This window comes from Ipomoea nil, unplaced genomic scaffold (genome assembly GCF_001879475.1).
Source record: "Ipomoea nil cultivar Tokyo-kokei standard unplaced genomic scaffold, Asagao_1.1 scaffold2565, whole genome shotgun sequence".
Classification (NCBI taxonomy): Eukaryota; Viridiplantae; Streptophyta; class Magnoliopsida; order Solanales; family Convolvulaceae; genus Ipomoea; species Ipomoea nil.
Window position 1 is genome coordinate 274,893 of NW_017618993.1, and position 144,179 is coordinate 419,071.

Here is a 144,179-nt window from a genome sequence, read left to right on the forward strand (position 1 = left end):
ATATATATATATATATATATATATATATATATATATATATATATATGAAAAAATCTAATAGATTTGATACAATTTTAAAAAAATATATATGATGATATTTTTGTAAATAATTCAAACTTTAAATTACAACTATCAACACTATAGAGTGTAACTAAGCAAAGCTACATATGTGCATTTGTTGATCAAAAAATGAGGTGACATATTTGTAAATAAGTCAAATTTTAAAATGCAACTAGTAATGCTTTTAAGTTCAACTGTCAACACTATGAAGTACAACTAAGCAAAGCTACAGAGTGCATTTGTTCACTGTACTTATACTTATGAGCAATGCACTCTATAGTCTATAGTGTTATTAGTTTCACTGAATAGTGTTGGTAATTGTACTTTAAAGTTTGAGTTATTTACATAAATGTCACTGTATTTTTTCTTCTCTCCTTGCTATAAAGACATTAGATCTTCCCAGATCAATGGCTATGAGCGGTTCTTAGTTCTTTCATGGGGTAGTGTTTTTATTTGATCCAAATCATATAAAGTGCATTGAGTAACAATATTAAGTACACCTAACATTACATTAATAATGAAAAAGTTAATTGTACTTAGGGGTCGTTTGGTTCACGGAATGTCAGATTACCTTAGGGAATGTTAGATTGCTGGGAATGTTAGATTACTGGGAATGTTAGATTCCTGTGTTTGGTTAAAATTGGGGTATGTAATATAATCATGTTTGGTTTAGGGTTATGTTTTATTCACACACTATAATATCCTTAACATATTTTCATATATTTTAATAAATTTTAAAATTAAAATAAATAAATAAGATAACGGTATCATATATAATTACATGATTTTAAAATATTAACTAAAATATTGAACTTGAGAAACAAAATTATTTTATATGCTAACCTAGCATAATAAAAATAAAAATATATATAATTACAAAAATAATTATATGTGTGTGTGTGAGAGATAAACTAACATAACCAAGGTTATCTTACATAACCTTAGAAATTGAAGGGAATCACATTCCCTTCAAAATCCTATGTGGAGGGAATGTGACATTCCTGGGGAATGTTAGATTCCCTGAGATAATGTGAACCAAACACAGGAATGTGAGCTTTGGAATGTCACATTCCCTTGGTTATATTATATAACCTGAACCAAACGCCCCCTTAGGGTTTACCTTTTTAAACTTTACAATTTAGTTTTTTCTATTTGGTTCAATGATTCACTTTTTACTACTTGGGAGTTTAAATTTTATGATTTAGATTTGGATTTAGTTTTCTAGATTTGTCAACAAATGCATGGTGGAGTTTTACTTACTTGCACTCTATAGTGTTGAAAGTTCGTTGCACTTTTTAGTGTTGTTACTTGCACTTTAAAGTTTGAGTTATTTATAAAAATGTGACTGTATTTTTTAATATATAATTACTTATGATCTGTTGATCTTTCTAGGTGTACGATTCTAATTGGTTCCTATTTTTGTTGGGGTAGCAGTTCTCAAATGAGCACACACACACACACACACACACACACACACACACACACACACACACACACACACACACACACACACACACACACACACGAGCAAGTTCAATTAAGAACAAATATCCCATGTAAAAAGTGAAAATTAATTTCATACATCCATTTGGATTGATCTAGAGTTGAAAATTAAAGGAAAAAATGAGAAGAAAAAAACATGATGGTGTTTTCATAATTAAGATGGTATATTTGAAAACGTTTGATAGTGCATTCGTTGATAAATAACAGTACACACGTCATTGCACTATTATAGATTCTGAGTGCATTGATAGTTATTCGATGGTACACTATCAAATATTTCTAGATGCACCATTGTAATTACATAGTTACTTTATATTTTCTTTAATATTCAATATACGAAAATAACAATATATATTTCTAGTTTATGGAAATGATATATCCCTAACAACAGAGATTAACAGTTTCATTGTTCATGGAATCATGGGACAGAAATTAAACTTTTTTTTTTTTTTTTTTGTAATTTAGTAATGTAATCTGCAATGGCCAAAAGACATAAATTAAATTACTAAACTCGTATAATTAAAGAACTAAAAATATATTTTCTCTATTTCAAAAAAAAAAAATATTTTCTCAATATATAATTTATACGAGAACTCTAATCATAGGTCTACTTATATTATAACATTATATGTTCCTCGAATTTGTTCATCCAATAATGCAGAAAAAAAGTTTGGATCATATCAACCGTACTCCTACGAGGCTACGACGTTGGAAAACAAGCCTAAATTATGAAATATGAGTAGCAATATAATGGAACTAAAACATGTAAAGAGGAATCTTCCAAAATAAAGCATGATATTATATTGTAACGTACGAACATAAATTAAATGGTGTGTCCATACTATTGACTATTCTGATGATTCTACTTGTCAGATCTTTGTAGCCTCTTTTCTAGTTAACAACTTTGCCAGGTCTTATTCATTCAATATATCAACCTACAATGCCTAGACAACACCATCTAACAAAAGCAAAGAGAATTTTCATTGGGGAGCTGAGGGGCCTCACTCTATACCCTACATCCATTAATATAATTATATTCTTCCATCTCGATTTAGCTACTCTTAATCAATTAATTAATACTTTCCAAACTTCACCTCTATGACGACCAATTGAGCTGCCCATGCGGGTTTAATCAATACATACATTAATATATAACATATAGGAGGTGTTTGGTAATAGCGGTTAGCTTATTTGGTTAGTAACTTTGATCAGTTGATGCATTAGCTGATTGTAGAAAGATGTTTGGTAAATTAGCTATTAGGTGATTACATGCAAAATGACATTCTCAAAAAGCTAGTCGAAAAAAGTACTGTGAGCAGCTTTTTTAATTTTAACGTTTTAGAACAATAAGTTGTTACAAAAAGATAATTAATTAATCAAACACTTATATTGGTTGTTTAACCAAGTCAAACAACTAATAGTGCTCAAATAAGCCAAAATTGACTGATAAACTAACTGTGTTACCAAACAGGGCCATAATATTTAATTTTCTGACTTTATTTTTTTTTTTGTAAGTTATGATGCACGAAAACTTTTAAAAATAGTACTTAGCTTCTACATTCCGCATTTTGAAAACCTTATTCTATTTGATGAAATCATCACCTTGTTATTTGAAGTACTCTATTGTTCTTCACTTCACTGGGTTTAATCTCAATGAATTTTTCTATCCTGTTTTGAATAAGACTATTTAGTGCTTGCTACTATTATATTTTCAAAGAATATTAATACATTAATATATACAACATATAATGTTTTATGGCCTCTTTTTGTAAGTTATGATGCACAAGAACTTTTAAGGGTGAATGTTTATACAATTTAAAAACGTTTCTTCCATTTGTTGAAATCATCACCTTGCTATTTGGATTACTCTAAGATCGATCTCAATTCGTAGTTATCCTCCTCAAAGTAAGGTAGGATGAGGAAGAGAACTGCGAATTGGGATCGATCTTATGACTTAAATCTCTTTATTCATGCTCAAATTGGGATCTTAAGTTGAAAATGACAAAAATACCTTTAAAAGTTTTAGATTTCGACATGTCTTAAAAGGAAAAATGACCGGCGTGATGAATTTTGACACTAAAACAATAGTCGTTAATGAAAATTGGTACTAAAACAATAGTCGTGATTGAAAATTGGTAGGAATTAAACATGTGAACCAAAACTGTCATTTTGCTAATACTCGTGGGACTAAAATTGGTAAGGGATGGGAGACCCAGGGGAAGTTTAGCTAGTTCCACCGCTCATCCTCGCCATGCACAATCTATCAAGCTCAATGTAATCATCCATGCCGGGAGGGCAAGACATGAAAACACGCCAAAACGTATTCGTGTTAATACTCCAAGACGCCATAGCATCTGCACTCTCATTTTGTTCCCGAATGATTTTCCTGAGTGAGATCTTCCAATCCTTCTGACACCACCTCTTGGCCTCTTTCAATACTCGTGGGACTAAAATTGGTATTTGATCTATCTTTTATATATATTTATACATTTTCTTGTACTCCGTATTTCATATCCTTTTTTTTTTTTTTTCCTATGTACCATTTCTCTATTTTCTATTTTCAATTCGTACAAATTAAAATAAATTGTATGTTGAATCCCTAAAAGCCAAAATTCCCTCTCAGCTCCCTAATCGCCACCCCCACCCCTCCATCCTGCGGCCCCACTCCGGCGGAGGAGTGGGGGAAATAACATGATTTTTGTGACTCTTCAATGATTCAATATGACCGACGAATCCGATGCTGATAATTAATACTATAAAATAACATATTTATTTATTTATTTATATTTAATGTTTGTGTTGCTCTCATCTGACCGATATGCTTTTAATAATTATGGTCCTAGGTTTTTAACTTTATTTATGTCTTTGGCACAATGAAATTATTACAGAACAGTAATTTTAAGACGTTTCATATATAACACAACGACACTGATATTGCATAATCTTAATAATAAACTCTATTATCCTAAAAATGTATGACTAAATTGGTGAAGTATGATTCTTGTCCTTGAATTGTCACGTGTTCAAATATGATTATCCATTGAGCCATTACATAATGTAGTCCCTAAATTGATTATTATTGCACTTATGAAGAGGTTCTTTACTAAGTTGTTTTTGGATTTTTTCCTTCTCTTAATTGATTTTTTTATTAAAAGAAAAAACCCTCTATTTAAATATAATTGTACATTTTGTTTAACCGAAATATGGGAGTGAAAGGTACAAACATTATTAAACAAAGATTTTTTAATTCAACTTTATAATTATAAAAAAAAAAAAATATTATCGGGTGATCAAACTTGTCTTTTAGCTAGTGATGAACTGATGATCTAGGTTGAGGAAAAGATATAGGCCCTGTTTGATAAATAGTTGTTAGCTGATAGCTATTAGCTGTTAGCTGATTGAGTTAATTAGATGATATAACTAGTTGATAATGTTAGCTGATTGTAGAAAGGTGTTTGGTAAATTAGCTGTTAGCTGATAGTTGTTTGGTATAATTTTCTTTCTCAAAAAGCTAATTGAAAAAGTTGTTTTGAGCAGCTTTTTAAATTTTAGTATTTTAGAGTTACAAAAAGCTAATTAACCAAACACTTATATTGATTTTTTAACCAAATCAAAAAGTTAATAGTGGTCAAATAAGCCAATATTGACTTATAGATTAACTATTTTACCAAACAAGTTCATATAATTGAATATAATGGAATTATCTCTAGAAAGTATGGAGTTAATTCCAACTTCTATCAATAAATTATTGTGTTTTTTATTAAGTTCAAATCCATTAAATTTGGTCTTGATTGTTAAGCGAAGGCCTGAAGCCCCAAGAACCAAATTAAATATCTTATCATTGAAATATGGTGATAACTGTTATACAAATATAAAGAAATAAAATTGTATCTTCACTACTAGTTATAACTTTTTGGAGTTAATTCCAGCAATGGTCCTCCGACTATAGTGATTTTCCAAAATTAGTCCCCGACTTTTAATTTAGACACTTTAGGTCCCTTGACTTTCAATTTCTTTCCAATTGAGGTCCTTTCGTTAGAATACGGTTCATTAGACTTTAAATGAAGGGGTAAACTCGTCCTTTCACCTGCCTATGTATTATTCTTCGTATTTCTCCCTTCGTATTTCGCTGTTATACCTTGTAAACATCTCAATAATAGAGGAACGCACACACGAGTAGTCAGCAAATGGGGAACGACGATGAACATTTTAGGGTTTCGACTAAGATTATCTTCATATATATCGCGTATACAATGGAAAAATACTAAGAATAATACATAGGCAGGTGAAATGATGAGTTTACCCCTTCATTTAAAATTCAATTAACCGTATTTTGACGAAAGGACCTCAATTGGAAAGAAATTGAAAGTCAAGGGACCTAAAGTGTCCAAATTAAAAGTCAAGGACTAATTTTGGAAAATCAATATAGTCGGAGGACCATTGCTGGAATTAACTCTAACTTTTTGCATAGTGGTAAGCATTTAATTCAAAAATTGTTATCATAGCAGGTCATAAGTTTGAAGTTGGTAACGTTGCCCTTTGCTACTAGTTATAGTTTTTTGCGTAATACACCATAGTAAACACTTAATTCTAACACTGATAAAGTAGCACATTTTTACTTGAAAATTAAAAGCGATACATTTTCAATAATCAGGAGACTAAAACTAACCAATTTTGAAATTGATGACCAAAAGATTTTTTTTTAATTAAAATAATCGAGGACAAAACTATAAGTTTTCCTATTTTAAGAGATTCAAAAGCTATCACAAAAAAATTAATATTTCTTAGGGTTATTTACCTATCATTGAGAAAATTTATCATCGGAATAAAGAGATAAATGGATGTTTACACTAACACTTGAAGAATTATATGTTATTAGATCTATCATATCAAGCATTTATGTTATTGGAGCTGTCGCCAAAAGTTATACTCCGTAACTAGTAGCAGGTTGATCATGACCTGCTTTGATATCAATTCTCAATTCTCATGCTCACATACTACTACATCAAAAGTTATAACTAGTAGCGAAAATATAATTTTATTTCTTTATACTTGCGTAGCAGTCAACGCTACATTTTGATAGCAAAATGATGGACTCGGCATTCCAAACCTCCACTCAACAGAATCCATTATTGTTGATGCAACAAAGAAATAAAGTGATGCATGATGATGATGATGATTAGACTATGCTCACACTTGCATGCAACTTCTTGTATACTTTTCTTTTGAAAACCAACTTCTTGTATACTTAATTTGACTTGTGTTGTATTTCAATTCATTTTTTTTAGACTTTGTGATTCCTTCATGGATTATATTCTAGGACTTGCAATGTACTATAAAAGTGGTTGATGACCAATCATGCGTGGCCTGAGAACATTGACAATTTTGCATGAGATTCAGGAAAATTTTTGTGTTTAATTTTTGTAAAAGTGATTTTCTTCTTTTATTAATATGCAGAATCAACTTTCCATGACTCTTCAAGCTAAGGCCATCAAAAATTGTGTAGCCATGCAATTGTTTTACCTTTAAAAAAAAATCTCAAAAGAGTGGTTCAGCTATATCCTAATAAATTGGAATAAATAGAAAAAATTTGGTTTCCATAAGTCCTATAAAAAACTAATTAATGAAAAGTTAACATGTGCACAAATTAGATAATTTCATGACGAAAGAATCAACATTTGGAACAATATTCCCACATACTCGGTACAATTTTAAAATCTTTCACATTCACTTTTAGTTGTTTTTAATATATATAGGAGGTACCCATATCAATTATCACCTTAAAATTTTTCGTTATTATTAATAATATTTATATTTATTAAATACTTGCCAACCAATCAATCAAACTTATTATGAGTTGATTAGGTATGAATTTGTCAAATGGTGAAAATTTTTATACAAATTGAGAATAGAATTGTATATTGTTGTCACACAATTGCTGATCCATCAAATCACCACACATGGGTGGTAGGTCCTAATGTTTCTCATTAAGGGGGAGAGAGGTTCTTGCTAGCTACTCCACAATAAAATGTTATATGTCTTGCTTGGTAACATAATTAGTTTATCAGTCAATTTTAACTTATTTGATCAATATTAACTGTTTGATTTGGTTAAACAATTAATATGAGTGTTTGATCAATTAGCTTTTTGTAACAATCTATTGCTCCAAAATGCTAAAATTTAAAAAGCTACTCAAAACAACTTTTCAATAAGCTTTTCGAGAAAGTTATTTTACATGCAATCAACTATCAACTAACAGCTAATTTATCAAAAGATTTTCTACATCAATTAATATTATTAACTAGTCAAACACACTCATCCAATCAGCTAACAGCTATTTACCAAACACCCCATAATATTATGTTCTCAATTTCAAAACTCAATGGCATAATATTGTTGGTCAAGTATATATGTTTCATGTGTCAATCTGCATTAAAGTGCAAATTTTACATGAACTTAAACTTTGTGATCAAGAACCCACCCATCAGCTCATCAGATATACTTTGGCATGATCTAGAGAATTGACACATCAATATAATAATGTAACATGATATAAGTAATTCAAAAAAAAAAAAAAAAACATGATTATAAAGTAAGGTATTGTAACAAACATTTCAAGTATAAGATAATTGTTGCACATTACAAATTAATATTGACAATATTCATACAATTAATTAAGTTAGTATTTGAAAATTTTATTTGAACAAAAGTTTCAAGCAATAACAAATTGAACGACTTAGCCCCCTTTTGAGAGAACAATGTGGTTGGAGTGGTTAACGTGATGGTAATGAGAACACTAAACCCTAAACCCTAAACTCTAATCTTTAGCCCTATTGAAATTTCTACGATTGGAATGATTTGTCATGCCAACTCTATTTCATCTTTTAAAATGGTCTGTAACGGCTCTAAATATGATGGTAATGGATAGAAAATTTTTTGAGCTGGTTTCTAGCTCCTAACTATATTCGAGTCACGATAACTCCAACTTCACATTTCGAGAATGTGGAAACACCAAGAAGAATAAGAATAACAAAGAAGAATTGATAAAGAATACCAATATATTTCTCTAGTTTTTAATACTCATATACATTGGACCTATTGATAATACATTAATACATTACTAATACCTATAATAATTAACGTATTGAAATTATACTAACTATGCGAGGTAATGATTTATTCTAATTTACATAATTTTCTCTTACTAATATTTAATCAATTTTACTCTAATTACACAACCTAATTGATTCTTTCCTCGTAGGCTCTCCAGTAATTAAATCACAAATTATTTCCTTCCTTTTATATTTGTCATGGTGTAATGGTTCTATAATCATACCATCCGCGATCCACTACACTCTTATCGTTTCAGTTGCATTTTATGTAAGGAATAAGGGCAAATACGCCATTCAATTGCACACCAAACAACAATTAGGCCATTAAACTCAAAACAAAAAAATATAATTGGATCCTTGAACAACACAAACTCATACAATTCGATCCAAAATAACATGTTTACCTGGAAGTATGTTGACGTGGTGGTTACCGATTTTAAAAATAATTTTTTAAAATAATTTTAGATAAAATAATTAATTAAATTAAAAAAAAAAAAAAAACAAGAACTGTCGAAGACGAATCGTCTCCGGCCGGCTTCGTCCCTAGCCATGGAGACGAAGACCTTCGTCCCCCTGGCCACGGAGGTGAAGGCCTTCATCTCCGGACATGGAGAAGAAGTCGGTTGGAGACGATTCGTCTTAGATAGTTTTTTTTTTAATTTAATTAATTATTTTAAAAAAAATATTGTTAAAATCAGTAACTGTCACGTCACAATATTTTCAAGTAAACAGGTCTTTTGGGTTGAATTGCATGAGTTTGTGATTTTTAGGGACTTAATAGCACTTTTTTTTAGTTCGATGACCTAATTGCAGTTTGGTGTGCAGTCGCGTTCTCTCAGTCATACGCTTTCAATTGTACTTCTTTTCCCAAAAAGTTGAATCCACAACCCCAAGGGCCTCTCACACCCTAACCTGATAAAGTGTTTGAGATGATATAAATCACAGTAACAGTGACCCCTAGCATTTTGCCTTTTTGAAATTTCTATAATTGGAATGATCTACTACTCCACCTACAAGTTATATATCCAAACCACTTTCCAAAGAGTGATTGGAGCGGTGAACTGGTCCAATCGCTCTCCCAAACACACTCTAGTGTGGTGGCAACGATATTGAAATGGCCTAACAGTTTTAATTATACCATTCTCACCGTAATCTAATCCCTCAACTGAAACAATGAATTAATGCTCTAACCATTCTCCAAATCATGCCATTATAGTTTTTTAAAGCAAAGTTGTGGCATTAGGTCCACTGGCCTCTATTCGTTGAGGCAGATTTTCTTTCAGCTTTTGGGCACCTAATAATCATTCTTGTCTAAACAATCCATTTTCCGTACATTTCTTCTTTAATGTTTATTTGATATTTGTTGAGGTTTTCCCATCTCATATGAGACACAATGAATTTAAATTAAAGTTTATGAATATTTATTAACTATTTCTATTAGAGTACGAGCATTTAAATCCATACATGCATGTAGCTTAACCATGATGTTTGTGAGATGTTTTGTATTTAATCTTTGCTAATTGTGTAGTAGTGATTTATAATGATATTAATAAATAATAATATATATAATCGCAATATACCAAAATCAATTATAATAACACTAATACAATTATAATTGTAATATTATATATATGATTCTTTGCAATGTGAATTGAATTACTTAATGAAGGTGTCTTAGACAACTAAATCATGAATAAAGTAAACTAAATCAATATCAATGTATCTAAGTCATGAGTGATTATCTAGACTAATCGTCGTAAATGTAGCCCTGACGTCGTCGTATTAAACGCAAGTGGGCCCTCAAGCCAACATGCAGCTCTCCTAACTCATAAGGTTCGAATATAACATACTTTAGAAAAAGTGTGAGAAACTGTTCAATTCTCAGAATCAACACAAGATCAAGTTGGCAGCCACTCATGAATGACTATGGCACTGACGCGACAATCCACAAAATAAAAGTAATAAATGGAAATCGAACATCTAATAAGTCAGTCCGACAATCATAATCTTGTGAATGGAATAATTAAAATAAGATTAAGAGAATGAGAGAAAAAAGAGAAGGTAAAAAGGATGAACGACAAAATCTAAAAACACTGGAGTGTGTCAGATTTTGCACAATATGATAAAAGGGGTTAATGGAATTGAAGAAGTGAAATAGTAAGAGCATTTTAAAGGATAATTAAGAAGATGATGATGATAATGTGGATGATTATTAGTGTGTTAAAAAGGGTGAGAAGGCATCCAAGTATAGTAAAATGGAGTGCGAGGAGACACAAGAGGTGCTCGATGAAATGTGTGAATGAGTCATACTCGCAACAAATGCCGAGCTTTAATGTGTTTATTTTTTGTGAGACCAAAAAGAAAGACTACTTGTCATTTCACGTGAATGGGCCTACACTCTTCTCCAATTGTCTGCCAGTACACCAATTCGGTGAAGACCCACAAATATTCATTCTGATTTATACTATATCAATTACTCCCTTCCCACAATTATTTTACTATTTTCTTCATTAATTAATCTTATCATTCTTCCCTCTTAATTTTCTCTGCATTAATTTTAAAATAAATGGGTCTAAAGTGTTAAGAAACTATGTCAAAATAGACACTAAGGTAATCGATTGATGCGCTTAGCTTGCGGCAAATTATTGTGTGAACCGTGGTTCAGATAATTGTGTAGATCATGGTCTAAAACGACGTTGTTGAATTTTATAAATTAGAATTATGTATATTATGAGTTACAATAGTGTACATTATGTGTTAGAATAATGTGCATTTTGTGTTAGAATAATGAAACTTCTAGAGTAAGATAATGTACTTTGAATTAGAATAATGTACATTATGAGTTCTAAAAATGTAACAGTGGTCGCGTGAAAAAAAAAAATACGCAAAACAATGTCATTTTTGGACCGTGATTTACACAATTATGTGGAACACGATCCACGCAATAACTATTGGGCGCTTGCGATGCAAGTAAATATGTGTGCAAATTGGATAAGTACAAAGTCTAAAGATGTTAAGCTTGTCCAACATATGGGATTCACCCATTCTTGAATCTTGATGGCTGATTGTGTTAGTGTGGCATTACTACGTTTTATGTAGTTTTTAATTTGTTTGCATTTTTTTTTATCGTAGGTTTTTCCTATTTATTTTCGTCTTTTAGCATGAATTTTTGGAATTTCAAAATGGAAAATCACATGGAATTATCTATAAGGTTAAAAAAAAAAAAAAAAAAAAAAAAGGTTACGAGTTCAATTTTTTTTGGATATACCCATAAGGATTTTCACCGCCGGACACAGTGACTAATCCCTTCGCTGGATTGTAGGCGCCTATTTTGGGTGGGACAACTGGCCTGGAGATTTAAGGCTGCTCCATTTCCAAAGACAAAGATCGAACCCTTGACCTTTGGTTAAGGGTGAATGAGTCTCTTCCACTCAACCACACCCCCCAGGTTTACGAGTTCAATTTTTGCTAACATTCTCTTGATCGAACCCGTCACATGAGGTTTTCATAGTGTGATTTACCTCTCTCATGTGATTTTATACTATATAAGCATTAAAATAAAACCTTGGATAAAATTTTCGATTAATCAAATTTTATTTTGAACTAACCTATAAAAATGTCAAGTATTAATTATTAAATAAACATGGCTTGATAATTTGGTCAAACTGTGTTGGTTTAGCTTATACATGGAAAAGGTGAAAGTGGCTAAATATATGAGATATACCATATATAGAGGGATTAATCAGAATCATAGTAATTATGCAATAATTAACCCATCCAATTATGTTAAAATATCTATCCATTAGGAAAAATCATCGGAAAATTTGGGTGGGTAGACTGTCGAATAGGGAAACTAGGTTTCCAACTACTTTTTGGTTAGAGCAAGGCCAATAGTGAAATTTATTTATTTATTTATTTATTTTTGCATTTTTTTCAGTCCAAGTATGTGAGAAAAATGGAGGAAAAAAATATAAATTTACACGCCTAATGGGCTCGTCGAGTGCACACGCCCGACTGGGCTCATCTAGTGCGCACAACACACACCAGAATGCTTTGTTCTTGTTTTTTGTTTTTTCTAGTGGACTCCACCAAAAAAACTTCATTTGGAGCTCCTCACTTTGCTCTCTCATTTCCTCTCTTTCCTTCACCTTAACATTGACCCGGCAAAAAACTCACCAAAATATATTGATTGAGTTGCTCTTAGAAAAATTGACAACCTGCTAGTAGGAATGACCAATTCAAGGCTTTCGACCACTATATAAACCGTAATTAAGTACTTGACACTAAGTAGTACAAAGTGAAACACTAAATCAAATAAAAACTAAAAATTCAGTCATAAACTCAAAAGTTAAAACCCTAATTACAATGCACTTTTGCATTTTTATAAGTGCAATCTTTTAATACTAAATATGCAAAATGTTAATACTAAATGTGTAAACCTGAAAAAGTCTAAAAATTACATATTTGGTGTTCAAGTTTGTATAGTAAAGTTAGTGATAATTACGAAAATATCACTGCATTTTTTTCCAATACCTATCTCTCTCTGTGTGTGTGACATATTTATATTTATTTATTAATTTATTAGCATGCATAGAAGCTGAAGTTGAATATAATTTCTAGTTTTGTTGAGAATCGAATAATTAATAAAAAAAACCACATAAATATGTTTCTTTAAAAAGAACTTTGTTTTGGTAAATCAATACATGAGGTAACAAACTTTTACTTTCTACTTTCTCGAATCCATTAATGTCATATCCAATACATTTTTTTTTTAATAAATATATTATGAGTTAAATACTTTTGAGAAAAGATTTATTACCTTTTCTTTTTTTGACAAAAAGTGAAATATTACTAAAACAAATTAAAACGTCAAGAATTACATCCGAAAATGTAAGGAGTTTGTGGCATATATGATAAAATAAAACATTGGGTTTTATGCAGTAATTTTAATCATCAAAATAATAATAAAAATAAAAATAAAAAGTGAAAACTATACGAGGTTAAAGAAATTAATTAGCAACAACAAATTTGGCAATAGATATATGAATAATCGAGGAACAAAAGTGAGAATGACATGCAAATAGAGTTTCTCTACTTATTTTCATAGTTGACATGGTATTGTTGCCTATGAAGAGAAGACGATTACATAAGGCCTCTGGTTGAATTTTTTTTTTTTAAAAGGTTAAATTTAATTTACATATAAGCCTTTGATTAGAGCCAATTGTTTTAACCTTTTTTCACATACGGTATGTATGAGTTTTTAAATACGGTACCTTTTTTCACATAAAAATCAATTCACCATTTATAAGTTAAAATGTATTGAGTTTACTACTTATAATGTGCGTGCGCACTGCACGGTTAAATTAATACCCAACATCTATATCTATATCTATTTATCTCTCTACATCTACAATTATAATAAGAGCCATGTTAGGCCCTTAAGTGGAAAAAAAAAATGTCGGAAGTATTGTTTCTTAAAAATGAATGGTTCATATTATTTTGATTTTAGTGTTTTTTTAATGATTTTTTTATTTGCCCTCTATTATATTATTTTCTTCCCTCAAATAACCTAAATTCCGTTAGTATAAACTTTAGTAACGGAATATTTCGTTAACTATTATTTATTATTTTTAACTTACTCATTAATTTTTATAAAAAATGTCTTAAGTTCGAACCTCATCTCAATTAGAGTTGGCATAATTGTTAAACATATACTACGAATATGTTAAAATCCATTATATATATATATATATATATATATATATATATATATATATATATATATATATATATATATATATATATATGTATGTATGTATATAAATTTAACATAAACTTTGGTCAAATAATTAGTGCGACTAAATACATAACATTCAAAGTTAAGCATCAAAGATTATAAATCAATAACTTTAAAAATTATTTGATTTTTATGCATTTAAAAAAAATTAGGTTAAGTTTTTTTTTTTTTTTTCGTTTAATTAATCTTATTTTGATTATTTAGATCAGAACAAAACTTAATATTTCAATTATACTTTTGCATTATTGGTATGATTTAGGTCGTTATGGTCTTAATATTTTTTGTATGTATTTTTATAATGGTACAATTGTACATTACTTTACAAATATTATACTATTATTTTTTTATCGAACAAAATTGTTCTTACATCATTGTTAGACATGTGTGACCTAATTACAAAGTTGTTGATCATAAATACAATTACACATGGACTCTAAAACGGTAGGACCATTTTCCAAAGAATTTGACAATGTTGACATCTCACTGGCTCCAATTGACAAGTTTACACATCAGAATTTTATCAATGCATGAAAACTTTTAAAGAAATTTGTAAGTTAATTTTTGCTATATCGTTATTATAACAATATCTATTGTAACTATATATTTTGAATTATTTATTATCATCCTCTATTAACAAGAATTGTAACAATTGTCATTGACAAACTCTCAAAACAATTTGTTTCAACAACGAATGTAAATTTAAAAAAAAAAAATAAAATCAATGATTTCATTATTGTTGATGAAATGTATGTACGCCACTTTATTACTCTTATTAAATTAAATAAATTAGTAGCTACACCAAAAAATAATACATATGCACTTAATTAATTTAAAATTAGATGTCTATAATGCCTTTATTTTAAAAAAATAATAAAAATTATTCATTATAAAAAAAATTAAAAAAGATATAATTTCATTAGTTATATTATCTTTATTTTCTACAATTCAAATATTCATTACCTTCAAATTTATTAATTTATTATATTCACTGCATTGTCCATTGTCTTCTTTTTACATTATCTTGTAATTAAATATCAAAGTTATAATACAAAATATGTTATATATATTTATTTACCAAGTATTTTATACAAATATAATAAATATTAATATTTTGTTCAATACTTTCACATGATAACCTACGACACACATCTCAGAACGCATGAAACATGTAGGAAAAAAACTACCACTACCAAATATCAATATGTGCTTGTAAGATAAAGAGTTAATAGTACAACTAAGATCTCATCATACACACAACAAGACAAATCTATAGCTTCCTACACCATAATCTCAGTGCACGATGAATCCATCTATGCTACCACCAGTAACCCAATTGCACATGACACACTACCCAAAAAAAAAAGGACCTGTACTGAAGATGAAGACAATGACAATGCTACCCAAAAGAGAATTAAGAAGAATTAGAGAAATTTAAACCAAAAGTAGTATTTATTTAGACTATCATTTTTAGACTAGCGTTATTACAAAGTTGCAAACATTTATTTTATATTAGTGACAATATAATCAATCTCTCATATATTATCTTGCATTTATATACTTTAAATTACCGACTTAAATAAACAAATTCAATATTTATTTACCTATACATGAACATCTCCGATATAATATTGCATTGATATACTTTGAAATACTTATTTAAAAATAATTATTGGGTATTATTCCATTCGCGAAAAGCGCGTAAAAGAACAAGTATATATATATATATATATATATATATATATATATATATATATATATATATATTAACAATCATATAAGAACTCATCCTTAGGTAGGAACATAGGAACTCATCATAGCCATTTATTTAGGGTGATCAATGGTTTAGATTAAAACATATTTTTATAAGATTTTAGGGTTGATTTTTATTTATTTTAGATAGTTGGAGGGTATTAAGGGTATTTTAGTGCATAGTGAATTATGAAAATTGCGAGATCTTCTCCTTAGTTCCCACACTTCCTTTGCATCTACGAAAGAAACCATTGATCCATCACCTCCACGCCTGTGTTTTGTCGATCTGCTCCACCACGACGACAACAATTGTCTACAATCTTTTAAATCATTTGGTACGTCCCGGCGAATTGAATATAGCTAATATCCATTAAAAACCAATTTCAATGTGGCTAATTTTAGGGAAAACGGCGAGGAAACCAAGTGGCAAACCTTAGAGAGAATAAGATTTGGTTGTAAATATTACTCATTCTGGTCATGTTTGTTTTGGTTATTTATTTATTTATTTCAAGAGATAATAAGATTTTGTAGTGTGCATATTAGTTGGAATGTGTATGCATATTAGGTTTGTGGGTTTTGGTGTGTGCAATTATTCTTTATGGTGTGTTATATTCATACACATTATTCTTTATTGCGTGCGTATATTCAATGTGGAGTGTGCATATATTCTATGTTGGTCGTGTGCATAGGTTTGGATGCGTGTGTATTTTGGGTGGGTGTTTAATTTTTTTCTGTGCTAGTATTTCTCATAAAAGTGTTTCTTTGTGCATGTACACACATTTGTGTGTGCATATATTGTATGTGTTTAGTCTATCAAATCATTACCATTTGTGTTTGATTTTGTCTGTGGCCATTGTGTATTCTTACTGACAGTATTTATTCTACATTGTGACACACACAGTTCAACTCAAATGCACATCAGCTTGTTTTACATTTTTCATACACATTAATTCTGCATAGTACGACACTCACACTCAAGCCTAAGTGCACACCCTAGTCTATCAAATCGACCTGGTTATTGATTATACATACTAACATTATTATTGCACATTATGGCACACACAGTGCTGCCTATGTGCACAACAAGTTGTTTTTTGTCTTTTCCCTTACGTTTGTGTTTGATTTTGTTGTTTGCCAATTTCTAATGTTTTCCATCGTTGTTCGCCCATTGTCAGAAATATTTATGGTGTGTGGTCCTTGATGATGTGGTTGATGATCGGTGTGGGGCTGTCGTACGGAATTGAAGCTTGTTCCTAGAAGAATGCAGAAGCATTGGCGTGATGCACGTAACAAAGTTGATGACTTATATGCGTCAGATTTTTTTGGTTGATCGAGTTTAACATACACCATTCGAAGAACATCCGTAGTGCAGTTGAATACCGTGACGTTGTTGAACAATGCTAGGCTTTGCTAGCTATGTGTGCTCATTTGAGCAGGTTGATCAATACTTTTGCTTAGTTCACATTTAGGCTCATTTATGTATTCTATTTATGATGTGACAGAGTAATAGGACAAGCACCCGACCCGGGCCACCAACAAGCACCTAACTCGAAACTACCTAGAAGTCCAACGGGCATAATCATTTACTAGGGGGTCATTTACTATCGCTTATTTAAGACAGGGTTTAAGAGAAATAAAGTGTTCGGCACCTCATTATGATATAACAGTTACTTACCGTTAGCAGGGTAGTATAAGTAGGAGATTCTTAGTTAAGCAGGGGGACACATTCTGATTCTTGTACTGAAACACTTAGCAATACAATTTGTTACATATCGATTATGTTCTCTAGTAACATATTTACCGTCTCTAGTATTACTGTACAATATGGCACACACAGTTCAACCCAAGTGCACACATATATACTTCTTCTATGTCTTTTCATACACACTCGTTTTTCACATCATGTCACTTACAGTTTAACCCGAGTGCACACTGTAGTCTATAACATCAAGATGGTTTTCGTGGATCCGTTCTGTCAGTATTATTGCACATTACGACACATACAGTTCAGCCCAAGTGCACATCAAGCTCTTTTCCGTGAATTGATTTTGTCATGATTATTGAACATTTTGACACACACAATTCAACCCAAGTGCACACTGTCCAGGTTTATGTGCACACCCTTCTTATCGCAAGGGCACACGATTAGATTATGGAATGCGAGAACCAATTCAATTTCACTCAGACAGAGAATCAGAATCCTATACACAACACTCCTACTCTATAGGCTATATCTAATCAAACTAAGTCTCTACCACATATACAAAACTATATAATAAAATAAATACATTTATTCATATTACTAACACACCCCCTCAAGCACAAGGTTGGAGGGTGACAACATTGAGCTTGCCTCGAAGTAACTGGAAACGCGGTCCTGGTAGTGGTTTGGTAAAGATATCAGCCAGCTGCTCCTTTGTTGAAACAAAATTGACAATAAATTCCCCGGATGTGACTTTATCCCGAACAAAGTGGTAATCGATCTCAACATGCTTCGTTCGAGCGTGGAAAACTGGATTAGCTGCTAAATATGTGGCTCCCAGATTGTCACACCACAGTGTAGCTGGCTTGCCCGTGTGGAGTCCAAGTTCACGTAGCAAAGAGATAACCCAAGTGACCTGGCCGCAACATCTGCCAGGCCCTTGTACTCTGTTTTGTCGACGATCTTGCCACTGTGCGCTGCTTGCGAGAAACCCAAGAAACCAGGTTGTCCCCAAGAAAGACTGCATATCCACTGGTAGATTTCCGATCAATCGGACAACCAGCCCAGTCGGAGTCCGAGTAGGCATGCAAATCAGTAGTAGCTGACGGACGAAGGCGTAGACCGTAGTCCTGAGTCCCCTTGACATACCGAAGAACCCTCTTAAGAAGACTCCAATGCTCATCTGTGGAAGAGTGCATAAACTGACACAACCTGTTAACTGAGTATGCAAGATCTGGTCGAGTAATGGTGAGGTACTGCAAAGCCCCAACAATGCGACGGTACTGTGTAGGGTTCTCAAACGGATCAGTGGACGGAGTTGCTGATTTGGTAACTGAAGCTGGTGTAGCCAATGCCTTGCAATCCGTCATGCCAGAGCGAGATAGTATATCCTGCATATACCGGCGCTGAGAGAGAAGTAGACTATCCCCATCCGGGAGAGTCTCAATCCCTAAGAAGAAGCTCGGTGTCCCTAAGTCCCGAATCTTGAAAGTTGTGGCTAAACGGCGGAGCAAGCTGGTAACCAAGCCCGTATCATTCCCCATCATTATTATGTCGTCGACGTAGACAAGTAAGAAAACCCGTGAGTCTCCAGAGGTGTAATGAAAAAGTGAGACATCTGTTTTGGATGCCAAGAACCCTGTGGAGATCAAAAAATCATGGAGTCGTTTAAACCACGCACGCGGTGCTTGTTTCAGTCCGTACAGAGACCGTTGCAGATGACACACATGATTTGGCCTAGCTGGGTCCTCATACCCTGGTGGCTGTTTCATATACACGGTTTCAACGAGGTGTCCATTCAAGAAGGCGTTGTGAACATCCAGCTGCCGTAGAGTCCACCTGTTAGAAACAGCAAGAGAAAAAAGTATGCGGACAGTAGTCGGCTTGACTACTGGACTGAAGGTGTCAAAGAAATCTTCACCCGCCACCTGATTGAACCCTTTGGCTACTAAACGTGCTTTGTAGCGCTCCATTGAACCATCAGCTTTGCGTTTGGTGCGAAAGACCCATTTGCAGCCGATGATGTTCATTTTGGGTGTAGCCGGGATAAGCTCCCAGGTGTTGTTATGCAACAGGGCATTGAATTCTTGATCCATTGCATCTCGCCATTGTGGATGACCCACAGCTTGGGAGTAGCAGGTCGGATCAGCGGTCGCAGTAAGAGCATAAAACTCTTCATCCTGACCTTGTGTTTTGTGCCGAGTACGCATAGTATGTGGGACATGAGGCTTGCCCCGTCCCTGGCCCCTACGAGACATAGCTGGAGGTCTCGTGGCAACACAAGTTTCTGGTGGAGCAATTATGGCCGGTGGACCTGTCTCTTGAGGCGTAGGTAACTCCATGGTTAGAGGTGTAGATTGAGTGGCAACTAAAACTGGCCCGGCTCCCCAAGGTGTTGTAGTAGAACTCACAGGAGTTTGACTAGATGCCTGTAGAGCAAAAGGGAAAATCGATTCATCAAACCGAACATGGCGGCAGATAAAGATCTTCCCCGTGATAGGATCCATACACCGATATCCCCTAAAAGAGACTGGGTAACCTAGGAAGACACAGGGTGTTGACCGATACTCTATCTTGTGCCGATTGTAAGGCCGAAGATATGGGTAACAGCGACACCCGAAAACATGAAAGAAAGTGTACGGAGGTTGTGTTTTATAGACACGATAGTGAGGACTTTCGTAGTTTATAGCGGAGGATGATAGGCAGTTGATTAAGTAGGTAGCTGTTTCGAAAGCATAATCCCAGTAAATTTGTGGGGTTGAGCTTTCGGCTAGAAGGGCTAAGCCGGTTTCGACTATATGTCTATTCCGACGTTCAACACGCCCGTTTTGTTCATGGGTATAGGCACACGATTGTCTGTGTGTAATGCCTAGATTTTCGAACACTTTATGAAGACGACGATACTCACCCCCTAAATCAGACTGTATGGCTTTGATAGAACGCGAAAACCGTCGTTCTACCATCACCCGGAACAAATAAAAAATTATATATATATATCTAATTTTAACCGTAATGGGTAAAACCAGCAATAACGCGAATGGTCATCTACAAATAAGACGAAATAACGGTAGCCAGTAGCACTAATTACAGGAGACGGACCCCAAATGTCCGTATATAACAAGTCTAAAATATTATTGCTAGTGCTAGAAACTCTATCTAACGGAAAGCGAGCTGACTTCCCGAGCTGACACGCGGTCCACAATTTTGACAAACTGGCTTTATTTGTAGTGACGGGACAGTGTTTTAAGGCGCGTTTTAGAGCTTGATTGTGGGGGTGACCTAGACGTTGATGCCACACCTCGGAAGATGCACGAGCGGTTAGAAAGGCACACGGAGATGATGGGACCAATAACTTGTATAGGCCGCCGGATGTGAAACCCTTAAGAAGAACCTCCCGAGTGTTGCAATCCTTCACAAGAAACAAATTTTTGTGAAATTCAAAGTACACATCGTTGTCGTTAGTAAAGCGATAAACTGACAATAATGGTAACGTTAAATTAGGAACATGTAATATTTGTGACATTGACAAACTTTTTGACCGAGATGGGATTACGGTATGGCCTATACGTGAAACACCCAAACCTGTACCATTTCCGATTTTAAAAATGTCTCCGCCAGTGTAAGCTTCAGAGTGGCCTATCATCTGTTCATCCGGAGTTGCGTGGGATGTAGCCCCGGTATCCGGAAACCACACATCAGACGTCATGTTTGCCGCATTCTCGCTGAAAACCGCGACGTTGGTGTGACCGGCCGGCCGTTCAGTATACCGTTTATAACAGTACACGGCCGTGTGTCCATGCGCGCGACATATCTGACATCTCAAACCGCCACCTCTACTTTGCCGGCCCTGATTGTTTCTGCCCCTGTTCTGCCGGCCACCCCTACCACCGGAGTGACGCCCCGACGTGTGATCATTGCCATGGCGACCACGTCCAGCATAAAACGCCGCCGGGGAGCTGCTGCCAACCGCGGTGTCTGCAACGGCGAAATCATCCTCGTGGATGAATTCCTGCGCTTGGAGGAAATCAGAGAGCTGAGAGAGCGAGACCGTTGCGCCAGACGCGGTGAGGGAGTAAGCCATCGTACGGAACTCCGGTCTGAGCCCCCGGAGAACGTACAGGATTTGCTCGTCCGGCGAAAGAGGTCTGCCGGCGAGAGACAACGCTTCAGCGATCATCTGGCACTTACCCAGGTACTCAGCTGGAGATCCGGGGCCTTGTCAAAGCGTCTGAAACTGCCTGAGGAGACTCAGGCAGCGAGCGCAAGTGGAGGAGGCGCATGTCGCCGCGATCGCTTCCCAGACCTCCCGAGATGTCTCATTGCCGAAACCGAGGTGCATAACCTCGTCGGATAAGGAGGAGACGATCGTGGAGAGTATCGCTTGATCCTGCTGGATCCATGCTTCATAGGTCGGATTGGCCGTGGTTGTTGTTGTCGTTGTACTGGAGTCGCCGGTGGAGGAGACGACGACGGTCGCCAGAGGACACGGGATACAACCGTCGATGTAGCCTAACAGGCCTTGGCCGCGGAGGAAAGACACTAACTGTGTGCGCCAAAAGAGATAATTCCGCATTGTGAGTCGTGTGGACACGAAATGGTGAGCCGCCGTGAGGGAATTGACAGCCACTGGAGGCGGTGGTGATGGTGCGTTCGCTGGATGAAGATGCCATCGGATGCGGGGATAGTGTATGGTGAACGAAGGAAAAGTGGAACGAACCTTCGGCTTCTGATACCAGATTAGATTATGGAATGCGAGAACCAATTCAATTCCACTCAGACAGAGAATCAGAGTCCTATACACAACACTCCTACTCTATAGGCTATATCTAATCAGACTAAGTCTCTACCACATATACAAAACTATATAATAAAATAAATACATTTATTCATATTACTAACACACACAGTTAAAAACAAATGTACACTTGCGTACGAACAAGTCCTTACGCTAGGCCCACACATGCACACATTGCAATGCATACATGCACAAACTGATAGTGTTATGCTTTTTTAGTATCAAATCCACGATGTGCACACAATTCTTATTTTAAGTACAAACACTTAACAACTAATAGGTACACGTTTATTCTCGTATTGATGCAAAGTCAAAATCTGAATTGATTTTTTTTTTCTCTCCTTTCTCCCCCTTCTTTATTCATTTTATTTATTTTATTTCATTATTAAACATATTTATATACAGATTATTTATGGACATTATGGCACATACAATTTAATCGAAATGCACACCGCAGTCTATCACATCATATTGTCTTACATGTTGTCATATATTGAGTAACATTGCACATTATGGCACACACAGCATAACCCAAGTGCACATCGTAGTCTGCTAAATCAATTTGTTTCACATTTATTCATTCACAAACATATTAATTAAGAATGAGCTACATATATGTATGTATTTATTGAATTTGAGAAGTGCTGCCCAACCAAAGACTTCATTGACTCTTCACGCTCTGAAGTCTAGTACCTCGCTGGTCCCGATGAAATATTCATCAAACACCCGCATGAACTCCCTGATGAGCCGTCATGACCTGTGAATCATTGAATTCATTATTTACTTAGTATATGGTTAAGCAATGTGGCACAAACAACCGGACCAAGGTGCACGCACTCAGGATTTTTGTGGTCAGTGTGACACATTCATTAGCCCGTAAGTGCATACACGAAAATCATGACTTCAGAGAATGGGATGTGTGCATGTACACAGGGTTCCTATGGCCTGTGTGGCACATTCATTACCCCGTATGTGCCTACATTATAGCCTAAATGCACGCCCCAACCTATAAATGCACACCCCATCCTATCACAAGGGTATTTGTGCGTACACATTCGTATACGTGTACATGCACACATCCCACTCTCAATACTCGTGATTACCGTGCGTGCACTTACCTTAAGTCGTAGGTGCACACAACCCTGGTGGATATGACAGGCGGTGGTGTGCACTTGCGTAACGTAGTGTGTGCCATAATATGCAGAATTAGTGTGTGTATAACAAGACGGAAAACATTTGAATGTGCACTTAGATTGTGTTGTTTGAGCCGTACTGTCTACCAAATATACTGACCCAATGAATTCACGTAAACTAGATTGTTACAAGACAATGTTGTGCACTTGCGTGATTTGGTGTGTGCCGTAACGTACATGACAATTAGCAAAAATGACAGAATCATAACATGATGGCAGCCATATGTACAGACCACTCTTGTTGAACATTCCCTACCAAGAGTGTCAACAAAACACATGGATGGATGTATTCAAATAAATTGTAGGCGCTTTCACACAGCAGCATGAATGGATGTATTCAAATAAATTCCAATTATACGTACGCACAGTTATATATGGACAAATATTAATGTTACCTGGGTTTTCGCCACTTGCCATTGTTCTTCAGTAGAAGCGATGACCTGTGGGCTACGTTTCTCTCCTAAATCCGACGATGCACATGTCAGGCAGAGATTCGCAGGCGTTGGTCGGAGAGGTCCACGTCGCAGCGGTGTCGTTCGCGGAATAGCAGAAAGAATAGAGTCCTGAATCATCTACTTTTCCTATATTCTTGGGATAATTTCAAATATAATATTAATTATTAGTTGTTGGGTGCTGAAAATTACCCTAGTATCCCTTGAAATTACTTATAGTAATGGTCTCCTTATTAATGATTAATTAATATAAACCATTGATAGGATGAGATTTAAAGGCTTAGATTAGTTCTTATGTTCCTACCTAAACATGAGTTCTCACTTGAAGCCCTCCATATATATATATATATATATATATATATATATATATATATATATATATATATATATATATATATATATAGTGAAAGGTTCCCGTGCGGTTGAATGCTTCGCGTGCGGATGTGCGGTGGATTAATGTGCGTGAGATTTATACTCAATGTGCGTGAGTGTTGTGCTTAATGTGCCTGAGATTTGTACTTAATGTGCGTGAATGTGTAAAATGCAGCAGAAAATATTGATGTCAGCTTCTTCCCCATCCCCAGTAGCCATTTGCCCACTCCTTGATGATAATGATGCGGAGGCGGGCTATGGTGGTTAAGAATTATGGAAATACAACAGAAATCCACAGTTAGCTGCTGTGCAAATTTTACTGTGCGTGCGTCATTTATATAAACATTCAACTGCACTGAAGGTAACTGATAATCCAGAATCCATGGCCAAATTGAAGGAAGAAGTAACAAGAAGCTTGGGCGTTAATGTGCGTGAGTTTCTGTTCTTCTCCTTCTGAGCTCGTAATTCTGAAATACGCATGCACATTAAGAACAAATCTCACGCACATTAAACACAATACTCAAGCACATTAAGTAAAAAACTCACGCATATTAACATGACGCACATTAAGTACAAATCTCATGCACATTGAGTACAAATCTCACGCACATTAATCCACTGCACATCCGCACGGGAAGGCACAAATGCACCTGATCCATTCCCTCTATATATATATATATATATATATATATATATATATATATATATATATATATATATATATATATATATATATATATATATATAATTAAGTTCCAGTGCATTTAAGTGTTTTTCGTGCAGTTGTGCGGTTTTAACGTGCATCAGTTTTGTACTTGAAATGCGTGAGGGTTGTGCTTAATGTGCGTGGGTTTGTGCTTAATGTGAGTTGTTGTTGAAAACTTAAGTGAGTGAGTTTTGTGCTTAAGTGCGTGGAATTTGTGCTTACGGTGCGTGAGTTTTGTGCTTAACGTGCATGGGTTTGTGCTTAATGTGAGTAGTTGTTGAAACTTAAAAGGTGTATGAGTTCTGTGCTTAAGGTGCGTGCGGCATGTGCTTAACATACGTGCGGCTTGTGCTTAACATGCGTGAGGCTTGTGCCTAACATGCATGAGTTTTGTTCTTAACATGCATGTGTTTGTGTTCTGAAGGTGTTTTGTTTGTGTGCTTAATGTGCGTGTGTTGTGTACTTAAAATGCGTAAGTCAATGCAACATGCGTGAGTTTTGTGCTTAACGTGCGTGGGTTTGTGCTTAATGTGAGTAGTTGTTGAAACTTAAAAGGTGTTTGAGTTTTGTGCTTAAGGTGCGTGCGACATGTGCTTAACATGCGTGCGGCTTGTGTTTAACATGTGTGAGGCTTGTGCTTAACATGCATGAATTTTGTGCTTAACGTGCCTGAATTTTTGTTCTGAAGGTGTTTTGTTTGTATGCTTAATGTGCGTGTGTTGTGTACTTAAAGTGCGTCAGTTAATGCTTAATGTGCGTCCAACCGCACAACTGCACCTGATCCCTTCCCTATATATATATATATATATATATATATATATATATATATATATATATATATATATATATATATATATATATATATATATATATATTATAATAATAATAATAATAATAATAATAATAATAATAATCTTATCTTACTCTATATAATAGCAAAATATTTTTTACCAATCAATTTCCCGCCTAAATGGAATTGCATCATTTTAAGGTATTAAATACCAATTAAATGAAATTGCATCATTTTAAGGTATATAATGCATCATACTTATCTATTTTCAATACATGTTAATCTACAATTATTGTGATTTAATGATGAAGCAGGTAATACATTCCAGTATTTTTAAGTTAACATTTTATTATATAAATTAATTTATTGTTTACTGGAAAAAAAATTAGAGTATCCAATTTTAAAAAATAAGATTAACCTGTTTTTTTATTCTTACAATTTTGTTGATCGACAACAATTTAATTGTTCATTCTAATATAGTTTTGAGAGGGAAAATTTTTTTTAAAAAAAAGTTACTAAATCAGTTATTAAGTTGAAAAAAAAAAAGTTTTTTAAAATTTAAATCAGTTGCATGAACAATAATATTGGAGAGACGAATAAGTTTAAACAAATAATTATTGAACTGATATTAAGTAATTAGAAAATATGATGTATTTCTTAATTTCGTTTTAAACAATAAGTTTTACCTGAAGATGATACTGTATTTATTAGTTTGTTTTAGATTTGCTCCGGTCACCCGATTTTTCAGATCGGCATTTGGGGAAGAAAGCAATTCCACAACAGCCAAAAGCTACGGTCAGATTAGCTGAAAAGTTTTTTAGCAATGGATTACTTGGACGTGCGATGATTTAAAATCGAGTGTGTCAAGACGCCGGAAACAGAGAAGGTTCGCGTAAGTCAGTGAACATTTTAGAGAGAATGACGAACGCAACAGAGTAGACGGAAGCGCAATCGTCAAAAAATATGGATTAGGGTTTGGTAATGAGGTTATATAATTGGGTTAATGGGCTTGGGTATTGGGCTGAAATGCAACGTAACTGGGTTATATGGATAGATAATTAAATGTTTATTGGGCTTAGCATTGCAGGTTTTATTTTTTCTTTCATGTCATGAAATATTTCATATTTAGTTTAGATTTATATATGTTGTACGTATATGTTGTAAGAAAAGATTTTCGTAGTTAGTTTCAATGTATGATGATGATACTGTATTTTTTATTTATATATTGTCAAGTATATGTACTATAGGCTTTAATTGCAAATCATATTAATAAATGTTTTTATATATAAGAAAATTTAATTTCATAATTTTTTTTTATTGTATATTGTTTGATTTCCTAATTTTTAAATTTTTTTTTATAAAAATGTGTGTGTGTGTGTGTGTGTGTGTATATATATATATATATATATATATATATATATATATATATATATATATATATATATATATATATATATATATATATATATATATATATAATTATTTTAATGTACACTTTTTAAATCTCATGTGGTATGTTATAACACAATTCTTTATAATATATGCTAACAATATGTGATGTTCGATATAACAACCAATTTAGTATTGTTAAAGAAAAATACATTTCAGAATAAGTTTTAATTTCATGATTAATATTTTATTTTATTGTTTTAAAAATATTATCAATAATAAAGTTACTTAAATTTTATGTCGTGCATCGCACGGGGCAAAAACTAGTAATAATAATAGAAGTGCCTGGTAATATGTTTCCCAAAAACTTAAGGACATTTTGTAAATATCAATCATTTGGACAAAAATATCATTTAAAATTAAAATTAATCACACTTTCTTTTCATATGGTAATTTTATGTTAATTTCAACTTGAGTTTTTTTCTTTCTTTTTCTTTTTGTAAAAATAAATCTAATATATACAATATATATATATATATATATATATATATATATATATATATCATTAAAAAGCTCTAATTAAGATCTTTTGAATGACATCCATATTGATATATTTTTATTTTTTATTTTTAAATAAATCTATACGTACATAAAATCATTACTTTAGTGTAATATATATATATATATATATATATATATATATATATATATATATATATATATATATATATATATATTAAGCTTTGTTTTTATTAACATATAGAAATAACATTATGAACCTACTATAAAATGAATGGAATACATATGATTTACATTTAGTTTAGGATTTTTGGACATTACAACGTATGTTTATAGACATATAGAATAAATTTCATTTTTAGTCCACGGACTATTATACATGAATCACATTTGGTCCTTGGCTATTAAAATTTTCTAAGAGTATAGCACGCAATGAATATTACTAAATATGATGCGTTCATAGTATACTGTCTATGTACATTAAACTTTATTTTTATGAGTATTATGAACCCACTATAGATGTATAAAAATATAATGTATATTTAGTTTTGTGTTTATTGACACTAAGGTTTGATCTATGGACATATAGAACAAATATTATGAACATAGTCTATAATAATGTTATTAAATATGATGTACTAATTAACATTTGATATAAAACGATGTCATTTTGGACCAAGATCCACCATGGAAGGTGACCCTGGTCCACCATGGAAGCAACACGCATGACCTACATTTACTAACGAAATATATTATCTTGGAATCCTTAAACACTACACATAGCTTGAATTTACTAATATTACATTATATTTAGTGTAATAGTTTAGTAGATGCAAATTTTACTACTTTTGGGTAGCCTAATACATTATTTGTTGTGCTAAATACATTTAATTAAAATTTTCAAATTCAAAATTTGTGTCTAGCAAAGTCACTTTGTGATTTTTGGTATAGTTCTCTTTGTATGCCCATGGTATTTTTTTAGTTTGAGAAGTGATGGGTATATGGTCCTTTTTATTATTTAATCTCAACACTAAGTCATTATAAAGCAAAATTTGATATTAGGTAATATACATACTTTATTATAATAAGATATTGTTATCTCACCAAAAAAAAAAAATTAAAATATTATATAAAATTTTGAGTATTTATTTAGTTATTTACATTATTTAAATTTGATAAATAATATAATTAAATATATGTTGCTATCCGTGCATGCACGGGTGCTATACTAGTAAAAATTAAAATAAATAAATATTTAGTACAATTTTTAAAATCAAAGTTAATTAATATAAAAGTAAAGATGATTATGTTTAATATAAATAAAATGAGTATTTTCAACTTGTAATAAAAATAGAGTAAATACCCAAAATGGTCCCTCGACTATAGCTAAATTTACAAATTGGTCCTTGACTTTTTTCAATTTCAACCAATTAAGTCCTTAACTTTGCAATTTTAACACAATTTGGTCCTCTATCTATTTGACCGTTTGTTGACTGTGATTTTTGAGGATATATATGTAATTTCATGGTCCATCGTCGGGTTTTTAAGGTTCCAGTTGCATTTTCAGACCGCAATGTTACATTTGAATCCACTGCCGAAAGCAATCTACCAAATCCAGTCGCCTTTCTTCATCCTCCCTTTGGATTCAATGTAGTTGAGTTCGTACCAGAGCGAAGAAGACGACGTGTTTCCGTACCGGTGCAACGTCAACCTGGAGGCCTCCACGTGCTCCGATAAGAGCTGAAGGTTCTTCTGGAGATCGTCGATCACGGTCAACAAATGGTCAAATAGATGGAGGACCAAATCGTGTCAAAATTGCAAAGTTAAGGACTTAATTGGTTGAAATTGAAAGTCGATGACTAATTTGTGAATTTACCTATAGTCGAGGGACCATTTTAGGTATTTACTCATAAAAATAGTAGTAAAAATGAGTATTGTTGTGGATAATTATAATCAAGGATAAAAATTATGTCCTAATAATTTTTTTATTTAAATAAATTAAATCTCCTTAATGTGATATTGATGAATTAATAAATTGGGTGGGGTGGGGTGGGGGGGGGGGGGGGGGGCTAATTATTGTGTGGACCATGGTCCGCACAGTTGTGTGAACCACGATCCAAAACGACGTCGTTTCCATGTTTAAAAAAAAAAATTACTTCACGTGGGTGTTAAAATAATGAATATTCTGGCATAAGATAATGTATTTTATGAGTTAGAATAATGTACTTTATGTGTAAGAGTAATGCACTTTATGTGTTAGAATAATATACTTTATGTATTAGAATGATAGAATTTTTGAGGTAAGATAATGTATTTTATGAGTTAGAATAATGTATAATATACTTTGTGTTAGAATAATAAAATTTCTGGGGTAAGATGATGTATTTTATGAGTTAGAATAATGTACTTTATGTGTTAAAATAATGTATTTTATTAGTTAGAATAATATACTTTTGTCCTGTTTGGTAAATGGATGTTAGCTGTTAGTTGATTGGGTTAATTAGAGGATATAACTAGTTGATAACATTAGCTGATTGTAGAAAGGTGTTTGGTAAATTAATTGTTAGCTGATAGTTGTTTGGTATAATTTTCTTCTCAAAAAGCTAATTGAAAAAGTTGTTTTGAGCAGCTTTTTAAATTTTAGCATTTTGAAGTTTCAAAAAGCTAATTAATCAAACACTTATATTGATTTTTTAAACAAATCAAAAAGTTAATAGTTGTCAAACAAGCTAAAATTGGCCTATAAACTGACTATTTTACCAAACATGATCTTTATGTGTTTTTGGATTGTGATTTACACAACTGTATGAATCACGGTCCATGCAATAATGATTGATGTTGGGGGTGTTGGGCTATTATAAATTGAAGCTATTATAAGTTGAGGCTAACTAGCTAAGTATGTGGATCTCTTTTTATGGGCTGTTTGGATTCATTTGGATGTTTGGGGTGTTGGGCTTTTTGTTAAATGACACTCTCTTTGGGTTGATTTGATCATCTTTGTTCTCTTAGGTGTTAGTTGGCTCTCATTTAATTCTCTAGTTTTTGTTTTGAATTCATATGTATTTCGGATCATTGTTAAAATGTTCAATTTGGACAAGGCTTGTATCGTTATACCGTGCACCACAGCGCACATAGCAATGTGCGATTCGCGCCTCTCAAAATGACGTCGTTTTATTAAGTTGTGTGAAAAATTGACGCGATGGAGTGTATGTGTATTCTGTTATAAAATTCTGTACATTCTGTTATACGATTCTATACATTATGTTATACAATTCTGTACATTCGAAAAGGGAATTTTTATCCTTTCAAAAAAGATTATGTGTATTCTATTATAAAATTCTGTACATTCTATTATATAATTCTGTACATTCGAAACATGAGAATTTTTTTAAGGAGTTAAGAGTTTATGTATATTATGTTAAGAGTTTATGTGTATTATGTATTATGTTAGATTATGTGTATTATCCTTTCAAAAAAGATTATGTGTATTCAGTTATACAATTCTGTACATTCTATTATACAATTCTGTACATTCGAAACATGAGAATTTTTTTTAAGAAGTTAACAGCAGACACAAAAAAAGGTACAAAACGTCGTTATTTTGTGTCAGTGCGCACAATGCATTATGCACCATGGTGCACGGTATAATTTGCCTGTAATATGATTTCTATCTTGACATATCACAACTGAAGAGGTTATAAGGAAGAAATATAAGAAATTATTAAAATATTTGTGTATTAAATAAATGCTAACGGAACTTAATAATTTTTCTGAGTACTATTGACTCTATTACAATGTAGTATTTGTTCTATATATACTTTTTCAATCTAATGCAGCTCAAAGAATCAATACCCTACAATCGGGGTTAGACCTTGTGATCTTTCCTCAAGGAAAGCAACAGAGATGTCATCTGAGCACAAGGTGCTTGGCAAACTTAATAATTTTGTCGTTCTAACAATTAAAGCTCTGTTTGACATACTTAGATTAAAAGTTAGTACTTACTAACTTATATTTGGAATAAGGGTCAAATATTCACCCAACTGCATACTAAAGTGCAATTAGGCCATCGAAGTCAAAAAAATGCAATGGGTCTCTGAACAACACAAAATTATACAATTAGGTCTAAAATAATCTGTTTACATGAAATTGTAGGTTACCGATTTTAAAAATAATTTTAAATAAAATAATTAATTAAAATTATTTATAAAAAAAAAAAAAAAAAAAAAAAAAAAAAAAAAAAAAAAACTTTTGGAGACGATTCGTCTCTATGGCCAGGAGACGAAGGTTGGTCTCCCTGGCCATGGAGACGAAGGTTCTTCGTCTCCATGGCTGGAGACCATCCCATCGTCTCCGGCTATGGAGACGAAGACCTTCGTCTCCCGGCCATGGAGATGAAGCCTGCCGGAGACGAATCGTCTCCGGCAGGTTTAGTTTAGTTTTTTTTTTAATTAATTAATTTATTTGAAATTGAAATTATTTTTAAAATCGGTAAAACTCACAATTTCAGATAAACAGGTCATTTTGGACTTAATTGTATAATTTTGTGTTGTTTAGGGATCCAATTGTTTTTTTTTTTTTTTTTTTTTTTTTTTTTTTTTTTTTTTTTTTGAGTTGAATGGCCTAATTGCACTTTGATGTGTAATTGGGAGGTCTATTTGACCATTATTCCAACTTATTTTGAAACACTACATAGAATAACGTTTCAAAATAAATTATAATTTTAAATTCATTATGTTTTATCAAGCAGAGTTTATAACTTAATTGTACCTAAGCTCTACTAAACCTAATCTTAAACTACAACTTAATTGCAAATGTAAGCAATAAATATATATATATATATATATATATATATATATATATATATAATAACAAAAAGTTATGAACTAAAATAACTATTACGGAATAATTGATGGACTAAAAATACATTTTTTAAGTACCAAAAAAAAAAAAAATACATTTTTTTATGGTCAGATATAATTATCCCACCAATGCATACTATTATAAATATAAAGTGATACTGTCTCTTTATGAACACAAGTCCTTTTTATTTAGTAGACTAGTTTTTTTACGCGCATTGCGCGATTGGGATAATACCCAATGCTTTTTTTTAATTAAGTACTTTAAAGTATATTAAGACAGGATTATATTGAAATTGTTCATGCATAGATAATTGAAGGTTGAATTTGTGTATTTAAATAGGTAATTCTTCTCCCAAAGGTTGAGTCCCCAACCCAAGGGCCCCCCACACTCCGACCCGACAGAGCATTGTGGGAAGTTGTAAATCACGGTGACTCAATGGTTCAGCAGACATGGCCAAATGCTGATACGCACAAGGAATCTGCCCACTTTGGACATAATTCCCACACTGCCGCCGCCGAGGTTCAAACCTTTGTTTCTTCTCCCAAATACTACCCACTAAACCATTGAGCTAAGCTCGTGCGGGTTAAATAGGTAATTCTAAGTTTTCAAATGCAAGATAATATAGTCAAGATTGATTATAATTGTCAATAAAATAATTGTATAGGTATGGTTGAAACCAAATACGGGACATAAGGGAGAACAAATAAAAATTAGGACATAGAATATTAAATATATACTAATATTGTTTGAGGAGATTCCGACATTAGGATTTGTGGTTAAGTTATATTAAGACTTTAATATTAGAATTAGATTAATGGTATAGTTATAATTCTATTTTAGACTTTAATATTAGAATTAGACTAACGGTGAATTAACGGAAAAGTTAAATGGATAATCATATAATTAAGGATAAATTAGAAAATCTTAAAAGAAAAAATTAAAACCTGAACAATATGAACCATTCATTTGATTTAATAATTTGGCGGTCATTTTTTCTACCCAATGTTAATAATTAAATAAATTCGATGGTCAAATCCGCTAGTATAATCCGCTAACGCTAACCGCTAACTGCTGATTGTCAAACAAGGACATTGCGAGGTAGTTCTCACTTCAATTTGTTGTGTGATTTGAATACTCTCGTTGTCACAAAATCTCTCAAGTAGTTAATATGGTTGGCTTTATTAATTATATTTTTTTAATTTTTTCATGGTATTAATAAAATACTTGATAAATAAATATATAGCATTATTTTGCATTATAATTTTGATATTTAATTAGAAAAATAGTGCACAAAAAAGATAATAGATAATGTAGTGAATATAATCAATTGATGAATTTGAATGTAAAAATTTTTAATTAAAGACAATATAACTAATGAAAATATTTCTTTTAATTAATTTATTGATAATTAATAATTTTTTTTTCACTGAATAAAGACATTGTAAGGATAATGTAGGCGAATATAATCAATTAATAAATTTGAATATAAAGAATTTTTATATTGAAGAAAAATAAAAACAATATAACTAATAAAATTATTTCTCTTATTTAATTGATTGATAATGAATAATTTTTTTTTTTGAATAAAGGCATTGTGGACACATAATTCTAAATTAAAGAAATGCATATGTATTATTTTTTGTTGTAACTACTAAATTATTATTTATATAATTTAATAAGAGTAAAATAGTGTACTAATTATGTCAACTTTGATTGGGATGAGGTTCGAACCTAAGACCTTTTTTTATTGAAATCAATGAGTAAGTTAACGGTGAACTAACGGCAATTCTTAAAATTTTAACGGAATTAGTAACGGTTTGCGGGTATTTTAGGAAATTTTAGTGTAAAATTTAAATCTGATCAATCTTTTAATTAATCTGAGCCATTTATTTGATTAAAATCTGTGACCGCCATTTTTTCTACCCATTATAGGCCTAACTCTCTTGGGCTCTTATTAGTATAGTAGATATTGACCATGTTTGGTAATATAGTTAGCTTATTAGTTAATTTTAACTTGTTTGATCATTATTAGTTGTTTAACTTGATTAAACAACCAATATAAGTATGATTAATTAGCTTTTTGTAACCGCTTATTACTCTAAAATGCTAAAATTCAAAATTCTGCTAAAAGTAACTTTTTCGATCATAAGAAAGTCATCTTGCATATAATCAATTAGAGCAAATACCAATTTTGGTCCCACGAGTATTAGAAAAATGACGATTTTAATCTACAAGTTTAATTCTTACCAATTTTCATCCACGACTATTGTTTTAGTACCAACTTTAATCCACGACTATTATTTTAGTACCAAAATTCATCACGTCGGTCACCCATATATTTAAGACATCCTGAAATTTAAAAATTTTAAGGGCATTTTCGTCTTTTTCAACTTAAGATTTCAATTTGAGCATAAATAAATGAATTTAAGCGATAAGATCAATCTCAATTCGCAGTTCTTCTCCTCATCCTATCTTAATTTGAGGAGGAAAACTGCGAATTTGGATAGATCTTATGACTTAAATCCCTTTACTCATGCTCAAATAGAGATTCTAATTTGAAAAGCACGAAACTACCCTTAATAATTTAATATTTCGGCATGCCTTAAACGAAGGGGTACTAGCGTGATGAATTTTGACACTAAAATAATAGTTGTGGATGAAAATTGGTACTAAAACAATAGTCGTGGATGAAAATTGGTAGAAATTAAACATGTGGACTACAATTATCATTTTACTAATACTCGTAGGACCAAAATTGATATATGTTCTAATTAATTATTAGCTAACAGCTAATTTATCATATATTTTTTACAAGAGTAAATACCCAAAATGGTCCCTCGACTATAGCTAAATTCACAAATTGGTCCTCGACTTTCACTTTCAATAAATTAAGTCATTAACTTTGTAATTTTAACACAATTTGGTCCTCTGTCTATTTGACCGTTTGTTGACTGTGATTTTTGAGGATATATATGTAATTTCATGGACCATCGTCAATTTTTTAAGGTTCTGGTTGCATTTCCAGACCGCACTGTTACATTTGAATCCACTGCCGAAAGCAATCTACCAAATCCGGTCGCCTTTCTTCATCCCCATTTGGATTCAATGTAGTTGAGTTCGTACCAGAGCGAAGAAGACGACGTGTTTCCGAACCAGTGCAACGTCATCCTGGAGGCCTCCACGTGCTCCGACGAGAGCTGAAGGTTCTTATGGAGATCGTCAATCACGGTCAACAAACGGTCAAATAGATGGAGGACCAAATCGTGTCAAAATTACAAAGTTAAGGACTTAATTGGTTGAAATTGAAAATCGAGGATCAATTTATGAATTTAACTATAGTCGAGGAACTATTTTAAATATTTACTCTTTTTACAATCAACTAATATTATCAACTAGTCAAACTTACTAACTTAACTATTTACCAAGCACTTTATTATTGAATTCCGCTAATTCACTAATTCGATTAGGAAGTTCTGATTAAAGTTATTTACGATTTAAAGGTATTCAGGACTATAGCAAAGCTCCGAATTCCAAAAATTCCTAAAATGATGGCGAAACGTATTCTTCCCACCAAGCTCCTCGGCCGCCATCCCACCCGTAGCCGCAGGTTCATCTGCTCCGGCGAAGCCAACCCCTCCACCGCTGCCAACAAAAATCTCCAAGAAGAGATGCGGAAGCTCCGAATCCTCCTGCAACAGAACCGGGGCGATAGCGCGAGGACTTTCATTGCCAATCTTGCCCAATCGAACTCTGTCTCCGAGCTCTACAGTTCCTTCTGCGCCCCCATGCCTTCCCCGACGAAGCCCCTCTTCGCTGACATGCTTTTCTCCGCCTATGTTGACTCCAAGCTTCTCGACAAAGCGAGTGAGCTATATTCATTGATGAGGAAAGACGGTAAGTTCCCTACTTTGTCTGGTATCAAAGTGTTTCTTGAAATGCTGAACAGTTCAAGACAGTACGGAAAGGCCCTGGAAGTGTTTTGGGATGCGGTGAATGCCGATATGCAGATTGATAGCAATAGCTATTGTATAGCTATACAATCAGCCGTGAAGTTGGGGGACTTGAGAAGGGCTCTGCAATTGATGGACTTGATGAGAAAGTCTGGGTTGCGTATGGATGCCTTTGTTTACAATGTGGTTATGGGGGGATTGTGTAAAGAGAGGAGGGTGAGTGAAGCCCGGAAGCTGTTTGATGAAATGCTTGAGAGAAGAGTGGCACGTACTAAGGTGACGTTTAATATTCTCATTGATGGGTACTGTAAAGCTGGGAACTTGGAAGAGGCTTTTAGTGTGAGGGAAAAGATGAGGAATGAAAAAGTAAAGCCGAACGAGATCACATTTAACACTTTGCTTAGTGGGCTTTGTAAGATGGGGAAGATGGATGAAGCTAACAAGGTGTTGGAGGAAATGAAGACTTGTGGATTCGTTCCGGATGGATTTACGTCTAGTATACTCTTTGATGGGCACTTGAGGTGTGCTGATATTGATTCTTCTTTGGCATTGTTTGAAGAAGTAGTGAAGAAAGGGGTTCGAATTAATGAGTATACTATCGGCATTTTGTTGAATGGGATGTGCAAGAATGGGAGAATCGACAAAGCTGAGCAGATTCTGAACAAGTTGATGCAAAATGGATATACCCCAACAGAGGTGATATTTACCACCATTGTTAATGGCTATTGCAAGGAAGGGAACATGGAGAAGGTTGTTTCAACTCTTGAAGAAATGGAAAGTTTCGGGTTTAAGCCAAGCTGTTCCACATTCAACACATTAATCAATACGATTTGTAAATCGGGTAATATGGAAGAGGCAGAGAGATGGTTTAGAAAGATGGCCGAGAGGCAAGTTTCTCCAACCGTGCAGACATACAACTTCTTGATAAACGGTTATGGGTGTAGCCATCAATTCGATAGGTGTTTCGAGATTCTTGAGGAAATGGAAAATAGCGGGCTGAAGCCCAACGTAGTAACATACGGTTCCCTAATAAATTGTTTGTGCAAGGATGGTAGGCTTCTTGAGGCAGAAGTGATCGTGAACGATATGATTGGTAGAGGGGTTAAGCCAAATGCTCAAATATATAATATGGTCATAGATGGTCATTGCACCAAAGGAAAATTTGAAGATGCTTTCCGGATTTTGAACGAGATGGTTGGGAGCGACATTGCACCCACAATTGTAACTTACAATTCATTAATAAACGGACTCTGTAAAAAGGGCAGGGTAAGTGAAGCTGAGGAATTAACTCGAGAGATTCCGAAGAGTGGTTTAACCCCTGATGTCATCACATATAATTGTCTGATCTCTGGTTATTCAGATGCCGGGGAGGCCAACAAGTGTTTCGAATGGTATGAGCAGATGAAAACTTCGGGTGTTAAACCTACCTTACGCACGTATCATCCCCTAATCAGTGCATGCAAAAAGGAAGAACGTGGACTGACCCTAGTAGACAAAATCGTGCAAGAAATGTTCGAGATGAATTTGTCTCCTGACAGAGTTGTATATAATGAGCTAATTTATTGTTATGCGCTTCACGGAGAGGTTGGGAAATCATTTGCTCTGCGCAATAAGATGGAAGAACAAGGGATTCATGCTGACAAGATGACCTACAATAGCTTGATTATGGCGCACTTGAAGAAGGGAGAGTGTCGAGAAGCCCGGGACCTTGTTGACGCCATGAAGGCTAGAGGAATTGTTCCTAATTCTAACACTTATGACACGTTGATTAGCGGGCATTGCAAGCTCAAAGACTTCGATGGAGCATTCATCTGGTATAGAGAAATGTTCGAGAATGGTTTTCTACCGGTCATCAGTATCTGTACTGAGCTGATCTCTGGACTTAAGGCTGAAGGAAAGTTGAAAGAGGCCCAGATCATTTGCTCAGAAATGAGTGCTAAAGGATTGGATGAGTTGAGCTCAAATGAGGATTTCTCTGTTGTTTCAGAAGCCTAGCTAGGTCAAATGTTTTATCTACACTCCAGCTCTCCAAGTACATAAACAACTAGCCCGCATGGCGAGCTCAGTTGGTTATAGGGGTCAAGTTTGGGAACAATGACCTGGAATCGAGGCTCAGCGGCGGTGTGGGAGCAACTTCTTAAAGTGAGGGGACTCTTTGTGTGCAGTAAGCAAAGGTCTAGCATCTGCGTTCGAGTTATCATGATTTATATCCTCTGATTTATCGGGTCGGAGCGTGGGGCCTTTGGAGTTGGGAATTTAACCTTTTGGGAGGAACAATACATTCTGACTGGAATTTTTATTTGTAGTTTGCATCTGGTGACTAGATGATTCATTCTTCATCAGCTTGAGTTTTGTGTTTACATTTATATTACATGTTAGCAGTCAAATACACATGTCTGTACATGCAGACACACACATTATTGTAAAAATATACATTTATATTACATGTTAGCAGTCAAATACACATGTCTGTACATGCAGACACACACATTATTGTAAAAATAAACGTATAAAAACAATATTATATTGAAAATGATTATAATATAGTGATTTAGTATAATTGTATGTTAATTTAAAATAAAAATATCAATATAGGTGTAATTTAAAATATTTTAATTGGAATTTTTTAATAATTTATTTTTTATATATTAATTTTGTTTGTATATGAAAGTTCGTGAGTCTTAAATGTAAGAAACTTAAGTGGTTCTTACTTAATTTTAGACAAATTAATTATCTGTTGTGTCAACAAATAAATTAAAGCAGATAAATAAATAAAATAAAAGAACCAGGAAAAATAAATCAAAGCAGATAAATAAAATAAAGGAACCAGGAACACGTGCGATATGACACAATTCGGAGAAACGTTCTCCTACTTCTATGGAGTCACTCAAAGTGAAACTCAACTCCACTAGATGACCACAAATATTACAAATGGTTGAATTGATTTTCTATACACACTATAGTCTAATCATTCACACCAAATCCAATCTTTATCATCTTCTGAGTTGGTAGAATCCTTGGAATCAAGGTTCCGGCAGATCTTCACTTTTTCTAAGCCAATATAAAGACTCCACGTCTCTATGGAATAAACCTCTTTCAAATTGCAGCACTTATCACCACTTGTAATAGATAGATAAACACATTAATTCAAGAAATTAATCTGATTAGGATTTGCAGAAGGAATGCCGTATATATTTGTTGTTTCCTTATTTGTTCACGCCACTTTATATATAAGGAAGTAGAACTCTTGATCTTTGGAAGTTTGTTGCATGAAGACTCCTTGAAATAAAGAGAGACATCAATAAATAACAATTTCCTTAAGAATTTGGTTTCTAACAAATTGTTGTTAGAAAAATACTCCTAATGCACTGTCCCTGACACAGTTCCTCTGTTGCAGCACTAATGACAGATCAAAACAATAAAATAGACCTATCCAATCTAAAAAAATGTGACAAATAATTAGCCAATAAATATGTCAAAAAGGTGTATCATCATAACATCCATAGTGCATAAACATCCACAGTGACAAGACTCTAATGTATACTCGATCTATGATAATATGCGCTGGAGGGATCAAGTGTAACTGGATTTAAGTTGGTGTGGAATTCATAAGTGACCAGGCCAAATCACAGTATGGTCTCACATCAGTGACAATTTGAAGTAGATTCTGAGTGCGAAGAAGATGAACCAGGTTGGAGCTCGTGGTGAAGCTGCCAATATCAACCTCTCGTTGATGAAGCAGTGCTCTTTCTTTGTTTAATTTGTCAAATGGACTTCAAGTCTTTGTTGCGAAGATCTGGCTTGAATGTAGATGCAGTAGATTCAGAACAATGTTTTGCCTTTGTTCAATTGGTATCAGAGCCAATGAACTTAATTTGTTAGTCTAGAGGTCTGGGTATTTGTAGTTTCAATATAAAAAAAAAAACTAAACATAATTTGAAAAAAAAAAAAAAACAATAATTTAGTCTATCTTAAAAGTAAACCATGTTCCATGGTAAAATAATCCATTATTTTCGGCAATCATTACTATAAATCAAATTAACCAATATTAAATTGAAAATTAATATAATATAGTGATTTAATATAATCATATATTAATTTAAAGCATTAAAATAAAAACATCAATTTATGTGTCATTTAAAAGATCTTAATTAGAGATTTTTAATGATATACATTTTATATATTAATTTTATTTGTACAAAATTAAAACTTAAGTTTAAAAAATAAAAGAATTTAATTTAGTGTACTTTAAAAAGAATTAAATTTCATACATAACAACTCGACCTAGTGACCTCAAACATAAATTTTATAAAAACCTTCTAACTAAGCTAACTCATACTTAACATTTTAAATGCATATTAAATACTTATACTAGTACATATAAAAGGTGAGGGGTAGGCTGGCAACTCCTTTTAGATTGTCGATGATTTCTTATTGTTAATTTGTTACAGCCCCCAACGGCCAGGTCACATGTCTATCTCTACCATCCCACTATCCAAATCCCCCTACCCCTAGTCCCTTAAATCCTTCCCCTTATAGTGCCTCCATCCATTTTATTTCAAAAGCTATTTCATTATTTCCAAAGATGGCAGACAAAGGAAACACTAAGGCATCGAGGAAAAGGGCGGATGGTGGAAGAACTACTAAGGGAAGAAGTATGACGACGAACGAAGAGCTTGTCCGCAAGGCAGATGAAGTGGTTAAAGAAGCTCACAAAGTGAAATAATTCGCTAAACGCGTGGTAGCTAAGGGTAAACATCTATCTACCTCAATTAGGGTCTGATTATATACATTGTTAAGCATTTCTATTTTGCTTTTTCAGTATTAGAGGAAAGGAATCCGATGGGGCGTATTTTAAGGTGAAGATCGTCAAGTTGCCGGTGAAGTTGCCGCCAGCCATGTTCAAATTAACTGCCTTCCAAGTTGAAGAAAGAGGAGGCGAGGCTACTGAGAATGCTTGTTAGAAATGGTATAGACCTATGTTTGACCTCTTCTTGAGCTGATGTTGAAGATGGGCCGGGGTGCAATTTGGGCAGAAATCTTGTGAGATCTTCTGCTTATTTCCTTTCTAGAATAAGATATTGAACTCTGATCTATTCTTATTTTCGTTTGCTTTTATTGTTCTTGATGGGATATGGAACCGAGCTCGGAAGACTAATACTAGCAGGCGGGACAATGAGGAGGATGGGTGCAAGGTTTTAAAAGGCGAAGGCGTGCCTTGAAGCGTTTTGTATTTTGAGGCGAGTCATAAGCCTCGAGGCGTAAGCCTCAATTTTTAGCCTCAAACTATATTAGTAAGCTATAAGCCTGTAAACATTATTCATAAAATGTTTTGGGTGTTTAGTGTTTTTAGTCATCTTTTGGGTGTCTTTATCTAAGATAGAATCTTTCTTGTGTTTTGGCTTGTGTAAGAAGTTGGTGGAGAAGAGGAACTCTAAGAAGAGGCTTAGGAGGGTGTAAAGGAGAAGTTGTAGTCTACAAAGGTAACTCATGCTATACAAAACCTATTTTCTATTGCTATGAATGATTATTGGCTTCTATTTGATGTTCTTGATGTGATTTGTGAGATTTGATGCATGATCTTGTGATGATGTATGTTTAGAGCTTGTATTTAGGTTTCTTGAATGCCATTGCTTGGCTTATTTTTGGGTTCAAGTCATATCGTTGTTGTGTGTGAGATTTTGGGTGTTTTGGATTTGAACTTGGCCTTGTTGATGAATTTCCTCGAAGGGAATTTTTGGTGTACAGGACTGTACCCGCGGGCAGAACGGCGGGCAGTGGCCTACCCGCCGCCCCACCCGTGGGGAACAAGGTGGAATGGTGGCATGTACCCCGCGGGGAACGTATTGGAGGGTTGCGGGGATTTGTTCCCCGTGATCCTTTTCTTCTTGGGATTGATGTTTTGACCTCCCGTTTTTGGATTATTGAGCTTTTGTGAGTCTTCTTGATGTTCCGTATGTTTAGAACGATGCGTTAGGAATCCATGTTAGGATTTTGTGTCTTGAATCGTGCTAAGGGTCCAACCTTGTGATTCGTTGGACTAAATGAGTCTTGAAGGTTCGTTGGAACCATTTTCGGTTTTCCCGTTTGATAAGCATGCTAGTTTGATGTTGTTATGCTAGTATGTGTGGTTTGTTCCTTCTTGTTGGAGTTGGCAACTCGGGTTGTCAATCATTTTGATGTTGGATTGTAGTCCTTTGTTGTTGAGTATTGTCTCATGACTTTATTGAAATCTCTTGATCGATTCTTAAGGTGTGATCTTGTAGAAATCGTTGTATCCTTTGTTGATACTTGATTGGGGCTATTGATGAGCCTTAGTCTTCTTGATGATGATGACTATGTGTGAATATGAATGAGATTGTTGGTTTTGTTACTTGAGCTTTGCTCACATGATCGGTGGTATGTTACTATGATTGAACGGTACCCTTGTGTACTATGAGTTCGGCGGTACTGTTTGGCGGGGGACGACGATCCTAGATCGGAAAAAAGGTTGGACTCAGAAATATAGGGTGGCACTCGGAGGTACAGGTTGGAACTGTGATAAGGCCAGGGGTAGCCATAAGGGTGGTACTAAGATATAAGGTTGGAATGTGAACTTGTCATTATGTGATTGTGTATTTCTTTGCTTATATGCATGTCTTTGATGAACTCTACCTTGTGAATGGTAGGTTGCATCTAGAGTTGTGTTGTCCCTTGTTGTTTGTGGTTTTGTTGTCTTGTTGAGGTTGATGATCCTCGTTCTTGTTGAGAGTGTGATGAGTCTTTGATGTTGATCTTCTTCTGGTTTTAAAATGACTATATATTGTATTCCTCAGTCTCAAATGCTTTTGATTATATCTATGTATATAATATGTTATTTAATGCGTATTGATGGGTTACCAGCTTTATTCGCTGACCGGGTGTTACCCTATGTTTTACAGGTTTTGCTTAGATTGGAGAGCGCGCTAGATGTAGACTCTAGTTAGCGTGGCTTTGTTTTTCCCTCTGCTTAGATTTGGGCCTGTGAGCCTTAGATAGATGTGGCCTGTGTGCCTTAGACAATGTGTTGTTATGATGGATTTTGTAAACTTAGCCTGTGCACCCATAGTTTTATGGGTGTGGCATAACACCTTTCCCGGATTATATTAGTTTCCGCTTTCTGATGTTTGATGTTTAGTCTGGTAATCTTTGAATTTAAGTTTAAAATTGTTGGTAAATTCGGGGGTGTTACAATTCGTATTGCGGGGGATTTAGGTCGTTATCTTGGGCTTCCTTCGGTTTTAGGATGGAATAAGACTGCTACTTTTCGGTATATTGAGGAAAGAGTCTGGGGCCGTATAGGGGCATGGCAGCACAAATGTCTTTCTAAGGCAGGTAAAGAGGTTTTACTTAAAAGGGTTACCCAAACTCTACCTATTTTTACCATGTCAGTCTTTTTGTTATCGGGTCGTGTTTGTGGCACCATTAAGAAGCTGTTTAACCGATATTAGTGGGGTGGGGGTGGATCAGGTCAAAGGGGAATTCATTGGTTGAGCCGGTCTCATATGTGAGAGCCGAAAGACAGGAGCGGGTTGGGTTTTAAGCGACTTCAGGAATTTAATTTAGCACTCATAGCCAAACAGGGTTGGCGTCTGTTGATTTATCCCAACTCGTTGGTTGGTCAGTTGTTGAAGGCCAAATATTACCCCAAGTGTGACTTCATGGAAGCACGGTTAGGAGGAATCCTAGCTTCATTTGGCGTAGTATTGTGATTGGTCAAAAGGTCCTGCAATTGGGGGTTGCCCGATAGGTTGGTAACGGGAAAGACACCAAGATATGGGGGTTGGGTTGGCTAGCCGATCCTGAGAACACCAAGTTAATCTCTCCTTGTATCGAAGCTCTTTAGGAAGCTAGGGTGAGTGGTCTTTTAGACGAGCATGGCAATTGGGACGTCAAAATTGTTCGTGACCTATTCCACGAAAGTGATGTTCACCGAATTCTTACAACTCCTGTGAATGTACAACTTAAGGATGTGTGGAGATGGCTAGGTGACTTAAGAGGGTTGTATACGGTAAAGCATGGGTATCGGTTGCTCACTTCGGCTGGACATTTGAATACGGCAATCACTGGTTTCCAGTCTTGGAAAGCACTCTGGTCGTTTCCGGTCCCTCCCAAAGTAAGGAATCTGCTGTGGCGGTGTGTAAGAGGCATTTTACCTGTTCGCGAGAATCTGGAATCGAAGAGGGTGTGGGTAGGAAGAGGTTGCCTGTTCTGCGATTTCATGTTCGAATCAGTGGAACACATCTTCTGTGAGTGCAGGTTTGCGCAGAGGCTATGGGGGGTAGATGACATACTGCAAGGGCGGTGCCTACAGGAGTTCATGGAGGCGATGTTGGGGTCTTTGTCAGTGGAGTCCGCAGTTCGTTTGGCAGCCATCATTTGGGTGGTATGGGAGACGCGCAACGGTATTCTCTGGAGAAGCACAACTCCTGTTGCAGAGAACATGAATGCCCAGGTGCGTGCGTTGCAAGCGGTATGGAAAGAGGCGTTCACAGTCGCTACTCGTACTGGGAGTGTTGGAGGCGTCTTAGCTAATTGGGAAACCCCACATCACAATGCTCTTAAGTGCAATGTGGATGTTGTGGTTCTTTCAAACGGAATTGGTTACGGTGCCGTTGTTCGTGATCATGAGGGTCGTTTTGTGGCAGCAAGAAGTGGCCGGTTGTAGTGTGATCATGATCCGTTTATGGCGGAATCTCTTGCGATCAAGGAGGCTCTCACTTGGTTGAAAGATCTTCATCATAACACGATAATCATTGAGTCTGATGTTCAAATTTTTGTAATGCTTTCAATTCTTGTTCGTTGGATTTTTCGTATGTTGGGTTGTTCGGTCGATTGCTAGTGACATAGGGACCGTTAAGGTTCGTCATGTCAAAAGAACAGCGAATCAAGTAGCCCACGAGCTAGCTCGAGCGACTGTTTCTTTGTCTGTCTCAGGGTCGTTGGGTGTTATCCCACTTGCATGTATTTCCGGTTTGCTAAGCCATTCATATGATTCTCTTTGTTGGTCTCAAAAAAAAGAATTATCATATTGGGAATGTGTTAAAATATTGAAAGCCAAAAAGATTATTGGTTTATATAGTATGTGAATTCGCAGTGAAAAGAAATTCAAATTTAAATAATGGATTATGATTTAAGTTGGTATGATTCTTCAGTTTAGAAGAAACATGAAAAGTTAAAGCTTTAAATAAAAAATGGTTTCTTATCCAAAGTGAATGCATATTTCTGAATGTAGGAGATTTATCGGTATATAATTTCTCCAAAGTTGATGATTTCTGAACTCAAATGGAGCAACATGGTGATTGAAATTCTTGATTCTAGAATGTGCAGAAAATAAATATTTATTGACTAGGGAGAGTATTAAAAGAGCTAACTCATGATGGTGGGAGTTACACCCGTCCACAGAGGTGCAACGAAGTTTCTTTATCATTATCATCAAGTCTACCAGTTAGACTAGCTTTGCAGCGTGTACACTCTATGCAAAGATTATATTTGTTTATTCCAAACCTGATACTATAAATACTCATCCTTACTCTCTGTAATACATGCGATTGTATGTATACAGAAATTAAGTTTGCCATCTTCCTCCCAGTTCCATCCTGCTGCTCTTGTTCTCATCATTATTATTATTATTATTATTATTATTATTATTATTGTTATTATTGTTATTATTATTATTTATAACAGGTTATTAATATTGAGAAAAAACACTAGTAACTAGGGAATTAACTCTCTGCATCACCAGGCCCTCATCTCTTATCATTTCATTGGCATCCATGAACTGCTCACACACATCTAACCCTATATACAAGAATGATGTCAGTTAGTTTGCAATTAATATTTCAATTTTCAGTCTCTCACTACTAACTAAATGGTGAAATTAATAACTATGATTCTAGCCAAATACTTAACATATTAGAGATGAGCATTCTTATAAAACATATTTCATTTGTTTAGTTGAATATGACATACTACTAAAACCCCTGTTTTTTTTTTTTTTTTAGCTCTTGGAGGTTGGTCATTCCATTTGAACGTATCAACATTGTTGAGGGCAAGATATCTGCCACCTTGTTTTGTTCTCTCGGGGCATGGACATAGCTGATTTCCCAATTCCTGTTTTTCGATGCTCTGCAAATGTCAATAATATTTCTTCCTTGTCCATCATAGTCTCCCACTCCATTAATCAGATCCACCGCCTTGACGCCTTCTTGTCGTCCGACTCTACAATCACTCTTCTGTAGCCAAGTTCCCAAGCCTTCTCGATCCCGGTATAGATACCCCATAATTCCGCGTCGCATGTGCCTATCCCAGGAAGTCTGCAACTGCATTTCGAAACACACCACCGCATGTTACCTCTGCGTTCCTGCTAATTCACCTTGGTCCAGCCGTGATCAGGAGGTTTCCAAGGTTGGCTGCGCCGGTCATCCTTTCGTTGTTCACCTTTTGGCCCTTGGTGTTTCTCCATGGCCTCTTCAATCTCCTTCAACTGAGTTCGTCTAAACCATCATATCCTTGAAATGAAAAAAATACCTACACATCAAAGATTCTAAATCAAAGTCCCAACTAAGATTGTTCAAACAAAAAAAAAAAAAAAAAACAAACATTGTCATAAAGAAATCAAAGTCTCATCTGCTCCTTTGTATTTCAGAGATTCCAAAGCACTTTTAGTCTTTTCCACTTCTTTCTTCCAAGCATTGAGCTCATTCTCAACAAAAACAGCCTAACGCTTGGAGAGCGAGCAAATACATTTTCTTCTCTTTCGGTTCTTTCTTAATATGATTTATTTTAGTTAGCAATTCTGTTTCAGCAATTGTGCAGACTACAACACCATTTCGGGCAATTCCTGAATTAGCAACGTATTGAATCAATTGTGTACCCTTTCCTGAGACAGGTTTCCCCAATCAAAACTGTCTATATTTTTTGGCAGTATTTGTGCAATACTCTTTATTGGCTTCTGTTTCCCAGTCAACCTCACCAAAAGGAATGTTTTTTATGTGTTCTTCAACATTTTGTGTTGCAGCCAAAGCCTCCAGAATTCAAATGGATAAAGAAATATATATATATATATATATATATATATATATATATATATAATGATTTCCCCTTAGGCGCCCGCTTAGGTTACCGGCCGCCTAGGGCCTAGCGCCTAACTCGGCCAATTTGGCCGCCTAGCGTCTAAGTTAGTCGAGTTAACTCGTCCATTTCGGTCGAGTTAACCCAATCGACGCGGCCTATTTTTTTTATTATATATATATGTGTGTGCGCGCGCGCATATATATATATATATATATATATATATATATATATATATATATATATATATATATATATAAATATAATATAACATATATACACTCGAGTAGTTTGGTACTTTGAATCTTTGGATGATTGAAGTATTTTAGTATTTCATATTTGAGTATTTTTAATTTTTAATATTGTTTTAATGTGTTTTTTTTTTTAAACTCTATTATTTAGATGTTATGACTTATGAATTATCATTAATTCATTTATTTGGATGTGTTATTTGATTAAATGTTGGAAACAACCTCATTAAAATTGTCAAACTGCAAATCTACCACTGTTTTTTTGGCTCCTGCCTAGCGCCGCCTGGATTCCGCCTAGGCGCCGCGCCTAGAACACTTAGGCGCTAGGCGCTGTCCGGACGCCCGACTAGCGCCAAGCACCTACTGCAACCATGATATATATATATATATATATATATATATATATATATATATATATATATATATATATTCAAATGAATTCTGGTTTCCTTTTAAGTTGTGTATTTCTTTTTAAACAAACAGGAGACGTAACAGCACTACCTAACCACCAATATCAGATCATTGTTTAAAAGGCGCGCCACAATACGAGGCGGAGGCAATGTGCATTGAGGCGTATGCCTCTTCCGTAGGAATAGAGGCGTACGCTTCAGAGGGGCGTGTCTAAGGCGGAATTTTGAGGCGAAAAGGCTAGCCCAAGCAATTTTTTAAGCCTAATAGAAAAAGACAACCCTATTACCCTAAAGAAGAAAGAAGCGACGGCAGTCTGCGAGAGAAGAAAGAATCTACTAGCTGCCTACGACTGCGAGAGAATAAAGAAGCGAGGAGCTCCATGGTCTGGCGACCTCCACTAACCAGTGACCCCAAGCAACGATGACCTCTAGGCAACGCCGAACTCCCTGCTCCCAGGTACATTTCTCTTCTCTTTTCATGTTTTTTTTTCTTGTTTTTCTTTTCTTCTCTTCCCTCAACGTGTGTGTGTAACTATATATATATATAGTGGCTTCATATATACAGGACACTTAGCAAATTTTTTTATATCAAATTTTTTGTTTTTGTTTTAAAGTACTACTGCCAACTGGCAGTGATTATTTGTTTTTAATATTGATTTTTTACCTTGTCTTTGTAGGTTGATTATATCTAAACATGGTGAATCATTTGAAGAAAAGTACTACTCCCAGCTCCAGAAGATCTTGTGGTGTATTTTATGAAAAATGCTTATAGGTTATATTAATATATTTTTGATAAAAACTGAGGCTTACGCCTCGCCTTAAATTACAAAATGCCTAGAGGCACGCTTCCGCCATTTTAAAACCTTGATAAAATAGTATTCAATTTGTTTAAGTATAGATAGATTAATATGAAAGAATACGGGTTTTCCATTTTGTTTCTTTTTCAGAAATGAAATTGATTAGTCAAAAGTTTCAAGTTTTATAATCTAGCAGTAGAAGTTTCTAGACTCCATCAAGCACATTTGGTTTTTTTAATTACTTAATGATTATTCATTTGTAGTTTTGTACTATTAAGTAGTATATTTGTACTATTTAAGTATATTGATTATTGATTTGTTTTAAATGTTGATTATTCATTTGTGCTATTTAAGTAGTATATTTGTGTTTTTCAGTATTGTGTAAATGGTTAAAAGTGCTGATTATTTATTTGTGTTATGATGTAGTATATTTGTTCTATAAAATATAGTATTTGATGATTAAAGTCATGCTTATTCATTTGTGATATGAATAAGGTACTAGTTTTAGACTATAAAATATTAGATTTAATTTTTAAAGTATTGAAGAATATCACCACAAATATTTAAGTGGACACAAACTTGAATGTGAGCGTCCTCTTATACATTTACTTCACCTCATATCATGCATGTTGCATAATACTCTAATTATCAGTATCAGATTTAATGGGACACAAACTCGAATGTGAGCCTCCCCTTATAGATTTACTTCACCTCATATTATGCGCATAATATTCTACTTATCAGTATCAGATTTAATGGCGAGTTGTTATTGGTCTACTTCACTGTCTAAATATTTACATGTGTTGTGTGTAAATTGGATATCAGATTTAGGCTTTGAAGTATTAAATTTAATGGTTAAAGTGTTTGTTTATTCATTTGTGATATGCAGTAGTATATTTGCTTTATAAAGAATTAGATTTAATGCTTTAAGTGTTGAGTATTCATTTGTGTTATAAAGTATTAGGCTGTAAAGTATTAAATGTAATGGTCAAAGTGTTGAGTATTCATTTGTGCTATTAAGTAGTATATTGTGCTATTAAGTATTGTGTTTTATGGTTAAGGTGTTGATTATATTCATATGTGATATAAACTACTAGTTTTAGGCTATATATGGTATTAGATTTAATGATGGTCAAGTGTTGACTATTCATTTGTGCTTTGAAGTAACAGATTTAGGCTATTAAGTATTATGTTTGATTTGATTTTTGATGACTAAAATGCTTATTATATATTTAATGTTGCAAATCGAGTATTAGATTTTTTTTTATTTATCATGGAAGATAAAAGCAAGAAGAGGAGACGAGGCAAAAATGTAATTCAAAGATATTTTTTTATTAGACGTGTTATATTCTTTATTTAAAATTATTACATTATGATTGTTTAGTGTTATCTTCCATTTTAATGTTATAAGCATTAATTAGATTTTGACTCATAAGTAATATTGTTATTACAGACCTAGTAGCTTCATCCATCACTGCAAACCAAATGGTTTGTGTCAGTTGGTCTCATTGTTTTCAAAAGTGCAAAAAGATGATGTTGAATCAATCGGGTTAGGGGGGCTGTTAAAAATGCAAGTTACAAAAGTAGATTGTACCAACATTTTGAAGTGGTTGGTAGACAGATTTAATGGTTCTAGCTGTATGCTAACCCATTAACGCTACCAATAGTTTCGTGATTACAGCAAATGATGTTGCAGATGTTTTTCAGTTGCCAAAGTATGAGTCTACCACGCTTTTGACAAAACGTCGTAATGAAAAAGTGGAGATTTTGGCTGAATGTGTATGGACTTGAGAAGGACACAACAATTTTAAAGCTTGAAAATTTACTTACGGTTAGGCTTTCATGTGGTGGTGATGACTTTAAAAGGATGTTTGTTTTGTATTGTTTATCAACTGTCCTTACACCTATTTCAAATAAGTTAGTAGATTTTACTGTTGTGAAATCTTTAATTAATGTTTGGCAAGATTGACTACTTTGATTGGAGCCAATATGTTTTAGATAAACTATGCACAACAGTGATAAAGTACTCTAATCCCTCTTAAGCCCGGACAAAAGAATATTAGTGGCTGTGTTCTACTGCTGCAAATTCTATATTTTCATAGATTGAAATGGCGGGGAAAGTTCAACCATCGACTCTTCCTTTGATTCAACATTGGACAAATGAAGATCTAAAGAAAAGGATGCTTGAGAAATACGTGCTGGAGATTTTGGGCTAGGAGAGTTGGATAATTCTACTTATCCTATTAGTAGTAGTATGGTTGCTACTAAATTTGAGGATGAGGTTCTTAGAGATAGATCAATGCCTTTATTTGATCTATTGACACCGGATGAAGAACTACTACAAAAACAATGTGAAGAAAATGATGATCGGATGGTAACTAATAATTTAATGACTTTACTACTTTACTGCTCCAATAGGCAATAGCTATATTTGCCTATAGTCCACAAAATGAATATATAATCTTTAGACTATTGAAGCAGTAAAGTAGTAAAGTCAATTAAATAATTAATTACCATTCGATCATTATTTTCTTCACATTGTTTGTGTAGTAGTTCTTCATCCGGTGTCAATAGATCAAATGAATGCATTGACTCGGATAACTTCTTCACAGCCAAGAAGTTTTCAACCACCTTATCGACATATTTTAAAACTTTAGAATCTCCAAACAAACGTTGACTATCCTGTGAAATGTGACATTGTGAGGAGCTCTCAAGTGCATTTCCCTTAATTTGTCCTTTTAGTTTCATAACCCTCTCCATACACTTGTTATAAGTGTCATATCCCTTTTCAATAGGAGAAAGGCACCTTTAAAAAAAATAATAATAATGTAATACTTAGCTTTAATAGGAGGATATAATACTTTAATCAAAAAATACAATACTTATGTAACCAATAAACAAGAAATAAACAAATACTTACATCTTTCGCCATTTTGTGTATCTCATCATTATCAAGTTCACCTTTAGAGATTGTGAACTTGGTAACTCTTGAAGATTCTTCATTGATTTCATCACAACCTCTACTACTTGATCTCTCTCTAGGAACCTCATCCTCAAATTTAGTAGCAACCATACTACTACTAATAGGATAAGTAGAATTATCCAACTCCCCTAGCCCAAAATCTCCAGCACGTATTTCTCAAGCATCCTTTTCTTTAGATCTTCATTTGTCCAATGTTGAATCAAAGGAAGAGTCGATGGTTGAACTTTCCCCGCCATTTCAATCTATGAAAATATAGAATTTACAGCAGTAGAACACATCCACTAATATTCTTTTGTCCGGGCTTAAGAGGAATTAGAGTACTTTATCACTGTTGTGCATATTTTATCTAAAATATATTGGCTCCAATCAAAGTAGCCAATCTTGCCAACATTAATTAAAGATTTCACAGCAGCGAAATCTACTAACTTATCGAAGTTAGTAGATTTCACAACCATTTATTAAAAGTAGGTGTAAGGACAGTTGATAAACAATACAAAATAAACATCCTTTTAAAGTCATCACCACCACATGAAAGTCTAACCGTAAGTAAACTTTCAAGCTTTAAAATAGGTGTGTCCTTCTCAAGTCCATACACATTCAGCCAAAATCTCCACTTTTTCATTACGACGATTTGTCAAAAGCGGGGTAGACTCATACTTTGACAACTGAAAAACATCTACAAGATCATTTGCTGTAATCACGAAACTATTGGTAGCGGTAATGGTTAGCATACAGCTAGAACCATTAAATTTGTCTACCAACCACTTCAAAATGTTGGTACAATCTACTTTTGTAACTTGCACTTTTAACAGCCCCCCAAACCCGATTGATTTAACATCATCTTTTTGCACTTTTGAAAACAATGAGACCAACTGACATAAACCATTTGGTTTGCAGTGATGGATGAAGCTACTAGGTCTGTAATAACAATGTTACTTATGAGTCAAAATCTAATTAATCCTTATATCATTAAAATGGAAGATAACACTAAACAATCATAATGTAATACTTCTAAATAAAAAATATAACACGTCTAATAAAAAAAATACCTTTGAATTACATTTTTGCCCCGTCTCCTCTTCTTGATTTTATCTTCCATGATAAATAAAAAAAAATCTAATACCCGATCTGCAACATTAAATATATAATCAGCACTTTAGTCATCAAAAATCAAACATAATCATTAATAGCCTAAATCTTTTACTTCAAAGCACAAATGAATAATCAACACTTGACCGCCATTAAATCTAATACCATATAGCCTAAAATTAGTAGTTTATATCACATATGAATATAATCAACACCTTAACCATCAAACACAATACTTAATAGCACAATATACTACTTAATAGGCACAAATGAATACTCAACACTTTGACCATTACATTTAATACTTTACAGCCTAAACCTAGTACTTTATAACACAAATGAATACTCAACACTTAAAGCATTAAATCTAATACTTTATAAAACAAATATACTACTTCATATCACAAATGAATAAACAAACACTTTAATCATTAAATCTAATACTTCAAAGCCTAAATCATATCCAATTTATACACAACACAAGTAAATATTTAGACAGTGAAGTAGACCAATAACAACTCGCCATTAAATCTGATTGTTTAGACCAAAAGGTGTCAAAAAAAAAATAGTAATGCAAGTGTTTACCCCTGGGCAAAATTTTATTAAAAATATATGCACTATTATTTTGTTTTGATACGCAAATTTGAGATATTCAAGATTCAAGACTCATGCCATATAATTTTATGATAAAAATTTGCACCATCAATATGCATGAATTTGGACAAATAAATCATTTGACTTCCAAAACAGAATTAAGTTAATTTGACATTAGTCATATAAGTTGTCCTAGTGGTATTATCATACAATTAGTGCTATGAATTCGCCTTCTGGGCAATGCTATGTTTAAAAATTCATGCTATAACCACTGGTTGATCAAGACAATCCTACAAGGACTATCATATAATGAGTGTATAAATTAATGGCTTTAATTTACCATATGAGCATAGCTCCCAATAAGGTTTAAGATAAATCTCAAAATATATGGCCTATAGCAAATAATTGTTACTATTAGGAACAAATCAATAAATGCTTCTTTATGATGACTCGCATTGTCATAAGCATTAGATAACAGTATGTGGTATAAAATTAATAGTCACAATTATCTTAAAATGACCAATTCAGTGTAGGCCAATAATAGTTTGATTACAAAGGGTGTTCACACTGTACTGATCAAGTAAATCAAGACTTGTAACACCCAAATATCCCATCAATTGCCTGGACTTCTGATCTCATATTTGAATTAAAAAGTCTCACATGTACACAGTGCTCACATTAAAACTGTTATCTTTAATTAAGAGCTGTCATCAAGTATTGCATCCATAATGGCAATTAATTTACTTGTTTACACTCTAGGTGCATAGCATACTTCATCTCTACAAAAAAACTCAAATCTTTTTCCTATAAACGATAATGTAAAACAACCTTAACAAGCTAACGTTAAGCCATTCCATCAAAATTGTTGGTGAGATCAATTAATACATACACTGTATGCCTGTATGTTGCCATATACAAAGGCATATCTCCCATTAATCAATGGACATTATAGGAACTATTCATAAAAAATGATCATCATGCATATTTAACTATTTCTAATGCACGGAATAATCATATATATATATCAAATAAATATATGCACGTAGAAATATTTCTTAGAAAGTAAGAATACTTAGCTGTTGAGGGAGTTATTTTACTCATTTTCTGATCATATCGATCATCTTCTACTCAAATCCACCGATATTCCGGTGGAACAAAGCCTTTCCGACGTAGAAGTCTCGGTCCTCAAATCAGATTTCCGCTTCACATTCCCTCCGGTCTATCCTCAGAGAAGGCCTCCCTGTCGGCCCCGAATTCCCCAAATGGCGATCATCCTCCCCGAACGTCATCTGTCAATTCAGAATGGGGATCGGATCTTTGAATAGAGGAATAGATGAAGATTGGAGGATTTCCGAAGTCGCCGCAATCCGCGATCTCATCTCAGACGATGAACGATGATGATCGCTGGCCCGTAAAGAGATCACGGACGAGTCTGGAAACCTAGCAACAATCTCCGATTACCCTTGCACCATTGTTTTCGTCGAAGCAGAAGTCTGAGATATCGCAAACGATGGCCAATCGTCCATCTGATGATTGCGATGGGTGGAGGCTGTGTCGGAGATCATTCTGGCCGGTTTCGAATCATCATCGCCGGTGTGTAGGCGTCGGATCGCTGCTGGAGAAAGGACAACGCCCTGATAAAGGCGACGAGTGTGGGGCGATTTTGGATTTGAGTTTGAGGCCAAAACATGATCGTAATTGGTTCCCTAGAATATACAGACCAAAGCGTTGATAACGTGTTAAAAAGAAAAACAGAATAGAGATAAAAGGGAGAAAAGGAGAATAAATGGGAATCTCTTATTCATTTATCTATGATCTCATTATACAACAACAACACAACTATATATATATTATACAAACTTAACAGAAGATATAATGAGGACATAAATACAAGAACAGTAACAGTCACGGCTTTTGGTTTTTGATGCTTGGGAATTATTATTATGCATTCATTGCATAGTTCAGTGCATTGATTAACACAACTGTGAACATATTAGAAACCAAACGCCTCTGATTATAGTTATTATAGGATTCAAAATATTAATAATAGGGAAATTTTTTTAAATCTTTTTTAATACTACGCCTCTGTTTACGCCTCTGTTTTGTTGTTTATTTTTTGTTATAATTTCTTAAGAAAAAAACTCATTCTTAGAGGTAATTACATATCAAATGTAAAGGAATCGGGTAATTTACGGGATAGGAAGCAGGTAATATATTCCAGTATTTTTATGTTAACATTTTATTATATAAATTAATTTATTATTTATTGAAATAAAAAAAAAAATTAGAGTATGCGATTTTAAAAAATAAGATTAACCTATTTTTTTATACTTACAATTTTGTTGATCGACAACAATTTAATTGTTCATTCTAATAAAGTTTTGAGAGGGAAAAATTAAAAAAAAAAGTTACTAAATTGAAAAAAAAAAAGATTTTTAAAATTAAATCAGTTGCTTGAACAATAATATTGGAAGGACGAATAAATTTAAACAAATAATTATTGAACTGATATTAAGTAATTAGAAAATATGATATTTTTCTTAATTTCGTTGAAAACAATAAATTTTACATGAAGATGATATTGTATTTATTAGTTTGTTTTAGATCTGCTTCGGTCACCCGATTCTTCAGATCGGCATTTGGAGAGGAAAGCAATTCCACAACAGCCCTGAACAGATTTTTAGCAGTGGATTACTTGGAGGTGTGATGATTTAAAATCGAGTGTGTCGATGATTTAAAATTGAGTGTGTCAATTTTATTGTAAGCCCAAGAAGCCGGAAACAGAGAAGGTTCGCGTAAGTCAGTGGAACATTTTAGAGAGAATGACGAACGCAACAGAGTAGACGGAAGCGCAATCGTCAAAAAAATATGGATTAGGGTTTGGTAATCAGCTTTTAATCTTTTATAATTGGGTTAATGGGCTCGGGTATTGGGCTGAAATGCAACGTAATTGGGTTATATGATAGATAATTAAATGTTTATTGGGCTTAGCATTGCAGGTTTTATTTTTTCTTTCATGAAATAAAAATATATCATATTTAGTTTAGATTTATATATGCTGTATGTATATTATTATTATAGTTAAGCAATGTTTAACAAAAGTTTTTTGTAGTTAGTTTCAATGTAGGATATTGATACTGTATTTTTTATTTATATATTGTCAAGTATATCTACTATAGGCTTTAATTGCAAATCATATTAATAAATGTTTTATATATAATAAAATTTAATTTCATTATTTTTATTGTATGTTGTTTGATTTCCTAATTTTTTAATTTTTTTTTTATAAAAATGTGTGTGTGTGTGTGTGTGTGTTTGTGTGTGTGTGTGTGTGTGTATATATATATATATATATATAATTATTTTAATGTAAAATTTTAAAATCTCATGTGGTATCTAACAACACATCTTTATAATAATATATGCTAATAGTATGTGATGTTCGATATAACAACCAATTTAGTATTGTTAAAGAAAAATATATTTCGGGAATGAATCTTTATTTCATAATTAATATTTTATTTTATTGTTTTTAAAATATTATCAACAATAAAGTTACTTAAATTTTATGCCGTGCATCGCACGGGGCAAAAACTAGTCTATAATAATGTCCACATAATAATATATTTATAACAGTTTCATATTAATCTATACTCAAATTTGTAATTTGAGGCCAGGCGTAAGCCTAAGTTTTTATCAAAAATATATTAATATAACCTATAAGCATTTTTCATAAAATACACCACAAGATCTTCTGGAGCTGGGAGTAGTACTTTTCTTCAAATGATTCACCATTTTTAGATATAATCAACCTACAAAGAATTAACAAGGTAAATAATCAATATTAAAAACAAATAATCACTGTCAGTTGGCAACAATACTATAAAACAAAAACAAAAAATCTGATATAAAAAAATTTGCCAACTTTCCTGTATATATGAAGCCACTATATATATATATATATATATATATATATAGTTACACACACGTTGAGGGAAGAGAAGAAAAGAAAAACAAGAAAAAAAAAACGATGAAAAGAGAAGATAAATGTACCTGGGAGCAGGGAGTTCGGCGTTGCCTAGAGGTCACCGTTACTTGGGGTCACTGGTCAGTGGAGGTCGCCGGACAATGGAGCTCCTCGCTTCTTTCTTCTCTCGCAGTCGCAGGCAACCAGTAGATTCTTTCTTCTCTCGCATACTGCAGTCGCTTCTTTCTTCTTTAGGGTAATGGGGTTGTCTTTTTCTATTGGGCTTGAAAAATTGCTTGGCCTAGCCTTTTCGCCTCAAAATTCCGCCTCAGACACGCCCTGGTGTGTCGGCAATCATTATTGTGTGGACCATGGTCCATACAAGTTGTGTGGACCATATTTTGTATACAATAAAATAATATATATTCAATACAAAAATAATGTACATTCAGTACAAAAATAATGTACATTATATTCAGGGGATGTACATTATTTTTGTACTGAGTGTACATTATATTGTATAATGTACATTCAGTACAAAAATAATGTACATTTAATATATTAAACATGTATTTTTTATTATGGTCCACATAACACTGTGTGGACCATGGTCCACACAATAATTTGCCATGTCTGAAGCGTACGCCTCACACGCTGAGGTGTACGCCTCTATTCATGCGGAAGAGGCATACGCCTCAATGCACATTGCCTCCTCCTCGTACTGAGGCGCGCCTTTTTAAACAATGTATCCAATTCATGTCCATGTTCCATGTTTTCACCGCGGACCAACCCATGAATACTGTAGAAACAGTAAACATCACATGAAACTTTCTTCACTGATTGCCACTTTTATTACTTCATTTTAATTCTCATTTATTCTTCACTGTGTTCCTTAAAAGATAACATTTAGAGAATGGTGTTTTAGTTACTTGATCAGGACAATGTACAGTTGTCTTGGTTTTTCTTCATCACACCAGATATGTGTATCTGAGTTAATTCTTGGGTATAAGTAACTAAGTAAGTGAATCTTTTTATTTTTTCTTTTTCAAGGGTATGATGGTTAAGATAAACTAAAAATGCAGGTATTATAGAGAAACCAATGGAAAGACATTGGGGATAAGACATGGGATTCAGTAGTATGTGATATTCAACTAAACATGCTCATCTTTAATATACTGGTGCTTATAATGAATGTGCCAGTTAAGTATTTGCCTAGCATCATAATTATTAATTTCACCATTTAGTTGGTATTGAAAGATTGAAAATTGAAATATTAATGGCATCATTCTTGTATACAGGGTTCAATATTGCAACTCTTTTTTTGCAGGGTAAAATGGTGTGTGAATGTTATCATTGCGTAAGTGAAGTGTTTTGTTGAAATTTCTTAATGAAAATCTTTTATTTGAAACCATTTATGCTAAATTCGAAATCTTTTATTTTTGGGAAGGCAGATATAAAGTTAGAAAATGTTTATGAACACACTAGAGTTGTAAAAGATTTTGTTCTTATGGAATTAAGTAATACTGGATTTGAGAACCTAATAGCATTTTGTAAAACTGACCATCGACTTCATAGACAACTACTTTGGTGTTTAACAAATACTACGTAGTTATGATTCTGAGAAGAAAGTTTTTCAGTTAGGATATAAGGGCGAAGTAGAACTCTACTTTGGTTTGTCTGACATATTATGCACCATTGGCTTGCTGATCAGGGGTAGACCACTGGTCGTAATAAAAGGAGATATTGTAGACACGATACGACACATATTTCCTGACTGTGAAGGCCTTAATGATAAAAATAAAGGATTAAGTTTGAAGGGTCCTAAAAATGTAGCAGTTGCCAAGAACAACCAAGGTTATTTATACTCATGAATTGCAATTAAGAGTCAAGGCAACACTTTTATATTTTTATTAGGAACTGTGATTTTTCCTGGTTCTTCACCAAATCATATGAACCCGATATGGGTGAATTTCATAGAGGACGATAATGAGATTGGAGACTATGCATGGGACCAAACGATATTTGGTGTGATGAAGAAAAACCAGGACAACTGTATATTGTCCTGATCAGGTAACTAAAATACCATTCTCTAAATGTTATATTTCAAGGAACACAGTGAAGAATAAATGAGAATTAAAATGAGGGAAAATCAACGATTTGGTCCCTCAATTGTTAGCGAAATATCAATGTAGTCCCTTAATCGTGTAATCATCGATTTAGTCCCTAGAAATAACTGTTTTTAGTTGATTTGGCCCCTCCAATCGTAGTCCGTTGAAAATCCGGCGATAGCTCTGATTTGGCATGGGTAATTTAGTCATTTCAGGGGTAATTTAATCCTCCTTCTCTAACAACCCCTCCTCCTCTTCTCGCCGCAACTCCACCATAGAAACCATGGGTGCCATTCTCGGAAAGCTTCTTCCAATCAAATACCCATCCCAGGAAGCCCGAGACTCATATAGGAAATCGCATAGCAAATCATATAGGAAATCACAGAGATTCAGTTTCGATTTTGTTCTTGCGATATATGAGCTTCAAATCACCATAATCTTTTGCTTCTTTCCCCGGCAAGCTTGCGGATTCAGCTGTGTGGGAGAGATGGCGAGGAACGGGGTGTTTTCACGGTGGCGGAGGGCTGAGGGGCTTGCCGGATTGTCGCTGCCCTCAGAATCTCACGACGTTCATGTCCTCGCCGTCGATGATAGCCTCGTCGACAAGAAAGTAATCGAGAAATTGCTCAAAATTACATCCTGCAAAGGTTTGCCGCGCTCCGGAATTTCGCCCTGAAAATTCGCAACTGCTCTGTTAGTTTCCATGTTCACTGAGATTGTAAGAAAAAAAAATTTGTTTGTTGCAGTGACAGCAGTGGATAGTGGGAGTAGAGCTCTGCAATTCTTAGGATTGGACAAGGAAGAGAGTTCTGTTGGGTTTGATGTAAGTGAATTCCATAAATTTGTTGATTTTTATTTTTTTTCTCTTTCATAATGTAGAATATTTATGGGTTTGGGTTCAGCAAAATTTGATTGATGATTGTTTTGTGGATGTGAATTTAGGGTTTAAAGGTGGATATGATAACCACAGATTATTGCATGCCTGGAATGACTGGCTATGAATTGCTCAAAGCGCTAGTTTCAGTTGCAACATATACAAGAAGGCACTAAAACCAGATCAGATTGATAGCGAAATTACAGAGTTTTCAGAACCCCTAGTTGAAAACGCTGCTAGAAGTGTGGTTAGTTCGGAGATTGTGGGAGAAGAGGGCGTGAGGGCGTGAGAGGTACTCCTTGGATGAGTCTCGGGCTTCCTGGGATGGGTATTTGATTGAAAGAAGCTTTCCAAGAATGGCACCCATGGTTTCTGTGGTGGAGTTGCAGCGATAAGATGAGGAGGGATTGTTAGAGAAGGAGGATTAAATTACTCCTGAAATGACTAAATTACCCATGCCAAATCGGAGCTATCGCCGGATTTTCAACGGGCTACGGCCGGAGGGGCCAAATCAACTAAAAACAGTTATTTCCAGGGACTAAATCAATGATTACGCGATTAAGGGACTACATTGATATTTCGCTAACAATTGAGGGACCAAATCGTTGATTTTCCCTTAAGGGTGTGTTTGGAAACCTGGAAAATGAGTTCTGGAAATCATTTTCCAAGTTTCCACTGTTTGGATGTGCCTGGAAAATCAAGTCAACGGAAATCATTTTCCGTTGACTTTGGAAAATAGGCTTGTTTTGGAGGAAAATGACTTCCCCTTTTTTTGGTGGGAAGTCATTTTCCAACTTTTACACCAACATCACACCACCACCAACATCATCAACACCATACCACCACCACCTCACTAACACCATACCACCACCACCATCACACCACCATCGCCGCCGCCACCACCACCACCATACCATCGCAACCACCGTCGCCGCCACCATACCACCGCAACCACCGTCGCCGCCGCCACCACCATACCACCGCAACCACCGCCACCACCACACCACCACCATCACACCACCGCCGCCACCACCACCATACCACTACAACCACCGTCGCCGCCACCGCCACCACCATACCACCGCCGCCGCCGCCACCACCATCACACCACCACCACCTCCACCAACCACCGTAACCACCGTCGCCACCATCACCACCACCATACCACCACCGCCGCCACCACCACCACCATCACACCCCCACCACCGCCGCCACCACCACCACCATACCACCGCAACCACCGTCGCCGCCACCACCACCACCACTACCACCACCGCCGCCGCCACCATACCACAACAACCACCGTCGCCGCCACCACCACCACCATACCACCGCCGCCGCCACCACCATACCACCGCAACCACCGCTACCACCACACCACCACCATCACACCACCGTCGCCGCCACCACCACCATACCATTGCAACCACCGTCGCCGCCACCACCACCATACCACTACCGCCGCCGCCACCACCATACCACCGCAACCACCACCACCATCACACCGCCGCCACCACAACCACCACCACCATACCACCGCAACCACCGTCGCCGCCACCACAACCACCACCATACCACCGCCACCACCGTCATACCACCACCAGTTATTATTATTATTATTATTATTATTATTATTATTATTATTATTATTATTATTATTATTATTATTATTATTATATAACAAATAACACCACTACCACTAGACCACCACCACCACCATAATATTTTTGATATACTATTAGTTATTTTTTTATTATATTTAAAATTATTATTATATATTATACATGTTGTAATATTCTAAATAAAATAATTAAAATGTTTAATTATACAATTCTACTCATTTTCCAGAAAATGAACCAAACACACAAAAACAGTTTTCCAGAATGCAACCAAACACTGGAAAGGAAAATGTTTTCCGGAAAATGACTCATTTTCCAGAAAACATTTTCCAGAAGTCATTTTCCTGCTTTCCAAACGGACCCTAAAATGAAGTAATAAAAGTGGCAATCAGTGAAGAAAGTTTCATGTGATGTTTATTGTTTCTGCAGTATTCATGGGTTGGTCCGCGGAGAGTGTTAGAAAATGGAGTGATTGATGATAGGGAAGTGAGGAAAGAAGATCTTCAGGCGTGTGTTCACTTTCCTATAAGCTTTAAATCTCCCTCATATAAAGCAACAAGGTTCAAGATTTAATCTTATGGGATACAAGAAGATGATGAAATTCTTAAATTGCTTTGTTTAAGAACTTCCTGTAGAATTGCAGTACTGTGAAAAATCTAGTTTTTGCATCTTCTTTTCAGACATTTCTCCACATATTTATAGATGTAAATATAGCAGTTTGGAAAAATTACATGGAAGTTACTGGAGTTCAAAAACTCAACTTCCATAAGACATATCTTATCTGATATATTGGGAAATATACAATTGAATATTATATATATTCATATGATATCGACCTTCGTAGGTTCATACACTGCATACAAAATAACAAAGTAAAATATTATATATATATATATATATATATATATATATATATATATATATATATATATATATTTATTTATTTATTTATTTATTTATTTATTAAATCATTGCATGTTAACATGCAAAATAAATAAATAACATATATAAATACTTACATGCATGCAGTAGACACAAACCAAAAAAGCTTATGTTTAATTTCATGTGGCCGAAAGAAGCAAACCATTTCATGCATCAACTCCTTTCAACGAATCCACCAATGCGTTAATATACTAATTGTACATCAATTCGTTAATGACGAATTGTACAGCAATTCGTTATTTACGAATTAGTACATCAATTCGTTATTGACAAATTGAACATCAATTCGTTAAGCATCGATTCGATATCATCGAATTGATTAAAACCATTGATTCGTTAAAAGTCAATAATTCATTAATACCAACGAATAATTAAAACCAACGAATCGCGCACATCAACTTGAGTACTATTCGGTTCCAATCGTACGCATTATTCATATTTCCCAACTTATTTTCTACCAAACTAAAACAATATTTATAACTCCACAACTCCAAATATTATTTAAACTTTTCATGGTAGTCCATCTAAAACATTAATCTCCATTACTATATAAATTTCCAACATTCCTCCTCCATTTATATAGTAAAAATTAACACTGTACCAATATATAGATCCAAAACTCATGCATAAATGAAAGTGTCTTAAAGATTGAACTTTCACATAGTATTATATGCGTTACATTAATTCGGATTGCAGTGATTGACGAACCTTGAATCACGCAGTCTCTTTGAAGAAACGTAGATATAATACACACAAGCTTTACAGTTACTACAATTCAAAATAACTTGACACTATTAAAGGCCCTGTGTCTGTATCCATTCATAAGCATATCCAAGAAAACCCAAACTTGTTGAAGCGGCCACACTTCATGCTCACATAGGTTGATCTTTTATTTCATGCCCTGCACCAAGAATTTTTTCAAAAGATCAATTAAGAGTAAAACTCATCCCTACTACAATGCAGACCAAGTACTTACCTTAGGGATATCTTTTTAATATAGTACTTGCAGCCAATAAATGAAGTAATTATCTACATTGAACTCAAGGCCTAACGTAATAACTTAGGCGTGAGTTGAGCTTTCCTTCATCTCTTGCCTATCAACGGGTTTCAAACATATCCCTTCCGATGTCTTAAAAACCATGTCCCTTGCCAAGGCTTTTGTAAACGGATCCGCTAGATTGAACCGGGACCGTACAAAGTCTAGTGCTACAACACCATTATTTAAGAGCTCTTTCACATAGCTATGTCGCAAACCTATGTGTCTTGACTTGTCATTATAACACTGTTATATGCTTTGGCCAGTGTAGTAGCGCTGTCACAATGTACTAAAACATGTGACATCGGTTTTGGCCAAACTGGAATTTCAAGAATTAAATTCCTTAGCCAATCAGCTTCTTTGCATGCTACTGCCAATGCAATAAATTCAGATGCCATAGTTGAGTCTGAAATATAACTTTGCTTTTTAGAAGCCCAGGAGATAGCACCTCCTCCAAGCATAAATACCCATTCACTAGTTGAGGAATAATCTTCCTAATTTGATATCCAACTGGCATCAGAATATCCTTCAAGGATGGAAATATCTTTTGAATATTTTAAACCATAATTAATAGTTTTATTCAGATATTTTAAAATTCTTTTTAAAGCCATCCAATGTATTGCACTAGGATTGTGACACCCCGTATTTTCATAAAATAAATTATAGTCCCGATAGTAAATATTTTTCTTAATATATATATATATATATATATATATATATATATATATATATATATATATATATATATATATATATATATATATATATATATATATATATATATATATATATATATATATATATATATATAGCTAATTAATTTAAATGGGCTCGGGTCTACCTATTATTGTGAATCGGCATTTTTGTGCCCAAATGCCTTAAGCCCAAAAATATATTTATTATTTATATGTTATGTATGCTTTGAACCCAAACTAGTCAAGCCCATATGTTGTATAATGTATGTGTTATTATTATTATGGGAACCCAAAGTGTTTAAACCCAACCCAAGTCTAGCCTAAGCCCAACCTAAATAATAGAAACCCTATCCTAGTTAGATAAATAATATGTGTGTATACGTATGTTTTATATTTTGTTCCCCGAGCTGATCAACCAAACCCTTCTCCTATTTCATCTCTTCGGCCAAGCTTCCCTTCCGCTCATCGTAGCTCTCTCGACCAACGGCAGGGCAGCACGTCTCCGGCAAACTAGCGGCTACGTCAAAGCTTCGTGACCTCTGTTTTTCCGGCAGTTTCTCCGACATGGCAGCAACAACTTGGGGAGTGGCGTTCGACCATCGACAGTAGTTAGTTAGGAAGAGGGCGGTGGTTCCACCTTGTCGACGCCATCAAGGCAAGGCAAAGCAACGATCATTCTTCCTCTTTCCTGGAGCGGCGACAGTCCGAGAGGAGCTCCGGCGAAGTGGCAAAGGTAGCAGATTTTCCAGCGGAAGTGACGGAACAGGGCAGGTCCATGGCGATGGCAGCTTGGGTGAAGCTACGGCGAGCATCTCCTTCCCCGACGGTGACGACGTGACGGTGAGGCTCCGGCGATGTGTGGCTGTGGTGCACCATTGATATGGCGACGGGTGGTGGAACTGCCCGTGGCACCACCCGCGGCCTTGTGGCAGAGAAGATCGAATAAGAAGATGGAGAAGATTGTGAGCTTTGCCTATCCTTGTTACTTAGTAGATGTTAAATAGGTTGTTGTTAAGTAATGTTACCAAAGTGGTGCTTAGTGTAGTAGTAAGGTAGTGGGTAAGTTAAAGTTTGGGAGAGGGTTTGAATCCCTTATTAGCTTAAGTTTTAATTATTAGCTTTTAATTATCCTCCAAATTTTCTCCATGTTGACCAAAGAGACTGACCAGTTGTCTAAGCTAGGGGTGTTAATGAACAGAGCTTTTAGCAAACTACTCGTGTTCATGTTCGGTAAGCGTTCATTTATGTTCGTTTGTTAAGATAAACCAACCATTAACAAACAAAATTAAGAGCCCAGTTAATAACGAACAAAGCTTGAACATTTGTATGCTCGTTTGCTAAGAGATCGTGAACAATCTCGTTTGTGTTCATTTAATAATGTTCGTGAATAAACTCATTTGTGTTCGTTTAATAATGTTCGTGAACAAGCTCGTTTAGTGTTCGTTTAATAATGTTCGCGAACATGTTCACAAACATATATATACATAGACATGGGTAATTAGGTAATTTAACACAAGTCACTTTCATTTAGGGTTTTCCCCTTTTCTCCTTCAAATTTTTCCCACCCGCAGTCCGCAACTCCGCACTTTCTCGCTCATCCACTGGTCGCTGCTGCCATTGTTCTTCACCAAATCACCAGATGGTAAGTTGTTTCCTAAACTCACTATTTGCAAGTCGCACTTCAAGTCTTTAATACCCCATCCTTTCACAGTTCCAATAAACTCACCATTAACACTCAGAAGTAGACATAGACATGCCTCCCTCACACCTCCACCACTACTCCGCAATGACGAGCGTAGTAGCCAACGCACCTCTCTCTCACTCTCTCTCTCTCTCTCTCTCTCTAATATTTTTTTTTTAAAGATTTCTGTCTATTTTTATTTTGGATATTCTTTTTCTTTTTCTTGATTAGTGTTTAATCATAGTATTATATATGTTTTATTTTGGATATTCTTTTTCTTTTCTTGATTAGTGCTTAATCCTACTATTATAAAATCCTTTAAAAATTGTATATGATAGTCAAATAGATGCATTTGTATATGAATATTGTTTATATGATATATATATATATATATATATATATATATATATATGCATTGAAACACATATGGTCTGCTGTTCAATCCATCCATACAGATCTCCTTGCTTGCTTGCTATTTCAATCTTCTGCGAAGCCTTAGAAACAAATACGGTATTTTTAGTATTTTTATACAGATTAATATTATTGAGTTTAGATTCACTTTAGAACTAGTATGCCACTTTGACATTGTATTTGTGTGAAAGTCAATGAACTTGAAGTTTAGAGTATTATCCAAAATGGCATGTAAAATCTTATCAATTCCGATCACAATGGTTGCTTCAGAGTCAACATTTAGTGCTGGTAGTAGAGTTATTGATACATATCGGGCATCTTTGGGGACCTATACTATTCAAATGCTACTTTGTGGATCAGAAGCGACTAGTTGCGTAACTTATATGATATAAAAAGAAAACCAAAAGTAAGTATTCTCAACTCTTTTATTTAGTATATTCCATTTATGTAATTATCTTCAATACTTTGCATATATAATAATAACAATATATATCATTTAATGTAGTTTACTGAAGATGTGAAGACGATATCACTTGAATGAACTTGGAGTTAAGGTATTATTGTATTAAGCTTTTGGGATGATGGAATGAACTTGTAGTTAAGGTATTAAGCTTTTGTGATGATGGATGCAGAATGTAAATATCTCATGCTTTATGTTTTTACGCTTTGGCTTGTAATGTGAACAGACAAATTATGTGTTTGTGTATTTTTATTTTATTTGAGACTTGAATTTTTATTTTGATATTAGTGCTACGAGTTGACTTATTTAGTTATTTGTATTAGTTTTGTAATTGTGTTGTTTATTTGATTATTGTTCGTGAACATAGATTATTTCTTGTTCACAAACGAATTGTGATCATGAACATGTGCAGGTGTTTGGTTATTAATGGTTCACGAACGTGTTCAGGAATGTAAACCAACATGTTCGTGAACGTGGTTGTTAACGAACATGTTTGTGAACGTGTTTGTTAACGTTAACGAACACGTTCGTGTTAACGTTAACAAACACGTTCGCAAACATGTTCGTTAACGTAAACGATCACGTTCGTGAACGTGTTCGCTAACATTAACGAACACTAATTAACGCTTGACAAACGAACACAAACAGAATTTTCAAAAATCTTAACAAACAAACACGAACACGAACACTCCAAAATTCTTAACAAACGAACACGAACAACCTTTGTTCGTTTATGTTCGGTTCATTAACAGCCCTAGTCTGAGCATCTCCTCATGACTTTAAATATCTGTCTTGGGGTGGTCCTTGAGGTGCTAGTCCTTGTTGTTCTTTTAACCAAGTATATTGGTTAGTTCCAGATAATTTGCTCCATCATCTTGGTCTGAAGCTAAGAGCAAATGGTGGTGGTGGTCTGAAAGATCCTCTACTTCTACTTCTGCTATGACTGCCTCTTTTTCCCTTTTTGGCATCATAAATGGCCTGAAGGATGGAAGAGTCTATGAGTTGTTACTTCCTCATATCTTCCATTGATATATTGTGACACCCCGAAATCCAAATTCAATTAAGGGGTTAATTGAGTAACTAATCCTATCTCAATTTGTAATTTAATTCCTTAAATTCCTGAAATTTAATAGTTGGGGACTAGTAATTGACTAGTCAACCCCAAAGTCAAAGTTGTACATTGAGCTTTGTAAGGAGTTCCCTTGTTCCTTACACTTCCTTATGTTAGTAAGGGTATTCTTGACCTTTCACTTGTTGTTGGTATTGTAACCTAACCTAGTAGACCACCTTCATTCTCTCCTTACACTTTTCTAAAAATCTAGCTCCACCTTCTCTCTAAAAAGGTGAGTAGCTTTTCTTCCAAGCCAAGTTGAAGCTTTGCACTTCAAGAGTTGCTTCCAAGATTCAACCTTTCATATATTTGGGCATCCAAGAGGGTAAGATCTAAGTTCATCTTGTGTTTTTGGTTTTATCTAAGGTGTATTTTCTTAAAGATAGGATCTTTATGATCTTTTGGTATGTTCTTGAAGTGGGTTTGGAAGGTGAGCCTTGAGAGGAGCTTGTTGAGGTGTAAAGTGAAGTCTTTAGTCTACAAGAGGTAACCCATGCTCTACAAAACCTATTTTGCTTACCTATATGTGATTTCTTGGATTCTACATGTGTTTTTCTATGAAATGTGAGTGTTGATGCATGATCTTGTGAAAATGCATATCTAGAGCTTGTGTTTAGGGTTCATTTGTGTCATTGTTTGGCATTTCCTTTGATTCAAGTCATTTTGTTGTATTTGGTGAGATTTGGCATGTTTTGGACTTGTATTTAAGTTTGGAGATGAAAATCCCCGAAGGGATTGTTTTGGTACAGGACGTGTACCCGCGGGCGGAACGTCAGGCGGGGCACCACCCGTCGCCCCACCCGCGGGGTACAAGGCCTCGTGGGAGATGTTCCCGCGGGCGGAACCACGGGCGGGGCACCACCCGTGGGTCCACCCGCAGGGAACATGCTGTTGTTGTTGTGGGATTTGTTCCCCGTGATTCTTTTGACTCGGTATTTGGTCTTTGGACTTCCAGATGTTCTTTTGTGGAACTATTTGAGTGTCTTCTTGATGTTTCGTATGTCTAGAACTATATGGTAGGATTCCATGTAGGTTTTGGTGTCTTGAATCGTGCTAAGTGTTCAACATTGTGTTTCGTTGAACCGTGATGAGTCTTGTGTGTTCTTCGGAACTATCTTTGGTTTGCCCGTTTGATAAGCATGCTAGTTTGGTTTTTAAATGCTAGCATGTGTGTTGTTTGTACCTTCCTATTGGTTGATGATAACTTGTGTTATTCATCGTTGTTGTTGTTGAACTGTGATCCATTCCTTGATTGAGTATGATTTCATATCTTCGTTGTGATCCGTTGATTGATTCCTGTTGAGGTGTGATGTGTGTGTGGCTTTACCTGGATTGCATGATTAGTGGTATGGGACACTAGTCACCAAGGTATTGCAGCGGTCCTCGTGGTGGCCGTGACGTGATTATGGAGTTGTGACCTTTGTGTAAGGTTCACGTGATTCTTGGGTGGCATGTGTTGCCGTGTGTGTGTACGGTACCCTCGTGTACTATGAAATTTGTGGTCTCGTTGGTGGTCGTTGGTGGGGGACGACGGTCCCAGGAGGGAAAAGGTTGGACTTGGTTGTACAGGGGTCCTGGAGGTAATGGTTGGAAGAAGATACAAGGTTGGGGGTAGTCATAAGGTTGGAACCGGGCATAATGAAGGCATATCAACTCGTGATGGGTGATGTCACGAGGGCTCGTGTAGCCGTTGTTGTGAGTTTTCTTCTTGTGACGTGTGTAGTCACAAGGGCATGTGTGGCCTAGGCATGTGTTGCCATCGGTCTTGTCTTTACCCTTTGTGTTGTGGTTATCCTTTGTGATTTTGGGATGTGTTCCCGTGTTCTTGTTGAGAGTGTTGAGTCTTGTGTTGCCTACTACTCTTGGTTTTGTACTTATATACTTATGTATTCCGTTTCGAAAATGGCTTTACAACTTATACCTTATCTATGTATGTTATTTCACATGTATTGGTGGGTTACCAGCATTATTCGCTGATCGGGAGTCGTCCCATGTTTTATTGTGTTCTTTCAGGTGATGTCTAGACGAGTGCGCGTCTAGTGCTTGCTAGTATAGCTTCTCCCTCTTTGTTTTGTGGCCTGTGTGCCAGTTTAGATGTAGTACTTTGATACTATGGGTTTAGATGTAAACATTGCAGATGTTGCCGTAGCGTTCATCCTTTTGGTGAACATGGCATAACACCCCATGTTTCAGATTATGTTTATCTAGTTATCTTTCAGTCTTCCCCTGTGTTTGTTGTTTAGCTCAGTTATCTGCATGTTTAAGGCTTTTAAATAGCTTGTTTTTATGGGGTGTTACATATATGCATTTTACATATAGGCTCCATTCTGGATTGAAGATTTTTGAAGTAGTTTACCATCCTTTACTGGACAGCAGCCAATTCAGCTTTAAGATATTCAATCTGATTCTGCAGAGCCTGGTTTCATTCCTCATTTCTCTCTTCATTTCCTGCTTTTCAAACATGTAATCTCTGAAAAACATGGCAAAGTTGTCCTAGATTTCATGCTTAGCCTGTAAGTTAATCCTAAAACATAAGATCTTCAGAACACATGCCTTTCACATACTGTATTTAAATAGCGTTCTAGGAACATACCTGACTCCATTATTTTCCCGTAGTTGCTTGAGTTAGAAACTTGATTTCTCCCTTCAGACCTTTAACATTCACTTAATCTAATTCTCTGATGGAGAGAGTTTTAGTTTTTAGAGAGGTTGGGGAGAGGACCAAAGTCTCAGAATGAAAATATAAATGATATTACGTTCCATCAACGTAAACCTGATGATATGCAGTTGAAACTGCAATCTTATCTTCTTAACTGACCAATCACAGGATTATCTCATTATTAAATTATAAATAGATATTTAATTATGAGCCACAATAAATCATAATGAACCATAGAATAATAAGAATAATAATAATTATTCTAACATTCTCCCACTTGGCTCATAAGTCATAAATTTAATAATGAACTTGAAACATAATATGCATAGTATAAGTTAATTCCTTCATTATATTGGTCAGAACATAAGTCATCGTTAAGTTAGAAATTAATAAGAATCATGGCGGTAATACGTCACTAATTTAACGCAGTCCCTTCCATGTATCACAATATTAATTTCAAACTCAATATGATTCATAATAAACTTTTTCATTATGGTCCACGATAATGTCTTTGTCAAAGACAAATCCTGTTTATATTAACATAAAACATTCATGTATATATACTTCATAAACTAAACAGGATACTTTAATACAGAAACGAAACTATATTGAGCTCTAAGTATCAAATATTTCAAAACACAACCTTAACATAATGTTAACAGTTTCCAATAACGCCCATTCTTTCAACATGCTCACGAAATGCCTTCGGTGGCAATGCTTTAGTTAATGGGTCTGCAATCATTAATCTAGTGCTTACATGTTCAATTGATACTCTTCGTTCCCGAACATCTTCTTTAACGGCAAGATACTTCATATCAATATGTTTAGCACCACTAGTATACTTGTCGTTTTTAGAAAAGAAGACTGATGCAGCATTATCACAATAAATTTTCAGCGGCTTGGCAATACTGTCAACAATTCCAAGTCCCGAAATAAAATTTCGCAGCCATAATCCATGATTTGTGGCCATAAAACATGCCACAAACTCAGCTTCCGTAGTGGATGCAGCAATGACAGTCTGCTTCGCACTTTTCCAAGAAATAGCCCCCTCAGCTAAAAGGAATAGATAACCAAATGTGGACTTCCTTGTGTCCAAACACTCGACAAAATCTGAATCTGTGTATCCTATCACCTCAAGGTGATCAGATCGCTTATAAGTAAGCATGTGTTCCTTTGTACCTTGCAAGTACCTTAATACCTTCTTTGCAGCATTCCAGTGATCCATACCAGGATTACTTTGATAACGACCAAGCATCCCAACAGCAAAGCTAATGTCTGGTCGGGTACATGTTTGGGCATACATCAAACTCCCAACGAAAGATGCATAAGGAATATTTTCCATTTCCTTACGCTCCAATTCATTCTTAGGGCATTGCATAAGGTTGAACTTATCTCCCTTCTGAATTGGAGCAACTGATGCAGAGCATTTTTCCATTCTAAATCTTTCTAAGACTTTGTTAATATATGCTCTCTGAGACAATCCTAACACTCCTTGTGATCTATTACGAAATATTTCAATTCCAATCACAAAAGGATGCCTCACCCATATCTTTCATTTCAAAGTGCTTAGAAAGAAATTGTTTGGTCTCATGCATTAAACCAAGATCATTAGTAGCAAGCAAAATGTCATCGACATACAGAATCAAAAATATAAACTTGCTTCCACTGACCTTCAGATATATACACTGATCAACGGTGTTTTCCTTAAATCCAAAGGTCGTTACAGTATCATTAAATTTAAGATACCATTATCGGAAAGCTTGTCTAAGTCCATATATCGATCCGTTAAGTTTAGACACCATGTGTTCCTTTCCTTTAATTGAAAAACCCTCAGGTTGGTTCATGTAAATTTCTTCTTCCAAATTTCCATTCAGAAAGGCGGTTTTCATATCCATCTGTTGTAGCTCTAAGTCATAATGAGCTACTAGTGCCATAATTATTCTAAATGAATCTTTCTTCGAAACAGGAGAAAATGTTTCATTAAAATCAATATCATCCTTTTGAGTAAAACCTTTGGCAACAAGTCTGGCCTTGTATCGTTCGATATTGCCATTTTAGTCGTGTTTGGTCTTAAAAATCCATTTACAGCTAACTGGCTTACAACCTTTAGGCAATTCAACAAGATCTCATACTTCATTATGTTCCATTGATTTTAACTCATCTTTCATGGCTTTAACCCATTTAGAAGAATTAGGACTATATATAGCATGTGAAAATGAAACTGGATCTTCATCAATACCAATGTCAAAATCTGATTCTTGAAGATAAACCACATAATCACCAGATATAGCAGATCTCCTTTGTCTTTGATATCTTCTTAATGCTACTTCTGTAGGAATATCATTTGTGGGTTCATTGTTAAATTCATCATGGAGTGGTTGATCATTAATTTGTTGTTTAGGCAAGTGACTAAAATTTTCAACCGTTGCAGGATGAGCAATTTGAGTAACTCCAGGTAGAGTAATTTGTCGCACAGGAACAACAAATTGAGAAGAAGATATCAGAGAATATTGCACTGTAACTTCTTTTAAGTTCCACTTTTCGTGGTTCAACGCTCCCACTTATGTTATCATTTTCAATGAACTTGGCATTTCCAGTCTCAACAATTCTAGTAGTATGGCTAGGACAGTAGAATCTATACCCTTTAGATTTATCTGGATAACCAATGAAAAACCCACTAGTTGTTCTTGAGTCCGGTTTTTTTTTTCATGTGGATTATAAATGCATATCCCCGCTGGGCATCCCCAAACATGAAAGTGCCTTAAACCAGGTTTCCTTCCTGTCCACCGTTCAAGTGGTGTTTTTGAAATTGCCTTACTAGGAACCCTGTTTAATAAATAGGCAGCAGTTTTTAAAGCATATGTCCACAATGATAAGGGTAAAGAAGAATAACTCATCATACTCCTAACCATTTTCATCAATGTACAATTATGCCTTTCTGCAACGCCATTTTGTTGTGGCGTACCGGGCATTGTGTATTGAGCACAAATGCCACGTTTTTCAAGAAACTTAGCAAATGGACCTGGGCATTGTCCATTTTCAGTATACCTTCCATAATATTCACCACCCTTATAAGATCTTATAATTTTCACCCTTTTGTCCAATTGTCTTTCAACCTCATCCACAAATACCTCTAAGGCATTTATTTATTGAGACTTTTCATGCAACAAATAGACATAACCATAACATGAAAAATCATCAATGAATGTGATGAAATATTTTTCTTTTCCGAAAGTTGGGACATCAAAAGGTCCACATATATCAGTGTGTATAATTTCAAGGAGCTGTGTGTTTCTTGTGGCTGCATTCTTATTTGTGTGGTTTGAATGTTTTCCTTTAATACAGTCCACAGAAATACCTAGATCAATAAAATCTAATTTAGGAAGGATTTCATTCTTTACAATTCTTTAAATCCTTTCCTTAGATATGTGACCCAAACGTTTATGCCACAAGTAAGCTGATCTTTCATCCACTAAACTTCGTTTAGTTCCAATACAATGATGCAGGGTTAATAGAGTTTCAACAAAAAGATTGTAAAGCTTTAGTTTGTACAAACCATCGGAAAGAATAGTAGAACCAATAAAATGATTTTATTTGAATAAACTAAAACATCCATTTCCAAATTTAAAGGAAAAACCATAAGAGTCCAGTTTTGACAAAGAAATTAAATTCTTAGAAACTGAAGGAACATAAAGAGTTTCAAACAAATCCAAATGATTTCCAGTATCTAAAATTAAACGGTAAGTTCCAATGGCTTCTACTGGAGCTTTGACACCATTCCCCATGAACACAAAATTTTATTTGACTTTATGGTTTGGGTCATAAGGAATCCTTGCATAGTATTCGAAACATGAGTAGTGGAACCAGAATCTACCCACCAAGTATTATAAGGAACTTCAGTTAAATTTGATTCGAAACATACTGATATATAATGTATACCTTTCTTTTCGAACCATGCTTTACGCTTAAGGCAATCTTTCTGAAAATGTCCAGATTTCTTACAGAAATGACACTTGTCATTCTTATGTTCCTTTTTGTGGATTTGAGAAGATGACTCATTAGTCTTCATTGATCCTTTCTTACCCTTTTGATTCTTCTTTCCAAACTTCTTACCAGCCCTTGACTGACCCATGAGATTAATTGAGTGGATTCCTTGTCTCTTAAGCCTTGTTTCCTCTCGAGTTAGCATTTCATGCAATTCAAACACATTCCACTTATCTTTAATGGAATTGTAATTCACTTGGAATGTCTCATACTCAAGAGGCAAAGAGTTTAAAATAAATTGTACAAGGAAAGTGTCATTCACGTCCATTCCCATGGACTTTAATTTTGCTGCTAAGCTCAACATCTCAGTGACATGATCATGCATGGAACACGAACCATCAAATTTCACGTTGGTTAGTTTACTCATAAGAGTGCCTGGGCCTTATCAGCACATTCAAAATGTGAATTTTCCTCCACATGTTTCAACACATCCTTAGCACTGTCAAATTTGAGAGTTGTGGACTTAATGTTGTTTTCAAGTGTCATTCGCATAAGCATTAAATTGAGTTTATTCGATTTTTTCCATGCTTGATGGAAAGCTACATCATCATCACTGCTATTATCATCAATAGCAGCGGGCTTGTCATTCAAGAGTGCTAGATCAAGATCCAAAACACCGAGGTGAAACTGGATTTGTTCATGCTACTCAGCAAAATTCAGCCCATTATACTTAACAATAGACGCAACTTGCGAATGAATTGAAACACAACTAGATGCTACAATGCATATAAAATACTCAAATATTAATTATATTTCAATACATAAACAGATAAACAGATTTAATCAACATAATCATAAACAATTAAGTACATTGAAGGTCTCCTTTGGGTGATCCAACAACATATAACTTTAAAACATAATCCGATGCTAAAAAAATAAAAAAATAAAAAAAATCATATAATTGGCCATTAAATATATTATGACTGAACTTGCTTGCTATCTTTGGATATGCTAAACAACACAATCAAATATAAATAATTAACCACTATTATGTTTATAATTATGAAATAATTGATCACCTTTGGGCGACTCTTAAATATTTCAAAATTATTAAACTTCAATTTACCCAATACTATAAAAAATAAAATCATGCCATCTCATTATAAGCATCACATAATCATGGGTAATTGAATTTTATTTAAATTTGGTATCTATAAAACTTTATAATTTGGCTACTTTGGTGACTAACAAATTAATCATAATTAGATACCAAATAAAAATACTATAATAATAAAATAAATAAAAACATAAAAATTATACAGAATTACAGTTTAAATGAAATACATCATGTACGTAATCATCAGTCCATACGTAACTTCTTAATCCTTGAGGAAGAATTCAGTAAGGATTAATATTTTATACTGTAATTCATATATATAATGAACCACTGCACTAAAAAAGGTGAATCAAACAAATTGAATTACGTACTGTAACTCATATTTCAAATATGCAGCAATATTACGGAAGCGACAAACACATCATGGATACTTCATCACATCAGATACATCATTTTTAATTATGAAAGCATATGCACTAGGATAATAATGTTTATATTGTAATCCATTATCCATAACATCCATATATACAAATGCAGTACATAACTTATATCAAACACAACAAATGCATGATATAGTGATATGCAGTACGCAAACTTATATATGCTTTTGATGTGAATATGCAGTACCCAAACTTACAAATGCAGTACGCAAACTTAAACATTATATATATATATATATATATATATATATATATATATATATATATATATATATATATATATATATATATATATATATATATATATATATATATATATAGCATATAATCTATTTCATGATATATGGCTTTTAACGCTAACAGTACATACATACGCAATTAAACGAAGTGAACCACAGTTACAGTATTCTTCATGCTTCAAGCCATCAAAAGTACGTATATACAACATTTTATCATAATATATGGAAAAACATATGTTCTACAACCTGGCTCGTGATACCACATGTAAGTTAATCCTAAAACATAAGATCTTCAGAACACATGCCTTTCACATACTGTATTTAAATAGCGTTCTGGGAACATACCTGGCTCCATTGTTTTCCCGTAGTTGCTTGAGTTAGAAACTTGATTTCTCCCTCCAGACCTTTAACATTCACTTAATCTAATTCTCCGATGGAGAGAGTTTTAGTTTTTAGAGAGGTTGGGGAGAGGACCAGAGTCTCAGAATGAAAATATAAATGATATTACGTTCCATCAACGTAAACCTGATGATATGCAATTGAAACTGCAATCTTATCTTCTTAACTGACCAATCACAGGATTATCTCATTATTAAATTATAAATAGATATTTAATTATGAGCCACAATAAATCATAATGAACCATAGAATAATAAGAATAATAATAATTATTCTTACATAGCTTGCTTGTGAGCCTTCTTATTGGCAGTCATAAAATCCTTAACGATGTGCACCACCTTCTGTAGGTTTAGTAGTAATAGTGCTTTGATACCAATTGATATCACAGCCAGTGGACTTAATTTGTTAGTCCAAAGGTCTGGGGTATTTCGAGTTTCTTGCATTCAAGACTCACAAACTTTAAATTGGCATCAGAGCTAGTGGGCTTAATTTGTTAGTCTAGAGGTTTGGGTATTTCGTGTTTCTTGAACTCAGGATCATGCTAATTCCTCCAAGGGTGCTCCAACTCTTTTCACGATTAGGCCGACTCCTTTCACATCATGCAGACTGCTCTGATGCCGTTCCGACTCCTTCAAGATTAGGTCGACTCCTCCGAGAACGTCTTGACTCCGTCACTCATCCATTCTCCGACTTCCTCGATTGGCTTGACCATCTTCATTGTATTCTGCTCGTCTTTTTCACCCATCCTCCTCATATTCCCCCATGCTAGTATTAGTCTTTCGAGCTCGAGTCTTTGTAAATGATTCCTTCCCTGACATCCTCTATGTCTTTAAGGTTCCTTAGAGAGAGCCAAATTTCTCTAAAGTATTGATCCTACCGCTTTTTGAGTTCATCTAGAGAGTTTAGATCAGGGAGATCCGTACCTTCATCTTCAGGAGGTGTTTTGGCCATCAGCTCCCGAATAGAGTTTGATGTGGCAATCCCCTTGTGATAGAATGTTGGTTTGGACCAGTGGCACATCATGCTCATCAGCAAGAGGAGTAGGAAGTGGATCATATTCTTCTTCTTCAGTGTTTTCTTCCTCTGAATCATCTTCAGGATTAGGAATAGGAATTTTAAGATCTTTATATCTTGAGATCTATATGTCTTGAAGAATGTATATGTCATCCTATCATCAGTGCCTTTACTGGATTCAGCTTGAATAGTTTGAAAAAGAGGAGTGTAGGGAACTATTGCATTATATTTATTATGAAATGTGAGTTTTAATTTGTACATTTATTTACATTTTATTAATCTTTTGAATTTATTTAAGATAGAAGTTAGTGGATATCCGCAAATTGCGAGGTCAATTCCCAGTTACACAAATGTCACTGTCTTGGAGGTTATGTTACTGCCCTATATTTGTTGTGGCCGATCTAACCAACCCATGCATATCAAGATATGTGTCATACTAGCCTTGTTAGACAGTTTGATCTGTAGCTTGTCCATTCACTAAATCTATAAATATAACTCTCTCTAATCTATTTTAGAAAATTAATTTCTAAGACCTTGTAGACTTCTTGCCCTTAAGAGAGCCTTCTGATCTTATTTGTAACTTGGATATATACTTCGACCACCTACGTTAACTTGGTTATAAGGAATAATATCTATATTCCAATTCCTAATTCATCATTTCTAGGTTACCTTATTATACATAAAACCATACCTCCTAGCATATAGATCTAGCTTATTAATAGTATCATAGATGTATGTGTTGACCGTATAATATATAAACATAAATGTATAATTCAACTATAACTTTAGCCTTTTAGTTGAGACGAAACATTTCATTAATTGGATGTAAAAAAAAAAAAAAAAAAAAATTAGCTTTTAACTTTTGTAAAAAATGTCATTTAAAATACTATTGATTTATTACGTTTATCTTTCAGCTTCTTTAAAAACATCATTTCAAATACTATTGTGTTTACTTCAATTCAATTCTTTAGTTTTTCAATATTTTTCATTTTTTTTTTCAAATGCATGTACTAATAGACCTTTCTTAAATAGAGAAATTTCTCCAATTAACAAGCATATTATGCATTAAATTAATTGTAGGTAATTAGCAAAAAGTTCTTTTTATATATATAGCTAGCTATTGACCTTGAAGTTATAAAGTACTCCGTATGGATGCGTTTTTTGGCCACTCCATTTGCCTCATGCAGATTGATATGATTGATCCTATATAATTCCAGGACTAACTTTTAAGAATTCTTTTGTATCTTCCACTAATTGTATAGATCAATCATAATAGTAGTTTTTTATGAGTTATTGTCAAGTTTTTTTTTTTTTTTTTCCTTTTTTTGGGTGTGACAAAAAGGGAAAAGAAAAATAGCTCTTACAATTAACAGGGCGTTTGGTTGGAAGGAAGGAATTAAGGGGGAAAGGAATTGTAATTCGGTGAGAAAAGAATAAGGTGGGAATAAAGTAGGAATTACAATTACATTGTTTGGTAGGGAGGAATAATGAAAATGGGAGAAGTGATATAAAGACTAAAATACCCTTTGTGTAATAATTTTAATAATAACATTCAAGGACAAATATGTCTTTTCCTTCCCTTTCCCTTTGGATGAATTCATTGAATTGCAATTCAAATGGGGGACCTATGAATTGAGGGAATTGCAATTCCCTCCAACCAAACAATGTAGTTTATCATTTCATTGAATTGCAATTCAATTCCAACGCAATCCATGCCAACCAAACACCCCTAAGAGTTTTTTGTAAGTCCGCGTAAAGAAAGAAAAAGAACAAAAAAACATCAATGTTGTTGCGCGCTTCACACAACAGTGCTAGTACGGAGCTTGGGACACATTTAGGGTGCGTTTGGTTGACAGGTTTTGCTCACAGAAATAGGTATGAAAGTGATTGTTATTGTTTGGGGTTGATAGGTTTTTAAAACACTACTATGGGTTTTGAATACCCCATTAATTGAAAAATCCATACCCAAATTAAATAAGGGTTTTATTCCCTTATTCCTTCTCAAACACTACTATTAGTAACCATTCCCATTCCACCCTACTACCAAACATGCTAAATACTTTCACCAAAACCTATTACTATTACCAAGTATTTGATACTCATTATTGACAATTACCAAGGAGAAGAGGAAGTCAATACAGAAGGAGAAAATCTTGGAAAAGAAACCAGTTGTCAAGAAAATACCACCATGGCTGAATCATCTAAAGGAAGAAGCTTACAACTTGTGGAAACTCCAGTTCTAGCAGATTCAAGAAGGAAGTTTCTTAGATCCTTACATAATCTAAACTGGACAACACACCACCGGCCTGAAGAAGATGAAGATGATATTCCGACAACTCTGTTTGCCAAAGTATCCAAATCTGGAGATACAATTTGCCACAAGATCGGAACTACTTTAAGAGATCAAGGACATTTGGCGATGCAAGAATTTGATAACACAAGGTCAAATTTCATGCAAATCTTTGAAAAGCATATATCTTTGGAGTCCAAGATCGAAAGAACAGAAAGCCATTTGAAGGCTGACATCACTGCCAGTTTGGTTGAAGTGATCAAAAATCTGAAGAAAGAAAAGGAGGAAGCCGAGAAGATCAACTATGAACGCCATATAAGGCAACTGAAGGCCATACAAGATCAAGAACGAAGAATAAATCAACTTGAAATTGAGCTATCCTCTATGACTCAGAAGTTGGAAAACTTCCAGAATACTTCTGACGTAGCCAGTGAAGGAATCAAGATTGTGAAAGCCAACCAAGACTGAGATACCCGAGTTCTTAATTTCCTTGCTGATAAAGCCAAAAGGGGGGAAGAATATCTCAGTCATATGGCAGCTCAACAACAAGAATATTTTTTTGGGCAACCACAAGCTACACCACCAAGTGGCCGAGGCCGAGGCCGTGGACGCCTAACATCTCCAAGTGGTTTGGGTTTTGCTCAATTTTCTAACTATGGTTTAGGTGCAGGTTCATCAAAAGGAAAAGCTGATTATTGGTTCAATTTCTCCAAAACCGATATATCATCTATCGTATGGACCAAAGAAAACGCACCTGCCATGATCAAGAAGCAATCCCCAGCTGAAGTAGCTCACTCGGTAAATGAAAAGAATAAGGAAGAACAGAGAAAGAGAAAGAAGATGGAAATGTGGTTTGATTTGCAAAAACTCACTGGAACCACAGGAAATTCTCTTGGCCACGGTAGAAGCTTCAGTGAATGCATTGAATGGATCGAAGCTGGAGTTCTACCGGGAACAACTCTGAAAGAAGCATATGAAAATTACCTCGCCAGACAAGTCAACAAGGAATTCTTCTGTGAACGTATCAAGAATGATGTGTACAAGATGAGGGAACACATCAAAGATGTCCTGAAGAACGGAAGAGGTGATAAGAGGCAAAAGAGGTAATCTGATCCTATGATTTTCGAAACTTTTTTGTTTTGTAAAACTACTGTTTCGAAATTATCAAGTATTTTCCCTTATTATGATCATACAAGTTATGTTAATTTCCTAAAAGTGGTCTATATTTGTTTTTAATATCTTAACTTGTAATTAGTATGTGAATTAAAAGACAAGCATGTAAAACACATAACAAAAGGAAAAATGACTAGAATTAAAAATGCAATATGCGTATTAGGAACTTGTCTAAAATTAATTCACGAGTCAATTTATTTTCCTAGAACATATTTGTTAAACTCATCATGGCTTTGTCCAATAAAATTGAGCAAAAATATTTTTCGAAAAGACTTAAAGCCAATGACTGAGTATAGGATTTTTGGCATTATCAAAAGGGGAGAAATTGTTAGGAATATATTGTAATAGATTTTGATATGCCAAATTGTATTTTAGAATCTCCAATTTTATTTGTTAAGTCTAGGCGTGTCATAGATCATGAAAGGAAAATTAACAAATATGAAGAAAGGGAAAAATACGAAGAAGAAGATGTATGCATATGATATGTATACTAAAATAAGCCCACACGCCCAACTCAAAGAAGAAGTCATCTGATGAATCTCATACGAAGAAACGAGAAGCAAACCAAAATTCATGAAGTTATCTTGAAAATCAAGCATCTATGAAAAGAAAGAAGTACATCAAAAGGAATGCTATAATGACCAATAATCCGTATAGTTGAGGTGGATGAAAGCTTGATGTATAAGCCACAAGGTCTCAAGTTTGAAACTCACTCCCTATAATTTTATAAAGAAGCCTTAAATCAGTTCCAAGAGCTGAGGTTTGAAAAGAAGTTTCGGGTTCGAAACTCACTCCCTACAATTTTATAAAGAAGCCTTAAATCAGTTCCAAGAGCTGAGGTTTGAAAAGAAGTTTCGAAATCAATTAAAGTGACCTTGGAGACAAGGTAAGAGTCGCGGTTGGAGCTAAGGTTTCAAAAGAGAATTCGAGACTTCGAGACTAAGTTGGAGCAGATGAGAATTCGAGCTAAGGTTTCAAAAGAGAATTCGAGACTAAGTTGGAGCAGATGAGAATTCGAAGCTAAGGTTTCAAAAGAGAATTCGAGACTAAGTTGGAGCAGATGAGAATTCGAAGCTAAGGTTTCAAAAGAGAATTCGAGACTAAGTTGGAGCAGATGAGAATTGGAGACTAAGTTGGAGCAGAGGTTTCAAGATCAGTTTCGAAATCAATTAAATAATAGAGATTGGAGATGAAGTTAGAGATGCGGTTTGCAAAGTCAAGTCGTCTTCATAAGTCAAGTATGAGCTGAAGTTAGAGATGCAGTATGAGATGAAGTTAGAGATGCAGTTTGCAAGTCAAAGTCAAAGAGATGAAGTAAGAGAGAATATCAATTAAAGTGAAGTTGGAGACAAGGTAAGAGCAGCGGTTGGAGCTAAGGTTTCAATGATGAAGTAAGAGAGAATATCAATTAAAGTGAAGTTGGAGACAAGGTAAGAGCAGCGGTTGGAGCTAAGGTTTCAAAAGAGAATTCGAGACTAAGTTGGAGCAGATGAGAATTCGAGACTAAGTTGGAGCAGAGGTTTCAAGATCAGTTTCGAAATCAATTAAATAATAGAGATTGGAGAAGATCAGTTTCGAAATCAATTAAATAATAGAGATTGGAGATGAAGTTAGAGATGCGGTTTGCAAAGTCAAGTCTTCAAAAGTCAAGTATGAGCTGAAGTTAGAGATGCAGTATGAGATGAATTTAGAGATGCAGTTTGCAAGTCAAAGTCAAAGAGATGAAGTAAGAGAGAATTCGAGACTAAGTTGGAGCAGAGGTTTCAAGATCAGTATGAGATGAAGTTAGAGATGCAGTTTGCAAGTCAAAGTCAAAGAGATGAAGTAAGAGAGAATTCGAGACTAAGTTGGAGCAAAGGTTTCAAGATCAGTTTCGAAATCAATTAAATAATAGAGATTGGAGATGAAGTTAGAGATGCGGTTTGCAAAGTCAAGTCTTCATAAGTCAAGTCAATATGAAGTATGAGCTGAAGTTAGAGATGCAGTATGAGATGCAGTTTGCAAGTCAAAGTCAAAGAGATGAAGTCTCATCAAGCTATATATAGTAATAGCTGAAGTTGGAGATGAAGTTCCAAAGCTATAAATAGTAAGACCTGAAGTTGGAGATGAAGTTCCAAAGCTATATATAGTAAGAGCTGAAGTTGGAGATGAAGTTTCAATCAAGGATTGAATTCACCCAGATCAAGAGATCTCATTGGCCGAAACACTTCATCAGTAGCCATACAGAGAGAATAAAATACACAGAAGATGAAAGTCCCAGAAGGCGCATGATCTACATCAGAATTATTTTAAAGCCCTTCACGTGAAGATAAGATCTGCATCAGAAATATTTTAAGTCTCTTCACATGGACCACATTCTAAGCAACGACCAAAACATCAGAGATATTATTTTTAATATGATCTTCTGAAGGAAGCTACAGATCCTCTGCAAAAGGCTACAAGAATTCAAATCTGAGATTTGGAATTCAAATTTGAGATCCACAATTCAAATTTGAGATTGTCTTTTTCCAACGGACAACTTCTCAAAACCAACTATAAAAGGATGAAGAATGAAGCAGATCAACTCACTTCCAACACTTCCAATAGAGCTCTGAACCTGAGAAAAACATACGAAATATACAGAGCCAACAAGCTATATATGAAATATATTCAAGTGAGAAAAACACTCATACAGCTCAAAGAGAAAATATTCAAGAGTATTTAAATTCTTCATCATTGAGAGACTTGTTGCATATTGAAGATCCATTCAAGAAGTCTCAAAGTTGGAAGCCAGTGAAACTTATTTTTCTACAAACAAGTGAATCAATAGTGTTGGAGAACACTGGACGTGATTGGTGTGGGCTTGGTGATCAAAGCACCAGATCACGGGATACGTCGACCGGATCGTGGAAGACGGGGGGAAAGTAGCACGGAGCTGTGAAATCCTGGAACGTAGCACGGAGCTGTGAAATCCGAAGCAACAGTGTTGGAGGCACTGGGCGTGATTAGTGTGGGCTTAGTGATCAAAGCACTAGATCACGGAAATTCATTGTATCTAGGAACCAAGAAGTGGTGGATATAGTGAATTGCTCTTGGACGATAAGAGCAAGTGGAGTAGGAGGATTACATCACCTCCGAACCACTATAAATTGCCTTGTGTCATTTAATGCTTTATTTACTTACTGCTTATCACGTGGATATACTTGACACAACCACACACACTTATCTTTATTTATTCCGCTATGTACAAGACTCTAACAATCTAGTTAAGAGTTTTGATATCTCTGTTGCCTTAGCAATTGTTGCATTCGCAAAAAGTTTAAAAGTCTATTCACCCCCCTCCCCCCCCCCCCCCCCCCCTCTAGACTTTTACCTCACCCCTTTGGGACCAACATAAACAACTGTTGTCTTTCTAGTGTTGTGCATTCCAGTGCGCTTAAAGACAACACACCAACGATAACAATTAAAAAAACCGTTGTCATATTTTTAAAAAAAAAGCGCACATAGACAACGGTTTTAAAAAATCGTTGTCGTTGTGGTGTTGTCTTTTCACAAAATGCACAAAGACAACACACTTATAACAATGTTTAAGTAAAAATCGTTGTCTTTGACAAAAGTGTTGCATCAAAGACAACGGTTTTGGACCAAACTGTTGTCTTTTATACAAAAGACAACACTTTTCTTAAAAACTGTTGTCTTTCTAGTGTTGTCTATGTGCATTTTTCTTGTAGTGTTCCGATTCCGATTCCTATGTGCGAACCAAACACACCCTTACTATATTATTAATTTCTTTGTTTTCCCTCTCACACTTTACAAGAAAAAAAAATTGATACCCGATTTGGTCCCTCGACTATTAAGATTTTACCATTTTGGTACTCGACTTTTAAACTTACTCAATTTCATCCCCAACTATGTAATTGTTAACCAAGATGGTCCTAATTCCTAATTTTAGGACGAGGAAATTTCAATTTTGGTCCTATGACTATAGGGGTCTTGTTAATTTCAGTCCCTGACTTTTAAAAGTGTCAATTTAATACCTTAACTATGTAATTTTTGTCAATTTTGGTCACTCCGACCAAATTTTGTCGGAAAATTTTAATTGTTAAAATAGTGAGAGTATTTTGATCATTTCACGTCTCTTTTCATCTTTCTAGACGAGTCCATCCCTTCCTCTCCCGTTTCCGACGAATGAAATGAACTAAGATGATGGGAAAATTAAAGGAGGCTTGACGATATTAAATATAGTGTTTACAGGGAGAAAGAACGCCGGAAACGGGAGAGAAAGAGATGGACTTGCCGGAGAATAAGAAAAGAGGCATGAAACGACCAAAATACCTTTAATATTTTAATTATTAAAATTTTCCGGTGAAATTTGGCCAGCAATTTGGTCGGAGTGACCAAAATTGACAAAAATTGCATAGTTAAGGCACTAAATTATCACTTTTAAAAGTCATGGACTAAAATTAACAAGACTCCTATAGTCATATGACCAAAATTGAAATTTCCTCTTTTAGGACTATTTTGGTTTGAATAAATGACTATTTTAGCTAAAAAAAAAAATTGTATAGTTAGAAATGAAATTGAACATGTTTAAAAGTCAAGGATTAAAGTGGTAAAATCCTAGTAATCGAGGAACCAAATCAAGTATTAACTCAAAAAAAATCCCTTAACTATTAAAGATGTTATTACATGCCATCCTCCTCTTCAACTTGAAAACTGTTCAAGATTTTTCTATCATATAGCTGGAATGTCACTTCTATCTAGAAATGAAATCCTAACAAAATCTCAAAAATAGGAATATCTTATCTTATTTCCTAACTATATGGACCAACCGTTTTTTATTAAATTTTGTTGTATTTGAATCTCATTTGATTGGTTTCTAATTTGGTCCTATCACAATGTCACACTAATTCCACCCTTAGTTATTCAGGAAAAAAAAAAAAACATATATTTAGTACAAAAATACAATCCAAATTTACTGTGTATAGTGTTATTTTCTTTTAGAAAATATATACTGACAATTTTATAATTAAAGAGGTAGAGAAAAAAAAATGCTCCCTCCAATCTCAAGTTAGCACTTCATATAAGATACATGTACAATTATGTAGGTGTTGAATAAGTCAATAAAACAAATTTATATATATATATATATATATATATATATATATATATATATATATATAAAATAATTCCCAATGGTAGAAAAGTCGGATTCTAGGAGAGAATCGTTCTGCTTTACAATTCAATTTCTTTTTAAAAGGATTAGAAATTGTATATATATTAGCGCAAACTCACTTTTCAAATCAATGTGGGACAAAGACTTCTTACAAGCCTTCCAATCTCAATTTTTCAATTCAAATGAGTCAACTTTGAGAATCAATTTCTTATTCATTCATTATTAATTTTGAGCATAAAATATATCAATTTCTTCGTCTCACTACGAAAAACTCGAATCGACTTTGACCCGACTCAAATCGAAAGTAGACGTCACATACATTTGTTCCACAAAATAACCACTTAAAATGTTACTTTTGCTAAAATTTCCAACAAATTATGAATCGCATGCATTATTTTGGTTACAGTGTGGTATTTGCCAGACAATATAATACGAACACGACATCTCAATAACTATATAAAATTTTCTATTTTTTGGAAAAAAAAAAAAAATCATTTGTTATCTATGCATTTTAATGGCATGGGGCAATGCACACAACCTACTCAATTCTTTTTCTTGTGGATGTTATCTAGCTTGTATTCATTTGGTAAACCTCATTTGATTAGTTAAATTGTTGAGCATGATTATGAATTAAATAATGTGTTGTTGCCCTAAAAAGGTCGTCATAGTGTATATAGCACGATACTCATGCTAGAAGATTACGAATTCAATTACTGTCAAAATTAAGGAGTGGAGGCATGTGTAATATTTTTGAAGAAAATGTAATACTTTTAATCAAAACAAAATGTAAAAGTATTATATTTTTCTTCAAAAGCTCTACACTTTTCCTTATAAGTAACAAACACTTTATTTCTAATTAGTACTAATTTTCCCGTATAAGTAGTATTACATTTTCATCTTGATCTGACGCGTCTCTCACACAAATATTTGCCAAATTATATTTTCAAATTTTACTTAATATAAATACCATTTTTTAGAACCAGTAAGATGAAAAAACTTTAAAAGAAAAACACAAAAGCTAACTAGGCCTATCTACCACCTATTGATGTTTAAGAAGGCCAAACTAATCTTCGAACAATATCTTTTCGAAATCATTGCCTCGTGGAGAGGTCAGGCAAACACACTACGCGTTAGTCCTTTCTTACAATCAAGATATAACTTCGTAAAAAAAAATCTATAACCTTATTCTACTCCATATAAACATGCAACATTCCAAACTCCCACTAGTGACTAAAGGACACTTAATCATTATTATACTTCTAAAACTATGAAAATTTTATAATATCAATCATTAAAAAAATGTCAAAATGCCATAGTTAGTGGCGGGGCAATATTGGAACTTGTCATCATTTTAGTCACTGTTTCCAGCTAAATTAAAAGGTAGTCCTTTTTTATTTTTGAAAGAAAAGCAATTAATTGAATGTCTGCATGGATTAGGATATATGCATTAATTTAACGTTAGTTGTCCTTTCAGAGAAACATGGGGTCCAGTCCTAGTCAATGCACTGATTAAAGAGTAGATATATTTTACTAAGTGCAATTAGGGTTTAGTTTAGGGGACAAATGGTTTTTGAAGTTAGAGCTAAGTGAGATTCCGAACGGCTAAATGAAGTCAAATAAACAAGAAGCCAATAGACTTGGGTTCTTCAGTCAACTCAATTAGATTTTATAATGGCATTTAGATAACGTAGATCTGGCTAGTCTTGAAAATGACCAATAAATAATTAGTGGATCTTGGATTGTCGGATGTGATTTTATTTTTATTTATATTGTTAACAAAAGTAACTCGCAGTAATTATTCAAGGGTGTGTATTAGGTAAATTTTGCCTTCTAATCCTAACCTGTAAAGGACTACAATGACGAAAATCAATATAGGTTACTCATATATAGCTGATCAATTCAAATCAAGAAGGTCAATATGATGAGAACTGATTGTATTATATTTTCTGAACTTAATTACAATGAGATCAGATGATGTGAATATATAGAATAGAGAGTCACAGTGTGACAATGATAAGAAGTAGAGAGTCACAGTGTGACAAGGATAAGAAGTTCTAAACAAACTCATATACATAGAGTCCTAATACTCCCCCTCAAGCACAGTGTATACTAGTAACCTGTAGCTTGTCCCTTAAGGAAGAAAATCTAGGTCCAGGCAGAGCTTTGGTGAAGATATCAGCAAGTTGATCCTTTGTGGAGATGAAGTTGACTTGGATATCGCCCGAAGCTACTCGATCACGAACAAAATGATAATCAATCTCCACATGCTTGGTGCGCGCATGAAAGATTGGATTGGCACTCATATATGTAGCTCCTAGATTATCACACCATAATTTTGGAATGGAAATACCCGGAATCTGTATCTCACGCAATAATGACATAATCCATAGAACCTCAGCACAAACATCTGCAAGAGCTTTGTATTCAGCCTCAGTGGATGACCTGGCAACAGTTCTCTGTTTCTTGCAAACCCATGATATAAGATTACTCCCCAAGAAAACAGCAAAACCACTCGTGGATTTTCGATCGTCAGGACAACCAGCCCAATCAGAATCAGAGAAAGCATGAATGTCTCTAGATGAGCACCGTCGTATGCGTAAACCATGATCAACTGTTCCCTTAACATACCTGAGTACCCGTTTGAGCTGCTCCCAGTGTGATATGGTGGGGGCATGCATATGCTGGCATAACTGATTAACTGCAAAGGATAGGTCAGGTCGTGTGACAGTGAGATATTGCAGTGCTCCAGCTAGACTCCTGTACTGTGTGGGATCATCATATAGATCTGAATTGAAGGGGACAGTTTTCGAGACAGAGATAGGTGTAGAAAGGGGTTTGCATTCAGACATTCCAGCCCGTTTTAAAATATCATTCATATACCGTTGTTGAGATAAAATAATCCCATTGTCACTCTTAACTGTTTCAATAGCCAGAAAAAAATTTGGTTCACCAAGATCTCTGATTTTGAATGTAGCAGACAGTTTGGACAAGAGCTGAGACATAATACCTTGATCACTTCCCATTACAAGAATGTCATCCACGTACACCAATAGATAAACCAAAGCAGAGTCTTTAGAGGAATAGAATAGAGAGACATCTGTCTTGGATGCTTGAAAGCCAACCGATAGTAAGAACGTATGTAGTCGATTAAACCAAGCTCTGGGAGCTTGTTTTAACCCATACAGAGATCTTTTTAACAAACAAACATGATTCGGGAAGTTAGCATCAATATAACCAGGGGGTTGCTTCATATAAACTGTTTCAGCCAGATTACCATTCAGAAAAGCATTATGAATATCTAGCTGTTTGATAGACCACCCAGATGATAAAGCTAGAGATAGAAGGAGTCTTACAGTCGTAGGCTTTACCACTGGACTAAAAGTGTCGAAGAAGTCCTGACCTGGAACCTGATTAAAACCTTTCGCAACCAGCCTGGCTTTATGCCTTTCAATAGCACCATCAGCCTTTCTCTTCGTACGAAACACCCATTTACAGCCAATAATATTCATACCTGCAGTGGGTGGAACTAGAGACCATGTGTGGTTATGCAGGAGAGCATTGAATTCTTGGTCCATGGCTTCACGCCACTCAGGATATTTGACAGCTTGAGAGTAACATGTGGGTTCCGTGGGATGCACTTGAGCTGCTAGAGCAAAAAGAGGAGCATCTGAATTGCTGCGAGTGGCCATAGAGTGAGTACAGACATTGGGCCTGATGGACCGCCCACGTGGACGGCCTCGCCGGCGAGCAACAGGCTCCACAGGATCACCCGACAAGGCAGCCTGTCCAGGAACCACGGCTGGTTCGAATGAAACAGGTAGCGGCGGTTCTGGCAGCTCATCATTGGACACGGCAGGAATAGGTGTGCTGTGACTGAGAACAGATTCCACCCAAGGTCCAGAAAACGGAGTAGATAGATCCTGCAAAGAAGTTTTAGTAGCAAAGGGGAAAACTTCTTCATCAAATCTGACATGCCTGCATGTGTAAATCTTATTAGTATGTAAGTCCATGCATCTGTACCCCCTAAAGGACTCAGGATAACCTAGGAAGACACATGGAGAAGACCTGTATGACATCTTATGACGATTATATGGTCGAAGATGAGGGTAGCATAAACACCCAAAGACACGAAGAAAAAGATAGGAAGGAGGGGATTTATGTAACAGGAGATGAGGACTGGAGTTATTTAATACAGAAGATGGCATTCTGTTAATTAAATAGACAGCAGTCTCAAAGGCAAAATCCCAAAATTTCAAAGGAACAGAGGCATGAGCTAGAAGAGCCAGACCAGTTTCAACAATGTGACGATGTTTTCGTTCAACGCGACCATTCTGTTCATGTGTATAGGCACAGGATTGTCTATGTTGAATTCCTAATTGAACAAACAAAGAATGCAACTTTTTGTACTCAGCACCTAAATCAGACTGAATGGCCTTTATTTTGCAATTAAAGGACTGTTCAACAAGAGTACGAAATTTATCAAAGATGACATAAAGATCAGACTTTAATTTCATAGGAAAGAACCATGTATAACGGGAATAGTCATCCACAAAGATCACAAAATAACGGAAGCCAGAAGTAGATAAAGTGGGCGCAGGACCCCAAATGTCTGTGTAAATAAGATCTAGGACTTGAGAACTAGAGGAAGCAACACGGGGGAGGGGAAAACGGGCAGATTTGCCTAATTGACACGCATTGCATAAAGAATTATGACAACGAATATTATCACGAGACCCACTAACCAAACAAGAACGAAGTATATGGCTAAGAACACGGTTATGAGGATGACCTAGACGATTGTGCCAAGTGGAAGCCGAGGCACGAGCGGAAATAAACGCTGACGGAGACGAACTAGGTAATGAAAGTGTGTATAGTCCCCCCGAACTATTGCCCCGAAGAAGTATTTCCTTGGTATTGATATCTTTTACAACAAAAAATGAGGGGTGAAACTCAAAAAAGACTTTATTATCGGATGCAAACTTCTGAACAGATAATAAAGAATTAGACAAACGCGGAACGTGAAGTATATCAGACAATGTAAATGATCTAGAAGGGGTATTAAAAGAGGCATGGCCAACATGACTAATAGATAAACCCATACCGTCACCGACACGTAAAGTGTCATTACCAGTGTACTTCTCCGATGTAGAAAGGGCAGCGATGTTCGGAGTTGCATGATTTGTGGCTCCAGTGTCCGGAACCCAAGTATGAGAATTTGACGAGGTTTTAGCAACTAAACCATTCTGAAACACCAAATTAGCCTGAGAACCCGGAGCCCCTGAATATCGCCGAAAACAGTTGACTCCCGTGTGACCGAAACTTTTGCAAATTTGACACGGATCATTATAGCGCCAAAAACAATTGGCTCCCGTGTGACCAAAACATTTACAAATTTGACACGGATCATCATAGCGCCAAAAACAATTGGCTCCCGTGTGACCAAAACGTTTACAAATTTGACACGGATCATCATAGCGCCAAAAACAATTGACTCCTGTGTGGCCGAAACCTTTACAGATTTGACACGGATCATCGAAGCCACGTTGCTGACCTCCACGGTAATTAAGGTTGCCATCACAGCGCTGCATCTTCTTAATTTTATGAATCACAAAACCCTAGCTAACTGATACCAGATGAGAACTGATTGTATTATATTTTCTGAACTTAATTACAATGAGATCAGATGATGTGAATATATAGAATAGAGAGTCACAGTGTGACAATGATAAGAAGTAGAGAGTCACAGTGTGACAAGGATAAGAAGTTCTAAACAGACTCATATACATAGAGTCCTAATAAATATGTCACTCCCAATACTAAAAGTTAAACTTAAAACTTTTGGTTATCAAGCGAATAGTATGAGCAACTTGGTTCAACTTTATTAATGATGCTATTAATTAATGATGATCTCGTGAAAGTGGATTGAAGTTGTGTTGCATTAGAAAAATTCACACAAAGATAATTAGTTGCGAAAGTGTTAATTGTGCTTTTTATGAAAATTGTGAAAGTGCAACGAGCAACACTATAAAGCTAGCTACAAAGTGCATTCAATAATTATATGTAAAGTTGTATTACATCGTTATATATTACGGAGTAACAAATAATTAATTGTGCATTCAAGTTTGTTACATAGTAACACATCAGTGCACATTCAAAGTTTGTAATAATTAAAAAAAAATGTCATTGCATTTTCTCTTCTTTTTTTTTCCTCATATTTTATAGTCATTAATTATCTCGAATGATCGAATAGATGGTAACTGTGCTTTTTATGAAAATTGTGAAAGCTTATTCTCATTAATTAATTAAATCAAATGATATAAGCAGTTGTATTTGGATATAGTTATATTATTGTATTAATTGATTAAAAGACACTAATTGTACCATTATAATCATTATTCGAGCAAATTAACAAATGAAAAGGAAAAAAGGGGAAGCTAAGTCATCTCCAATACAGAATTGGCTAAATTCAAATTATAAAATGATTAATTTGGCATCCTGATTTCTTTAATAATGGCGCGCGTATGGGTTGCAATTTTATTTTCTTTCTTAATCAAATATGCACATGGTGATGTCCCTATTTATAACTTTCGTTTATTTTTCTATAATTTACCGATTTTAAATCATACATTTAAGAATATTATAATTCCTATTGAGTTCATACTTTTAAAGATGAGTAAATACCACCTATGGTCCTTCGAGTTTAGTGGCATCGCCTTCAATGGTCCTCAACTTCTGTAATTACCATCCATTATCCTCCGAGTTATGAAAAGTTACCTTCTAGCGTTTTTCCATTACTTCCTCCTGTCTTAGCCGTCAAAATGGAGGGTAATATTGTCATTTGACTTATACGAAAAGAGTTAATACCAACCAAGGTCCCTCGAGTTTGGTGGTTTGGCCATCTTTAGTCTCAAACTTGGCCAAACAATATTAAAGAAAGTTGGTGGTTTCTCAACTTCCAACTCGAACTCCCTCTTCTCCTATACAATATTAAAGAAAATTTACAAATGTATAGTATTATCCTCTTCAATTTCTCTCAACGCCATTGCCTACATATTAGCATAATTCATATATATTCACACAAAAAAAAATTTATGAAATGATAATGAGAGAAGAAATTTAAACCTGTGAATAGTGGTATTGAGCAGCCGGATACTCTCTAATATACATCCTGTGGAAATCTGTGGGAGGAAGAAGTAGAAAATGCTTCTCCCTAGTGATCACGGCGTATAGGTTTTCATAATGATCTTTATGGAACGATGTCTCCAACAAATCATTCCCAATCCAGAGGTTCACAGCATTAGGAAGGCATCCCAGGGCCTCGGATGCCAAGGAAAAATGGGACTCACAGTCCGAACCGAGAGCCTCATACTCCAAACGGAAGCAATCATTCTGTTGCTACAGGTAAGCAATGGTGGAACTGTTGTCGGATTGGAGAACCTTTGACAGAGCATCAGGGAAAGAGAGTTGCTCGACATGTGCTGAGGCGAAGCAGAGGGAAGAAGGGGAGGTAGGAAGGGAGGTAACGGAGTCAGCTCGGACGGTTGGGGTAAGGTGGAGGGAAACGGTGGAGGAGGAGAGGGCGTCGAGGAGGTACTGGGTAGAGTGCCAGAGAGTGGTGGCGGGCTAGTGGTTGATGGCGGAGGAGATGAGGCATGGCTTGTTGGGGGAAACGTAGTCGCGGAGGAAATGAAGAGGCGTAGGTGGACAGAGGAGGCGGTCAATTTGAGAGGTCGTGCCTAAACTCGAGTGACCTTGGTTTGACAACAGAATCTTGCTAAGATATCCAATTCCATCCTTGAGCACCCAAACTTGGGAATAAAGATGGCCAAACCACCAAACTTGAGGGACCTTGGTTGGTATTTACTCTTTTCGTATAAGTCAAATGACAATATTACCCTCCATTTTGACGGCTGAGACAGAAGGAAGTAACGGAAGGACGCTAGAAGGTAACTTTTCACAGCTCGGAGGATGACAGATGGTAATTACGGAAGTTAGGGACCATTGATGGCGATGCCACCAAACTCAAGGGACCATAGGTGGTATTTACTCTTTAAAGATCCTCTGAGTATAGTGATTTTGTCATGTTTAGTCCTAAACTTTTAAATTGATAATCTGTGGTCATTTACTCTTTAAAGATCCTCTGAGTATAGTGATTTTGTCATGTTTAGTCCTAAACTTTTAAATTGATCATCTGTGGTCCTTCAACTTTCAAATTATTACCATTTGTGGACTGTGGTCCAAGTTAATCATCCATGGTGTTTTAATTATTAAATAATTTTAACCAACCATGGTCCTTTCAAGAGGACCAGAACTGATTAAATTTTAAAAGTTGAAGGACCATGCATGAGTGGTTAACTTAGACCATGAATGATTAAATTTGAAAGTTGAAGGATCACAAATGGTCAATTTGAAAATTTAGAACGAAACGTTCAGTGACAAAATTACTATACTCGAAGGACCCCATGTGACATTAACTCTAAAGAAATTCTACTTAATTCCTAACAATATAATAAGAATCTAAAGCCCCGTGGATTGGTTATACTTGTGTCGCATTAATTGTTTCTTAAATCATGCATTTGTTGAGTGGAAGTTATAGTAAGTGAGATCTTTAGATATGTTTTGGTGGACTCCGCATTCTTATGGATACTAGTATACAAGTATTTGGAAGTTTATAGGTTAATTGAAACATATTTTGTAATTTATCTTATCTGATCCATCAATTTTCAGAACAGAAACGGTGAAGAATTTTTGCGATTCAAAATTTCAAACTTAAGAAATTATCTTGTATATATATAAAGTTTATTTTTGCTTTGATCCCTTTAGCTTTTCAATTATTATTATCATTATTTCACTTTTAATTCATGAATATATGCTAAAATTTACACATATTCTGCAGTAAAAAATGAAATCTAATTGATTTTTAACTCAATGATTACTTTTTATTTTTAAACATAATAATTGTGAGATCAAACTAAAAAGAAAAAGTGTCGTACCCCACAGTAGGTGGTAAATAAGTCGATAAACATGTGTGTGTGAAAATGAAATTTAATTTTAGAAAAACACATTTATTTATATAAAATAAATAAATACAAAAATGGGTTTTGATTTTAGAAAATAAACCCAACGAGAAGAAAGAACAAGGAAAGATCCAAGTTGTGTGTAACACACACTTTCCTTAAAACCGATTTGCTACCTTCCAAGGGTGCTAGAAGCGTTGTAGCATCAGTCTCTTAGGATAAAATGGATCACGACTTTAAGTTTGAGCACTCAAACAAAAAGTCCAGCGAACTAGAACAAAGGTCGAGCACTTCGTCTATTTATGGAAGTGTTGGCAGAGTTTTCGTAAGAATAGAGTTGAGAGAGGAAGAGAGATACGGAAGTGTTGACAAAGTTTTCGTAAGAAAAGAGTTGAGAGAGGAAGAGAGAAAACACAGATTTTTGGAGTTCACAAACTCAAAGCACCTTCATTTGCTGGAAGTCTCATTTTGATTTGATTTATACCCCGCGCGTGTGAGAGAGCCTCTATCCAATATAATTTAACCTCTTTCTAAAAGGCTCTTGTATATATAGTGGTGCAAATCTACTTCCCAACCCAATATGGGACAAGTGCTTTATCAAAATCTTTCCACTTTCATTTTTGAACTCGAATGAGTCTACTTTGAGAATCAATTTCTCATTCACCCATTATTCGCTTTGAGCGTACAATATATCAATTCGTCTCACTACGAAAAACCTGAATCCATATATATTTATACCACAAAATAGCTACTTACAATGTCATTTTATTCTAAAATTCTAACATCCACCTTTTAAATCAAGCACCTCTTTTTTAGTGATAATATTATTCCTTTTAATTTTTCTCGTAATTCTCTAATGCTCAACGTCACAATTAGAGATAAGGTTCATTCGAGTGTTGTATGTGGATGCTCATGGACAGACCCACAATGGGGCTGTTGCCCCCCTCCCCCACCTTACCTCTATATATAACTCTTGTAAATATATATAGTACATGTTTAGAGTATAATTAGAACACCACCAAATAATAGGAAATAAAAGATGAATTAGACAAGTTGATGAATCACACTTTTAACTTAAGAAAGGTCAAGAGTTTGAATCTACTTATACCTTCTATTGTGTCGCATAATTTTGTTAAAGAATACTTTTTATAAAGTTTTGATATATTTTATTTTTCGTTCATATCCAACAATTATCATTTTTTTATATATATTAATAATAATATTTGTGATTTATAATGTGTTTTCTATTAGAATCATTTTATCAAAATAATTATGTTTCATATTTTGTTTCGTTGGGAATATTTTTTATAATATAAAATTTTGATGCATTTTATTTTTTCATCCATATTCAAAAATATTTATAGCTGTGTTTCCTAAGTGTTTTATTTTTTTTAATTATCTTTTGTTTAATATTTTACCCCACTTGAAAAAAATTTCTTGATCCGCCCTTTGGATGCTAATGACATTCTACATTATTTCTCATATATAGTGGCATTTGAGGATGGAGATTATCTCCCTCAGGTTGCTACAAAGTCTTTTTTTTTTTTCTTCAGTTTAATCAAGAGAATAAGAAGAGCAAAAGGAAAATCTTATTGTTAGTTGATTTTGTTATGAGTTCTCTCATTTAATTAAAAAAATCTCCATTAAACTCTCTTCAAGCGATAAAAAGTACAATTAAAACGAATTTGATTTATTCAACATGTTATCACTAAAAAAATGTATATACTATAATTATTTTTACGACTTAATAATGTTTTGGTAATTTTTTAAAAATAATTAAAAAACTTAATCGTTTATATTCTTTTATGACGAATTCGTCTCTGTTTTCGAATTGAAATTTGTTGGATAATTTGTGCTGAAACAATGAAGCCTGAACAGGAAGATGGTGTGCGACAAGAACACGAATAGGAATTCGAAACAGATAGGAAGTAGAACTCTGTGCCGTGTTTATGAAAACACTACCTTGAAAGTGTAAATTTCCCGGTGACAGTTCCGGCACGCTTCCAACAGGCTACTATATGCTTTTAAGGTAGTGTTTTCATAAACACGGCACAGAGTTCTACTTCCTATCTGTTTCGAATTCCTATTCGTGTTCTTGTCCCACACCATCTTCCTGTTCAGGCTTCATTGTTTCGGCACAAATTATCCAACAAAATTAACCAAAATATATTTGAATTGGTAGGTAGTCACTACATGGCTAGCAAAGTTGAAGTAAAAAATGAAGTCATGCTAGTATATTGGGACACACCTCTAATTGGAGCAATAAATGTGGAAGCAAGTATGCCAAAAAGACTATAAAAAGATATTAAAGACAAACGTAGATGGACTTTGAAAGGTGACAACTGTGCTCGAGGTCAAAAGTCAGAAAAATTAATAGGAAAGCATTCTCATTTGTGAAGGGGCCGGTTACACAAATGAAATTAAGATATATGTTATCATTTTATGAAATATATAGTAATACTAGTTTTTTATGCGCATTGCGCGATTGAGATAATGTCTAATGTTTCTATTTTTATTTTAAATAAGTACTTTTAAAGGTATATCAAGACAAGATTATATTGGAATTGTTCATGCATAGATAATTGAATGTTGAATTTGCGTATTTAAATAGGTAATTCTAAGTTTACAAATGCAAGATAATATAGTCAAGATGAATTATAATTGTTAATAAAATAATTGTATAGGTATGGTTGAAATCAAATACGGGACATAAGAGAGAGCAAATAAAATTAAGGAATAAAATATTAAATATATACTAATATTGAAGAGCTAACCGCTGATTGCCAAACAAGGACATTGCGAGGTAGTTTCCCACCTCAATTTTGTTGTGTGATTTGAATACTCTTTTTGTCAATAAATAGCTCAAGTTGTTAATATGATTGACTTAATTATTTTTTTTTAAACAATTATTATTATTATTATTATTATTATTATTATTATTATTATTATATGTATACCCTTAGGTCGTTTTACATGTTAATCTAAACAGTTAATTTTTTTAAATATTTTTTTACCAACTGTTGATATCATTCGTTGGTCAAATCCGCTAAAGCTAACCGCTAACTGCTGATTGTCAAACAAGGACATTGAGAGGTAATTCTCACTTCAATTTGTTGTGTGATTTGAATACTCTCTTTGTCAACAAATCCCCCAAGTACTTAATATGATTGACTTTATTAATTATAACTTTTTAATTTTTTCATGGTATTAATAAAATACTTGGTAAATAAATATATAACATTATTTTGTATTATAATTTTGATATTTAATTAAAAAATAGTGCACAAAAAAATATAATAGTCAATGTAGTGAATATAATCAATTGATGAATTTGAATGTAAAGAATTTTACATTGGAGAAATATAAAGACAATATAACTCATAAAATTATTTCTCTTAATTAATTTATTGATAATGAATAATATTTTTTTTTAATAAAGACATTGTAGGGACAATGTAACGAATATAATCAATTGATGAATTTGAATGTAAATAATTTTTATATTGGAGAAAAATAAAGACAATATAACTAATGAAGTTATTTTCTCTTATTTAATTTACTAGTTTTTTACACGCATTGCGCGATTGGGATAATGCCCAATGTTTTTTTTTTTTTTAAATAAGTACTTTAAAGTATATTAAGGCAATATTATATTGAAATTGTTCATGCATAGATAATTGAAGGTTGAATTTGCGTATTTAAATAGGTAATTCTTCTCCCAAAGGTTGAGTCCCCAACCCCAAGGGCCCCCCACACTCCGACCCGACAGAGCATTGTGGGAAGTTGTAAATCACGGTGACTCAATGGTTCAGCAGACAGGACCAAATGCTGGTGCGAACAAGGAATTTGTCCACTTTGAACATAATTCCCGCACTGCCGCCGCCGAGGTTCAAACCTTGGTTTCTTCTCCCAAATACTGCCCACTAAACCATTGAGCTAAGCCCGTGCGGGTTAAATAGGTAATTCTAAGTTTACAAATGCAAGATAATATAGTCAAGATTGATTATAATTGTCAATAAAATAATTGTATAGGTATGGTTGAAACCAAATACGGGACATAAGGGAGAACAAATAAAAATTAGGGCATAAAATATTAAATATATATTAATATTGTTTGAGGAGATTTTGACATTAGGATTTGTGGTTAAGTTCTATTAAGACTTTAATATTAGAATTAGATTAATGGTGTAATTATAATTCTATATTAGACGTTAATATTAGAATTAGACTAACGGTGAATTAACGGTATTTAACGGAAAAGTTAAATGGATAATCATATAATTAAGGATAAATTAGAAAAAACTTTTAAAAAAATTAAAACCTGAACAATTTGAACCATTCATTTGATTTAATAATTTGGCGGTCAGTTTTTCTACCCAATGTTAATAATTAAATAAATTCGTTGGTCAAATCCGCTAATATAATCCGCTAACTGCTGATTGTCAAACAAGGACATTGCAAGGTAGTTATCACTTCAATTTGTTGTGTGATTTGAATACTCTCTTTGTCACAAAATCTCTCAAGTAGTTAATATGGTTGGCTTTATTAATTATATAGTTTTTAATTTTTTTCATGGTATTAATAAAATACTTGGTAAATAAATATATAGCATTATTTTGTATTATAACTTTGATATTTAATTAGAAAAATAGTGCACAAAAAAAGATAATAGACAATGTAGTGAATATAATCAATTGATGAATTTGAATGTAAAAATTTTTACATTTGAGAAAAATAGAGACAATATAACTAATGAAAATATTTCTCTTAATTAATTTATTGATAATGAATAATTTTTTTTCACTGAATTAAGACATTGTAAGGACAATGTAGCGAATATAATCAATTAATAAATTTGAATATAAAGAATTTTTATATTGTAGAGAAATAAAGACAATATAACTAACACAATTATTTCTCTTATTTAATTTATTGATAATGAATAATTTTTTTTTTGAATAAAGGCATTGTGGACACATAATTCTAAATTAAAGAAATGCATATCTATAATTTTTTGTTGTAGCTACTAAATTATTATTTATATAATTTAATAAGAGTAAAATAGAGTACTAATTATGCCAACTTTGATTGGGATGAGGTTCGAACCTAAGACCTTTTTTTTTTTTTTTTATTGAAATCAATGAGTAAGTTAACGGTGAACTAACGGCAATTCTTAAAATTTTAACGGAATTAGTAACGGTGTGTGGATATTTTAGGAAATTTTAGTGTAAAATTTATATCTTATCAATCTTTTAATCAATCTGAGCCATTCATTTGATTAAAATCTGTGACCGCCATTTTTTCTACCCATTATAGGCCTAACTCTCTTGGGCTCTTATTAGTATAGTAGATTAATAATGAATAATTTTCTTTGAATAAAGACATTGTAGACACATAATTCTAAATTAAAGAAATGTATATGTATTATTTTTTGTTGTAGCTACTAAATTATTATTTTTAATTTAATAAGAGTAAAATAAAGTACTAATTATGCCAACTTTGATTGGGATGAGGTTCGAACCTAAAACCTTTCTTATTGAAATCAATGAGTAAGTTAACAGTGAACTACAGAAATTAACGGAAAAGATAATATTTAACGGAAAAGTTAACGGATAATCATATTCATTAAGGATAAATTAGGAAATCTTAAGGAAAAATTAAAACCTGATCAATCTGAGCCATTCATTTGATTAAAAATTTTGACCGCCATTTTTTCTACCCATTATAGGTCTAAATCTCTTGGGTTCTTATTAGTATAGTAGATAGTAGATATGAATCAAATTTAATGAAGATATTTTTGAAAGAGGTGTTTGGGTAAAACATGATTTTATTCGTATCATCTGAAAGTTATGAGTTTGATTCTTGCCAACACATTATTGGTTATTTGGTTAAGATCATCGCACATAATTTTTCTGTGCACACTCTTAGGTAGTGACTGTGCGAGTTTCTCTAATCATCTAAAATATATTTTTTAAAAATTAATGAAGAGAAACTTTAGATCAAAATCTAATCTTTTAACATTTTACTAATTTTGAAAGTTAAAATAGAAGTTTTAATCTTTTAATTATAAGTAGATAGTCATGTTTGATTCGAGAACCATTATATAAGTGTATGGTGAATTAATCTCTAAGGTAACTGTAATGTTAATTTTGTCTGTTAAGTATTTTAGGCTCTAACTTTTTATAAAAATTGTTACATCGGCAAATTATATCGTGGACCAGGGTGCACAATGCATTGTGTTTTCTGGTCTAAAATGATGTCGTTTTGTTCATATTTAATTTATTTACGTTTTTTTAAATTTCGTTTTCTGTTTATGTTAACTTCTTTAAAAATATTCCATGTTTCGTATGTACAGACTTGTATAGTAGAATACACATAAATTTATAACATAATACACATAATCATAAGTCTAAGAAATATCATTTCTGTATACTGAGGTACAAAATTTAAATTAAAAAATGTACAGAATTGTATATTTGAATACACATAAACACTTAACATAATACACATAAACACAAGTCTAAGAAATATCATTTCTGTCTAGTGAGGTATGAATTTATATTCATAATGTACATAATTATATAGTTGAATACACATAAACTCTTAACGCAATACACATAAACACAAGTTTTAGAAACATCATCTATGTTTACTGGGGTATGAATTGAAATTCATAATGTACAAAACTGTATAGTATAATACACATGAAGTCTTAACATAATACACATAATCATAAGTCTTAGTAATATCATTTCTGTCTACCGAGATATGGAATTGAAATTCATAATGTACGGAAGTTTATAGTTAAATACACATAAACTCTTAACATAATATATATAAACACAAGTGTTAACAAAAAAACAAAAAACAAAAAAGTTGTAACGAGATTGGACGGACAGAACGGTGTCCGTCGCGTAAACTCTCCACCAGCTTAACCGAAACGACGTATGTGACCCTGATCCACGATATAACGATCCTGTTCATTTACTTTCTCAACCTACTGAGACACAAAGAGCCAATAACGCCTCCACTGAAGCTCGAACTCACAACCTTCCAAATGAAAGTCCAACCCGAATACCATTAGACCACATAGTCTTAGTCTTTAACTATCCATTTAAAACCCCAGTATCACCCATTAATTATCCTATTAAAGTCTATTTATCTATCTCATCCTAACACCCAACTTATTATCCCACTAATGACCTATTTATTACCCTATTAATCACTCACTAATTTACCCAACGGCTACAATCTTTACACAATGATCATCCTATTGCTATAAAGGTGATGTGAAGGGCAAGAATGGGGGGACACACTATTCTTTCTCCCACAAGAAAGACATATCACTCTTCCTCACTACTCTTCTTATATTACTCTTCGACTCTCACTCAGACAGCTCCATTTTTACTAGAAGAGAAGTTCCAGTACATAAAAGAAAGAGAGGCAACCACATTCTTATATCATACACTCTATACAAAATAGCTATACAACTTGTACAAATGACCCTACAAAATAGTTAAAACTTTAGGCTTGGCATCGCCTAAAAAGGTCTGTAGTTTTTACTTTTCGATTTCCACGTAAAAATCCTTGTGTCCATTCTTATTTCTATCTCTCTTTCTACTTATCTTTTCTACTTTATTTTACATGTGAATCCACCGGCCTATCAGTTGTTTTGGCCTTCTGTGGGCTGTCAAAAGTCCTAAAACCAACATCAATGACTACTTTCATTTCGCAATCTTGACAAATCAGTGATCAAATGTGATAATTTGTATAATTGATCAAGGCATTAATGATCCATTTGAAAACATGTTTTGAAAAATGGTCCTTTTTTTTAGAAAATAAAATATTTTTTGGTGTTTAGTTGAAAATTAGAGAACTCAATTTTTTTTAAATGAAAAGAATTTTATTATAAAGTTATTTTTTATAAAATATTAACTTGTGTGATATGATACTCGAATATATTTATAATTAACTTATTATTATTAATTTAATTTATTATAAATATTATATTATGATTAAATAAATAATATTGAAGGTGAACATGCATATCTTTATTTTCTTTATCTTACATGGAGGAAATTTTTGGTAAAGATATAGTATTAACTGCAATATTATGTTGGCAAATTTGAATAATATGCATCAAGTGAGTAAAAGATGCAAATTTTATTTTTCAAAAAAAAATGCAAAATTTGGGCGAATATTCTTTGTAAATTAGAGGGGAGAAAAATGTTATATATACACCTTGTAATGACTTAGGCCCTGTTTGGTAAAATGGCTGTTAGCTGATAGCTGTTTGCTGTTAGCTGATTGTGTTAATTAGAGAGTATAAATAGTTCATAACATTAGCTGATTGTAGAAAAGTGTTTGGTAAATTAGCTGTTAGCTGATAGCTGTTTGGTATAATTTCTTTTCTCAAAAAGCTAATTGAAAAAGTTGCTAGGAGTAGCTTTTTTAATTTTAGCCTTTTGGAGTTGCAAAAAGCTAATTAACCAAACATTTATATTGATATTTTAACTAAATCAAACAATTAATAGTGGTCAAATAAGCCAAAATTGGCCTATAGGCCAATTTTTTTACCAAACAGGGCCTTATTAATGAACTTACAATAATAAATTTCTAGTAGTGACTTAATGAACATGTAGTAATAACTTATCGAACATGCAACAATGGTAATTGTATGTTAATAAAATTGAAAAAGAAAAAAAAAAAGAGAAAGAATTCATGTGTGTCATTTTAAAAAGAGTAAATTCTATCAAAGGTCCTTTGTTTTTTGTCGCATTTCAAATTTAGTCCCAGACTATCATTTTTGCATTTAACATCCCAGATTATTATTTTTAGACACTTTTAGTCCTTTTATGACTTTTTCTATTTTTTAATAAGGGCAGTTTTGACTTTTCATATTTTTCTTTTGTTATGTTTTTCAGTTTCAGCTGGTTTAATTATTTAGAACTTTAGGTCATAAATCAATTAAATTGATTTAAAGAAGAAAAATAACAAAAGAAAAATATGAATAGACAAAAATGGCCTTACTAAAAATAAGGAAAGTCATGAGAATGACTAAAAGTGTCCAAAAACTAATAGTGTGGGATGTTAAATGACAAAACTGATAGTCTGGAACTAAATTTGGAATTGCCACCAAAGACAACTGACATCTGGTGGAATTAACTCTTTTAAAAAAATCACAATTAGAACTTTTTAATGATATATTTGTTTTAGAGTTAATTCAATTTTTTTGTCCTAAATTAATAGGTGACAATTTACTTTTAGTCCTTTTTATAGAACATTACACTTTGTTCCTAGTATTATTGTACAATCAATTTCTGATTTTCATCAACAAAATCGTTTAAGTGCCGTTAAATACAAGGCATTTCGGCGTTCAATTAAGGATTATATATATATATATATATATATATATATATAGCGGGTCAACCCACTTTGTATAAAAAATGATCAAAATGCCCATGTATTTAATGACATTTTAACAATTTTGTAGACAAATGACCAAAAAGGTCATGTCACAATAATACTAAAACCAAAATGAGATGTTCTAAAAAAAGACTAAAAGTGTACTATCAACTATAAATTTAGGAGAAATGATAGAATTAACTCTTTGTTTTACATTAATTTTACTTGTAAAAAAAAAATCTAAAGTTTAAAGAATTTAGGAATAAAAGTATTAATTTATTAAAATCTTAAAATTTGAATTCTAAATAATTTTAACATTTTCTTAACTACTAAAAAAAAAATAATCATCTTTTATTATAGGTACAATATATTATTTTAAATCGATAACTATAATAAATCTGAATTTAAGAAATCACATAAGCAAACCTTTATTTTAAAAAAAAAAAAAAAAACATAAATATAAGTCCTTTTTAATGTTGTTCACCCTTACCCACCCCCACCCACCCTACCACCCTCTTTCCCTGCAAAATGATGGAATTACACTGTTAACGATTTGCTCATAATACACGATATCTTGCTTTTATGCTTCCACCTCAAATATATATATACTTGGACAACATCTAAAATTACAAAATTTTATTGTCTCATTCTTTCATTATTTAATGGATGTAGTGGTTCACTTTACATGTACCTTGTCCTTTACTTTCCTCGTACATTTTGCTGTATTTTCATTTAATTTTCCTTTTTATTTCATGAATAATTTAGAGACATAGCATGTGTACAAAACCAGGCCAGAAAGAGATGCTCTAACACAAATATGGGAACTGACTGAATTAACTCTTACCCTACCTACCTAAAATTGCAATTCATAATTGAAGTATGTAATAAATTTGTATTGTATCTCATAAATTTCATACTCGAGTTGATAAGGACTCGACCGAAATGGTGTGATGAAGAAAACCTGTAATTAATTACTATCTAAGAGTTGTCGTGTGCACTAGTTAACTCAAAAAAACTACCCTTTATGATAGGCTCAATTAAAAGAGTATTAACAAGAATTAAACTCATAACCTTTAGGTACGAGAATTAAGTTTTGTCCATTTGACAATTTATTTGAAGGATTTATAATTCACTCTTGTTATTCAATTAGGATGGGGGGGGGGGGGGGTGTGAATATATTATAAAAACAAAATTTATTGGAGTGAAAAATAAGTACATAACATCGTATAATCGTACTGATGTTCATGTTACGTATAGTTAAAGTTAATTTACACAAATACAATATAATTGTTTTTTTTCTTGATTTGCCATTGATGTTGCTTTCTTACAAATACAATTTAGTAATTTACTTTCTCTCTCATAACAAGACTTATATTGTTTCTTTCATTATCATTTTGTCTTATATATTATCAAATTAGTAAAATGATTTATACTCCATAATAGACTATCCAACTGCTAAAAGTAGAAATTTTAATTTGTCCTATTTATAAAATTTATCAGTCTCCGCCCAAGTCACAAATACATACCCATTTGATCCCAAAATAATAATAATAATAATAATAATAATAATAATAATAATAATAATAATAATGATTAAGAATTGAAAGGGAAGAAATGAATAAAACGATAATCATAAAAATGATAAAATAATTATTTATCATGGAATTATAATACATAGGGAGATAAAATAATTGTTTAAAAGGTTAATTAATAAAAATTTTTCGGGCTGGGGTGTGGGGGGCGGCCCTTAGGGTTGGGGTTCAGCCTTTTGGAAGAAGAATTGCAGTTTCATGGTTAGAGAGAATTGTAATTATGTGAAATTGTAATTTCCTCCCGTCAAATCACGGAATTGCAATTCCATGAACTTTGATAAGAATAGAATTACAATTTTATCTTACCAAACACTCTATTATGTGATGTTTGGGACGTGGGAGCAACCAAACAACGCTCGGTTATTGTGAGGAGGCAATAACCTTTTCGGGGTCTCCTCCTATTAATAAAAAATTTTAAAGATGAAATTTCTTTCGAATAATTAAAATAATAAAATGTATTACATTAGGATATAATTTTATAATTTACATTTACAATTAGGAACCGCATAAATTTAAAATTTCTTTCAAAGAAAAATTAATTTAATTAGAAGAGCAAAATAACCCGTCCTATTTGTATTTTTTCAAAACTTATTGAAATAACGGTCAACTAGTTAAAAGAGCTTTATTTTTTTATTTTATTTTTTCTTTTTATGCCCAATATATTATTGGGAACCAAAATTTTCAGCACCGCCATGGAATTTCAGCAAATTTTTATGTTGTGTGGACCATAAAAAGAGTAGAGACCATGTTTGGTAAAATAATTAGTTTATAGGTTAATTTTTGCTTATTTGATCACTATTAGTTGTTTGACTTACTTTAAAAATCAATATAAGTATTTGTTTAATTAGTTTTTTGAATTCTAAAATGTTAAAATTCAAAAAGCTAATCAAAATAACTTTTTCAATTAACTTTTTGAGAAAAGAAATTATACCAAACAGCTATCAACTTACAGTTCATTTATCAAACACATTTCTACAATCAACTAATGTATCAACTAGTTATATCATCTAATTAACCCAATCAGCTAACATCTATTTATCAAATAAGATCATATTTTATTAATAAAAAAATATATTTATATAAAATAATATACTTTTAGTACTTAAATAATACATTTTTTACTTTGTAGTCTACATAACTGTGTGGACTACGATGCATAGAATAATTATTGAAAATTTCACAAAATGAACATATTTAAAAAATAGTAAAACCTCGAAGGCTACTTCCGTAATTTCACATTAACCCCACACATTCCGGGACAAAAGAGTCACTTTTTCCGAACGACAAGGATATTTTTGTCTTTTCGCAACCGCTGTCCTCTCTCTCTCTCTCCCCTGTAAATTTGCAATCACTAATCATAGAAATTAGCAAAGTCCCCTCCCCTCCCCCCCACCCCTAACCCCCCCCCCCTACTGAAGAATGGCTTCAAGAGTTGGCGATGCCTTCTTCTTTCTCTCTTTGCTCCCTCTCTACACTGCTCTCTGCATTTTCTCTCTCTAGAACTCCCATACGCATCACCTTTCTCTCTCTCTCTCTCTGTCTGTATATCGGTCGCTCTCTTGTCAGCTAAGCTGCCTCAATCCTCAACTAATCTCCACTTCCATGGCCTCCTAATTCCTTCATTTATTACACTCCTTTTTGTCCATACTGTATTTATGCGTCTTTCTTCATCGCATTGCGTTACCAGTAGGTGCGTAGAAATCTAGAGGGGGAAGTGAAGACTGAAGAGATGCCGCTGGTGAGAGTTGGCGTGAGGAATGAGTTCTCGCTGGGGGCGACGGAGTTGTACAGGGAGGCCGACAAGGAGGATCCGAAGGCGGTGCTCGACGGCGTCGCCGTCTCTGGACTCGTCGGCATCTTGCGCCAGCTCGGCGATCTTGCTGAGTATGTTGTTTTCAATTTTGTTTGAATTTTATGCAATTGGAGAGTTTAGTGCTTTTTCGGTAATGGAATTAAGTAAACATTTCAATTTTCAAGTTTTTGGTTACTAATTACGGAGTATTTTATTTGGCACTGTAATGCGAAAGCTACATTGGAAGTTTGGGACTGTTTAGATGAATTGGGAATTTTAATCCGGATTTAGATTCATTTGATTGAGTGTTATAAATGTGAGTAGTTTGTTATGGAAGAGGTGTAGGTAGTACTGAAAGTGATTTTACTGCAATTTTAAGACAAATGGGATTTAGGATGTACTCCGCAGTAGGTAAATAATTGCACGAACTGGAAAATTTGCAAACCTAGGTGCTTTTTATCTTCTTGTACTTCCAAGTTGGATTCTCAATTCTCATGTCTCTTTTCCCTATTTTCCCCCCTCTTCTTTCTAGTAAATTTCTCTACCTTACCAAGTAATTGCAAAACCTAGTCAAGTATAGTTCTTTGGAAGACGGTTTTTGTTTTTAATTTCTCTTCCCCTCTTTTTATTTCTTCCAGGGTGTATGGAATTTGTAAATGACACGTAGGTTTTAGATTGGTTTGTAATCTTGATTGCATGTGATAAGGGCAATTTGCTCAAAAGCCTGTGTGATTTAACTTCCAAACAAGTTTATTCCCAGCACTTTCATTTTGAGATGTATTGATGCAAATTCTTTTGCTTTTTCTTTATTCATTTATAACATTTTTGGTCGGGTTTGGGAAGGCTTGTACTGTCAATTTTAACTGCTATACACTTATCAAATAGGAGGACTATATGCCATGATGTTGCTAAAAAAGAATGTGAAAAAATTGTGCATAAAGTCATAAACTGTACAAAGAGGGAAAAGAATAGAATGAATCTAATTATTCCTGCTGCAATGGTGTTAATATTTGTCCTCTACTTTGAGACAGTATTGAACTGGGTTAGAGATGCATCTAACAACTTCTTTTTGTTAAAATCATTTGATCTTTGTTGTGGATGAATTGAATATATTGCTAGTCAAGTCTTCATGATAGATTCTAAAAGTAGATTTCATGGACCTTCTCAATGTGTAGATTTGCAGCAGAGGTCTTTCATGGTTTGCAGGAGCAAGTTACGATTACGTCCTCTAGAAGCCATAAGCTGATGGCTCGTGTGCAACGTATTGAAACTGCACTTCCTTCACTTGAGAAATCAATACTAGCGCAACAAAGTCACTTGCATTTTGCTTACACAGCTGGTAGGACTCATTGCTCAACTATTTTGTTCCTAAGACTCCTTGATGACTTGATCATCAGAATTACCAACAGACTAAACAGATTTTATGGTGTTTTTAAACTAAACCTAATTGAAATCTTCCCTTTCAATATTTTTATTACAGTTTTCACTCATCACTATGTACCAAAAAAAAAAACCTTGCTACTCTTACTATTAGTTGCAAACTCTATAGGACTAAATACACTTCTAACTTATTTACAAATCTTTAATAGTTTCTGAAGTTATTTCCAAATTCATTCCCCATCTTGCTTGCAAGCTCATTATTCCAATTCAATAATTTTTCCTACTCTTCTGGTAGGATGCATTTTTCTCCTATTCCAATTATTGTGATCCATCCCAGCACCACCCTATTGAACAATGTAGGAAAGAATGATCATGAGGCTCTAAGCTTTCATGCTTTTTAATCTTGAAATCCTGAATTTTGTTGCACTTATCCTGATTGCATTTACCCTTGAAAATTGAAGCAACATATTTTTTTCCTGGGTTTTCAAACTCCTTACAGAATGCAGTTGGTTTGCAGGTTCCAATTGGCATACTCGTATTCATTGTGAAGAAAACCATTTTATATACAGTGATTTGCCCAGGTTCATTATGGATTCCTATGAAGAATGCCATGGGCCCCCACGCTTGCACCTGCTAGACAAGTATGGGAATTTTGAAATTTATAAGATATGGTTTCACTTCTTTTTGTGCTTGATGGCTATTTAGCACAACTATTTATTATGTTTTGTCTTTCAGATTTGATGCTGGTGGTCCTGGATCTTGCTTAAAAAGGTACTCTGATCCAACTTTCTTTAAGAGAGCATCCGCTGGTTCTGATGAAGCATATCTTGAGAAAGTCCTAAAAGATAAGAAAGGTCGAAAAATTAAGGTATGTCTTCAGATATTCCCTACTAAGTTTTAACGGCTTAATGAATAATGATTTTAACTTGTTAATGTATCATGCCTTAGAAATATTTTTGACTTACTAATATTTTTTAGGAACTACTGAAAGTTCTTATTGGAAGTGAGAGACAGTGGGGTATATGAACAATTTAATCCTATATCTATAATATGAAACTTAAAAATTATAGAAAGAACAAATACAAGCAAATAAATATGCAGTAAATTGAACTATCCCAATAAGGAAAGCCTTAAAAACTAGTTATCCAAGTGTGTATGCAACCTGTAAGGAAAGTACTCATTACATTTGTTTAATTACATCCCCATACTTCATAAATATGAAGTACATATAATAAATGCTAGACATCTGATTGTGTATACAGACTTTAAAAGAAATACCGTTTTCTCTAGTTTAATGCCACTCTATACTTTATGACATATAGTAAACTTGATTTTTGATTCTTGTGATGTTTATGAAATTGTGCCCTAAATGAGTTATGACATTGACCAGAAAAAGAGATCGTGGCAAAAGAACAGAGAAGTATCACGTGGTGCATCATCATTATCCAATTATAGTAGGTACGTCTGTTGTCTTATGTGACTTCAACAAATTTCTTTTAGGAGTTTTGAGGGATTTTTCTTTTATTGTTGTTGTTGTTGTTGTTGTCATTTTTTTTTTTTTGGGGGGTGGGGGTGGGGGTGGGGGGGGGGGGGGGGGGAAGCTTTTGTTACTGAGGGAGAAAGAAATGTTGATGTTTCCTTCTTAAATTTGCAGAATGGAATCACGAAAGTTTGATGGACAAACTTCCCCTTCCCAGAGAATATCAACTAATGGTGAAGCCATGTTAAAATCTGACCTTCAGGAGCTGTCACATTCTTTTGATTCTATATATGGATCTGCACGTGAAGAAGGTGTTTCATGCCCAAGTTCTTTGATGCACCCTGATGAAGACAAAGCTAAGGAGATGTCATCTCTGTTAAAGAGTCACCATGATGATTCCTTAGACTACTGCTCTTTTGATGAGAAAAGTGGTGATAATAGTGTCAGTATTAGTTTATCACAAGAGCAAAGTGACCATTTATCATCTCATGCCACATGGAATAAGCAGGGACAACCTGAAGAAGACGATTCTAGACAGTCATTCTCTAATTCATTACAGATGTACTCCAATGGTTCCCTTGATTCTGCTCATCCTGATGAAAAAAGTGATGTATATGGTGATATTAGTAATGGCTATTCAGAGGAACACAATAGTGCCACATGGAACGGAAAGACACAACCTGAAGAGGATGAGTCTAGACTGTCATTCTCTGCTCCATTACATTCCAATGGTTCCCTTGATTATGATATTCCTGATAAAAACAACAATGGGGATGCATGTGTTGATGTTGGGAATGGCTTATCAGAGGAACACAATGCCTACATTTTATATTCTGTTACTCGGGATGATAATGCAAGACCTTTTGAGCTGGCGTCCAAAGAATCCTTATTTTCCCCATCACAGACGAATCAAGACAATGGTATTGATGTTGCTTCCCCAGATGAAAAGATTTGGGTTGTATCTGATGAAACTGGAAGTGATTTCTCTCAGAACCAAACATGTTCCAGTCCATCTTTCACTACTTTGCATAGAAAGATGGACACATTGGAAACTACCCCACAGAAGTGTGATGATGTTGAGAATGTAGAAACACATTCTGCAAATGTATGTGCAGATGCTAAGATAACAGCTGCTGTTACTCTTAACTCTGTTGAGCAAATAGATATTCTATTGGAGAGGAAGAATAAGGAAGATACTACTGATTTTGGTTCCCAAGATGATAACATTTGGGTTGTATCTAATGAAACTGGAAGCAATTTCTCTCAGAAGCAAACTTGTCCCTATCCATCTTGCAGTACTTGGGATAGAATGATAGACACATTGGAAACTACCCCACAGAAGTGTAATGGTGATGAAAATTTAGAAACACATTCTGAAAATGCAGGTAAAGATGCTGAGATAACAGCTGCTGTTACAGTTGACACTGGTGATCAAATAGACTTGCTTTTGGAGAAAATGAATCAGAGAGATTCCGTTGATTTTGCTTCCCCAGATGAAAAGAGTTGGGTTGTATCTGATGAAATTGGAAGTGATTTCTCTCAGAAACAAACTTGTCCCATTCCGTCGTGCAGTACTTCGGATAGAGAGATGGACACATTGGAAATTATCCGCCAGAAGTGTAATGGCAATGAAAATTTAGAAACACGTTCTGCAAATGTAGGTACAGATGCTCAGATAAGAGCAGCTGTTCCTCGTGGCACTGTTGGGCAAATAGTTTGGCTGCTGGAAAATAAAAAAATGCAAATGTCAAACTATGATGATGTCCCATTTGATGACATTGACAGTGAAACTGACAATTTTGTGGATGCACTTAACACCATTGAGTCTGAATCTGAAAGTGATTTAGATTGTCAAACAAGAAAACAGTTGGATCTAGACTCTTATTTGAAGACCAAGGTAGTAGAGGATGCTATGCCTGAAGTCATAGCTAAGTATGCTGATAGCCTCTCGCCTAATTTGACATCTGAAGCTGGTGAAATTCCTGCTGGAAAAGATATTTTTGGGGATTACTCTAGTGCAGTGCCCAGCGATCATGATTCTGCAGCTTGCGTTTCCTTGGACAAGGTAACATGTGAAGATGCTTTCCACTTGAACACCTCAGAATGTAATGCCCACTTAGAGTCTCCACAGGTATCTAAAGGAACTGTAAAATCGGTACTTGCACATGGTAATTTAAATGAAAATGGTGATGTTCTTGAGACGACAGATGTAGAATCAGTTAGCAAGTTGTCATCATCAGTCTCTAGGGAGAATGGTGCAGGAGTGATCAATAAGGTCATATGCCCTGAGCCTCCAAAACCTCCCCCTGAACCTTCTGGTGTCACGTCAGTAAAGTTTTGGACAAATGGTGGCTTGCTAGGACTTGAGCCCTCAAAACCTCCGGACAGTGTATTAAAAGCTGTTAGTCAAGTTTCTACAACGACTCAAGATGATACAATTGGCACTCCAAGACAAAATAATGGTCCTGTGGATGAAAAGCATGCCAGAACATGTGTGACAGAGAATGGCCTAAAAAATAGGGAAGAAAGTCAACACTCTATGAGGTACCATGATAATCAAGATGGTGGTGTCTTTGTTACGAAAACATCCTCAAGATATTCATCAGTTGATTTAGATGCCAGAGTAGAGAAATCAAATCACTCATGTCATCCGAACAACATAAACAGTCCCCCAGATAGTCATTTTAATGAGTCTGATACAGTGCCATCCGGAACTGTACTACCAGTTGCTCCTGATTCCCTACGTACTAGCATTGGTCAAGAGAATGTTAATAATTCATCTAGGATACTTACACTTGGAAATAGATTGCTTGTAAATGGTTTTCAGCGGAAATTATCACTTGGTTGGGAGAACAACTCCAATTCTGCCAGCTCCATGACTTCCGGGGTTTCAGAACAGAAGAATCACTGTGAAAATGTTACAGCTAGAACATTCTCTCAGAAGACTATTGATCTTTCTGGAACTGGCTCTCCAATTATGTCACCCTCTTGGTCACCACCCCTTGGGCATATGAAAATATCTTTCCAGCCTGTAGATGGCTTTGAGACTCATAAGTTGAAACTCAGATTTCCTGATAGGGGCACAAGGCAAGAAAGTGGCAGTGATATGTTTCCATCCTTCCAGCTGGTACCTGATGCTGCTATTCCCTTGCATGACATGAGTTCAGACTCCGATAATGACACATTTTGCAGATCATCTCCCTACGCATCGGATGATTGTCTCAGTCATCAGTCAGAATCAAACTCAGAGCAGTGGGAATCTGGTGAATCTTCCAGTACAAAGGACCATGAAGTATATGATGCTTTACGGAGAATCTCATTAACAGAGTCTACTTCAACATCATTTGATAATAGGCTAATCACCCAGGAGGAACTATATGATAGTGGTGGAGGTCAAATACCATTTTCCGAACATGGCTTTGAACAATCACCATCTGGTTATTTTTATGACCTCCCTATTCTGGAGACACTTAGACCTCCAGTTAAGCAAGAATCAGGAAATTGTTCCACCTCACAATCTCTTCTACAACGACATTCCCCAAAGCAACCTATGCCACCACCTCCATCCGTCCCACCACAGAGATGGCAGCCTATGAGATCAGTTTCTGATCTGACAGATGGTAGGGAAGGTTCTTTACCTGAAGGCCTTAATTACACAGTTGATAAGAAACTTCAGGCAGCTACAATCTTGCATCAACCTAAGCCTGCCCCGCTTAATCAGGATCAAGTTATTGAGCCTGCATTTGGATTGAAAAGCAAGGTTGTTTTACAACGCTTAATTGCCTTGCATTACCACAACTAGAATAGTACATAGATGTATTGGATAAGAATCATATCTGTGTTTTATATATGCAGAGGTTGGACCTGCAACAGATTGATGTGCGAAGAGTAGCCTCTCTGCCTGCAAAAGGAAAGGAAATGGAAGAGAAGGAAGACTTCCTACACCAGATCAGAACAAAGGTGATCAGTTATATACTCATACAGTCATATTTGTTTATTTATTTATTTTACTTAGGATTTTTAAAGTAAACCAGGTTCTGGATTAGTTATAATTAGATGTACATAGTTCAAAACTGTGTATGTTGTTGACTTTGAATGCAATTTGAAGATTCACTAATCTTTGTTTGCTACCTATGTTGAGTGGTTTCAGTCATTCAATCTCAGACCAACGGTTACCGCAAAACAAACCCAAGCAACTGGGCTTCCAACAAGTGTGAGTGCAATTCTGGAGAAGGCAAACGCAATCCGTCAGGTATCAACTTCTTTCTCACACCCAAGACCCCATTTCCCCCATGGATCTCTCATTAAAGAAAAACAAAGGCTAGAACTCTTCTCTTAGGAAATACAACCTTTTTTATAAAAGCAAACTCCTTTAATTCTTAATCATTCTCTATCCAGGTTGTTGGAAGTGATGGAGAAGACGATAATTGGAGTGATACTTAAAATCTTCTTCCGGCATGATCCTGTGAATTCTCCACAGAGCCTCCGTGTAGCTTTAGTGTCCAGAGTTAGGTGAGCCTATGTAATACACATGGGAATAAGCAGTTCTTTGTAATTATATTTGTAGGATTATTTGTTTTTATGCTGCTGAGGTATTTCATCTTCATCCTTGTAGTCCTATGTTGTAAACATATGAGTTCAGTTCAAGTGTGCCGAGTCAAGGCTGCACTTTGGTCCGTTCATTTATATTGCAAAGCAATTTCTTTCCTTTACATTTAATAATCAATGCGTTTTTCTTGAGTCTTACATGTGTTCTTGGGACCATTCCTTTTCAATTTTTTACCTACACACTATAGTATATTGAATATTCTCTTAAATTACACGCACTTGGTAGTTATATATTGAGTTAATATCAACTAGAGTCATCTTTTCTCCAAAAGGTAGAATCTGCAATCTTAAGGGCATAGGTCTGACAAAGCATTTGGGAAGATGTAAATTATGATGACTCAAGGGCTCAGCAGATAGGCTAAATGTTGGTGTGCACATTGTTTATTATTATTATTTTTTAAATAGTGCCTACTGAATCACTGCTTAACTGGGGTCCTCTGAAGCCATATTTAGTCTTTAAACTTTCAATTTAACTCTTTGATTTTTTAACTTTCAAATTTAACTATTTATAATCTTTCAACTTTCAAGTTAGTCATCATAGTCTTTCAAAGATTCAAAATTTTTAAATAGTCCTGGATCCTGATTTTGACTTTGTCTTTACTTAAACTAATGGAAAGAGTACGGCTAATTAAATTAGAAAGTTGAAGAACTAAGGGTGAATAAATTGAAAGTTTAGCACTAAACGTGACGATGACGCTACACTCTGAGAACTTCACTAATATTAATTTTTTTTATTCACAAATTTAATTAGTCACATCACTAAAATTTCCCAAAATTAGCAAATTTCTAATTTCTCCCATGGATCAGAATAAATTAGCTTCGTTCATCATAGTTCCTTAACAAAACAATAAGACAACTTCTATGTCTTACGTGGTTGTAGATTCTTAGGTGACATCTGAGTACAGTTGTTGATAATATAATTTAATTACAACCATTTTTGCTATTTCTTTGTACCTTAATTATTTATCATTTCTTCCTCCGATCCGATCGGATTAGATAGATAAACCTTAATTTTGTCGTTTGGTTCTAAGCAAGAATCATGGGGGAAAAAGGTGCATTTCTTTATTCAGCAACTGTAATTTGGTTGACCTGACAAGGAGACTACTAATATGTTTTTTTTTTTTTTCCCTTAAATAATGTCATTATAATAGATAATTATTATAATGTTTTAATGCATCGTAGTGTGAAACATTAAATTTTCACTTCCAAATTAAAACGGTTCTAAAAACGGAGCTATTTTTCAAATAAAATGTTTTCAGTTCAATTGATGTGTATGTAGTAACGCTATTAGGAGAGCTACTCCTAAATGAGATATAATTGAGATTTGAGTTGATCAATCTAATCTTGTAGGATCATATTAGATACCAATATAGTATGCAAGAAAAGATAAAGAAATTAAAATATATACCCCACATAAAATTACTTTTGATCAGATTTTAGTGGGTTTTTAGTTAATTTTACTTTTGATCTCACGAGTTTAATGACATTTTCATTAACGGTGCATGACTTTAAAAATTGTCATTTTTTTTTGAGTAATGCTATATACCCCTAATTTATTTTCCTTACAGACTTGGCATCATTTGATTAGTTTAAATTTATTTTTTTAATTAGTGGTTAGTTAGCATATTTAGGTTCACCCAATGATTGGGGCCTCACCAAAGAAGAAATATAGGAGGGGAAATTTAGGAGGGATAAGAAGCCACTGGAGCGTTATACTGTGCAACCGTGTGCACCATGCAAGGTGCACATGGAATTGGATCCATAATTTCTATATTATAGATCTATAATTTTTATACTATAGATTCATAATTTTTATACTACATATTCATAATTTCTATACTGTAGATTCATAATTTTTAAACTGTAGATTCATAATTTATAAACTGTAGATTCATAATTTCTATACTATAGATTTATAATTTCTAAACTGTATAGTTATCAAATTATGAACATATAGTTCAGTGATTTGTGAGTACAAAGTTCAACAATTGGAAATCACTGCTGGAAATTTCGCATTTTCCGTCCAACATTTGTTGGACGGAAAACGCGATATATTGGTCGGAAACGACGTTTCCGTCCAACATACCGACCAAAAGGAACGTTCGGAAAAACCTCCGTGGGAAATTCCGTCCAACTACAGTTTTTGGTCGGAAATAGCGTCCAACGAACAAAAATCGGAAATTCCGACCCAACGTTGGACGGAAAACTCACCTATTATATTTTGTTATTTTCCTTCCAATTGTTGGTAGGAAAATCCTAAATCATATGGAATATTTTTATTATTTTTATATTACCATAATTTTATTTATAACTGTTGTTAATAAATTATGTCATCAACAAATTAATACACACTAAATTGAAAATTGAAAATATATTTAAACATCAAAATTATTTACAACAAAAATCATGTTCATGTTCATAAAAAAAAAAAAAAAAAAAAAAAAAACATAAAAAACATAAAAAATATATACTACTTGATTGATACTCCGTACTACTTGAAGTATGAAAATATACTTATTTGATACTACATAAGTATGCTCGTTGCACCGAAATAAGCCTTCAAATCCGGCACTGCTTCAATGGCTTTGATCAATGCAGCATCCACAACCTCCTTCAATGAAGTTGATCAAGTGTAAACCTTCACCAAAAATGGACCGTGATATAAGTAATCTAACACTGAATGAGTAGATACCTATGCATTTTACAAAATGAGAAGAAAATTAAAGGAATGTCTTTTATGTTTAAGTAATCTAACACAGAAAAAATAGAAAACTTCTAAATTCTTACATCCTAATTCTAAAGTTTGTTTAGTATAAGAGATGTACTCCACAATTCTTACATCCTAATTCAAAATTAGTGATACTCCACAATTGTTATGCAAGTAAAGGAAAGTAAGAGGAGATGGGTCTAGATGCAACACCTGAATACTGTCACCACGAGCATACAGTTCCTTCCAGCATACATGAGAGAGATGCATACATGAGGACATCATATGGGACACATAAATATATGCAATTGGGGAAACAGCCTCATCAAAGTGAGTTTGAACAGCATGCTAAAGCTTGAATGCATCTATGAACAGCAACAAGTGTAACAAGGTAATTCTACCAATACTAAAGAAGAGAACCAATGCATTACCACTCCATCAAAAGTAGAATCAAAATCATCAACGACAAAACATATATCTGGATACGCAGGAGTTGTTTCTACTTCCTGCAGTGTACGTGTGAAGTTGTCAAATAAAATTCACTAGAATACATGGAGGGATCCACATTAGCAAAACTTGCCTTTCTTGAGTCCAAATGAAAATTAATACGACTTGGATTATGAAATAGACGGTGTTCAGGTGTATCACAGCGACCGTCACAGAGATCAAGACCACCCAAGAAAGCTGTAATTTTTCGATTATTACCATCACCCTGTGTATCCACAAGCACACACTTCTGGTGGTGTGTCAATTAATTGATAGTCTTCTCAGAACTTGATACCTACTTTATTCTCAAAAACTAGGGGATATAAAAACATTGCAACAAGTAACACAACATATTTTAGAGATGGTTAACTGAAGGCAATTAAACCATCAAAAAAGATTAAGACTTATATCATTGAACAGTTTTTGTAATATAGAGTAAAACACAAAACCAAACTCATAAATCATCTTGGAAAATCCTTCTATTGTGTTGAGTGGGCAATGAAGAAAAGCAACCATAGGCACCAAATATAGGACTAACTGTAACCAACATGGACATTGTGTCGAATGCTGTAAGTGCTCTAGAAATCCACAAAATATCAATATGATTCAAACCCAACCCAAAAAATACATACTGGATGGATATTGAAATGCAAGGGAAAGTGTTCTCTTTAAAATCATTAAATGATCAAAATAATGTGGCTTCATCATAAATTGATAAATATGTTATCAAGCAAACAAAATCACCCCAAAACTAATCTAGCAGCTTAGCATCGATTAAGTCAAACATACAGCCCTAATTTTTTTTTCCCTGTATTCAAGTCTCACCATTAATTTTTATGCTCAAATAAACAACAAAACAGAAATGAGATTCAAAGCAAGGGTTTCGGGATTGACTTACGGAAGCAGTAAAATAGGACTGACAATGTGGGCTCAAAAATGGTTGGTGCGGCGGCTGTGGCGGAGGCCGAGACGATGGAGGCTGTGCGATGCTGCTACGGCGGCTGTGGCTATGGCTGGGTAGCGGAGACGACGACGGTGTGGCGATGGGCGACGGTCAGAAAGAGCTACTGTCGCCGCAGATCGTAGCCCGTGGTGCTCGCAGTTGTTGCTGTCGCTATCGTCGCCGCAGATCGTAGCCCAAGCTTTCCCCTACTGCCTCGCTCTGGTCACCGCCGCTGCTCACAAGAGAACAGATAAGTCGCCGGCGAAAGATGTGAAGGTTTGGCGTGGTGGCTGTACGTTTAGAGAGAGCAGATGAGGATTTGGTAGAAAATAGATTTGGAGAATGAAAGTCTAGGGTTTTTTGTCTTTTAATTTAAGAAATCAGTTTCAACATTTCGCTTGAGAAAGTGAGAGGAGGTTGTCGCGGCTTCTGAGAGGTGGAGGGCTGGAGGCTGTGGCTGTAAAGTTTTATGCAGAATAGGGCGCCCAAAAATAAAATTTTGGTGGGAATTAGAATTGAGTGAAATAATTGGTAGATATTAATAGTGAGAGTAAAAATATTTTTTGTATCAATAGTGAGAGTATATTTTAACCATCACTAAAATTATGCAAATAATACATTTAGTGAGAGGTTTTTCTACCCGTCACTAATTTTTTATCACTAAAAGTTATTTTTTTTGTAGTGGGTGGACACGGTGTTCGACGTTGGCGCGGCGATCCACGGTGGTGGGTTCTCCTATGTCCTGTTTTGTACTAGTGGCAAGTATGTACCGGAAGCTCTTCGTCGCAGATCTGAAGTTAGAAGGAAGAAGAAGGTCATCGCAGATCTAAAGCTAGAAGAAGGAATTGAAGAAGGTCATCGTAGATCTGAAGCTAGAAGAATGAATTGAAGAAGGTCGTCGCAGATCTGAAGCTCAAAGCTTGAAGTCGTCATCGCAGCTACAGTCCGTCGCCGCCATTATAGGAAGATGATGGTGAAGTAGTGAACGAAGAACCAAAGATGGCGGTGAAGCGGTGAACGAAAAAGCTAAGAGTGGAAGTGAAGAAGTAAATTAATTAGATATTTTTTTGGACGAAAATTAAAATATCTACTAGCTAAAATATTTAAATTTCCGTCCAATATTACGTTGGACGAATATTAAAATACCTACTATTTTAATTTCTACCTATCAGTCAATTCGACTCTACCAACCAACACTATAGGTTGGTCGGAATTTTCGTCCAACGCGCAAGTGTTGGACGGAAATTCCGACCAACTTTTCGTCCACCCATCTTTAGTAACAGAAAGTTGAAATCTTTAGTAAAATACCGACCAATTTACGGTTGGACGGAAAACGCGAGATTTCCAGCAGTGAATATGAACATTGAAAATTATGAACATAGAGTTTTGTAATTGTGAATATAGAGTTCAATAATTATGAATCTATAGTATAGAAATTATGAATCTAATTCTGTGTGCACCATGCATGGTGCACACGGTTGCACAACATAATTTGCCGAAGCCACTCTAACCTATCTATAGTATCTGCCCACCAAATTATGCCGAAAAAAGTAACAGTAATACTATCAAATCACAAGGTATTTAGGAAAAATAATAATAAAAATAATAATAACAATAACTATTAGTGTACAATTTCTTCTTCTTCTTCTTCTGGGCCAGAAGTGTTTGTATGTACACTTAGTCACATACCAACATATTGCAACTTAATTGCGGTTTGCTGCCATCATTTGCATCCTTATTTTGATTTAAGATAAATACATTTAACGTTCCAAATTTCACAACAAGCGCCCATGGCCTAATGGATAAGGCGCTTGACTTCTAATCAAGCGATTGTGGGTTCGAGTCCCACTGGGCGTGCTTAATTTTTTTAAGCTTTTGGGATTCCTAACTAAACCAAATACAGTTAGCGCCTCAAAAATCAAAATAAACCTAAACCAAATACGGGCGTGTAATATAAATTTTTGGAATTCCAAATACAGTTAGCTCCTCAATAATCAAAATAAACCTAAACCTAATGGCAAATACAGGCGTCAGGCGTGTGACAAAAATTATTTTTTAATAACATTAGTAGCTTTTTCAGTTTCATTTTCCACACACTAATTTTATTATAAAAATACTAAAGTATTATTTTAATTTTACTAAAGTTTCATTTGACAATATTTTTCACACAGTAGTTTCATTATAAGTTATAACAACATTAAAGTATCATTTTATTTATACTACAATTTCATTGGAAAATATACGTTGTTGAATGAGAAGACTAATCCCCCGTCCCTACGGTCAGGGTACTAAGCGGTAGGGGACTGGCCAAATGGTTTGCTCCATTCACATGGGTGGGGATCGAATCCCCAACCTCATGCTTAAGGGACGAGGTGCTGAACTACCACGCCAACTATGTTGGCTAAGAGAAGAAAGTTATAGATACAAATTTGTTTGAGAAGTGGACTTAAGTGGGCTAATGTGCAAATGTAGGAGGAATGATGTACAAAGTGAGATTAGGCGAAAAGTTAAGGGGGCGTTTACTAACTTGGAAAAATGGAGAATTCTCCAAAAAAATGGAGAATTGGAGAAGTGGAGAAAGGAGAATTGGAGAACTTGTTTACTAAATCTATTCTTCCAATTTCAATCTCATCTCCATTCTTCCATTTCTTATACAATTTTGGAGAAATGGAAAACAACATTCTCTAAATGGAAGGATGGAATAAAACGCGTGTGAACAGTAAAATTAAGTAAGGTCGTTGGTTCGAATCTAGCTTACGATAATTTTTTATTACTCCTTCTAGGGTTAGTCCTTCTCTTCTTTCTTTTCTTCTCTCCCTGGACTGACTGTAGTCTATCGCCTCCCTCCCCTTCCCATCATCTCCTTCGCCTTCTTTCTTTCTTTTCCCCTCGTCTCCAGTCCTTTTTCTTCCCATTAGCCTTCTTTCCTTTTACCAATCGTTCGCGTAGCAGCCTTCCTTCACGTACAGCAAAGAGGAGCGTAGCAGCACTCCGACAAGCCGCACAAGAACTCCGGTGACTCTACCGTCTTTGGTGAACCTTGCATCTCAACAACTCAACACGGACTCTCCAAAATCTTCTGTAGGATCTTGTCCAAGTCCACAAGTAATTATCTAAACCTATTTTTATTTATTTTGATGAATGTTATCTCATATCTAATTTCTCTATTACTTACAGAACCCCATTTTGAGGTTCTGATTTGAGAACCTCAAAATGAGGTTCTGATTTAAGAACCTCAAAATGAAGTTCTGATTATAGAACCTCAAAATGAGGTTCCAGCAGAACTGGAACCTCATTTTGAGGTTCTGATTTTAAAACCTCAAAATGAGGTTCTAATTGTAGAACCTCATTTTGAGGTTCGGTTTTGAGAACCTCAAAATGAGGTTCTGCTTTTAGAACCTCATTTTGAGGTTCTGATTTTAGAACCTCAAAGTGAGGTTCTAATTGTAGAACCTCATTTTGAGGTTCCAGCAGAACCTCATTTTGAGGTTCTGTTTTGAGAACCTCAAAATGAGGTTCTGATTATAGAACCTCAAAATGAGGTTCTGATGTTAGCTCAATGGTAATGTTCTGATTTTAAATGAGGTTTTGATTTTAAACAAGGTTTTAATGGAAATTGAATAATTAATGAAAATTGTAGATGAGTAATTTACGGAATACGCATGACGAAGATGCAAAGTGGTTGGATAGTACCTTGGTCGTTTTTCTTGATATTTTATACGATAGGATCAAACGGCACCCTAATGGACAGCCTGTTTTTAAGTCCTCTTCCTGGAATGAAATGAGTCAAGAACTTAAAGAGAAAACAGGATGTGCTTATACTGGTGGTCAGTTGTGTGGAAAGTATAACAGATGCAAGGATTTACACAAGCGGTTCTTAGAGGTGTTAAACCACACTGGGGTAACATTCAATGCTGAAACAAATAAGGCTATAGCAGATGATGAAGTTTGGGAGAGTTTCTTCAAGGTATGAATTATACTTTTATATAATATAGTGCACTAATATAATAAAGATGACACTGATGATGCTTATTTTATTGTGTAGAAAAACAAGATATTCAGAACTCTATACAAACAAGGTTGCAAACATTATGAGATGTATTGTCTTATTTTTGGCAACAACTATGCTACTGGAGGCCTTGCGAACCCTTCAACGCAACAACCAGTGAACTCCAATGAAGAAAGGCAAAATGAAGATAACTTTATAATGACTGATACAGACAACTTACCTAGAAGTTGTGGGAATAGTTCTAAGGGCAAACGAAGTGCAGATGAGATGACTGGTAGTGGTAAAATGAGTGTTAACAAGAATTGGAGAAATGAACTTGCTTCTGCATTTGTGTCGTACAACAGTATAATGTCTGAAGATTTACATGACAGGAGAGAGGAGCGAAAGGAAAAGAAACTTAGGCAACAACATAGGCAACACCGAGAAGAATCTGCGAGTGAAATGAGTACGGGAATGACCCATGTTGATAGTATGACGAGAAGTGTGCAAATTCTAAACACATTCTCAACTCTTAGCTCAGAAGCTTATAATCATGCTTTTGAAAAACTTGCCACGTCTGAAGCTCACCGAAATGGTTTTATTGCAATGCCCGAAGATAGACGATTGGCTTGGTTGCTTTCCCTCTAATCAATATTGTATTAATTGTTGTTTGTATGATGAACATGTTCTTTATATTATGTGATCAGAACTCCTAGTATATGAACATATTAACTGTACTTTAGTATGTTGATTAGTATGTCGATCAGAACTCCTAGTACATGAACTCCTATGTGATCAGAACTCCTAGAGTCCTAGTATTATTATCAAGGTGTTGTAGTATGTTGACTCCTATGTGTTGTACTTTAGTAGATGAACTCCTATGTGTTGTACTTTAGTATTTTGACATGTTGTATTATGACTATTTTAATTGTGTTTTAAATTGTAATACCATGAGCATGTGTTTATATTAATATATGTTTGAACTTTTTATAATGTGTTGGACAAGTAATGTCAGACAACAATTATGATATTTCTTATAGCTCAACTATTGATGAAAATGCATATTATAGCTCAACAAGTGATGAGAATGACTCAACTAGTTCAGATGACTCATATGAGGAGATGAAGAGAAGAATTGGGCACATGTTTGTCCTTGCTACTGCATGTTTACTAATGGAAAGTGTAGACAGGATGCCGTGTAGGAACTCTGCACTCACAGGTAACCAATACATGAGTGAATTATTATTTGGACACCCTACAAGATGCTATGAACAATTAAGGGTGAAGCCAGATGTATTCTTTATTCTATGTAAGAGGTTGAAGAACATGAAAGTGTTACGTGATACAAGAAATGTTAGTGCAGAAGAACAATTGGCTATGGGTCTTAATGTTTTATGCCAAGCATGCACACAACGTATAGTAGCTGAAAGGTTTCAACATTCAACTGCAACTGTTCATAAATGTGTGAAGACAACGGTACGGGCGCTTGTACGCTTAGGGAATGATATCATTAGACCGCAAAATAGAGGACCTGTTCAACCAGAAATCTTACGGAATCCAAAATGGTATCCTTATTTTGAGGTATTATTATTATTATTATTATTATTATTATTATTATTGTTGTTGTTGTTGTTGTTGTTGTTGTTGTTAGTTGTTAATATTATTACAATCTTTATTGTAGAAATGTATAGGTGCCATTGATGGAACACATGTGGCAGCTTGGGCACCAACATCAAAACAAAAGATGTATCGTGGTCGAAAGGGCTCAATGGTGACCCAAAATGTCATGGCCGTTTGTTCACATGACATGATGTTTACTTACGTACACGCAGGATGGGAGGGAAGTGCCAATGATTCCCGCATATTTTTAGATGCAATTGCAAAACCTGAACATGGATTTCCTATGCCTTCTCAAGGTATGATATTGTTTTCTTCTTCCTTTTTTTTTTTTTTTAAATGAGTAAATTACTTTGTTGAAAATTATAAATACGTTATTAATTATGTGCATAACATTTATATAGGTTATTACTATGTTGTCGATGCCGGTTATCCAAATACTCCTGGGTTTTTGGCACCTTATCGTGGGGAGAGCTATCACTTAAATGAGTTCCGTGGACGAGGACGAATACGAAATAAGCAAGCTCTATTCAACTATCGACACTCGTCCTTGCGTAATGTCATAGAGAGGTGTTTTGGGTTACTAAAAGCGAGGTTCCCAATTCTTAAATACATTCATGGTTATCCGTTGCGAAGACAAGTCCAAATTCCTATCGCTTGTTGTGCAATGCACAATTTTATACGGATGCATGATGCTATGGACCAATTATTTACCGAATATGAAAGGGAAGACATGGAAATGCCTAGTAGTAGTGGAAGCAATGGTGGAAATGATCCCATAGAATTAGATATGTCTCAACAACATGTTATGCATGAAGTTCGAGAAGACATAGCAAATGCTATATGGGGAGATTGTAATCAATGATGTTCTTGTTTTATAACCAAACTATGTGTAATGATTATAACAATTACAATTTATTTAGTAATATATTTTTATTAATTTTCGTTAGTTTTACACATTTAGTATTAATTTATTGCATTTTTTTATTTTGAAGTTTGAATTTGTAAAATGAAATTTAAAAAATTTGGAGAAATGAAAAACTGGAGAAATGGAAATGGAAAAACAGAGAAATGGAGATGGAAAACTGGAAAAATGGAGAAATGGAAAAATGGAAAAGGAAAAACAGAGAAATGAAGTAAACGCCCCCTAAGCAATCCTTATATAGTTATACTATGAATGAGGTTTACATTGCACTGTGAATCTTGGTGCATGTGCATGTGTCTTATATTGTCAGTTTTTATGTTTTGTGTTTTATGTTCTGTGCCTTAAGAGTATAAATTTTGTATCTAAAACAAATTACTAATTGTGTTTTATGTTATAATTTTCTGTTTTGTGTTGTGAAACTTTGTGTTTATCAACACAAATTATGTACCTAAATCTAATTTGAATAATAAGTAAATATATAACATGTGTATGTGTCTTGTGTTGTGATTTTTTGTGTCTTTATGTTATGAAATTTTGTACCTTACAAGTATAAATTATGTACCTTGTCGTTTCAACCCAGGATCTATAATGTTATATGGACCCGATCCATGATATAAATTGCAAAAGCTAATAGGGTAAGAGTGCAAATATTGAATGGCTGGGTACACTACAAGAAAATTGTTCATTAGTGAGAGGTAAAACCGTCACTAAAGAATCAAAAACCATCATAAAAGACTTTTAATGACGGGAAATTTACCGTCACCAACCGTCGTTATTTCTTCCGAGGTTAAAAACAAATAGTGACGGGATATGATCCCATCATTAATAAACATATAGTGATAGTGTATTTACCGTCACTAATACGTTATTTTTGCGATGGGAAATCCCGTCATTAATATTACTGTTACTAATAAATTTTTTCCTCATTATATTAAATTTTGCCCGTCACTAAAAATTATAATTTAGTACCAAATATTATTTTTCTAATTTTGTGTATATTATTACTTCTCATTAAATATTAATTTTTGTAATACATTTTTTTTCTCACTAATGAATGTTGTAACTATAGATATTGTATTAGGAAAAAGTTAAAATTTTTACCATAATACAATCAAAGTAAACTCAATCAATATATTAAAAGACTTCATCATCACTACCAAAATGAAATGTTTCATACAACTTTGTAAAGACTAAAAATAAAGAAACTAATTATAACAAATAGTGATAATAATGTATTTTGCCTCAACTCGTTTGCATTTGAACTAATTTTGCCTCAAGTCTTGCAACAATAGTGGTGCGCTCAAATAGTCAAACCCCTGCTTATAATCTCACTTCCAACTTCTGAATCACAAGCCTCTACCTGTTGACTGTCAATAAAACGCCAAAATGTTTTAGTATAATCTTAAGACATACAATTTCCAGGCTTAGAATTCATCAAATGATCTATCAAATTTGTAACAGAGCAAGGAGAATGGTGACATCTACTGTGGCATATGAATTGTCACATAAAATGCTCAATGCTCTTGGATTTGGTTTCTGTTTTGGTGAATTATCAATTGTCACATCTAAATCATCATAACAAAATCTTAATCTTAAGAATAATAAATAAATGCATGAATTCATCAATGGCTCAATGCTCTTCATTCATGATAACAAATACGCAATGTGAAACAAGATACAAATGGTAATTTGAAAATAAAAGCCAAGAGAAACAAAAGAAAATTAGGAAAACAATTACAAACACCCACCAGAGCAAGTGTTGGAGAAAATTACCTCAGCATCCACAAAGTCATTCGATTGATAGAACTCTCTTCTTAAGTTATGTGGTTGTCTTCTTGTAGCAGTTTCTTCTAGGATAATTTACCAACAAGCCTTGAACCGCTAAGTACTGTCTACATCTTTTCATAGAAGCTGCTCACCATTAATACACTAAGAAGAAAAACATATAAGCAAGAGTTGGCTTAGTGAAGCCCTTCCTTTCACCTATTTGAGTGTTATTTGCTGTGTTCATTACTTTCATCTCACACAAACCTTACCACTAAAATCAACCTTTCAAGAATTAATATAAAAGAATGAAATAACAATAATTTTCCATGCTTGGAACTTCTGTTAGGTGGAGAAAGTGGTAATATATGAATGCATATTCCTATATTCTAATTGATCAAGAAGTGTATTGTGTCACGGGATGCAGTATTTTTGGATATATATATAGATTTGGCAAATAATAAATCAGTAAAATATTGCAACTTAACTATAATTTGCAAAATAACTTCCTACCTTTCTCTAAGTAGTACTCATCTTTCTCTGCTAGTGATGCCTGAACCCCACTGTATCTTTTCTATAATTTGATCTATGAACAAATAAAGTAGAACAATCAGGAATTCATAGTTAAAAGCTTTGGATGGCAAATAGATAGGTTTCATAGCATATTCTTTAGCACTTTAGAGCAATATATGTTTTCTTTTATCTGAAAACAATAAATAAATTAATGCATAGCAATTACTCCAATTAGTGCATCCTATAGAAACTAAAAAGGATTTGGCAAGATGAAAATACAGAAACCATATAAGTGACCATCACAAACTCCCAAGTCCACACTTATATTTATAAATAAAAAATAAAATAAAAACCTCCAAGTGCAAACCTATGCTGAAATAATTATAAAATACTCCTTCATAGTTGGATTGCTTCTCAGGCAACAACTCTTCAATTTCAAATTCCTGCTCAGAGCCCAATACATAACAGAATTAGTGGAAGCAAAAAAGGGACATTGTCACTTATTGAGAGATATTTTGGATAGAGAATTAAGTACTTTGATAGAGGAAACTTTAAGAAACATTCACTATGTAGCAGATGTACATTGATGATGAATTATTCTAAACAATTCATCTTAAGACATGACAAAAGAGCTTGCTTGACTAGGTAACAGCATAAACTATTTTCAATCTAGCAATTTGATGCACATTTTTACAAATTAGTATAATGTTCTGTAAAAAATCAATATCAATAATGACAATGCCCCAAAAGGATGAAAACTTAAATCTAACTAGTGATAATCATCGGATTTTTGTGTATATAGGTTACAAGTGGGATCACATTTAATTAACTTACAGAAATTGTCCAAATTTTTAAAATTATAAGGAAGGGGGCTGGGGGACACCAATCAGGGAAATAGGGCTCCAACACTAGAGATAAGATAACAAGTTCAGTACTTCTAGTGTGCAGAGTAGCTTACTTTCAGACACTAAAGTATGAGAATAATCCCTCTAAGTTAATTAGAGATACAACCATCAACAGATAATGAATTAAGCAAATAATGAGAATATGAGATTCATATAAGAGCTTTGACAATAACCTAGTCAAGAGTTAAATCCTCGGCAGACTTCAAAGAGTGAGGTGTCTCCAGTTCTTCACCAGCTGGTATTGATATTACAAGTTTCCACCTATAAATCTACATTAAACCACTCCATTTGCTCACTCAAAAAAGAACTAACAGTTCAACAATCAATAATGGAGAATGTGACACTAATGATTAAATTTTAATTTAAAATCCAAAGAACTCAACATCAAAATTCTCAAAGGAAACTGGCTAAAGACAAATATGAAAAAGCATATGGAATTAAACCATAAACCATATCTATCCCTGAAAAAATAATAAAAATCATAGCTTATTTATGCTTACCTTATCATTGAAAGGATACATAGCTCGTGGGCACAAAACATATATTCAGTGAGATATTTTCACAAACACATGACGAACAAAAGCATTCTCTTATTGTGGCAAAAGCCATTTCAATAGTTATTAAATCATCAAACTGAACAAGAGTAAAAAACTAAACCTAAAAAAAATTCTTCCAATGTCAACAATTAAGCCACCGGAGAAACACTGCAAATTTTTTAAAAATAAACATTTGTGTGATTTTCTTTATATAAATCAAACTATCTAAATGAACAAATAATCAAATAGAAATTATAAAATTAGTAGGCATGTCAGTAACTTACCTTGATAGTTGGAACTTGGAAGAAGTGAACCAAGAGTCTGAGATGGGTGAGGGTCGTGAGGCGGTGAGGCTGACAGGCTGAGCGGCGATCGGCGACTCGGTGAGGCGCGAGGGAGCGGTGACAGGCGAGAGGGATGTGTGGAGAGAGGCCTGTGTCTGAGTGGAGATTAAGGGACAGAGCAAGAGAAGATAGAGAGGGCTGCGATTAGGATTTTAGGATTCGAAGAAAGAGAGATTGAGAGACAGAGGGTTTACTCGTCTTCTGCCAACAGAGGGTTTATACTCGAATAATACTGGTGGTGGAGAGGAAAGGGCGCCCAAAATGTTTTGGTGGGAATTAAATTTTAGTGAAAAAAATTTCAAGATATCAATAGTGAGAGTAATAACATACGGAGTATTTAGTATCAATAGTGAGAGTATATTTTTAAAATAAATATAAAATTAAAATTTCGTCACTAAATCTTAAACTTTTAGCGAGAGTAATTTTTAACTCTCACAAAAACTATACAAATAATACATTTAGTGAGGGGTTTTTCTACCCGTCACTAATTTTTTGTCACTAAAAGTTATTTTTCTTGTAGTGGTATATAAAGTGGGGACGGAAGAAAGTTTAGGGGTCAAAGTATGACAAGTCATAAAATCGAGAATCGTAAGGTGCAAAAGTAAGAAAAATAGATTGAGCATAAGAACATCCACACTTGTGCATATTGTGGGGAGATTTCAGCATTAATTCTTCCCTACATGAGATAATAACTAGTGTGGAGAGGGGATAATTGAAAAAGAATTGTCCTGCAAATGTGAGGATATTGTCAGGAAAAAAAAAAAAAAGAAAGAAGAAGAAGTAAGGCTGTGCGCGTTCGCGCACAGCCTTGGGCAAAAGCCGGGCGCGTGCACTGCACGCTCTGATTACTTTTTTTTTTTTTTTTTATTTTTTTTTTTGTTTTGTTTTGTTTTTGTTTTTGTTTTTTTTTTCTCTCCTCTCCCACATTCTCTTTCCTAATCACTCTTACATTATCCCCCATTCTCCCCGACCAATGTGAAAAAGGAAAAAAATAAAATAAAAAAAAAAATCCAAGAAGAGTGAAAGGAGGTCCTTCCTGTTGTGTTTCATATTTGGAGATGATATTCACTTTGAAAAACTTTCCGTGAATTCAAAAATAATTTACACTTTGTAGTTGGTTGTGAAGAAAAATCATGTAAATAAATGTTAACTATTCAATAAAATATATCATTCTTCAAATAAATAAATAAAAGTTTATTTATAGTAATACTTCTATTGCGAATCAATTCAAATACAAAAATAGACAATGATACAAAGTGAAAAAAAAAAATCACAACACTTCAAATAAAAAAGTTTATTTATATGAATTTATTTTTCACTGAATGATATTGATAATTGACATATTATGGAGGGACATACATTATTACTTTTCTTATATAAATGATAAAATTTATATAGTGGTATGTTTTATCCTCTAGCAAATTGATATTTTATTTTTAATTTTTTATTTGTCTTTATAATATATTGTACTTTAGACATTGAAAATGGAGCTCTAACTATTAAAGAGATCAAAGTCTAATTAAAGTAAGAAGCTTTTGTTGGGAGAGAATTATTTCCCCTTCTATACATACACATAATCATTATACAAGATATTTATTTTACTCACTATATTATAAATCTTTATTTCCAAAAAAGAAAAAATTATAAATCTTTGATCAAATTAAGAAGATAATATATCTATCTTGTTTTGATGGAGACGAATGACAAGACAGCGATGATCTGGAGCTCAATTTGGCCAAAAAAAAAACATCATCGGTACATTTGTCTATAAGGTGTACATAATAATTGTTGAACCACAGACGTGTATGATCATTGTATGGTTTCAAGAAAAGCTTAATATATAATAATAAATTTTTTTACAACAATATTAAAAAAAGACATTGTAAGATTGTATCTATCACTATAAATAATAAAAAGATAGTAACATATGCTTTTAAAACAACTATTTTTATTTACAAAAAGAATATGCTACCCACCTCCTTAGCCCGCCTTCCCTAAATGCAATCGTTATGCTGTGCATCCCTGTGCACCATGTATGGTGCACACGGATGCAAAAACGATGTCGTTTTGATTAAAAACGCACGTTTCACTTAAAAAAAAAAATTCAGTTTCGATTCCCCTCAATAGCATTATGTTGTTCATTGATTCTGGATTTTTAGTTCATTGATTCTGGATATTTAGACGGAAATCGAAACTGATTTTTTTTCCATTCATGCTGGATATTTAGTTCATTCATTATGGATTTTTAGTTCATTCATTTTGGATTTTTAGTGCATTCATTATGGATTTTAAGTTCATTGATTCTGGATTTTTAGTTTATTGATTCTGGATATATAGTTCAAATTGTGCACAACATAATGCTGTTGTCGGGAATCGAAACAGGTTTTTTTTTTTTTTTTTTTTTTTTTTTTTTTTTAAGTGAACGGGCGTTTTTAGTCAAAACGGCGTTGTTTTTACAACCGTGTGCACCATGCGCACAACATAATTTGCCCCCTAAATGTTTCGTCCTAATATTCACCTCCTAATGTAACCGTATTTGATTGATTTTTTAATATTTAATTATTAAGTAAATTCATTTTAAATTTGGGTAGAGTCAACCATGATATAAGAACTTTATTCTCACATTTGGAAGTAAAAATAAAAGAAAAAAAATAGTATTATTCTTGAAAAAAATATCAACCCTATTTGGTAAAATAGTTAGCAATTATTATTGTGTGGACCATGGTCCATACTAATTGTGTGGACCATATTTTGTATACTGTAAAATAATATACATTCAATACAAAAATCATGTACATTCAGTACAAAAATAATGTACATTGTATTGAAGGAATGTACATTATTTTTGTACTGAGTGTACATTATATTGTATAATGTACATTATTTTTGTACTGAGTGTACATTATATTGTATAATGTACATTCAGTACAAAAATAATGTACATTTAGTATAATAAAAATGTACTTTTTGTTATGGTCCACATAACATTGTGTGGACCATGGTCCACACAATAATTTGCCAATAATTAATTTTAGGTTTGTTTGATCACTATTAGCTGTTTGACTTGGTTAAACAATCAATATGAATGTTTGATTAATTAGTTTTTTGTAATAGCTTATTGTTCAAAAACATTAAAATTCAAAACGCTACAAAGCAGCTTTTTCGATAATCTTTTTAATAAAATCATTTTGTATGTAATCAATTATCAACTAATCGAATCCACTAACTCAATCAGCTAACAACTATTTAACACTCCCATATCTTTGTATATATCTATAATAATAGATACCACAATTTTTTAATATTATAGAATTTTTCATATACAATAGTTTGTGTGTATGACTCACTAGGGTATAGGTGTGTGTGTGTATGTCGTTATAGTTAGATATAATATACACAAAGTGAATGTGAATCATACATCTTGAAGACATGACCCTTATCTTTAATCCGTATATAATTATGAAAAAGGCTACAATAATACATTTGTTTACAATATTTCTTTGCCAAAAAGTAATAACAAGATATTTTTTAATGGTTTGGGTTGGGGACGGTTTCAGCAGGGTCCGAGAATTCGGATGGTTCTTAACGCCAACATAGCTCAGTAGGTTGAGATTAAGGCTCTGTTTGGCAAACCTAGCTGAAAAGCTATAAGCTAGGAGCTGATAGCTGAAAAGGAGCTGAAAGCTGAAAAGGAGCTGAAAGCTGAAAAGCTATAAGCTCGGAGCTGAAAATTGAAGAGCTGTTAAGCTAGCTGTTATGATTGAAAGTGTTTGGTAAAATTAGCTTTTGGATAAGCTGATAAATGTAAAAAGACTAAAAAGGACATCTTCATAAAATTTAAATTAGTTTGTTTATATATTAAAATTTAACAGTTCGTCTTCAAAAAAAATAAACATTTTTAAAATAAAACTATTAGCATGATCATGATCTAGCATCCCATAATGAAATAGCAATATTGTCATTGGTTGAAGCCATATTGCTAATTTAATAATAATAATAATAATAATAATAATAATAATAATAATAATAATAATAATAATAATAATAATAATAATAATAATAATAATAATAATAATAATAATAATAATAATAATAAGGGATTGACGTGAAAGTTGGGATAGGGGAAGAGAAATGATTTTAATTCATAAGGTTAAAATATGTCATTACTTTAAAATAATAAGGGTAAAGATGGAAAAAAAAGTTAAGAAGCTAGTAGCTTATTTTGAAAAGCTACCTGAAGTAGCTTTTCAAAATAAGCTCTTATTTTAAGCTAGGATCTTATTTTGGAACATTACCAAACAGAGCTTATAGCTTATTAGTAGCTTAAAATAAGCTATAAGCTCCTAGCTTAGCCTTGCCAAACAGAGCCTAACAAGAGTAGCATGAACTTGTCGGCGTAAACTGAGAAATTGGTGATAGTAAATTTAATAGGGAAGTGTGTGTGAGCATTTAGTTGAATGACCTCATTGGTATTCGTAGTGGTAGTAGAAGCCATCAGCTAGAAAGAGAAAAAAAAAATAAAGAAGTTCTTTCGTAGGAGATTTAGGCTCTTGATACAATGTAAAGTTTATGAACTTAATGATTTATTTATATAAACCTAAGCAGGTATAGCTATTCAACAGGAGCTAAACTAGAACAAATAGAGATGGAATATGTCAGCCACATATGTCCTTAATAGGTTGAATTTCATCAATTTATATTAATGAAGGAAAAGCTTACAGAATCCTATTCTGATAGAGTTTATAAAAACTAATAAGTTTTTGAATATCAATATACTTTTGAAGACTTTTAAAGAGTTTTAAAAATTTAGATCGAATAGCACCAAATTTTTAAAGTGTTTTTTTTTTTTTTTTTTTGAAGGTCAACCAATGCGGTTGTATTTATTGATAAGCTGAAATAGAGTTTGGTGGGACGTCGTCCCAATACATGGCCGTAGTAAAACCAAAAGCAGTATTAGCTAAAGTGTGCATTAGTAAATTCTGTGATCTAGGAATATAAATGACTGAGCAGAAAGTAAAAGTAGACATATAATTTCTGCAACTATCAATAGCGTAACCAATATATGATCGAGACGGGGCGTCCGGCGCATATAGATAATTCTATAAAGTTTGACAGTACGTATGAACCTGTACCGTCTGTTCACCACGTGCCCTTAGCCATGACAAGGCTTCTCTGTATGCAAACGCCTCGGCCATGAGCAGGGAGAAGCAATTCAGGAGGAGGGCGCTAAAGGCTGAAATATATTGGTTGTCGACATCGAGGAGAATTGCTCCAACCGTGGCCGAATTCACTCCATGGTGATACTCGACATCCACGTAGCATTTTTTCGGCCTTGTAGCTGCAACGTAGGACTGATGAGGTTGCAACGACGGTGGTGAGGGTGGCTGTTCGGCGGTGAGAGCTGTAGCGGCGTGGACAATGTGGACGGCCAGCAGTGGGTGTTCGACAGAAACAGCGGCGGCCTGAGCAGTGTGTTCGGCGGCCGTATGGGCGGTCGTTCGGTGATGGACAGCCCGCCATGCTTGCATGGTGGCGGTAGCAATTGCAAGAACTTTCTTTGGCCTTGGTAGACAGGCATCCCAAACAGCTCCGTTTCGTGCTCTCCAAATGTGGTATAAGATTGCAGCTGCGTAAATAATTCCATTAGTGTCTAGAACATTTAAGATTGTACTAAATCATTCATGGAAAATATTTGTCACAATATTTGGGAGTGGAATGTTGAATTGAGTCCATATGGATCTTGCATAATCACACAAAACTAATGAGTGCATAGTGTCTTCATTAGAGATCCCACACATGGCACACATCGGATTAACCTCTACCCTCTTTATAAGCAAATTGTTAGTAGTGGGAAGGATATCACTTAAAGCTCTCCAAAGAAAAGTTTTCCATTTAGGTGGGATTTTGATCTTCCATAAAGTGAGCCATTTATTAAAGGTCCCATTATTATTGATCTCATAGTCTCCAACAATGCATCTGTAGCCATCTTTAACAGAGTAACAACCATTGGGATCCCCATACCAATACCATATGTCTTCATAATCTCGGGAAATTGGTAGCTTCAAAATTCTAGGCACATCATCTGGTTGGAAAATATTAGTGAGCAAATGATAGTCCCATGTACCCGTGCTTTGGTCAATTAATCCCGCAACTCTAGCCCCAGTCAGTTGAGGTGGCATTTCAGTTTGGATCATAGGGTCGAGATCATCTTAGAGCCAAGGGTGATCCCAAATCAAGGTAGAATTTCCATTCCCAATGCGCCTTACACCATTACATATTAGCTCTTTAGATGCCATAATACTGCGCCAACAATAGTTGGGGTTATTTCCTAAGCATGCTTCAAAGAAAGATCCCTTTGGGTAGTATCTGGCTCTGTATACCCGAGACGCCAAAGAGTCAGTGTTAGTAAGTAGTCTCCATGCCTGCTTGCCCAACATTGACAAATTGAATGCTCTTAACTCCTTGAAACCCAGGCCACCATACTTTTTTGGGATGCATAATTTATCCCATGCCTTCCAGTGAATGCCATGGTCAGTTTCCGAACCCCACCAGTAATGATTCATTACTCGTTCAATAGCTGTGCAGACAGATATAGGCAGTAAAAGGACTCCCATCGAAAAAGTAGGCATAACCTGAGCCACACTTTTCAATAAAACCTCTTTAGCTGCATGTGATAACAATTTTTTGCTCCATGATCCAATAAGCAAATGCTGCCTTTTTATTCCTTCCAATAAACGAGGGTAATCCTAGATATTTCCCAAAGTTAGGAGTCTGCGTCACTTCTAGGATTTGTGCCACTTCTTCCCTGTCATCTTCACAAGTGTTTTTACTATAACATATACTGGATTTATGATAATTGACCACCTGTCCAGTCAAACTCTCATATGTAGTTAAACAATTCTTAATTTCAGTTGCTTCCTGTATATTTGCTTTGAAGAACAGCAGGCTATCATCAGCAAAGAATAAATGCGAGATAGGCGGAGCACCTCTAGCAACCCTACATCCATGTATCAAACCTCTATCTTGTGCCTGTTTCAATAACAGAGAGAGGCCTTCTGCACAAATAATAAACAAATAGGGGGATAAAGTGTCTCCCTGTCTTAGGCCATGGGTATGTGTTACCAGGCTGCTATGGGAACCATTAATCAAGAAGTTATAAGATACCATAGTTACACAAAGCATGATTAATTCCACCGATCTGACATCAAAACCCAGAGCCAGAAGCATCCCATGAAGAAAGGACCATTCCATACGGTCATAGGCCTTTGCCATATCTAACTTAAGAGCACTCCACCCAACAGTTCCACATTGTTTTCTATTCAAATAATGCCCCACTTCTGCTGCTATGAGGATATTATCAGTGATCAATCTATCAGGTATAAAAGCACTTTGTGATTCAGATATAATACTTTCCATCATAGGCTTCATTCTATGAGTAATCATTTTAGCCATGACTCTATAAATCACATTACTCAAAGCTATAGGTTTAAGATCAGACACCAACTCAGGGGTATTTTTCTTTGGGATTAGCACAACATCCGTATCATTTAAACCAGAAGGAAAAGAGCGGGTATTTAGACAATCTATTATAAATTTCGAAATATCATCCCCCACCACATCCCAAAAGTGCTGATAGAATCCCGGGTTCATTCCATCAGGGCCATGTGCTTTAACAGGAAACATGGCAAAAAGTGCCTCTTTTACCTCATACATTTCAAAGGGCCAGAGTAATGATTCATTATGAGCTTGGGTAACTCATGGAATCACATTATCAAATAAATCATTACCACTCACAGGATTACCAGAACGAAAAATATCATCAAAATATTTTAAGATAATATTTTTCATATCCTTCCCTTCCATCCACTCCCCATAATCATTCATGAGTTTAAGAATTATATTTTTCTTTCTACGGTGAGAGACATACCTGTGATAAAACTTTGTGTTTGCATCAGCATTTCTAAGCCAGTGTTGCTTGGCGCGCTGTCTCTAATAAGTATCCTTCTGGGCCTCCATATGGGTCAGTACCTCCTCCAGGCGCTGGAACTCAGCTAGGGAAGATGAATCAGTGTGTCCCCTTAGATGTAACTGATCCCTACGAAGTTGTATAATTTTCTCACCAAACTTATGATAACGATCACCACCCCAGCGAGCCAACCTATCACCATAATGCGTAATACATTCCTGCATTCCTTCAGTCCTCCCTTCCTCCCATGATTTTTCCACCACATTCCTACACCCCTCATCATATAACCAGGTCATCTCAAACCGAAATCTCTTTTGACCCACATTTCTCTGAACCAGATCATGAGTTCCTAGAAAAATTGTAGAGTGGTCAGATGTTCTTGTCAATAAATTAGTCACCCTTGCCCCAGGCACAATACAACACCAATCATTTGTTGCTAAAACTTTGTCCAGTCTTTCCTCAATCCAATTAAGGGTGCCTTTACTCTTCTCCCACGTAAATTGATATCCACACATAGGCAGTTGAGATAAACGGCACTGCTCAATAGTCTCCCCAAAACATCGAAGGAGATTATTTGGATGCGGATTTCCCCCTCGCTTCTCATATTGAAACAAGAGATCATTAAAATCACCCACCACAACCCATGGAAGTGTAGACCGTGGTGCTAATGATTTCAATAACTCCCAAGCTTCTGCACGCCAATTGCGCTCTGGATAACCATAATAACATGTCATTCGCCACTTCGGAAAGCCAGATATAGTCACATCCACATCAATATGATTCCTCAAAAAACTCATAAGCCTTGCTATATTATTTTTTCGCCACAACAAAGTTAAGCCACCACTTAAACCAACACAATCAACATAAAATAGTCCAACAAATCCAAGTTTGACACGAATACGTTCAGCATGTATTCGATCCACTTTAGTTTCCATGAGAAAAATAAACTAGGGCTTCTTACGCTACACAAGGTCTGTCACTTCGCGAACTGTCTGTGGATTGCCCAAGCCACGACAGTTCCAGTTGAGGGTACTCATGATGATGGGCGGGCCTGGGAGCCAGAACCCGCCATGGACAAGTTTTTGGAACCTCTGTCATTGCAACATCCTCACTAATAACACTTGCATGCATGCTATCGTTACCACCTTGCCTCCTTCTCTTCGCCGTAGCTACCACAAACGGTTCGGGCCCCCGCCGGCCAGAATCCGAAACCCCCGAGACATCGGCGGCCGGTCCTCCCGGCAGTACAGAAGCCACGGTCGCCGCCGCTTGTATTGGCTTTCCATCCTTATCTAACAACCACGACGCCCCCACCTTCCGTGGTCCCCTCCTTTGCCCGGCACGCAATTCATCGGAGTAGGGGTATTGGTCTACCGGAATAGCCGTTTCCCGTGCCTTCAAACAATACCTGTGCAGGTGTCCCAACATACCACAGAAAAAACAGAAATTATGAAGTCTCTCTTATTTAAAATTTACCCAACAGGTCGTTTTATCTCGTTTCAAAAGCTTCATACGTCGTTTCAGAGGCTTCATAACAAGAATTGAAACCCTAATACGATAGAATGTTTTCCATGGTGCATTAGCGAATCGGTCATCAACTTTAATGAATGTCCCAGAAAATTGCCAATATGTTCTAGTATCACATTAGTCGTATAACCAAGCGGAAGTTCATGGACCTGAATCCACATATCAACAATATCAAGTGGAACCGTAACAGGTATTACACCATCCCGAACTTGCTTGCAGATCAGAGTGTGGTTCTCAAACGACCATGGGCCGCCATCAAGAACGCGTTGCATGTCTGTCACATGGTGGAAAACAAACAAGAAAAGTCCAGATTGTATCTCAGTTACTTGGACACTCTTAACCGGTTGCCATACCGAGGCCATGACCTGGCTCATATATTCAACCTTGATAATCTTCGTCGTGAGGAATCTTCCCACCAATCGCCACGTTTCATTCGCTGCAACCACATTTTCATCGTCGGAGAGCTTAGTCGGCACGAAGACGTCGTCTTCCTCCTCTAGGGCTATGTCTGCCCACCGCCGTGTAATCCCTTCCACACCATCACTGGCTGCTGCTGTTGTCTCCATGCGTACGTTCGTAACTCGCAAAAAAAGGCCTCTCGCCGTAGAGATGAAAGCAGAAGGCCGGTCGAAACTGATGAAACCCTCGGAGAAGCGGAGGAGCGACTGGAACCCTAGCAGAGTTTTAGGGAGAGAATAAATTTTTAAAGTGTTTAAAAGTTTATAAAATTGTTGATTGAATATACCTCCTTAGTTTAGGGCATATTGTTTGGTTGGTAATGCAAAGGAAGGAGTAATGTTTTTCGGAAGTTGTAGAGTCCTTCGTTTTACTACTTGTTTTGTTGAGTATATAATATATTCCCACAAGTGAAGATTCCCTTTGGGCCAGCTTCTGTGCCTCTTGGAGCGAACCGGGTGGACTGGACCGTTAAACGGACAGAGAAAGACCCGGACCACATTGTGGTTTACACCAAAAAAATATAATATATAAAGATAAATGTACAATTCAACTATCAAATTAGATTTTTAATTGAGATGGAACACATGCTTCAATTAGTATTAGAGCCAAACCTCATGTCAAAGGTCATAGATTTGAATTTTGACGTCACCTGATAAAGAAGACTTTGATAGACATGTCTCATCAAAAGTAATCCGCAACTTAGGCTTGACAAATTTACATTAATCCTTAAATATAATTCAACTCTAGTAAAATTTGATTCACTTGTTGGTCGTGTTCTATTGGAGCGCTCTTAAAAAAAACGCCCTTTTTAACAAGAGGAGATGCTTTTATTTGATCTATCTCTTATATATGTGTGTGTGGATGCTTGCAAGTACTTGAATTAGTGATTTTTAATTGGAGGAATGAATTGCTAAGTCTTCAACTTGGGAATGATTGGGGGAAAATGCAGAAGAAGCAAAAAGAAATAAAGAAATTAATTAAATAAAGGAGAAAAGTATGACTTTTCTTTTTCTTCTTTCCATTTGATTGATTAATTAAAGCAAGTTAATTTCACATTTATCATCCACAGCAACAAGCAACATGATATTTGCCTTTTCCGACCTATCAAATATTTTAGCTGTGTACGTACTTTTTCTTTTCAAGACCATAATATATTTCAATATTTCAACCCATAAATACTCAACAAATATAATTATTAAAATTTCAATGACTATTATCTTGTCAAAATATGCATTGATGATAAGAAAATTTACAATTTGAGACACCCTATTAGTTGAGCTCGCGGTCGCATAGGGTCTTTTAATTTGTGGTCTAATATATCAGGAGATGCACAGTTTTGATCTACACATCCATATACTAAAATTAGGGATATTATTAGCATAATATAATAGGAAATATATGGTCAAGGACAAATTAGTCCACCTATCTAGAAGCATCCAACCATGATAATTATATTTAAAAAAAAAAGGCAAACATTTCTTCAGCACTACGCTTTCCAAACCTGTTTATTCTCTGACAATATTAATGGAAACAAATAATTATTTTAATATTAATATTAACACTCACGCCTAAACGTAAAAAAAAAAAAAGAAAAAATAAAAACAAAAACAAAAACAAAATTCCACGACAAAAAAAAAAAAAAAAAAAAAAAAAAAAAAACCTAAGAACAATATAATACACCACAACTACAACAACAATGCACTGACACTATAACACCTATACACAAATACTACATCTACCAGCCGCCACCGCAAGTCCGCAACGCACACAAAATTTACCACCGCCATACTAACACAGAATGCATAACACTGCCCCATAGAATGCACACATTTAATGGCTCCGTAGAATTTTCCTATGTGTGTGTGTGTGTGTGTGAGAGAGAGAGAGAGAGAGATAGTGATGATCATATGAGAACAATCATTTCCATGAACCAATCTGGTGCATTAAAAAAATTAGATCTATCGTTAAAAAAATTAGATCTATCGATGAGATTAGTTGAGGAGGTTTCAAAATTCGTGTGTGCATATGGAGCATGTGTTTTTTAATGCACTAGATTGGTTCTCATTGACTCATGGGAGGTAGTGTGGTTCTCATAGGAACATCACTATGTGTGTGTGTATATATATATATATATATATATATATATATATATATATATATATATATATATATATATATATATATGGGTGAGTTCAAATGAAATCAACCCCTGCCTATAAAAAGTGATGACTAATCTCAGTCGTTCATTAGAGTTCATCAATAGTTGAGAGTTTTAGTACCAAAAACTTATACCTCTTTTCTCCTTATTTTTTTACATCCATCAACCGTTGATCTACCCAAATAGATGAATCAGATTAGTTATCACTTTTTACATAAGATTATGAAATCATGTTCTCGCCCTGAGCCTTCCCTTTATATATATATTGGGGCTTAGTTTATAACGTTTAGTTATATGAATTAGATATTTTGATATATTATGTTTTAAAAGATTATTTTATGGCTTGATTTTAAAATAATTTGTGTGCCAACACATCCAAATCATGTTTTGTTGAATATATATATATATATATATATATATATATATATATATATATATATATATATATATAATATATATATATATATATATATATATATATATATATATATATATATATATATATATATAAGTAAGTTAAATATCATAA

General features: G+C 34.4%; 9 protein-coding genes, 3 long non-coding RNA genes, 1 other non-coding gene and 1 pseudogene across 15 annotated transcripts; 9 read left to right on the forward strand and 5 right to left on the reverse strand.

Moving 5' to 3' along the window:
* Positions 1 to 20,926: 20,926 nt before the first annotated feature.
* LOC109153919 lies at positions 20,927 to 22,100 on the reverse strand. The gene is made up of 3 exons (XM_019301814.1): positions 21,506 to 22,100; positions 21,222 to 21,397; positions 20,927 to 20,968 (listed from the first exon to the last, which is right to left on the reverse strand). The coding sequence occupies exons 1-3, from the start codon at positions 22,098 to 22,100 to the stop codon at positions 20,927 to 20,929; spliced, it is 813 nt and encodes a 270-aa protein (XP_019157359.1).
* Positions 22,101 to 36,499: 14,399 nt separating this feature from the next.
* LOC109153960 (pentatricopeptide repeat-containing protein At5g12100, mitochondrial-like) lies at positions 36,500 to 39,311 on the forward strand. The gene has a single exon (XM_019301843.1). The coding sequence runs from the start codon at positions 36,545 to 36,547 to the stop codon at positions 38,942 to 38,944; it is 2,400 nt and encodes a 799-aa protein (XP_019157388.1). The 5' UTR covers positions 36,500 to 36,544; the 3' UTR covers positions 38,945 to 39,311.
* A 2,122-nt stretch (positions 39,312 to 41,433) lies between these two features.
* Positions 41,434 to 44,104, forward strand: LOC109153950. The gene is made up of 4 exons (XR_002049637.1): positions 41,434 to 41,700; positions 41,772 to 42,243; positions 42,365 to 42,432; positions 43,870 to 44,104. It is a non-coding gene; the product is annotated as an uncharacterized LOC109153950 (long non-coding RNA).
* A 639-nt stretch (positions 44,105 to 44,743) lies between these two features.
* LOC109153920 lies at positions 44,744 to 45,635 on the forward strand. Its single transcript, XM_019301815.1, has 2 exons — positions 44,744 to 44,749; positions 44,814 to 45,635. Exons 1-2 carry the CDS (start codon positions 44,744 to 44,746, stop codon positions 45,633 to 45,635), a joined length of 828 nt encoding a protein of 275 aa, XP_019157360.1.
* Positions 45,636 to 51,800: 6,165 nt separating this feature from the next.
* On the reverse strand, positions 51,801 to 52,887 carry LOC109153947. Its single transcript, XM_019301835.1, has 2 exons — positions 52,419 to 52,887; positions 51,801 to 52,282 (listed from the first exon to the last, which is right to left on the reverse strand). Exons 1-2 carry the CDS (start codon positions 52,569 to 52,571, stop codon positions 51,968 to 51,970), a joined length of 468 nt encoding a protein of 155 aa, XP_019157380.1. The 5' UTR covers positions 52,572 to 52,887; the 3' UTR covers positions 51,801 to 51,967.
* A 7,714-nt stretch (positions 52,888 to 60,601) lies between these two features.
* On the forward strand, positions 60,602 to 61,129 carry LOC109153955 (two-component response regulator ARR4-like). The gene is made up of 2 exons (XM_019301840.1): positions 60,602 to 60,886; positions 60,986 to 61,129. The coding sequence occupies exons 1-2, from the start codon at positions 60,727 to 60,729 to the stop codon at positions 61,111 to 61,113; spliced, it is 288 nt and encodes a 95-aa protein (XP_019157385.1). The 5' UTR covers positions 60,602 to 60,726; the 3' UTR covers positions 61,114 to 61,129.
* Positions 61,130 to 66,966: 5,837 nt separating this feature from the next.
* LOC109153953 lies at positions 66,967 to 68,208 on the forward strand. The gene is made up of 3 exons (XR_002049638.1): positions 66,967 to 67,047; positions 67,768 to 67,903; positions 68,003 to 68,208. It is a non-coding gene; the product is annotated as an uncharacterized LOC109153953 (long non-coding RNA).
* Positions 68,209 to 94,485: 26,277 nt separating this feature from the next.
* LOC109153921 lies at positions 94,486 to 98,664 on the reverse strand (annotated as a pseudogene).
* Positions 98,665 to 108,961: 10,297 nt separating this feature from the next.
* Positions 108,962 to 116,950, forward strand: LOC109153974 (protein SCAR3). Of its 3 annotated transcripts, none has more exons than XM_019301859.1 (9): positions 108,962 to 109,436; positions 110,520 to 110,683; positions 111,242 to 111,365; positions 111,460 to 111,592; positions 112,115 to 112,182; positions 112,376 to 115,964; positions 116,060 to 116,164; positions 116,355 to 116,456; positions 116,603 to 116,950. In XM_019301859.1, the coding sequence occupies exons 1-9, from the start codon at positions 109,282 to 109,284 to the stop codon at positions 116,645 to 116,647; spliced, it is 4,485 nt and encodes a 1,494-aa protein (XP_019157404.1). In that variant the 5' UTR covers positions 108,962 to 109,281; the 3' UTR covers positions 116,648 to 116,950. The 3 variants fall into 3 exon arrangements, with proteins under 3 accessions (XP_019157404.1, XP_019157405.1, XP_019157406.1); XM_019301860.1 differs by having other exon boundaries at positions 112,379 to 115,964; XM_019301861.1 differs by lacking the exon at positions 108,962 to 109,436 and having other exon boundaries at positions 110,601 to 110,683; positions 111,231 to 111,365.
* Positions 116,951 to 119,238: 2,288 nt separating this feature from the next.
* Positions 119,239 to 121,365, reverse strand: LOC109153897. Its single transcript, XR_002049629.1, has 3 exons — positions 120,904 to 121,365; positions 119,733 to 120,303; positions 119,239 to 119,450 (listed from the first exon to the last, which is right to left on the reverse strand). It is a non-coding gene; the product is annotated as an uncharacterized LOC109153897 (long non-coding RNA).
* A 1,367-nt stretch (positions 121,366 to 122,732) lies between these two features.
* Positions 122,733 to 122,805, forward strand: TRNAR-UCU. Its single transcript has one exon. It is a non-coding gene; the product is annotated as a tRNA-Arg (tRNA).
* A 1,039-nt stretch (positions 122,806 to 123,844) lies between these two features.
* LOC109153895 lies at positions 123,845 to 125,598 on the forward strand. Its single transcript, XM_019301793.1, has 3 exons — positions 123,845 to 124,053; positions 124,589 to 124,915; positions 124,994 to 125,598. The coding sequence occupies exons 2-3, from the start codon at positions 124,589 to 124,591 to the stop codon at positions 125,582 to 125,584; spliced, it is 918 nt and encodes a 305-aa protein (XP_019157338.1). The 5' UTR covers positions 123,845 to 124,053; the 3' UTR covers positions 125,585 to 125,598.
* An 859-nt stretch (positions 125,599 to 126,457) lies between these two features.
* Positions 126,458 to 127,439, forward strand: LOC109153896. The gene is made up of 3 exons (XM_019301795.1): positions 126,458 to 126,517; positions 126,618 to 126,852; positions 126,958 to 127,439. The coding sequence occupies exons 2-3, from the start codon at positions 126,681 to 126,683 to the stop codon at positions 127,416 to 127,418; spliced, it is 633 nt and encodes a 210-aa protein (XP_019157340.1). The 5' UTR covers positions 126,458 to 126,517; positions 126,618 to 126,680; the 3' UTR covers positions 127,419 to 127,439.
* A 9,200-nt stretch (positions 127,440 to 136,639) lies between these two features.
* On the reverse strand, positions 136,640 to 137,719 carry LOC109153922. Its single transcript, XM_019301816.1, has 2 exons — positions 137,293 to 137,719; positions 136,640 to 137,190 (listed from the first exon to the last, which is right to left on the reverse strand). Exons 1-2 carry the CDS (start codon positions 137,717 to 137,719, stop codon positions 136,640 to 136,642), a joined length of 978 nt encoding a protein of 325 aa, XP_019157361.1.
* Between the last annotated feature and the right edge of the window lie 6,460 nt (positions 137,720 to 144,179).

Coding starts and splice junctions, on each gene's coding strand:
- LOC109153919 (XM_019301814.1), bottom strand. CDS start 22,100: ATGATCGCTGAAGCGTTGTCTCTCGCCGGCAGACCTCTTTCGCCGGAC. Junction 21,398..21,505: donor TAAAATCGGAAATGGTACAG/GTTTGGGTGTTT, acceptor CATTATTGTCAG/TTTATCGCTTTACTAACGAC. Junction 20,969..21,221: donor CCGCTCGTGCATCTTCCGAG/GTGTGGCATCAA, acceptor TCTTATTTGTAG/ATGACCATTCGCGTTATTGC.
- LOC109153960 (XM_019301843.1), top strand. CDS start 36,545: ATGATGGCGAAACGTATTCTTCCCACCAAGCTCCTCGGCCGCCATCCC.
- LOC109153955 (XM_019301840.1), top strand. CDS start 60,727: ATGGCGAGGAACGGGGTGTTTTCACGGTGGCGGAGGGCTGAGGGGCTT. Junction 60,887..60,985: donor CAAAATTACATCCTGCAAAG/GTTTGCCGCGCT, acceptor TGTTTGTTGCAG/TGACAGCAGTGGATAGTGGG.
- LOC109153974 (XM_019301859.1), top strand. CDS start 109,282: ATGCCGCTGGTGAGAGTTGGCGTGAGGAATGAGTTCTCGCTGGGGGCG. Junction 116,165..116,354: donor TACACCAGATCAGAACAAAG/GTGATCAGTTAT, acceptor GAGTGGTTTCAG/TCATTCAATCTCAGACCAAC. Junction 116,457..116,602: donor AGGCAAACGCAATCCGTCAG/GTATCAACTTCT, acceptor TTCTCTATCCAG/GTTGTTGGAAGTGATGGAGA.
- LOC109153896 (XM_019301795.1), top strand. CDS start 126,681: ATGTATCGTGGTCGAAAGGGCTCAATGGTGACCCAAAATGTCATGGCC. Junction 126,853..126,957: donor ATTTCCTATGCCTTCTCAAG/GTATGATATTGT, acceptor ACATTTATATAG/GTTATTACTATGTTGTCGAT.
- LOC109153895 (XM_019301793.1), top strand. CDS start 124,589: ATGAGTAATTTACGGAATACGCATGACGAAGATGCAAAGTGGTTGGAT. Junction 124,916..124,993: donor TTTGGGAGAGTTTCTTCAAG/GTATGAATTATA, acceptor TTTATTGTGTAG/AAAAACAAGATATTCAGAAC.
- LOC109153947 (XM_019301835.1), bottom strand. CDS start 52,571: ATGGTTGCTACTAAATTTGAGGATGAGGTTCCTAGAGAGAGATCAAGT. Junction 52,283..52,418: donor TACACAAAATGGCGAAAGAT/GTAAGTATTTGT, acceptor CCTATTGAAAAG/GGATATGACACTTATAACAA.
- LOC109153922 (XM_019301816.1), bottom strand. CDS start 137,719: ATGCCACCTCAACTGACTGGGGCTAGAGTTGCGGGATTAATTGACCAA. Junction 137,191..137,292: donor TATGCACTCATTAGTTTTGT/GTGATTATGCAA, acceptor TAAATGTTCTAG/ACACTAATGGAATTATTTAC.